Below are 121559 nucleotides of genomic sequence, written 5' to 3' on the forward strand. Positions count from 1 at the left end.
TTTCCCACCCTGCAGCTTTGGCACCGGGTGTCAAATCCCCTCTGTCCCCCGGGGTTGAAGATGGCTTCCGCTTTCTTCAGGGTCCCCGTCTGTGCTCGTGGGGCAGGATGGATCCCAAATACGCATCAGAGCCCAGATCCTCCGCGTTGCCCCTGCCCATCCTCCCCATTTCCCTTCTGGGCTTTGCCTTCTCATGACCATTTCTGTTCCTTGCCCCCAATTCCTCGCTCATAAATAATAGCGGGGGCTGGCTGTGCCACCCTTCTTTTGCTCCCATCCCGCCTGTGCTACGAGGTCCCCTCCGCCGAGGGGCTGCCCGCGCAGGACGGGGCGGTGGGAAGCAGGGCCAGGGTGCCTGCGTCCCCGTCCTGCTCTTGAAGGAGGAGGCCCGTGCACGTTTCCGCTCGTTAAAATGGCCGTGGCGAGATAAGGTCTGTGGTTTCCTCCGAGCATGCGAGCGAGGGCGAGAGGCGGCAGCGGGGAGGGCGGCAGCCGCTCCCCTGCGCCGCGCTGAGCCTCCGCCCCAGATGGATGCCGCCAGCGGGACCCCCGCGGGGACCCTCCCGGCGGGGGAGAGCCCCGAGGTAGGTGGCCTTGACCCCGGGGGGCTGGGGAGCGTGTTTGGGGCTGGGGGACGTGTTTGGGGTGCGACGGCCCCAGGGAGGGGGTCAGGGCGCCTGTGCCCAGGGGACCCCAGGGTGCAGAGCTGGGCGCTGCGGCGGTGAAAAGGGAATGAGAGAAGAGGGACGGAGCCCGTGGCCGGCCGGGGTGCTTCGCAAGGGCGAGCAAGGCGTGGGGGCGGGGATGCGGGGGTACCATACTCGTGAAAACGTGCACCCGAGGGCTGCGTGTGGGGCCGGCTGCAGCTCTGTGCCGGCGCTGAGGGTCCCCTCTAAACTCGGCTACAGCTTCCCCGTGCCTCCCAGCCCCTCTGGGCTCCCATCTGCCAGCAGGTCCCCCCAGCCCTGCTCTCGGCCAAGCCAAGCCACCCGACTTCCTCTGCAGCGGCCGGACAGACAGCGTCCCTGCGTCTGCCCGCAGCTCCGCACACCTCTGCCCGGCGCTGCCGGAGCGTGCGGGCATGACCCCCCGCGCTGGGCTCCCGCGGTGACCCGTCCTGGTGGTGTCCCCCTGAAGGGACCTGTCCTCCCTCCTACGTGCCGCCGTCTCCGCAGCCACGCTGGCCCCCCGCACCGGTGGCACCGCCACAGCTAACAGGGGGGCGATGCTGGCGACTGTATCCGGACCTGGATTTAAGCCGGGCTCTTGGCGCAGGGATTAGCGGCAGTAAACACATCCTGGTGGCTCAGCTCAGCTTTAGCTTAACCAGTCCCGTGCGCATATGGGCGAGCGCAAAGCAGATCCCGCAGCAGCCGTCCCTGATGGCAGAAGTGAGCAACAGGGAGCTGCCCCCCCAAATCATCCGCGGTTCCCCCCCCCGCCCTCTCGTGCTACCCCACTGCCGGGCAAGGAGCAGACGCTTGCGCCTTGCTGATAAGTAACGGCAGCAGAGGAATAAAGCCCTTTTTCTCTCCCCTCCGCGCTTGCAACCCTGCTATGGGGCAGCGCTGCCACGGGGACGCCGAGGGATTTGGGATGGGACCGTGCCCGCCGTGCCCTGCTGCAGGCAGGACGCTGCCGGGGGCAGCAGGAGGTGGACAAGCCCCTGGGCAGGGGCAGGCAGGAGCAGGCAGGGGCCCTCCTGGGTGCAACAGGTGCCCCTTTCACAGGGCTGCTGAGCCACCGCAGCCCCCAGCATCGACCAGCGGTTAAAAGAAGGGACATGGAGGCAGGTGGGAGAGAAGCAGCTCGAGGGTTAAACTCACCGGGAGTGGAAGAGTTGAATTTAGTCCAGATGGCCGGGGGATTATGCCAGCCCTAGATTTGCCGTAAGCAAATGTCAAATGTTCCAGCTCAGGGTTGTTTTTTTTTTCCTATTGGGGGATCCTAAGGTCATTTCGGGGCCTGGGCTGACCCACAGGTAGAGCTTGTCCGTCCATCCGTCCCCGCCAGCCCTGGCTGAGCGGGAAGCTGGGTCTGTGCTCGGCGTACGCCCCTCAGCGCAGAAAGAGCCAAACTTGTTTCAAAAATTTCCATTATATTTTTTGGCGTCACCCCCCTTGCACTCCCCGAGGCTCCGGCACCGGGAGCTGTAATGGCCGGTGCAGGGGCACCGGTCCCCCTCCCTCCGGCTGCGTCACCCGGCTCGCGGCGGTGGCAAAGTCACCGTCACCCAGCCAGGCTCGGTGGCAGGAACGCATCGCTCAGCCAAGGTGGTGGCCAAATCCAGACCGTGGTTAGAGAAGCGGATGCAGGACAGGCTCAGCCTCGGTGCTGGGGCAGGAACAGGGGGTGAGGATGGGCTGGGAGCTGGCGTTTGCCAGGAAAAAGGGTATTTTTGGCAGCGGTGGTTTGATCTCCCGACCAGACCCATGCGGAGACGGGATGAGTGGGAGGTGACATTTGAGGCGGGGGACAACGGGGGGCTGCGTGGGCAGCAGGACCTCCTGGCCAGCCCCAGGGCTGTGTGCCGCTGGAGCCGGACTGCGCCTCGCCACGGGGCACCGTTTTAATTTAATTGCCTTTTGGAAAGTAAACACTATTGCTGGTGATCCTTCAAGTGGGGAACGGACCTTCAGCTCAACAACGAGCAACGCACCGTTGCAGCAGTGCTCATTTTTCTTTCTGGCAAGGGGACTCAAGTCATGAACCCAAATGGCTTTTTGGGGTCTCCTTGCCCATAGCTGCCTTGCCCAGCCCGCAGCTGCTCGCTTGGCCACCTGCTTGGCTGGTTTGGTCCCCAGCCTGGTCCTGCTGGGCTGGCGAGCAGCTCTGTGGGGCGAGAGGCAGGTGGCTGGCTTTTAAAGCCTCCTATGGGTCACCCCAAATTGCTGTTGCCATCCTCGCTGCCCCCTCCTCAATTAACGGAGCTTGGGGGTGAAGTCCCCGTGCTGCCCCACCAGTGGGTGATGGAGGAAGTAGTCCCTTGGCCACGGGGCGTCTGTGGGGTGTCACGGCATCCTTTGGGGCATCCCACCCCGACGGGCTGTAGGTGATGCTGCCCCGTCCCGGCTGCCCTGCCCTGCCCAGCCATGGTTTCCTCCTAAAACCATCCTCTACATGAGACCTGACGGGAAACCTCTCTGTTTCTCTTCTTTCTCTAGATGGATCTGTCCCACCGGTTCTCCAAGAGAGAGGTACGAGTGTGGCCCTGCCATGGCCCCTTGGTGGCACTGGAGGAGGTGACAGTGCTGCTGGGGCTTGGGGACATGGCTCAGGTCCTGAAGATGCTCCCCAGGGACAGACAGTGGTGGCCGGGCAGGGCTGGATGCCGGGAGGGGGGCAGCCGGGTCCAGCGGGGAGCTCAGGGAGCTGGGGTTGGGGGGGAACACCCCACTAATCCTGTGGGATGCATGGAGCAAGTCCCTGCTGGCCTGACCCCACACGAGGTGTCGGCGCTCCCCCCGCAGCTGGCCCTGCTCTACGAGGAGGTCCTCTACACCATCCGGCACCGCCTGGGCAAGCCCGAGCACCACCACGTCGCGGACGCCCAGGAGCTCTATGCCTACGTGCAAAAGGTGGGTGCCCGCCTCCCTGACGAGGTCCCCAAAGCCTGTCCCCCAACATGTCCACCCTCCTGGCTGAAGGGGAGGGGGAGCACTTTGACGGGCACCTTAAAGGACACAGCAGCGGCATCCAGCTGGAGGGCTGGGACAGCTTGCGGCTGGGAAATATTAGCTTTAGGGAGAAACATTTATCTTAGGCTCGGGGTGGTGGGTGGAAGGCTCTCCCTCAAGAGCTTTCAGCTGGTCCCCAGCCCTTCTGCTGGGCTCTTTGCTCCTCTCCCCTCGAGCCGCAGTGGGGAGAGGGGGGGAAGCCCCCGGCTGCTCTCCAGCCACCGTTAACCGGGCAGCATCCGTTACCGGCCCCGGTATCTGCAACAGGCTTTCGGCATGGATGCAGAGGAGCACAGCGTCATCATGCAGCAGGTCAAGGAACTGGAGGTACGCAGCGAGACGGTGCCTCCCCAGTATGCTGTGGCCCAGGGGGTCCCTACATTGGGATGGTGCTGGGGGGCTGCGGTGCCTCCCAGCCCCCATGTTTGGGCTTTGGGGTACGGGGTGCTCCGGGCTGTGCTGGGAGAGTTGCTCAGGAGCTGTTTGCTGGCATGAGCAGCAGCCGCTGATGCAATCCTTCTCGAGCCCCATCCTTCCTCGTGGGGCTGGTGACCCCCACATTAAACATTTTTTTGTTTTTTTCCCTTTCTTCCAGAGCCCAATTTTTTGCCTGAAAGCAACCGTGAAGGAAGCCAAGGGGATTTTGGGTAAAGACGTCAGTGGTAAGCGGAGACGGGTGGGTGTCCCAGTCGGAGAAGGGACAGCCGCTGCTCCCGACAGGGACTTGCACTCCTCCGCCCTCGCAGGGTTCAGCGACCCGTACTGCCTGCTGGGCATCGAGGCCAAGAGCCAGGAACCGGCCCACGCCGACCACAAGAAGCGGATGAAGGCTGTGGTCAAAGACCTCATCCCTGAAGACCAGATCCATCGCACACAAGTCATAAGCCAGACCCTCAGCCCGGTGTGGGACGAGACGTTTATCCTGTAATCTGCTACCCCCTTGGCTTTGCTCACTGGGGGGGTGGAGGGGGTGCCAGGGATCCGGGGGGTAGATGGGGGGGTTCACCACTCGCCCTGACCAGGAGCTGGGGCTGTGTCGGGGCGATGCCCACAGGGGCTTGCCAGGCTTCTGGTCTGACCCACGCAGCAGGTCCGGTGAGTTAAAAAACAAAAGGGTGGAAAAAATCCTTCCCTCGGGGCTCCCCTACCACTTCCCCAGGCTGTGCGGGGTGGTCTGGGGTCTCCCCCAGGGAGGAGCCTCCTGCCTGTGATCCCCAGCTGTCCTGCCTGCTTGCTGCCGGTCCCTCGGATGCTGCTCGAGTAACGGCATCCCACTGGTGCCTTGCAGGGAGTTTGAAGACACGGAGACGGCCAGCTTCCACCTGGACATGTGGTGAGCGGCAGCACCCCCCGGCCAGCCACCCCAAACCCCGGCCCTGAGCGGGGTCCTGCCTCCTGGGAGGGCCCCTGGGGTGGTCCATCTACCTGCACCCTAAAAAGCCCCAGAAACCAGCTGGGGAGCCCTTTCCCCATCACTTTCTGCTGGAGCAGCGCAGAGCGCATGATGCGACCAGCTCGAGCAGAGAAAGCCCAGTCTGGCTTTGCCCGGCCAGGCTGATCCTGAGCCCTGATTTATTTATGGCAAGAAGCTGTGTGCCTGCAGATTTTGGCTGGACAGCTGGTTTCGGGGGTGGCCTCAGTCCCGACGCATTCCTCCCCAGCACCTTCCCTTCGCCACCGCCATTGTGTCTCCCTGAACTGTTTTGCAATCGCCTGAATTTCCTCCTTTCCCCGGCGGTGGGTTTCGCTGCCCACCCTCGCAGGGACTCAGACATGGTGGAGTCGATGCGGCACAAGCTGGGGGAGCTGACGGACCTCCACGGCCTCAAACGGTTGGTGCTGGCACAGCCCCGATGGCTGCCAAGGGAGGAGGGTTTGAAAAACGCTTTTTTGCCTGCTGGATTTTAAAAATTACCTTTGGAGGGAGGGAAGGGGGGAGGACAACAGGTCTGTGTCACCCTGCTTCACCCCAACCGCGGCTGGGTCACGGCCGCAGGAGACCTTTTCCCTCCCTCCGTTCACACCTTTCAGGATCTTTAAAGACGCTCGCAAAGACAAAGGGCAGGACGATTTCCTGGGGAACGTGGTTCTTCGCCTGAAGGTGAGAGCCACGGGGCACCTTCTCCTCCGGGCGACTCCCCAGGCGTCGGTTCAGCCTCGTGGGCTCTGGGCAGGACCCAGCCCCGCGGCAGCACCGGGCTCACCTGGGATCCTGGCTCAGAGCTGCACATTAATGCCAGCACCTCTGGCTCGGTGGCAAGTGCCCCGGCCAGTCCAGCATGCTCATTTTGTCATTATACATCTTTTTTTAATCAAATATTATAGTTACCCAATGCAGCATCTTCCTGCCCCGTTAGTGCAGTGAGACCCGAGCGGGATCCTTTGCCCGGGGCTTCACCCCTGTCTCTGTGCGTGCAGGACCTGCACTGCTGGAGCGACCAGTGGTACCAGCTGGAGCCGCGGACGGAGACGTACCCCAACCGGGGACAGTGTCACCTGCAGTTCCTGCTGACTCACAAGAAGGTGGGAGGGGATGGGGAAGGGGGTCCCTCTCCATTGCCTTGGCAGGACAGGGCAGCCGCCTGCCCCTTGGAGCCTGTCCTGGGGTCACACATCCCTGCCCCAGGACCAGAGGTGCCAGCGTCAGGGTTTGCACGTGCTGGAAACCCGCTTGACCCTCCCCTGAGCTCCAAGCCGGTGTGGGGTCCTCACCCCTGCTGCACCTGCACCCCTTGGCTCGGCTTCAGACGGGACTCTCTGGCCCCACGCTTCTGGGGCTCCTGTGTCCCCACTCTCTGACTGCGTCCCTGCATCTTCAGGAAGCTATGGTGGTGGCACATATAGTTTCTATGCCTTGTCTCTTTCCAGAGGGCCACCACGAGCAGCCGGACACAGCCGAGCTACACCGTCCATCGCCACCTCCTGCAGCAGCTGGTGTCCTACGAGATCCTTCAGCACCAGGTACCGCGGGGAGAAGCCCCTCTGCAGCGGCTGGGCTGGGGTGAGGGCTTCCTTTGGAGCCCCCCACGCCTGACAGGTTGCTGCAGCGTGATGGGGAGGGGGGTCGTGGTGACGCCTGCCCGTGCCTGGCATCCTTACGGGGCACCCGTTCCTCCCGTGGTCCTGCGAGCACACCCCACCCTGCTGCGTGCCCCCCTCTTCGCCCAGCCCAGCTTGCCCCCGGCCACGTCGCTCCCCTCCTGCATCCCCGCAGGCCGGCAGCGTCGCCTGGGACGGGGAGCTGAGCAGGCACGCCAGCACCGTGCTGTACCTGCACGCCACGCAGAAGGATCTCTCCGACTTCCACCAGGTCATGGCGTGAGTACCCTGCGCCCGGGGAGCCACGATGCGGCATCGGGGGGGGGTCAAAGGCCCCGACGCCTTCCCCGGGGCCGTCTGGCCGCAGCCGGTTTCTGCCATGGGCTCGGCGTGGCTGGTATTGCCCCCCTCCCGAGGGGCACCCGGAGCCCCAGGTCCTGCCCCTGCAATCCCAGCCATAGCCATGGGTGGGGGAGCCCCACGCTAGCTCCTGGGTGCCCCCCAGCCCCTGGGGGCTCAGCACAGCCTCTCCCTCCCCCCCAGGCAGTGGCTGGCCTACAGCAAGCTCTACCAGAGCCTCGAGTTCAACAGCAACTGCCTGCTCCACCAGATCACCAGCATCGAGTACCAGTGGGTGCAGGAGCGCCTGAGGCCGGAGCAGGTGAGGGGCTGCGGCGCCACGCGGGGGGCAGAAGCGGGGAAACACGCCCCGTGCATCCCACCCCGAGCTGCTCCCCTGGCTCCTGGGGCTATTTTCCCTCCCTGTGTTCCAGGAAGAGCAGGAGCTTGTGGGGTGCAGGGGTGCCGGGGTGGCGTTTCTGGGGAGAATCAGCCGCGGGGGCCAGGACAACGTATGGGTCAGGGAGCCCCTTTGCCCTGGGGGTTTGTTCTCTCTCTCCGCGGAGAAGCCCTGGCCCTTTGCACCGACATCCCCCTCCTCCATCACTGCTATCAAGTCAGTCACAACCTCCTGCAAAACTTAAATATGACCCAATTCCTGATCTTCCCTGCCCGTTTTCCCAGGGCATGCCAGCACCCTGCTGAGACGCTGCATTTCTCATGCGTAGCAATGAGGCTTAACCACAAAGCTCAGTTCAGCCCCTCCAGGGAGAAGTTACCCGAGGCATCGGGGGCTTTCCCATCCCTGGAGCAAGCCTGAAAAGAGCAGGAGTCACAGGCTCCCTCCGCCACGGTGCCATGGTCCCACCAGCATCTCTGCCGCCGAGGAGAACAGCACGTGATTCCTTCCTTCTCCCCAGAAAGCAGAGCTGGCCGAATCCTTCCACTCCTTGCTGACTTACGGGGTCTCCCTCGTCCGGAGGTACCGCATCATTTTCCCCCTCTCTGTCCCGAGGTCCACCGAGAGGCTCCAGTCCCTGCTGCGGTGAGTCGTGCAGCGGTGCCGGCTGCACATGGTGTCGCGTGGCTTGGCCACCGTGCTGGACAAGCCTGGAAGCTTGAGCAAAAACCCGTGAAAGCCCCTTCTGCCCCTTTCTAGGCTGCTGTGACACTTGTCCTGTCCTGTCCCTCACCCTGCGGTCCCCATGGGGGATGCTGTTGGGAGGGAAAGGTCTGTTTGGGTAGGATCTCTGCGGGGAGAGGTGGTTGTTTCTGATGGGCTGGTGCTGGGTTTCACTGGAGGTTCTCACTTTGCAGCGTCCTGGTCCAGATGTGCAAAATGAAAGCTTTCCACGAGCTGTGCACACCCAGCCCTGACCTTCCCCAGATGGTCTCCACAGCGCTGAAGGTAGTGGGACCGGCGGAGTCTCACCCTCCCCAGCCCCAGGGAGGTGGGACCCTGTGGCTCTCCCTTCCCATCCATCCCGTATCCAACGCCCACATCTCAGCAAAGCCACACGGACCACCATGGCAGGGGAAAATACCTGCCCCTCTTCAACCTGATGGTCCAAGTGTGTGGTTCCCACCACATGGATCTGGGTCCTGCCCACACCCAGGGGACAGGGAGAGTGAAGGGGGTGACAGAGCTGGTTTTGCTCCTCCTGCTGTCACAGCGGGACTCCTCTCTTGCAGTCAGGCACGACGGAGTGGTTTCACATGAAGAAGCAACACCTCAAGCCCATGGTGAAGGTCAGTTCCCATTTCTGCCTCTCTGACATTATAAGCAGCACTTTGCTGGGCTTAGGGTGGGAGGCCTGAGGGGATGGGAAGACAAGACTGAGATGAGGCTTCTCCAGTTTTCTGATACAGCCAAGGCATTCAGGTTTCCATCTTCAAACACCATGAGCCATGCTACTACTTGCAGCTGCCAAGGTGCATTGAAGCTTAAGGCCTTGGTGCAATGCTCAGGAGAACAGGAGGTGGTCCCCAGCCCAGTCCCACAAGCACATGGTGACAGTGGATGTTACTGACAACGTCTTGGTGCTCCTAATGTGGATCTAATGATAGATTGCTACCCCACGAGAACAAATCATAGAAATAAATCGGATCAGAATGGAGCCCAGGTCATCTCAAAATCACTGAGCATCCAAAACAAGCTGTTCCTTCCGTTGCAGAGCATGGAGGAAAATGGTAAAGCTTTATCCAGACTGCTCGTGGAGGTGGTAGGAGATCTCCAGCAGTGCCAGAAAATCTGGAATAAATTCTTCATCAAGTAGGTTTTGGAGCCTGATTCCTCCTCATCCACCTTCCCTGGGTCCAAGAGCAACAGGGCACTTTGATGCCTCATTTCTTGTTTCTCGGGCTTGACAATAGCACCTGTGGTCCCATCTCTGCCGCTTAGAGCTGTGCTATCCTCGCCCTTATGATGAGGGCATGGCCTGGGAGGGTTTGCTGGGCTGTGGCTGGCTAGCTCTTGACTCCCCGTTTCTCTCTTGCAGCACCTTGAAGTTGAATCTCTTCTCCATCGCCTACCTGGAGCTGGAGAGCCTGGTGAGCAATCCTGGGCTGCTCTGCATTCGTGGGATTAAGGTCTAAAGACAGACTGAGATTTCTGGCCATGCTTCAGATGGCAACTGGTTTTTGCAAGCCTGGAAAGGCAGAAAACCAGAGAAACTCTCCATCTTTCCCAGCGTGTGAAGTGACTATCATCTGCTTACTTGACCCAATGAATTTCCTGAAATGCCACCCAAAAGGAAGAGGAGTCCCCTGAGCCGACCCTCACCCCATGGCTCCAAAGAGCAGACCCAGCCTTCCCAGCCAGACCCTCACTAACCGCTGTCCCCGCTTCCCTTGGTCACCACCAGGTTGCGGAGCATGTCCAGGAGCAGCTGCGTGAGGTTGACAGCAGCATGTCCAAGCCCACGGCCGAGAGCCTTTTCCAGCTCTACATGAACCTGCAGGAGCTCTATCGGATGAAGGACTTTCTCCCAAAGAGGTACCGACCTGGAGAGAGGGGAGATAGGGGAACGAGCAGTTAATTCAGAGGAACTCCAAATCCTTCCCATTCACCTCCATCACTCATTACACCCAGGGCAGGCAGACCAGGCTATTGGTGTCTGGTGTTGATGTGAGCAGCCTCATCTCTGAGTGGGATTGATGGAGACCTCAACTTCCAAACAAGTGGAGGTTTCTCCTTAGCACGTTGCTACGTGATGTCTCCACCTCGAGGCAGAGTTTCTTGTCTGTGAGAGCAAGGAGGGGTGATGGCCTCATGGCATGGCTGTGCAGTTGGAGAAGCTGGTACCTTCATCCACAGGGATGGACCTCTGGCTCTGACCAACTTCCACCAGTGGTTCAAGGAAGCTGTACCCCAGTGGCTGCAGAAGGCCTACACCATTGCACTGGAGAGGGCACAGAGAGCTGTCCAGATGGACCAGGTAACCCGGGGAGGAGAACATCTCCCTCCATCCTTTGGGACACTCCAGCTCCCTCCACACCTTGCTGCTGTGCCTGGCTCACAGCATTGAGACCACCATGTAGCTGCCTCTTGCAGCCCAGGAGCAGGCTGGTTCCTCTCCCAAATGCATAACAAAGCACATGGTCTCCTGAACCAGTTGATCCCACTCTAGATCACCCTCATCACGCTCCACACCTCATCCCCGTGTCCCTTCCCCCTTCTGCTCTCTGGCAGCCCGAGCGAGCTGATGAGCTTACGTTTGGGCCGTGCTGTGAGCATCCCCTTTGCTTCTGACCTTTAAGAAGAGGGGAGGGAAGACAACCATGGGTCTGCAGGCTCCTCACCCCACTGTTCATTGTGGTCCAACAACACTGGGTTAGAGTATGATGGGGCACAGCCCAATGCGGGGAGCTCGGGACACTCCATCCATCCTGACACTCCATCCATCCTCATCTCCTCCACTCTCCAAAGTGACTGGTGATAACATTGGGATATATGGAGCTGATGATGGGCCAGAGATCCTCAAAGTAAAGGAGCAGCTCTCCTGTCTGGGATGGCTCCTCTCCATACAAGCTAAGTTGCATTTGTTTTCTCTGCCCTCCCAGCTGGTGCCCTTCGGGGAACACAACAAGCACAGCACATCCACCGTTGACCTGTCTACCTGCTATGCCCAGATTGTGAAGACCTGGCAGCAGCTCAACTGGCCAGACCCCGAGGAAGCCTTTATGATCATGGTGAAGCTTGTGGAGGTTTGTACACCAGGCCCTGCCACCAGATGCCCTGCTCACGAGCATCAGCAGATGGAGTTTCCTCTCCTGCTCTTGGAGACGTGTCTCCATGAGTGGGGCCAGTGTCCCATGCTGATGTGGCAGGGTTCCCTGGCACCACGGTGGTCCCCGTGCTGCCCTGCTGAGTCCCATTGGCTTCTCCTCGCTCCTGCAGGACATGTGCAAAATCGCCCTGATGTACTGCCGGCTCATCAAGGAGAGGGCTGAGGCTCTGTCGCTGAGCGAGCAGAACGAGGGCAAAGCAGCCAACAGGGTTGGTATCAGGGCAGGGTCCTGCCTGGGGAGAGGCAGGATTTGGCCGTGGTTTCAGGGCAGATAGGGAGACGAGCTGCTGAGCACCCAGTCTGGCTTTCACAGGCTGATCCCCGATAGCCATAATCCTGGAAAATCAGGAGGGAAATGGTGTGAGCAGGGAGACTAGGATGGGGATGGGGATGGAGCCAGCAGGGGCTGCACCGGGGCGTGTGTGGGACACCCTGAAGCAGACCCACCTCTCCCAGCTCTGCATCGTGGTGAACAACATCAAGCAGCTGCGGCTGCTGATCCTGAAGCTGCCGTCGCAGCTGGACTGGGCCCAGCTGGAGCAGCGCACGGGGGCCGTCATCGACCGGCAGCAGATCCAGCACACACTGCACAACCAGCTCGACAGCGCTGTCTCCTGCCTGGACCACGAGGTCCGGGACGTGGTGCAAGCCCTGGCCACCAAGGTGACCACCTGCCTCTGTCCCCCCTTGCTCCCTGACCCAAAGCAGGGAGGTTTCACCTAAGGGAGCCTGGAGCCCACAGTGCTCCTGGGATGGAGACAAGGTGGACCTGGGCATGAGCAAGCTGGTGCAGAGGGCAAATGCCAAGTGCCTCTGTGCATTTCTCCCTGACAGCTGGAAAAGGGCATCGCCAGGCACATCCAGGAGCTCTCATCTTCCAACGACACCCGGGAGCCCGAGGACGTGAGTACCTGGCCCAGCCCCTCCTGGGCCATCTTTTTCAGGCAGCTGTAAATAACCCTTGCCTACTTGGTGAAGGCCCCCATCACCCTTCCCCACCTCTCCCTGCCCCACACCTGGGGCACAGGACACACCAGCGATGGGGCCCAGACCTCCATATGCTTCATTTGATGCCCATGTCAGCAGCAGGACCAGACCAGGCACCGCCTGCTCACGTCCTCACTGTGGCTCCAGCCAGCAGCGCTCTGTCCCTCTCCCCACTGTGCCCTGCTGGGTACGGCCCCCTCGTGCCCTCCCCAACGCCCCTCTCCTCTTGCTGCAGTCTATCGTCCCGCTCATGAAGTTCCTGGAGTCGGAGCTGCAGTATCTCAATGAGCACCTGGTCCAGGAGAACTTCAAAAGGTGACCAGGACCTTGGGGATGCACCATGGCAGAGGCCAGCAGTGTCCCCGTCCCTCGGCAGGAGTGTCCCCCAGCCCCATGGGGCTCAGGGACATCCTGCTTTGGGGCTGGCTGCTCTGCCCAGCGGGATGAGACTCTTCCCTCTGGGGCTTTGCAAAGCTGAGGACCAAACTCCCCAAACCACCCCCCTGGGCCCCTGCTCACAGCCTTCCTCCCTCGCCCCCACAGCCTCCTCGCCCTCCTCTGGCATCACACCTTGGCTGTGCTGTCGGCAGCTGCGGGGGAGCAGGTCCCCTCGGCCCAGTGCTACAAGAAGCTGCACTGCGCCCTGAAGGTACTGGGGCTGGGGCAGGGGCAGGGGGGTGTCCCTGCAGGGATGGGTGTTCGGGTGCCAGCTAATAGGATCCTTCTCCCCAGAGCCTGGAGCTGTGCTTCCACGCCGAGGGCTGCGGGCTGCCCCTGGAGACCCTCCACACCGCAGCCTTCCTGGTACGGGGTGCTGGGTCCCCAGGGTTTCCTTTGGGTGCTCTCCAGGGAGGGCATCCCTGGGCTGCGGACCAGTCCATGTGCTTTGACCGTCACCTCTCACCCTTCCCACAGTCGCTGGAGACCCACCTGGCCCTCTGCTCTGCCACCAGCCGCACGCTCATCCAGAAATACTTCAGCAACAGGATCCAGCAGCAGGTAGGAGTCAGGATGGTGCCCCCAGCCCCTCCCCACACCCCACCTTCGCACACGCAAGCACAGCCCACCTGTAGAAACCTGGGATTTCCCCCCCACCCTCCCAGTCCTGGGGCTGGTTTTGCCTCAGCAGTGGGCAGGAGGGGGTTCAACTGTATCCCAGAGGATGCCTGTTACCCTCCTCCTGGTACCCCAAAATGTCCGCTCAGCCTCCACCGGACCCCAGGCATCCCCTCCACGAGCGTGCCGAAAGGCAGCGCCCTTATTCTTGTGCTCCACCGCGCAGCGGGACACCAGCTCGGAGAAGTACGGGGCCGTGACGATCAAAGCGCTGTACCGCCCTTCGGAGCAGAAGCTCCGCGTGGAAGTGCTCAACGCCGCCAACCTCATCCCGCTGGACTCCAACGGTGGGTGTGGTGGGCTGGGGGGCCCCCACCGCCCCAGACCCCCTGTCCTCAGTCCCAGATACCTGCCTGGGTAGGAAAGACGCTGCCAGTGCTTGGAGTAATGGGACTCTGTCTTGGTTTGCTTTCGCATCCAAGGAGGTGGATTTAGGGAAGAAGTGGGGTTATTGCACTGGTCCGGGGTGGTCCAGTGGGATGTGGGCAGAGTGTCCTGCCTTCACTGTGCAGCACAAGCAGTGGCCAAGGCAGGCAGCTTTTTTCCAGCGTGCAAAGCATGTCTCAGACAAAAAAGAAAAGCCGGGGTGACAAGGGACAGTCTCTCGGGTTGGCTCCAGGAGACCTCACTCCTACTGCAGCCACCCGTGACCCATCCACGTGTGGGCAGGGTTGGGGATGCTCCCGCACCGTCCCGGGAGCGCGGGCTGGGGGGGTGGCAGTGAGGGTGCCCTGGACTCCCCCCTCCAGCCACCCCAGTGTGTCCGGCCACCCCCGCTGGGCTCAGCCAGCCGTGCCGGGGCAGAGCCTAGCAGGGGCGCGGGAGGGGGCTGATGTCTGCACCCCGCCAGGCTCGAGTGACCCCTTCGTCCAGCTCACCCTGGAGCCCCGGCACGAGTTCCCCGAGGTGGTGGCTCGGACCACCCAGTGCAAGAGGAACGAGCTGCACCCCCTCTTCGACGAAGCCTTTGACTTGTACGTAGGGGCTGACCCCCCCACCCCCAACCCCTGCAGCCCCCCGCGCTTCCGCCGAGCCCCTGCTATGAGGCTGCTCCGGGAACTGGGTCCTGCGCTGGGATTTTGCCCCCTGCACCCCACTGGAGGCTCAGCCGTGGGGTCCCAGGGTGGGAGCTGGTGTCAGGGCACCCCAGACACCTGGGTCCCACAGGTTGGTGCGGGGCTGCGCCGGGGCCCTGTGCTTTGAAGGAGTTTTGGGGTCAAGTGCAGTGCGGGGATTGGCTTCCCATGGAGCATCCACCCTGGGGAAGCCCGTTTGGTCCCTGGAGGGAAGGTTGAATCGGGACGGAGGGGATGTGACAGTCCCCCACAACCCATCCCCCTGCAGCTTGATCCCCCCCGAGAAGTGCCGGCAGGAGGGGGCCTGCCTGCTGCTGACCGTGTTCGACTACGACACGCTGGGGGCCAACGACCTGGAGGGCGAAGCCTTCTTCCCCCTCCGTCACCTGCCTGGCCTCGACGCCGACGAGGACCAGGCTGACTCGGGACGGGTGCCCCAGACCCGCCTCCCCCTCACCCACCCCAAACCCACCGGTATGTGGTGCCGCAGCCGGGCTGAGCGCCCCGCAGCCCCACAGTGTGGGGAGGGGGCCGTGGCGAGCCTCTCCCACCATCCCTCCCCTCCCCTCTGGCAGGAGACGAGATCCTCCGGCTGCTGGAGTCCAGGAAGGGGGACAAAGAGGCTCAGGCCTTCGTTAAGCTCCGCAAGCAACGAGCCAAGCAGTCCAAGGAGACGGAGTGAGGGAAGCGGAGGAAGAGGGCTCTGAAATGAGGGGGGTCTGGCCAGCGGGACCCCGGGAGTTTTGCTGGTGCTGGAGCTGTAGCCATCTACAGGGGCTGGGGGTACAGAGGGGGTCCCTGTGGCCCCCCCAGTGCCCATTTCACCCCCACCTTCGGGTAGCAATGCTCCCGTGAGGCTGGAGAAGGGCGGCACACGGTATTGCAGGGGATTTCTTTGCCTGTCCAGACTAGCAACACTACAGGGGGGACATGAAAGTGTGTGGCTGTCCCTGCCCGTCCCCATTAGCTTGTCTCTGCCGGTGCCGCATCGCCCGGCCACGTCCCCAACCCTCCTGTCTGCAACACTGCGTCAGGGCGATGCAAACGCGTCGTCATTTACTTGGGATGGGGACAACCCGTGGCCAAACCCGCCTTTTTTGTTGTTGTTGTTGCTGTTTTTTTCTTTTTTTTCTTGTGGGTAAGCCTTTTATTTTAAATTAAAAGCAGCAAAGCTGATGCATGGGCTGACTCTGTGCAGAGGGTGCTTCGGGGCAATTGCCCTGCGCCGGCTGCAGCGCAGCGGTGTGGGACAAGGCCCTGGGGGTACGGTGGGGGCTTGCCCCTCTTGATGGGGTTGAGCTGGGACGGGGCAGCCAGCTGCAGGACTTCGGCAGGAGAAGACGGCACATGAGTGATTTTGTCCAAGCTTCCCATTGGAAACAGGATGGGGAGCTGGGATGACGCTGAGCCCCGCACCGCTGGCGCGGAGCTGCGCCGGCACCGGGAGGCAGCCAGGTCTCTCGCCCGGCGACCGGCAGCGCTGTCTCGGCAGCGGCTGGCGCCGGCGGCGGCTTTTTCCTCCCCTCCCAGCCCTGGCTGGTCCCGGCAGGCAGCCGGGGCTCTGGCGAGGGCTCGGCTGTGTCGAATCGGCCGGCATGTTGTCCTCCGCGGGGAACGGGGTAGCGTCGTTTGGCGTTACAGGCCGTTGCAAAATATCACCTACACCGAGGTATAAATCAAAGGGCTGGGAAAGCTGCCACCACCCAGCGGCGCTGGCGGCCGGCGGGGCTGAGCAGGTGCCCGTCAACCTGCCGAAGGAGCCAGCGGAGCTGGCTTTGGGTCTGTGAAAGAGCCTGATGAGACACGTTAAGGCCCAGCTCTGGCTCAGGCACTGCAAAAGGCTGTTAGGACAGGCAGCGCGTGGTGGTTTGGTGATGAAAAAAGGGCCCGGGCAGATGTGCGTGTCCTCGGGGCTGCACGGTGCTGGGTGAGGAGGGTCGGGAGCAGGAGCCATCCCTGCCCAGCCCGCCACTGCCGGCTCCGGCCCTAGCTCCTCCCTGCGCAGCCGGTCGGGCTTTGTGGTTTTGGTGGTTTTTTTCTTTTTTAAAATGTGCACAGCTTTTGTGTGCGTTTTTGTGTTTTACCACCGAGCGCACTGACCTCAGGGACTTTGCTGGAGCTGAGGGAGCCCGGGAGCTTGCTGGAGCCTGGGCAGCTATACGGAGCATCGCAGCCCCGCCAGCCAAACCACAGGGCAGTTCGGGCTGCCGAGAGCCCAGAAGCAGGAGGCAGGTCCCTGGCTTTGTCCCCAGCCTGTGCCAGGGACCTATAGCACGTAGGGGACACTAGTGGGGACACTGGTGGGAAGCAGCGCTGCAGGGTGCTTTGCACGTGGGGTGGACCCAGCGGTACCAGCAAAAACGCCCGGCAGGGCAGGTGGTTGCCAACTATTTGCTGGGTACTTTGGAGCTTGTTTTAGCTGCGATTATTAATAATTATACATCTAGAGCTCCCTCTGCCCCCGCCCTGCAAGGGCGCTTGAGCTGCAGCGGGTGCCTGGGAGCTGCTGCGCCCCAGGGAATTAAAAGCATCATCTTCCCGGGTGCCTGAGCACCAGCGGCTTTCTCAGTGGGCTCAGCAACCGCTGGGTCAGTTCAGGTCGGGCCCTTGATGGCGGGGCTGGGAAAAAAGAAAAGCTCCTTTGGTATCTGTATGACATGGCCAGGCTCAACCGAACCCACAGCCGGAGGGATTAAGGCGCTGCTCGCTCACAAGGAAGCCATTTGCCGGCTTGAATCACTTGTTTCAGTCCCCTCCTCATAGCTCTGCAGAGAAATAAGACTGGGGAGGTGGGTCGGTGCCTGCAGAGGAGATGCCGACCCCGGGCAGCGTTTCAGCGGGGCTGCCGCTGCTGCGCCCGGAGAGGAAACCCCCCGCCTGCACTCTGCAGCTGATTTGGTGTTGGCACCGGCCTCACGCTTTATTGCCAAGGTTTAGCTATATGGGGCTGCAGGCTTGAACGTGGTTTAGCTTATTTTTTTAAAAATTGTTGCGCTCTAACTCGCTCTGGGCTGACCGTCACCCAGGCTGTCCTCGCGGCAAGACAGCGTGTCCCCGTGAGCAGGCGGCACGGGCTAACCTCTGTTTTGAGGCACCACATTATCCAAAGTGTTTTAGCTTAATTTTTGTTCAGCTCTGGGAAGTTGTGTGGGTCTTTCCCCAGCTCCGAAGAAATCTTTACAGAGCACTACTAAACCTTAAGCCATCAGAGCATAACTAACCCCAGGGACCAGGAGAATAGCCTAAGCATTAAAACATATGCCTTGAAGCACACAAAAGCAGGTCCTAGCAAATGCGAGACTGAGGCAGGAACCCCACTATCATCATCATCAGTCATCGTCGTCGTCCTGGTGAGGAACGCCGACACAGGCAGACTGCTGCAACACGAGGGAAGAGGACAGTCACTTAGGTCTACTGATTTTATTGCATTACTAAATAAATTGGGTGATTCGACTTATTGTTGTGATTGGACTCAGGGTTAAGTGGTTGACGCATCTTCGAAGCATTGATTAGCCCTAAAATAAAAGGTAATTCTTGGGTCCATACATAAGGCATGTTCTTTAGGGTGCCAACGCATGAAACTATGTACGTAAGGATTTAAATGTCGGTCTCCCCCGGAGTCACACAGGCACACAGCGGCAGGCAGAGCTCAGCCTGGCTCTTGGGGGAAGACATGTAGAGATAAATTTTTGTGCAGACCAAGAATCTGGGGGCTAAAATACTCTGTGCTCTGTGGTTTTACTATTCCCAAAGGAGTCCCACAGCCCCTCGCCTCTCCCCCTCTTCCATTGCACCTCAATCATAAAGGTGACGGGCAACCCCCCTGAAAAAGGGGCTTGATCCAGAAGGGAGCTCAGGAAGAAATTACTGGTCGTGCGAAAGGGAGAAGGCAAAATTGGCCACGGTGATGTATTCGTTCTGTTGTTCCAAGGGCTCCACCGCAGACTTCTCCACACCTCCCCAGTCCCCAGAGCAGGGCACGGGGCTGCACATACACCCCGGGCATGCATGCGCGCACACACACACGCACACACTGCTTTATTATGTATTTTTTTTTCTTAGCAAAAAAATAAAAATTTATTGTCCTCTAAAAAAAAAAATCCATCCTGCCCTTGGAAACTGTGACACAGATTGAGTTCCTTCCAGCCCCACATGCAAATTCACTCTGCCAAGAAAAGAGTCTAAACCAGGTTTCCGACAGCCAAAACACATATTTACAGAGTACGAGAGAACGACAGCTGAAATCACAGTTCTATACATGGAATCAACAACACGTTTTACACACCACCGATCACCATTCTGCCAACTTCTACACGGACTAGGGGTGCTTCTGCCCAGTGCCCTTCCTCCTGGGGAAAGTGGGGAAGAGACTGGTCAAGAATTGCCCCCAGAAATACTGCAGTGTGCATTATTATTATTTTTTTAAAACGTATACTGTATTTACTTTGTTTTAACATTGGAAGCTACGGAGTGGGGAAGCCCCAGAAATCTCTCCGCTGCAGTCACTAGTTTGCAGGAATACTTTAAAATACTAGGTTTTACATCAGTAACATCTATTTTGCTGTTGGCCATCACTCCAAAGATAATTATAACTCTGGAGGAAAACACTGGTACTATTCTTCCTCCTCAGATGGGGGGAAAAGGAGAAAGAGAGGAGGTTTGGAGGCTGGTGGAACAGCAATGAATTACTGAGTCCATTCAGCGTTACAGGCTTCCTCACAGGGTAAGGACTTCATTGTCTCAGCTGCACAAGCCTTGCAAGTGGCTCAGGTTCAGCTTCAGAGATGTACGGAAAGCGTAAAACCCTTCGGCAGGGGATCAGCTGCAGCGACGCCCCTGCGCGGGGGTCTGCTTCAGGAAAGTGTTGTGCTCCAGCTCCGAGACTCGCCCCCGGTCCCTCCTGCGCCACAGCTGGCACGCGGCTACGTCATCTAAGGCTGGAGATGATCTAAAAGTGGTCCTGTTAGCCCAAAGCGATGCCAAAATTCTTCAGCTCCTGGCTATGGTCTACAGCTCTAGCCTTGCTTTTTTGATATCTGTCTACCCAAGATAGTGTTGTCTTAAGCCATCTGCTTCTATATTGTTTTTCCATAATAATGTATAAGTCTATTGACCTTTAAGATACTGTGGTTTCACAACACAATTAAGACTCCCTGCCCCCAGCTCTCAACCCAGAAGTGTCCAACCTGCACGATTAATCACTGAGGTCAACACTTCTGAAGCTCCCCAAAATTTGGGGAGGAAAATGTCGTTATCCAATAAGGAGTCTGTGTGAAGAGGCAGGACCCAGATGTGTTCACGGCTGCTCAGGAACAGCCAGCTGGGCTGCTCATCCAGAAACCTTGTGGACCAAAACGTCGTTTTGAAGCGTGACTTGGCCAAAAAAAGCCCCCTTAGTTCTGATGTGTTACTGTGTGTCCTGTAAAAGGGAGTTCCTGCTTCAGCAGGAAGAGTGACAGTACATTACAGGGGCTGTACACATTAGCACCAGGTTTATTTCAACAAGACTCTTTTTACACCACACAGAAGCTGACCCCAGACTCTTAAGCCTTAATCACAGCGCTGTGATTACGGTTCATCCTTCCTGCCTGGGGCAGGCAGTAACAACTGCTGGAGTGGGTCAGAAATGCTGCCCTTTCCCCTGCTCTCTCCTCACTCAGTTATGAATAAGTGGCCCCCCAAAATATTCACAAAATACTCAAAGATGAAGTTCTCTTTTCCATCTGATGCTTAAGAAAATAATTCACATTTCAGATCTTTTTTTTTTTTAAGCAGCAAACAAATTCATAGAATCCTAAATTTAAGAAGTGTTTCTTAAAGAACCAGAGGAAAGAAACAGTCTATGTGCTTGTGCAAAGAGAGTACTGAGATACGTTAGGTTGGGGGGAAAGGGAAGGGGATGTGACAGCCCAGGGCTAGTGCTAATTCCTTCAGGCTGCTCTGCCATGAGTGCAGTGTGGCAATGGAACGTTAAATTTTAAGGGCCACAAATGGGGGAAGTTTTGAATTCTTTGGTCCTTCAGTATAAGTTTTAAAAAACAGAGAAACTGTATTACTCAAAAGGGAAACACATGCTTTCTCTGGCCTGGAATTTTCCTTGTACCCCCTTGCCTAAGCAGTTTGCCCCCCCAGAAGCTGGGGGCAACTATCTCTTCCCCCTCGACCCGACGGCCCTGCATCACACCGCGCCTGGAAGTCCCACAGCCAGCCAGAGCTGCCTCCGGCGGACCGGTTCCCTCTGAAGCGAGGGGAGAAAGCAAAGAGCCCCTGTGGGAATCGGATGCAGTCACGCAGCCGGGTGCTGGACAGTTCTGGAAAAAGCGGCTTGGCCAAAGGCAGCGTCACCCTCAACGGTCCCACAGGGAGGCAGGAAAGCGGATAAACCACCACGCTAATAAAAAGTGTGTGTTACAAAGCAATAGCCAAAACAGGCTGATCAGCTCTGGCTCTTATAAATATTACAGACCTGATTCAAGAGTTTATTTCCTATGATTTAAGTTAGTTACAAAAACCTTTTAGTAAATTTTTATCTTAATTGGGCTTTTTCCTCCTCCCCCCACTTTTTTTTTTTCCTAAAAAAGAAATGTTCGCGTATTTTAATAAAAGGTCTTTCCTTAAAATCAGACCAAGGCAGATGTGCTGCCCCATGGCACAGACATTCAAAGGCTATAACCAAACAACATAGCCACAATAATCACTCAACAGTGTCTCTCCATAAAAAAAATTAAAAAAACCTGATGCTAGTTACAACAAAATACACATGGAAAAAAAAAGTATTTTTACCAAAAAACCCAAAAACAAGTTAATGGGAAAAACATAAAAAAGAACTACACAGAGCTGCACTTAAGAGATCATCTGGGAATGCATATTAACCCCTTCCATGTAAAGGAAAGGTGGAATTATGGAAGCAAACCTAATTATGTCTTTGCATTAAATATGAAGCTTTCTGAGAGGCTTCGGTAAAAATTCAGTTTTCCTACAACAGTGGGCTGCTGGAGGTTCCAGTGCTTTTCCAGGTCAGCGAGGGGTGGCACAGGCAGAATCCCTGTGCAAAATAAAATGTTTAGTCAACTGAGCGGCCTTTCGGTTGAGATCCCAGCAGGTTACTGCAATCCACCTGATGTAAAAATCCAATGGACACACTGGTAGAGAAAGTCACAGGAAAGCTCAGCTAGTGGACAGGTCTAAGCTGGTGGCATTTTTTCGTCACGCTGGACTTTCTCTGTCACCACAGGCATACATGATCTCTAGCACAAGGGTTTCTGGACCCAGTAGGACACAACCCATCCTTGAGGTGCTGACATAGGAAACATCGACTCTGTTCGACAAAAGTATCCTCAAACTACCTGGAATTGTTTGATGCATTTCAGCAGCAGCTATGAATCAGGTCCCTGTGGCTAAAAAGAAATTAATTTGGTCTGAAATAGTAAAAAGTCTCTAGACAGCCACCAGACAAAGGGGTGCCTGGAGAGAACTAACCTGTGCATCTATATTTCTTTCATAAAGGGCTTTAGCTGACATAAGAGCAATACTTCTAAGTCTGCTCAGACCTGGAACATGTTAGCTGTATCAGCAATGAACACTAGTCACTTAATTTTGGGGCTTGGCTTGCTCTAGATCCAATACATTTTTTTCCCTCTTTTCTACTTTTCATAGAAATATACAAAGAGTGTAAAAAAAAATTTAAAAAGCGAACTTTGCTGATTAAATGACAGACAAAGTTCCTGCACATTCAGAGGTTGGCAACATGAGGCCCACCAGGCAGGCACCCAGCGGAGCTTCCATCAGGGAGGACGGCTTTAACCAAGCTGGGTCAGTGAAAAAACAGGGAGACCGAAGACATGAACAAGTCATTTCAATCCACCTCGATCCTCCCCGTGATCTCAACTCTTCCTCTGGAAAGCACATGGAAGCCCCTCTTGCCCACTCTAAATCCTTCTGGAAATAGTCAAAAATTTGTTATCACCTAAATAGAAAAGAGGAGAAACAGAGACTCTTTGTAAATGGCCCTTTGATCTGTATTAAAAACAGCTCTCAAAGTTCCTCAAGAGTTAGAATTAGTGGGGCACGGGTGAGGGGCAGTTTAGATACGGGATGTAAAATATTAAAAAGTGCTCTGCAACTAATTTTTGTTTTATGTGTGTATGTGCATGTGTGTGCATATAGATACATACACAAACATGCACATACACACACATATATACATATATATATATACACATACATATATATATGTACACATACATATATATGTACGTATGTATAAAGTTAAAAAGTTCTATACGATATGATTAGAACAAGCGTCCTTGGAAGGTCACGACTGGAGAGAGTGGGGCCTGTTGGGATGGCAGATGGGGCACTCGCCCTCCTCGGCGCACGATTCACACAGCACTGCGTGTTGGCACGGTAACACCACCCGGTTCTCCTCCTGACACTTAAGGCATTTCACTGACTGCATCTGAAATACTGCCTGCAAGAGAGTGGGACAGGGCAAAACATAAGCAAAGTCACAAAGCAAAAGGATTCCCGCCCCGTGCTATGCAGTTTGGGGAACAGCAAGGAGGCAGCAGCGGAAGGACTTGCAGCTCTCCGCCCATTCATCTTCTGAAGCAAAAAGCAAAGCAGCACAGCATGTCGTCTTTTAGGACCTTTAGCATCAACAGAGATTTAATTGACTTAAACTCTGTATTTTAGGCACAAAGAGGTAGGTATTTTTATATATATATATTCCTGTAAGCTGGCTAGAACTCACTTTGGCTACATCCACATGGAATTGCTTTGATAGGCTGCTGATTCCTGGCACTATTAAAAGAAAAGGGGAAAAAGCTGCAATCTGTGGGAGCAGAGAGAGCAAGGCCCAGCCCTGCAAATCCCTGACACTCACCTTATCAACTTTCTCCAGGTTTGCCCGCAGCTGCTTCTGAAGCGTGTAAAGCGAAGAGAGCGAGAGAGTTTCCAAGTCAGAGAAGGAGCGCAGAAACTGAGGGTCCTGGCCCGCGTGGATCCTCTCCAGCTCCTCCTGCAGTTTCTTCACTTGCAGCTCCAAGGCTTCCCTCTGCTCGCGGGCCAGTTCACATTCCATGTTAGCTGTGTTGGCGCGATCATTTGCTTCCTCTGCCTCCTTTTTCCAAGCATCACAAGCCTACAGGTTCCAACAAATAGGGTAAAAGAAGCAGTCTGAAAACTCTGTCAGCCTCCAATAGAGAATCCCAGGCAAAACTATCCATTTTCATACACTCCTCACCAGGAGTGTGTTCTGTCCAATCTGTCCCATTCCCAAATTCTGAAGGGAAGCTCCAAGGGTGTTTCGAAGTGCTGCTCATTCCAGATACACAGAACTACAGCCAAAGCAGATGGGGTATTTGGCTCACACCGTTAAGGGGATGAACTTTGCAGAGCGGCAAATTGTCATGGATCTAAGTCAATTGCCAGGTCCAAAAGACAGTCAAGCACCTCAGTGCATCTGTTACGACACCAGGCCTTGCGCGTCCAGCATCTGAACACATCAGGCACAGTGATTCAGTCCCCCTTTCCAAGGCAGAAGAGAGAATAAGAATGCTTAAAAGAATCTGTTTGTAAAACTACAGCTCTTCCTGTCACCTCCATGTCTGGAAAGCTTCTCTTTAAAGGCTGACACCCTCCTACTCCTTTACACTTCCTAATCCCTCTTCCCAGGAGTTACTCAAGTACCTGTTTGGCTTGTTTCCAAGACTCTTCCCACTGCTTTATTGTGCCATTGGCTTCATCCAGTTCTTGTCGTAGCCGTGCCAGCTCCGCAGCACCTGGACCTGACAGAAACGCAGGTGAGGTACTGGGCGAAAAACTCCCCGAAGCAAAGTGTTCCCATATGCTGCTGTTCATCCCATTTAAACCTGTTTCACAGGGAAATAGAGAGGGTTATGTCACAGGTGCTGGTGATTTCCCCATTTCCTCCCTACCCCTGTGAAATCCAGGATTCAAAACTGTACATAGAAAAAAACCGATCATCTTAAGAATTACTTTCCTCCTCAGGGCCCAGGAGTTTGTCATAGATGGACTTTATTAGGGGAAGATTCCCATCATTAGGCCTCATCTTTAATGATACAGGGAGGACCCAAGAAACTGAGTAGAGCAGGCTGTTTTCAGAAGCATCGATTTTAGAGCAGGGCTGACTACCAGCTTGAATCCCCCTTCTCATATGAGAACCTCTGAACTGCTTACTCACACAGCCATCAGCGCTGCTGAACAGACTGGTTCACGCAGCCAACGCAGGTGGTGCTTCCTCTGACACCATACCCTAAGAAAACTTCTGCTTTTGTCTCCTCAGCTTGGTGCTTAGAAAAGCAGTCTCACTTCGCAAGCAGTAAGACTAAAATGCGCCCACATCATTACTGTTTGCGTATGCACGAAACAGCACTAACTGGAAAACCCTGTTTATAAACAAGTAGAGGCGATAGTATATTCATCAGCTTCACCCCCTGCAGAGTTCTAGCATAAAACTAGTGATTGGCACAGGAGAAGACTAACTAACCACTTCCCTATTTTAGCTTGTTCAAATAATTTCTCTTTCCAGGAAGAAATTCAAGGCTTAGGAGACAAAGCAGTAGAAAAGCAGTTTTAAACAAAACTGGCTATTTTTCACAGGCTCTAAGGTTTGTACTCTTTTAATGACAAAAATATTTTTACTTAAAATAAGCACTCGGGGGAGAACCAGTAATAAAAGCTCATATCGAGACAGAGCTGCTGAGTGATGTGGACTCTTAGGCACACAGACGTGCGCCAGTTTGACGTAGGAGTCATTTTCATTTAGTGGTGCTCACCACTGGCTGTGGACATTCCTAAATCTAGTTGCATTTGATAATTCTGATCTTGCAGCAGCCAAACTGACTGTGTCTGCAAGCAAGCCCTGGAGCCAATGGTCTCGCACTGAGGGCTAACCCAGCACCACTTACTTCCCACTTAGTACCAGCCAAGACACAAACAGTTACAAATAAAAATACAGCTCAAAAATAGTAATTTGTCTTCACTAAGGGCTTGGGTGCATTAACAAGTCATTTAGCAGAGCAGCAAGGGATCTTTGCTGGCTCAAGTCACTTATCCTAGATCCACTTCAGCTGCTTGAAGCGTGCTCAGTTAAAAGCAAGAAGTTTTAATGGAGTCCAAACTCACATTTTGTTTTTAAAACTCCAGTTTTCTTGAATGGGAGTTAGCTAAGCAGGGTGCTTGGCAAGCCACAAATTTTGCCATAATGCTGACTGAGCTTATCTTGTCTTTTTACTCCCCTGCTACCTGCTGTTCTCATTTCACATTTGAAGCAGCAAGCCCCCTTGGTCAGGAATGCCTTCTCTGTACATTTTGCATCTAGCACAGTGGGAACTGGCCCAGGACTAGGTATTCTTAACGCAACTGCAATACAAAGAAGTAATAACTACACACATTACACACTAACTTATGCGTATTCAGCAAGTCACATGGAATAGATAGATTCCAAATTCCCAACTGCTAGGTTACTATTTAAATACATTATGAAAACTTCAGCAAAAATAGGTATTTTCCTGTAATACAAAACCCCTAACTTTTTTCTTAAAAATAAATTATTTAAATGCATTTGTGAATTTCATGCATTTCTGCGTCTTTTTGTTTGTGCATAGTAGTACTATAACTAGAGAGTCAAGACAAATATAACTGCTTGTTTCTTCTGAAATTAAAAGCAGGCCTTATCAGCAAGTTTTCCTTTTCTTACTGAAACTGAGATGAACAGCCAGCCTCAAACACTAATTAATAGCAGAGATGCCCTCTGATGTCTCTTTTCGTATTATAGCAATTATAAAAGCTGTTAAATCCAAACAAACAGCAATTGCAAGGCATGGAAGCATGGTTTTTGCCTATGTAAACAAGGGATGCAGTTACACAGATAAATGCATGCAGGAATAGATTACAAAGACATGTAATCATTTTATTAGGTTAAGCTGAATATTCAAGATTAAAGTGTGTCTCAAATTTGAAGAAGCGTTTACATCTAATATCAATAGAGAGAACTGATATGTACTGTTATTAACATAGAAATCAGCAGAACACATATCACTGTAGCCTTGAGCCCATCGAATAGTTTCATTGCTCAAGGTAACCCTGCATCTGGATAATAAAATAGATTTGGCCCCTCAGTTCCAAGCTCTGCCTGATACAGCCGAAGCTCAAAAGCAATTTCTCTTCTCTTTGTAGTCCCTCATACAGGAAAATGATCCTTAAGGGGGCGGGTGGAGAGGGGAGAAGGGAGCAAAGGGAACAAAGCTGGAACACTAACTTTTTGCAAAGTCCATACTGCAAAACTGCATGCAGAGTGCCAAACAGGGGAGAAAAGTACAATGACCCAAGTCTGCTGTAAAAGTCCCAAAAGCCAGCATGACCTACAAGCAGTCCCAAGGGCAAATCGCAATCCCCCCCTTAACTAAGTAAAGCTGAGGACCCAACTCTGAGTTTTATGTGAAGTGGAGTCTCGGCACAGCATTATTGACAGGGAAAGGCAGAACTCTTTTCCCTGACAGGCATCAGAGCAAGTCACTTAACTCTTTTTCTCAGCCTAGATACACGGGAAGCAGAGGGAACTGCTCCCTTGTTCACAAGGTATTAGCTGATTTTTTGGCAAAGCAGCTTCTAGTACAGTTGCTATTCTCATGGGAAGAGGAGATACAAATGGTAGCAGTGAAATAACACATTAAAATTAAAGCTAACTTAAAAGAAAATACTTACATGGCACAGACAGGCATGTACATGGGACACACACACTGTGCATTTACCTAATGATCCATGAGAAGCTGATGTCCCCAGGAACGTGTTTTCTGATTGGCTTAAGTGTCCCTGGGGCTGATGGAGGAAATGCGATGAGAGGCTGACCGGTGGAGAAGGAGAGGCAGAGTGAAAGGAGGCAGAGCTTCCAAGGGACCCGGGGATATTTACAGGAGCAGAACTTTGCAGCAAACTCCCACCTGGACAAAGAACACAGAGAGGATGGCTATGTATGACCATGAAGTATGGGCAGAGCACACTGCAGGAGTTCAGAGCAGAAGGCATTAGCTTCCCTCTCTCCTTCCTAAGCCCCCTGGGATTCCCTCCACTTCTCATCATGTTTCATTCCCCTCTCGGCCTTTAAGGGGAACACTGAAGCTGCTGTCCCATGAACCATGTAGGTTAAGACCCTCCAGAGTTCAATGGACTACTCTTTCATCGGCCAAAGCAACAAAAGGTTTTCTGAGCAGAGTTCAGACCCTGTCAGTCTAGAGAAGATGAATTTGGTATCTGGTGACATACTTTGTAATGAAAAATTCACTTCTAAAACATGTGCCTCTACCTTTAATACTTCCAAACAACCTATAGTGAGACGACTATCAATGCTGGGTCAGGCCATGATCTTAACCACTAAAAATCAGTGACTAGCTTTAGTCATTTTAGACATACTTGAGTGCCTGGATCTATCAGTAATAAACCACCTCAAATAAACAAAAGCCCATCCTCCAAAGACATCACACTTCCCTTACACAAGAGGTCATCCTGTCTGCCACACACATGAGGGAGATCTCAGCCCTGCTCCTCACTCTCTCCTGATCTCCCTTCTTAGAAGATCACCAGGTAACACCCAGACCAGATGTGAATAGAGGAAAAAGCAGTGTGGAGGATCTCTAAGCCACTGCAGATGGGTAGTAGCAGAAGCAGGGCTATCAGCAGACATGCACAGTAAACTCCCCGGCTCTTATCTTTGGCAGGGAAGTGGAAGTGATTTCTTTTTTTAGGGTCCTTCCCCAGTTCAGTACAGCTCCAGGCAGTGCAGTTCCCTTGGAAACCTTCAGACCACCAAAGTTAGTCTCATTCAAAACCTGTCTTACACAGCAAGGGTAGCCAGAAACTACAACCACTTCCAAAAAGCTATGAGACATTTCATTTTTCCCTAGTCAGTCCTTAGAGACAGCTAGAAGAGCCCAACTCCACGGATTAAAATGAGGCAGACATTACAGGCATCAAATCAGCAGACCATGACGACACTGTGACAGATGGATAGCATTACCAGGTCAGTGAGTTTCCTGTTACTGCTAGGGAGAGTTTTCTGCTTAGGATGCACATCGTTATACTTTGGCCTGTTTTTAAAGGTATCAGGTGCATTCTAGAGTCTACTTACACACTTAAAAAAAAAAAAGATCAAGTCCCATTCAGTCTCAAGAAACATCCCCAAGACACCTGGGCCCAATGGCAAGAACTCAGCTCTGCTAGTCAATAAGGGCAAGCTTTCACTTCAAAGATGCTCAGTGGTTGCCAGAGTTGGTTATAATTGCTGTTTTAACCAAGGTTACTTTGGGACTGGTTTTAGAGCTTTGTTGGGCTGGCTCAACTGAGGTGACTGGGCAACACTGCTTGGCAGAAGATAAAGAAAGCTCTGTTGCTTTCATGTACCTATCATGATGCCACTCGTGTGGGGCACTGTGCTGCTGTCAAATGTCTTCTCCAGGGCAGCCACTCCGAATTCATTCAGGTCCAGGTCATCCAAGGCAGACTCTGCCAGACACAGAGGTACCAATTATGTTATAAAGGACCAACAACTTCAAGAGATAGGATGGCCCAAAGAGCCTACATGCAGAGGAGCTTTCGCTCTCTATTTTTCAGTCTGCACAGCCCTACTCTCCGCCCTGTGCAACGCTGTTCTTAAATGGTTTGGCAGAAGTGTCATGGGCAGCTTTTCAGTTCAGGTTCTTTTGCCTGATCTGACTTCTTTTTGTCTCAAAAGTATTCCCAAGTGTTATATGAAAACAAAAATTTGATGAAATAACAGCAGTTCCCATAAGTCTTCCCCCAAACTGCTCTTTCAAGTCTGTCCATAATATGCAATAACACTGGCTTATGACATGTCTCGGTCTGGCTTATGCTTTGTCCCTACTTTGCTGAAGAGCCACTCCGAAAAGAAATACCAGTATAAGGGAACACTTGAAAATCACCTCTGAGGTTCAAAGATGGGTAAAAAAAAGGAAAACTTATGAATGTCTGCAAATGTTGTATCTATCTGAACATGCCTTATCACTAATCATGATCCATGTAATTCCACCCCACACATGCCCACTCATTTCCATTATTATTTTTAACAAATTAGGGAGATGACCTCAGAAATGTTAGATTAAACAAAAAACCCCCAAAACAACCAGGTGACCAAAAAGCCTGTACCTATCTACTTGATTCCACTCTCTGGACTCTACTGTTCTCCTTTTTCTTACAGCCTATGTCCTACACTCTATGAAGGGCAAGTCCTTACAAAATACCTAGTGGTAGTCCCTGCTATAAAACTGTCATTTAAAATGTAAGGGGTTGTAACTGTGGGAAATGCCCCTCTGATTTCCTGCCTACTCCAAGATCTCTTTGTCACTTTGACAAACCTAAAACTAAGGCCCTTTACACCATCTGACATTCTGAGTAAGTGGCTCAGAAGCCTTCTGTTGGTCCCGTGGGTGAATTTCATCCATAATGACCTGCAGAAAACATCAGATGTGTGACAGTCACAGAAAAAGTTTACAGCCTCAGGAATCTGCCAACACCGACAGAGATGAAAAACTGGAGTTCACTGGAACACCCATGCTATTCCAATTCTCATACCTGGTGATCCACGTCTGAGGAAGCCCTATTAGCATAAATAAAAAAGGCAAAGTTACCTATGACAGACTCAACGGTGTCACTGGTTGGGTAGAAAGGAAGGGCATTGGCATTCATGCCTGGTATGCTGCTGGTGCCGGCAGGGCTTGGTGGCGTGGCAGCCAGACTGGAGGTGATACTAGAGGAGATGCTGGATGTCAGGGGGCTCCCCACTGGGAGAATACCCAGTATATCCTGAAACAAGAGTTTTAAAAGGGAAAGAGGTAGGAAATAAAACATCTTTATAAAAGAATCTCTTCAGAAACATGCAGGAATGAGCCAAAGATCAGCAGCAAACCTGTTCCTGCTTGCTTCCAACCTGACAGATGGCTGGTGCTACTACTGGGCTAGGGGTGGGGGAAGAGATTAACAGCTTTTCTCTAATTTCTGCCGACTGTTCTCCATCTGTCCGTCCCCCCCCCCCCAGCCCCAGTATTACAAACATCCTTCAGGCTGCCCCAGAATTAACTCCTGTGCCCCACAGGTTGCATGCAATCATAGGGATGGGTCACACAATCACTCACTCAGACTTAGTTCAGCACACAACTTAGAACCTGATATTAAATTCTCTTTGCCGAATCCTTGAACTTAGATGACTGCAGAGATCCATTTCAGCTCAATTTTCTGTAATTTGGAGACTCTCTCTCCAGCATAGTCCAGGCCTATGAATCTATCCTGAATTTACACAGGTCACGCCATTCACAAATAACCCCTCCTGCAAATCATCCCATCTTCATAAAGTAATTCCTCAAGCTGAGCATCCCTAACGGTGTCTGGACTGTCATTTACTCCCTGCGGAGTTGCCTGCATCCAGAGATTTCTCTTGTCCTTGGCTGTGGTGGTGCGAGCACTGAGCTAGGTTCAGAGCCCTGCTAGCAGTACCATACCTGTTTGGGCTGTAACAAAGGTTGCTCCTGGCTCCTGTGTTCCAGTGAGTGAGACTTCATTTTTGCTTGCTGCAGTAAAGAAACAGAACAAAAGATAAGCGGAGGGATTAGCAACAAAATTAAAAATGCCTGACCGCTGGCTTTGAAGAAGCCATGGGAAACACAGTCCCCTCCTCTCTTACAGCCTGCTCTGAGCACTAGAAAACTGAGAGAGCACAAAAGCACAGCAAACTGAAAACACCCCAAGTAATTTGCTTTCTATATACCAAGACATCACCCTTAGAATTATGCAAAGACATGTCACAATTACATTTGCCTTCAATGTTGCTGTAAGTCCTCTGCTAGCACAAAGGACATCTTAAGAACCAAGACCAAAAATGAATTATTTTGCCTCGCTATAAATAACTCATCAGCCCTACTAGTATCTAAAAATAGTGCCAGAAATGGTGGGAGGCACACTACATTTTTAAGTTATGTAAACATTTTTCAGCTTTGGGAAAATAAAGTATGTAAATTATGTTTTCCCTCAAACCTTTTCAGCTCCCAGCTAGGATTGCAAAGTAAAATAAAGTGATAACGAACCAATTTTAAAAGCAACATCAAAACTGATTTAAAAAAAAATAAATCCTTCCCTCATCCACTAACATAGAGAGCTCAAAGCTATAAAACATAAGTGAGGTCGAGGCTGTCTGGAATTGCAAAACTGCATGAATGCCAACATACATTTAGAATTCCACTATCCAACCTAAGGACCTTCCAGCAGTATATCCTTAACAGGTATCAACCCTCTTGCCTCACAACATCAGTCAGTTCTGAGCTACAGTAAGCAGAGCTGGGAAGGAAGTGGCCTCTTGAGCTTGTCAGTGTGTAACGGTCTGTTCTGCGGGCCTTGCTCCGTTCCTCCCATGCCGATACATGCGTAAGGCACCGGGAGATCAATCACACCCTCTCGGCCTGGAGAGGGAGCAAAAAAGTGGTGAGAGTCAGGGCTGCTTGTTTACTCACTCTCCAACTACCTGCAGTCTGAATCAGAGACATACTCCATGCATAAACTCGGCTCGACTGTTTTTATTGCAAATGCAGGCAGTCACCATCTCTACAGGGGAGATTCAGGCACGATGTACAACAGCAGCACACGAGATGCCACGCTGACCTGAAGTGATACGCCTTGACTTTTTGGCTTAAACAATCTTATGAAGAAGATAAATGATTGCTGGAGAGGGATGACATAACCAGACAGGCGAAAGAGCAGCAGCAGAATTCATCCCTTGGTTTTACTTAATTAAATCATTTTCTCTGCTTAACTGTATGCCTATGGGCAGATGGGGAGGTCAAAGCCTGGCAAACAGGCAGTTAAAATGTGGATGCAAAGATCCTTCTGTGGTGGGTACCATTATCTCATGCTTCCCTGAACAACATACAGTGTGTTTACATCCAGCAAAACTACCACTGAACCAATCACAGGCTTGTTTTCTTTTGAGAGCAATAGATGCATTACATTAAAGCCTCTGTGTGCGTCTGCTAACACGCCTGCTAGATAATCCAACACATCCCTACCCTGTTTGACGCTCATCTGAACACACGATGTGCTATCAACAGACATCAGCAGCTAAAGTGAAGGAACATACACAGCCGTGCCCGCCTCCCCCTGCCCCGAGAGGCTTCCTGCCAATGTTGCTAACTGGCTCTGGTGCAGTTGAGGCTTACTGGAAGGTTTTTTTTTTTTTCTTTTAAGGAGGAGAAAAAGTCGACTCATTTCTAAGCTAGTCCAAATTCCCACTACCTTGAATTCATGTAACACCAGTGAAAAATGCAGCAAATCGATTGTCACCACTACGCCAGTCTCCTTTAGCTCTGAATAACATTAAAAAGGGCATACATCAAGACAGAAATTCAAAGGGCAGGCTGAAATTCTCCAGTTCACTCTGTTGCACTCAGGGAAGAAAACAGGGGACATAAATTACGAGTGAAACCAAATGTTTTCTGACCAGCATGGAACAAGCCTACTGTGTTTGTAGTGTGTGTCAGGACTTGGGAACACCTCCTGGTCGTGGCACTCAAGTCCTTCCAGTGCAGCCAGCATTCTTCCAGCTCGCTAAGTCTTTTGGGACTCGGAAAAAGTATTTTTAGCTTTAACTGCTAGCTCAGCCTTACCACAAACTATGTGGAACCTATTAACACAGAAGGTGCATTTTTCATTCTAATAAGGTACAAACTATTTGTACTAATTCTACAAAGGAAAAATGACAAGCCTATTGCAGAGCTGAGCCAGAGTGTGTCTCAAGTTCTCAAATATGAGTGAACAAAGTTAAATGCCTAATTACTGGTCTAATTTACAGGATGTACGAGAATCTCTGGTGCTCACTGCAGCCAAAGGGAATTACAGAGGATTAAAAAAAGTAAGTAATTATAGATTAAAAGAAAATTAGATCAGGACACTTATGAGACACCTAATTTTGCCTGTAGGAGCCTAGCATAAGGCAACTGTGATTACTTTTGTCTATATCTTAATAGCTATTTATTCCAGTCATTTAACACAGGTTTTTGCTTAATTAAAGCCACATAAGCTACCTGAATACAGTATCTTTGTAGCACAGCCTGGACTTCAGACATAAAAGCTCATCATTTGGCCCTCCTTTTAAAAGTCCTATTCATGCTCCATCCCCTTTCTCCTTGGCTTAGGCTTGCTGCCCGTTTGCTCCAAGGCAGGGCCTCCCTGGCACCCTGCCTCTGCTAGCAGGAAACAGGGGTTCTCTCAGTCCTTCGGCTTTGGGTTCACTCCTCCTTTGCAGCAGAGGCAATAGAGAAGGAGCACATGTTTTTTCTTTTGTTTCTAAACAACTGCTACAAGCTGTTGTGCCTGCAAGAAGCGCCAGGATCACAGCATGGTCTGCTCTTTACCCCCAAAGATGTGTTGCATCAATATGCAATTTCCTAAGCCACATCCACATTAAGCAAGACAATGGAAGCATTTATAAGAAAGCGTACATACATATAGCTTCATCTGTATTTGTCACTAAATCATTTTAATTAGACTAAACAGTGTGCAAGACTGGTCCTACTGCAAAGTTTGGTCATTTTCCCAAAGTTGTAAAAATAAATATAAACCAAAACCCACAGCGTCTGCTTCTAAATCCAACTACTTCATGCAAGATCCTGTCTGTACAGGGATGGAATATTTCCACTGTTTTCTCACAGCAGTGCAATACTAATGCAGAAGTAGAAGCTTAATAAGGCTAGCTTCTTTAGTATTGCAGACAAGAGTTTAAATTAAGCCAGGCTGAAAGCAGCATTTCTTGTAATCTCTGTTTTCATGCAATATAGACGAGGTATTTTTATTCCTTTTTATATTTTTTATAAAAACAACTTGTAGGAAATATTTTTGCAGGCACCTCTTCATAAAAGTAGCTGTTCTGTCTCCTATATCGAGATGATGTTCCATTACATTTACAAACCCAGTGATGAATAAAAACTGAGACCAAAGCTCTGGGTTGGTCTCAGCTGACTTGGAAGGGATGGTGCAGAGAAACTATTAATTGTAGCATCAAGAAAGGAAATTCACAGTAAGAAGTTGACTGTGGAAAAGCTCATGTGTGGCAGAAGAGATGGAAAAGCCTGTTCTAGGCTTAGGGAGCAGTCTGAATAAGGCATGAAACCAAGAAGGAGAAGACTGAGGAAGCAGCAAGGCAAGACTGGGATATCCAAAAGGGATAAGAGGGAACGTCATTAGCAATGTGGGTTGGGTAAGATTGCAGAGGGTTCTTCAAATGAGAATGAGGAATTCAAATTTAATACAGAAGCCACAGGAGAGAGTCAAGTCTCAGAATGATACAGCCAGAGAAGCAAGAAACAACTAACATGACATTTTTAATACACTGGAGAAATGAATGGTGAAAACAGAAGACAAACCAAGTCATGGAGATCAAGGTAAGAGTTCGGAGTGAGAACAGAGAAGGAAGGATGAGTTTCCACAAGACAATACAGCAAAAGAAACAGCAACTCTTGGCAAGGACCTAAATATGGAAAAAGAAAGAGCAAGAAGTGATATGTGGGAAACTACCCAGGGTCAACACAGGACAGAAGTCGTGAGGGATTAGGAAAACAAGCAGCAGTTCAGCTTCTACAAATTGAGTGTGTGATGGCAGCTAGGCAGACAAGAACAGATGTAAGATGGAAGAGACTGGGAAGGAGACTAAAAGCAACAGCAGGGATCTGAGAACTGCCAATGAGAATAATGCTTTCTCATTTTTGTTCCTTGAAAAATAAAAATACATTCAAGCTAGATTGGGCAATTTCTCATTCTTCCACATCCCCCCAACTCTTCCAGCCAATATTCCCTACTAACCTGGCATTTGAAACTCTTCAAATACTCGGCCCCCACCTGATCTTCTCGCTCAAACCCCGGTGCTTTCTTGTAGCTGCCAGCTGCTGTTACTGAGTCAGGAGGAAAACCAATGGTCTCCAAGCTGTGTGGCTTTCCAATGGCACCAGGAGGAGACCCACATATATTAGATGGGCTTCCGAGACTGCTGTTCCTACAAAGAATCTAGTAGAAGGAACAAGTGTCAGGAAACTACAGCCAGCAAGTAGCAATGACTCGAAGAGGAGAGGCATCCCACAGAAGAGCTCATTTACTTCACTGTGCATCGATTATACTGACAGTCAACACAAGCATACAAGCTTCCAGTAAACTAATAAAAACGAGGAAAAAAGCTCCAGTAAATACTGGATTTATACAGTCCCACAATTATGGCTTTATTGCCATTACTTTGTCTGGGAGTGCAGTCTGACAAAAACCGACCTACAGCTCTAGTGACATTTATTCTTTTTGAGGCCTCAGATGCAAATGAACAAGTTTCCAAACCTGACCAAAACTGTCTTCACTTTCCTTAGGCTACAGTGAATCCTATCTGCACTCTGAGTAGTAGTGTGAAACCTGGAAAGGTGTGCTATGGCAGTCAGAACAACCAAGCATATCTGAGCTATGTGTAATACTGTATCTTTTGACTTCCAGTTGGAAATCTGAAAGTTTTAATGCAGGCACAAGCCAAGTATCAACAGCTGCATTAAAAAACCCAAGGATTTCCAACAGTTCCATTCTTTGGACTATAACCAGGGATGACAGCCACATGCAACAAGGCTCGTTTTGCACTGTAGACGAAGCCACAGACAGCAGCAAAGGATATTAAGAAGAGTTTTTACAGAAAGCGCCTACCTGGATCAGTGCAGATATCCCATTTCTCTGGGACAAGAAATTACTTGCCTGCACTGGCAAGCATGACTGTGTTTCATACAACATTTATACAGCTACTGCTACCACAGATTCAAGTGTGGCACAGTCTGGGCTGGCATTAGAAAGAAGGAGCATCCTACAATGTTTTGATTTTATTTTTATACGTTCTGCTGTCCACGCTTCCCTACAGTCGCAAATATACTACTCACTGTGGTGGAGGTGGGGCTAGTTGGCAGAGTTCCTGATTTATTCCACACCTACAGTACAAATACAAAACAGAATAGGCCACGTGAGGCTGGCTGCTAGAGGGACCTTTTTCTCCGATTAATTCATCATGTAAAATGATCACCAGCAAAGCCATATTTGTTTGCAAGCTACATACAGACGCCCTGTGGAGTGATGAAGTCAGAGAAAGACATGCATTCCCGTTTGGCATATATCCAAGGATTAGGAAAGACTGTTTAAAAGACTAAGAGCTTGCAATAGAAAAGACCTAAACAGTCTACTAAGTGGAAGATATCTTCAATTTCATTGCAGTTTTCAGAGAATTTAGAGGATACATTAATAAGATGAAGGGGTTTTGTTTTTTACTGCTTTCCAGTGTTATTTAGTGAGAGGAAAATAACACGCCCAGAGTTTCAAGATCTGTTTGGAATTCTAGCTGCAATCAAACTCAGGAGAACTATGAACTGTTTGATTGCCTTTGGCACTAGTAAAATCAAACTATCAGCTTCTCTTTTCAAAGAAAGGGAATAAGAGAAAACAGAGGTCCTAAATGAGTTCACCTCATTCCAACCAGTTTCAAATGAGTTAAACTCATGTCATTTTACCTTCTCAAAACCTCAACCAACCATTTGAAAAGGTCACACACCTTATCAACAGTAGTGCAAACAGGAAAGACTTAATGAACAAAAAAAAAATCTCAGAAAAAAAAAATCTCAGAAAAAAAAAATCTCAGAAAAAAAAAATGAAGTGGTCTAGCCTTCCATGGGCTGCTTATCTGTCTGTGTGTGTCTGTTCAGCATTTAAAGATCTCTCTCAGTGTATGTACAACTAAAATAAAGTACTACCAACTATCTGTGGCATTACTTAAACATAATCCAGAGTTTAGCTATCTCCAGAAGTAGAAAAGGGAGGGAATTGAGGATATCTTATAATGCAACAAACACTATGCACAGGCTAAGCCTCTGAGATTACATATGTAAACAAACTCGATTGTAGTTATGTACTTTAGATGTTATTGGCTCACAGCCTTTAATTAAAGTACTTGGAAACTAAGCCCAACATGTACCTCCAGACAGGAAGGAGTTGGACTTCATGTGCGGATGCATTCCACTTTCCTCAAAGTACATCAACAAACTTCGCACAGAAAGGAAGGCTTAGAAATTTTATAGGTGAGAGGACAATACTAAAACCACTAATCATACATTCTAAACAAATAGGTCCCTCTAAGAAGTGTGAAGCTGAGCTCTAAAAGAAAAATGTCATATCCTTTTGGCTTTTGGATACTTAAGATTTCTCTTCTTGCAAGAAAGAACTACAGTGACTCAGAGAAACCCAGATTTATAAGATATGGACATGGCTTCCCCACAGTGCTACATACATTGCTAAGGTCTGGGGCATGTGGACTGGAAGGGCTGACAGGAACAGAATCACCAGCTGCCGATGGCATATACATCACAGGACCTGTCTGTGTTGGGCTAGACACAGCCGAGGACTGCTGTAAGTCTTCACTGAGCGCAGGCTCTGGAAGAAATAAAGAGCACATGGAACATTAGTCAAAGCTGTACAACTGCAAGGGAGCATAAAACATTTAGGAACAAGAATATCTAGATATGCTTGAGAAGAAATAGCACCTACTTTTAAGTACAGAGGCAAAGAGGAATCTTATCTGGCAAATGGCTACTACTTATCTAATATTCCTTACTTTATTACTGTCATCATTTGTACACTGTGCTGCTCTTTAGCCCATTAACGCTGCTCCAGAATTATCTTCCCTTCATGAATTGTGTGTTATTCATTCAGCTGTCTTGAACTAAGCAGAGCTTTCTTCATTGCTAGGCACAAAGTTGATGGGTGCATTATAATTAGCTGAGGGAGATAAGTTTCCATCTGCGCTCAGTACAAACCATTAAAAAAACATAAATTAATGTACATAGAAAGGCATATACAAAGTGTCATTGGCTCGGAAGGTAGAGATGCGGTAGACTTTTAGTATTTACATCTAACACAACCCAGCATCTTTACAAAAACTATATAACTGACGTTATGCCTGTATCACAACAACATCTTTAAAGTACTGATTTCAACACATTTCTTGCTAATAATCTGCAAAAGTCATACTAAGAGCAGATATAATAAATGGACTCCTGTTATTTTAATTGAATTAGACCCTCTGTGTTCACCTTGCTAAGGGAGGACTAAAAGATATAACTCTAAGACAGCACAAGAAATAATCAGGTTGGAATGACCTAAGTGCCACAGAATGGCACTCCGGCTTTAAACTTGTATAGTATCAAGTACAGTAATCTTGTTAGGAATAAAGCATCTCCTAAACAAAAACACTGTGTTATACACAAGGGAGTTTGCTAAACACTGTTTCTTTATCAAGATTTCATCCTCTCTTAAGCTTGCTGGATCATACTGGGTAGGTGCACTACTGTGTTTTGGGCCATTATAGCCCACAGCTCTACCTATAATTACTGCTTGTCGACAAGGCTTCCTATAAAAGAAACTGCAGAACCTGTAGGGAATTTACTCTCGCCATTCCTTGACAAAGGCAGCAATTACTAATTCCACCATTTCCAAGGATAATCAAATAAAAAGAGATCTGCTCAAGGCCAGGTAGTGAGTCAGTATCAGAGTCAATCTATTGACTTCTGAGTAACCTGCTCTAATTGCTGCAAATTCAACAGTGAGACTGGAGTGCAGAAACTTAAGTCAGAGCCAAAGGACCAGGAGCTAACCATTTACCTACAAACGTTAGTACCCACCTGAATATCCAACTCCCACAACAAAACAGCATCACTAGTTTACAGGTGATGAAAATGAGGATTGAAATAATGCCCTATAAATCCAGGAGCTAGCGAGAAAAGAAGATTGGAGGAAAAGCAGACAAAAAGCTGCATATTTTTCTCCAACCTGACATAAAGATTTAAACTCTAAGCAAAACTTCCTAAGTAGTAAGATAGTATTTAATTTTTAAAACGGATCAATACATTGTCTATAATTAGAAATTTTTTCCTCAGCTTTTAAAAATACAACACTTCGCAACTTAGCTAGGTACAGTTCATCCAGGTACAGAAGAGAAGCAGCTCTCTCTGTTCCAGTCCTCCCCAGCTGACATACAGAGAACTAAGCGAGTGAGAGGGAACAGAGGGAGATACTTCACGAGGTGGTGCAGTGAGAGCCCAGGGCTGAGTCCTACAGACTACGTACTGCCTTAAGCTCTGCCAACACCTCCCACGCTAGCATGGTTTTATAGGAATTATCAAAGTTAATACCTTGTTTTTTAAAATCCTTTACAGAAGTTCTAGTTTAGTGGCCCTATATTTTAAACTATCTGTTTTGGCCAGAAGCTCAAATATCTATGAAATATAGAGAAGCAGCCCACGTACGTTCTACATGTGCAAAGGCACAGAAGGGTCCTCGGGGACAGCTGCCAGACTGCTGCATATCATTGCACTTGGTGGATTTGTAGATCTAAGAATGGGGAAACAAAAAAAAAAAAAAAAACCAACAGACATGAACAGGAAAAAAAACAGTGACCAGCAACCCAGGTACAAAAGTACTACTAAGAGACTCGACAGCAAGATAGAAACACAGATAAAAGGCACAAAGGCCAGCAGAGCTCAGGGTGACCATTTCAGCGCTTTGCTTCAAAGAAAGGAAAACCCACTACAGTAACAGAAACACCAAAATATGCCCATCACAGCTAAGCTCACCCAAAGATCAACCCATCACATGTCAGCTCACCCAAAGGTCACCATTTGCCATGAAGTCCCTCAGTCTCACTGGGAGCTCCATGGATATTACAAACAGTAAGAGGTAGGAAACAGCTGACAGTGACAGCACAGAAAGCTACAGCCACATGTTTGCAAGGAAAATAACAAACCGTTGACAATGATTGTAGGAAACGGATTATTCCCCTTCCCCCCAGTTTGACAGGCGGTGACAATGGTTACTTTGCCGATACAGGCCCAACAAAGCTTTTCAACACTGTAACATGAAGCAGACTAGGACAAGGCCTTAATTACACTTTCTGTAAGGATACTGGAATGCTGGGCATGCTCACAGCTAAGAGCTCGTTGGTTTTTAGCACCAGTTTGTGGGTATCTATGGTTTAGTGTGATCGTCATCAACCAAGAATTTTTCCTTAGGGAACCAGATGCTGTGTGCTCACCTGCAAACCCACACCATGCTTTCAAAAGGACCCCCCACACATGAGACTGCTCTTATACTTGAGTTTTCCCCCCACTTTTCTTACCTCCTCCCACATAGTCTACCAACTGAAAGGCATCCCTGTCAAGCAGCTGACTTTCAGCTTACTTCCAACATGCAGTTTCTCTGTATCCCAGGACCACACCACAAGCAGCCCTCACACTCTCCCAGCTGGCACACTCGTGTACTTCATAAGCCTGGAATGCTTTTGCTTTTCTAGTCAGCTACCAAACAAATCAAGCAGGCTACTGTACCTCTGGATGGAACTGCTGTTCTGTGCGAGTGTGGCAGTATTGGCATGAGTCTCCATTTTCACACTTACTGGGATCTCCCCACTCGTCTCCATGTTTCACACTGGGACATGGCGAAGATCTGTGTAAATAAGGCGGCAGGAAAATGCATCTCACAAATGTGTTTTGGACTCTGCTTTCCTCAATCGGGAGGCAGGTTCAGCTGCCCACTCTCAGCTATACAATCTGTTTGGCTGGCTGCTGCTTCCTCAGCCCCCACCCTGCTGCTATCGCACCTTCTTCCCCCTCTTCCAATTTCCCAATGGAAGAACAGGGCTTAGCTTTCCATCCGAAACTGAATGCAACCTGAACCAACATAACTTAACAAAATTAGCAGCTGATGTGATTAGTGTCAGAGATGCTGGGTCTGGTTTCTGTTTTGGACCCGTACATTCATAGAAAGCTAATAAGTTAATTGGCTAATCCTAAAACACATAATACCCTTACAGTGTATGTTTCTAGGGTTATAGTGTGGCCATGGGGAAAAGAGGCTGAGTCAGGTCACTGGGGAAAAGGCAAGCCCATTTTCTTTCTCCCAGACAGGAACAGTTCTTTTTCCCAGTTGTGAATTTTTACTGTGACCTACTTCCCCTGCTCTTTATGTTCTTAACCATTCCCTCAAACAACAGCAGAGGGAAGCAGATAGCAGCAGCAGATGCCTTCATGAAGGGCAGCCACATCAGCTGGGGGTGGGGAAAGCAACACAGAAGTCAGTGGAGAAGCTTTCCCTTCTTCCCTCCCCAAAGGGCCCAGGCAGGGGCAGAAAGCACATGGCTGCTGCCTGAAGACTGGCTTGGTGTTTCTGTTTCTCCAGAAGGTGTTGGGATTAATGTTCCCTTGATTTTTATTTATTTACATTTTTTAATATGGGATTTCAGTGCCAATTAAAAAATTTCTGTGAATGCTGGGGGTGGGGAAGTGAGAACATCCATGGTATTTTCTCTCCTGGCTTTCTAGTCTGCTCTTACGTTTTTCAGAAAGGAACTGAGGAAAAGCCCCACTGAGACCACAACAAAAGCTCTGTTGTGCTGGAGGAAATGAGGGCCTATAACTTGGATGAAACCCGTTCAGGGAGATGCAGCATGCTGAAAAATCCAGTGACAGCTAAGTGACAAGAACACCCCGGTGCCTCAAAAGCAGAGTCTTTAGCAGTTGGTTAGGAATGCATGTCCGGCTACAGTATTGGTCACACCATGCCTCACGATCCCCATCACCAGGCACACACAACAAGCAGCTTGATGATTCTGAACCCTTTACCGTGAAAACACTGCTGTGTGAGTTTGTCTCTAGATGGGAATTAAAACTTTATTTTGTTTTCTTATTCCAGCTCTGCTTTCTAAAGCAGGAGTTTATATGGTAAGGAGAAGCCAGACACAGGTTCTGTTTGCCATAAACCCAGAATTGTAACGTGATTTAACAACAGTCATTTATTAGAGATACTGGTTCCCATATACAGCAAAATTCCTTTAGTTTGTTATCCTGTCTCCTAGGCAGAAATAACAGTCCATCACATCTGTCAGTACAGGCCTTGGAGACACACTAAAAAACTACCTAGTGGACAAAATCCTAGATCCTTCATTACAGATTTCTACTACATCTCACGACTCCCCTGGGAAATAGAATATCCAGGACCACAGTACCTGTATTTGTGTTTTCTTGGGCTTCTTCTTCTGTCTTTGCTATTGTGGTAGTAGGGACAGGCATAACCCTGGCGACAGAGGCGGGGGGGTTTCTTACATTGCTCTGTCTTGTAATTTCCCAACACATATGTTGTATCTATAAAAGAAGCAACCAGTTAGTAGGAAATTACCATGATCTACATTTACTATACAGACATTTTTGACAGGAATGTGTACTTCACAAACACCAGACCTTTCCAGCCCCCACAGACCTTCAATAACACTCACCTTGCCACCTTGGCTCCTCACTGAGTATTTTCTCTATCATAGCATGGCTAGCAGCAACTGCAGACTGACCCTCTATGCCACCTTCTGATGTAGTCTGACCGTTCTGCAAAGCCTCCATCGCCTGAAGCTCCCTTCATGGACAGAGTTAAATGAACATACAGACTGAGCAGATGAAGAGACAGATAAATGTGTATAAAAACCGACATACTGCAGTGTGGTAGCAATTCCTAAGCAGGTGCATTTCATTCATGCATTTTTTTGTCAGAACATCTGCAGTCAAACAGCAACTGCAATTCATGTTCTTCATTCCCTGGGAATTCCAGATGCATTATTTGGACCCTGCCATCAGACTTCAGACCACCGCACAACTAGTTTAAAGTGTGCTCCCTTCCCCCATTTTGAGTATCCTCCCTGGAGATTTTGTACATTTGCCTTATTAGGAAAGGATATATCATCATCACTCTAACACTAACCATTTCACGTGAAGTAGTACTGTCCTTCAATCATCTGACTTTTCATTTGGGTACAGAAATGACCCTTTACATAGAGAGCCCCAACCGCTACTAACCTGATGTCATACACCGGAGAGCGTAGATCATGGGGCCCATGAGCGAACGCGCAGTGGACTCCATTCTTCGTGCAGTTTCCCTTGGAGTCTGTCTCATGAATGCAGATTCCAGTTTTGTAGTAGCGCAAGTGATACCGCCTCTCTGTGTCTCCAGTAGTTCTATGCAAGAAGGGACACCTGAGGTACAGGAGGAGGAAAGAACAGCCGAAGTTTAGTCACACAGGTGATGGACTCAACACTACCAGAAGACATATGGCCAATACAGGATGCTGCAGTTGACTATACCTTTGCTAGATCTGCCCCTTCTCCTATGCTGTGCCTTCCACCACTACACAGTATATAATAGTTTCCCTCCCAAAAAGACAACTGGATTATTAAGCCAGCAGCATTATTATTCTAGTCTAGTGACTGCCAGGGATCTGGAAAAGAGCAAGGACACTGTCAAGGCGTTCTGATACACTAGCCATGATTGAAGGGACATCACATGGCACATACCATTTCCTCAGCACCCCATCTAGACTTCGTGCTGTTACTGTTTCCTGCTGATGTACTCCTACAGGGCTGCGACAGTCTATCTATAGCCAGATGCATCCTTTATGCAGAGCACGGGACAAGAAAGGAGAATTACAACACTACAATTTTAACTGATGTTTTGTTTCCCCTCTTAGGCAGAAAAAGAACAATCTACACTGAGAAATAAAAAAAAAAAGAACAAGATGGAATAGGTAAAGTTTAGATACTGCAGCATCAAACTAAAAATACAAATCAGGAAAGAGTTCTGAGACAGCAACAGTTTTCATTCACCAAGTTTGAGCCAGGCACAAACCAGTGATCTAGAAGAAAAAGCCCCCAAATATCTTATTTCCAGTCCTTTCCAGCTCTCTTCTAACAAGGATGAAAGTATTGAAACTGAGGCTTCAGGCCGGGGGATTATTCTATTCTGCTGTAGTCACAAGATCTTTACTTAATTGGGACAAAAAAAATACTGTTTTCCTGATAAACAGCATTTTTCTGTGTGTTTATACTGGCACCATGGAAGGGAACAGAAATTACATTTTTCTATAGCATCTCTATATAAAACACTCCCTATATTTGACCACAGTTTGGCTACACTATTTATTCTTCCATGCATGTCGCGTGGATAAAGTTCTATTACTGGGTTAACCCTTTAATTGCTGGGGTCTGCCACATGCACAGCAGAAACACTTGCATCTCTGCTCCAGTTAAACTTACCACAGTCACAGGGAGAGAAGACTCAATAAAACAAACTCTTCCTCATGTTGCCTTATTCCTGGTACCTGTCATTTCCCTACTGGCTTCTTAAAAGTTCAGGAAGACAAAATAAACTGGTAAATAAACGATATGATTTAAAAAGCTGGAGATAAATAATTCAGGGGGCAGACTAAAGGACAAAGCTCCTCCTCTTTCAGCAATCTGTTAAAAACTAAGCTACGCTGCCAGTGAGCAAGAGCTGTTATTTGACAGGGACTTACAGGAACAGAGTCTTTCTGAGCCCATTGGTCAGTGAGCTGTTTTTCCCACCTCAGCTTTGCTGAAGATGCCAAGGCTCATGAGGACAGTGAGCACAAATTCCCATCTAGAGACACTCTCAGTATCATCTCTGCAGCACACGGGTTGCTATTACAGTTTTTTTATCTGTTCTCACGTTACGTATGTGACGAAGCTGCTTTACTGCTCACTTGCCTCACCTCTACAAGAACTGGCTGGAATCATCACCTGGACTGATCCCAAAAGCCTAATGCCTGAAAAGCAGGGTGCAGTCTTTACTTACTCATCTCCTTCTGGGCAGATTCCTGTGGTCTCGTCATACTTGGTACAGTAAATGTCAGGACTGTAGTTAAATGTACCATCCCGGCGGCGGATAGATCTGCGACGACGCTGGTTGACAAAGTGCCAGTGGAAGCAAGTGTAGGGCCGGTGCTGAGTGCACTTGTGCTGCACGAAAAGAGGGCACTGCTCCGTGCGGAACTCCTTCAGGTAACTGCAGGCAGAAATCCAACAGCAGGAGGTTAGGGCCAGGGTGCTGGTCAGAGGCAATATCCGCAGAGTCCAGGCCAAACCGAACCGCATCCGTCACAGAGAATCCTGCTGTCCTTCCCACATCCTCCCCTGCTTTCGCTCTCAATAATGGAGGCTGGAAGCTGCTGCTTGCAAGCAATGGGAAGATACCAGTTACCAGGCCAGTTAACACAACCATGAATGCTAACGATAGCTGAAATCACTTTCTCTTGTGCCCTTATCATTTTGAAGAGGCTTTTCATGAGCTTGGAAAACAGTTTGTGAGAAAATAGAACTCTTAAGTACCTTTCTATCCATTTCTATCTCTAAATCTGAGACCTATCTGGGCAAAAAGGGGTTTCCTTCCTAAAAGATACATGTTCAGTTTAAAAAAAAAAAAACAAAAACCAAAACAAAACACAAGCAAACCAGTAAAATACATTTCTTTGGAGCCATGTGTAAAGCTTCAAGTTACTGAAAGATTTTTAAAAGACTTTTTCCTGCCTTGTCCTCCTGTTTAACTCTGCTTCTTCTTCAGTACATGGTTGACTATGAAATTAAAATGAATCAATTCCTCTCTTGCAATCTTGTGAATTCAGGACCCAATCTTGAGAAGTAGGATAACTATCCGCAAACTCCTGCCTGTTTATATGCTTTATTTTTAATATGTAATTCTCTGAAAGTACGTGTCTTCTGTTACCCTGAGAACTACAGAAGTCACAAGCTTTTATTTGTGACATTAATAACAGTCTCTAAACCCAGATTGTAGAGGATTACAAAATGGTTTAGATCAACATAATGATCTGACTGTGATCTGTGTGTAGATGCTTACAAAACCCACACTGCCTGAAACCCACTAGCTGCCCTGTATTTATAGGGACCATATGAATGGCTCAAATAGCTCAGACCCGAATCCCTCCGGATTCGGTCTCAGAGACACTTCCAAGAACACCACAGACAGCCCAGAGCAAGCAGACATCGGGTAGCTGCCTCCCACAATAAGTCACATTCTGGTCTCCGACATTTAGAGGTCAGCTTAAACAGCGAGTAACAAAATTTGCCAGTCAAAATAGAAGTGCTAGTATTCTGCTGGAAGCAACAGGATGATGTAACAGCAGATATGGACTTATTTTAAACTGCATATGTACTCCGAGACAACAAAATGCAGTATAGGAATTTGTCAAGTATTCATTCCCATATCAGACAACCTTTCTATCCTATTTCTAAATACATGGAAAGATTTATGATGCCCAAAGATGTATTTACAGATACTATCATCATACTAGATCCATTCTGAAAGCAACATCTGTAAATAAAGCCTCCTTTCCTCCTTACCCCCGGCTTTAGCGAAAGCCTCAGGAAAATGCACAAATTCAACCAAAGTGGTTTTATTTGTTTGCTATGAAGAGAGAGTATCACGATAAAGATCCTTCCTACATTGGATTTTGCGAGCATGAAAGGATAAAAGTTCTTCCTCCTCTTTGGCCTCCACATACACGAGACTTGCAGGTTCCACTGCTTCGCATCCATGAACACTCAGGGCTGGGGAGCCTCCGCAGCCGGCTGTAAACTCTTTTCAACCCAAACCCATCTGTCCACTGCAATCCAGTGTGGCTGGGACAGTATCTGCATTGGGGCCCAAAGCTTAACATCAGAAAAACCAGAGCCAGCATGCAGAAACAGGTCTGTTTGGAGTAGGTGAGGGCTAGCAAAATCACTTTGTTCCTTTTCACTTTTAAAAAGCCGGCTCCATTCAAATGGAGATCACTGCTCCAACCACAGCAGCAATTCATCTCAAAACTGAATGCTGCAATAAAATTAATCCATGCTTGAAAAGTTTTCTAAGCTGCTGGACCAAATACAGTTGTAAAAGGTGGGATTCCACAGATTATCTTATCAGCGTACTAATAAGACTTAGAACAAAAGTGACTGTAACAACATTTAGGTTAGAAAGTGCATTAAGTAAACTTAAGCAGCATGATACTTCGACTGCTCTCCAGAGGTACTACACAGTCAGCAACCAGTCCCTCCCACCCATATATTTCCATGTACACCTTAGAGATGTGAGGTTGATTACTCCCATTTTACACACAGAGAAACCGCAAAACAGCTGGCTACGTGCCCCAGCCAGTATCATACAGCAATCGGAGTCAGCAATAGAAACCAAGAGCATTTAAACTCCTCCATCTTCACTGAAGTGAGTCCTGGGCTTAATTTGAAGAACATCCTGAACCTCTTCAGTGCTCTGGAAACTAAGGGGAGATACCAGGCCTAAACAGCCTGGGTATCAAACCCAGCACTCCAGACTTCTAGTGATAGGCGTCTACAAAACACTGTCAAAACCCCTAAAATTTAACAACTGCATGATCAACCGAGCTGAAGCAGCTTCCCTTTAGCAGGAGAGTTTAAAAACCGTACACACTGACTAGGGATTTCAGTCTCTGGAGTGTCAATTGTTGCTGAAGAGCATTTGAAAATTAATTGCATTTCATGATTGGCTAAACTCCCTGGAGAAACATTTATTATAATGTAAATGAGAGATAATTACATAAGTAAATGGTTCACCTGAAAAGTGTTTAACACCTAACCTGCTTCATCAGAAACTCATTCTTTAATGCTGTCTATTAAATAAATGATCTCTCACTCTTAATTTCAAAGCAAGTCCTGCAAACAGTGCCATTGAGCTCCGCACAACACATTAGCTGTGCATGATCACCTCTGCAACAGACCCAACAGAGGAAAAGGAGACTTGTCACATTAACTCAGTCATTTCAAGCCTTTCAATCACTGCTTTGGGTTTTTGGTTTTTTCCAAGCCACTACAACATTTTAAATCACCCTCCTCCACAATAGCCTGAATGGTAAATTGCCTTACAGCCCTTTATTTTCTTGATCCATGGAGTGAGTTTTGGCTCCTCTGGGAGAACATGGACCACTCAACCAGCCACTTTGTGTTAAAATACATGAAAGGCATCTAAACCACATGTGTTTTGGGAACATAGAAAGGATACACAGACTGCACTACTGTAGTGTGATGGCTCACAAAGCAGAAAGCCATTAATATTTCAGTAGCCTCTTTGCAAAGGCTCTAACCAGAAATGCAAGGAACACTCATGACAGATTCTTCTGGTGTCAATGGTCTCTAAAATTTTTTTCCCAGAACAGCTGAGAAAAGGAATTTTTGAATGACCCTTGAAACTGAAAACATGTTGATAATGGGTACACATTTCATAGTGTGTCAGCCAAACGCTGTGTCTGTACAGGAAGAGGAAATCCAGCAATGATAAATTGCATTTCTCAACTCCTCTCTAAAGATTTCAGGAAACTCTACAGCCCCCACATGAGGGGCAGGAGAATTATTACCCCTATTTTATATAGGAATTGCTTCTATATTTATTTAAAAACAAAACCGTGGAAACTAATCAGTTCTGTGTTGGTCTACTTTACATGCACTTTTTTTGGTATGTGTGTATATGTCATATTTTCAAAACCATATAATATTTTCTTTTTAAAAGTGGAAAGCACATAGCATGGTCGTCTTCTGATACTACATTAACATCAACAGCTACAGCCGCATTCCTGGAGGAAATGTTATCATTCATGAGTCCTACTAAACAAAAACAAATGCAATTCTAAACAAATAGGACAAGACCAGCCGGAACAATGTAGATCAAAAGTTCCCCCATGCTGAATTGAACTTCCTACTGAACAGGATGGACGCTACTGGAAATGAAAGCTTATTTCACGAGGAAGACAAGAGGAGAGGTTCTTAGACTAGCTTTGGAGCTGCAAAGTATTAGAAAAAAACCAATGCTACTTCACTGAAGTTCTGCTTCCTCTGGGATGAGATGTGGGAAGGGGCAGTAATCACTCTCCGCAAGAATTTACACTAGCTGGGGAACTGCTAACTGTCTTTGTTAGTAGCATCTTGACTCTCCAGGGCAGGGCAAGTGTTTACATCTGCAGCTAGTAACTGCAGCTAGTTCCCCCTCTGCTCTGGAGGAATCGACCAGCAACCTGCTCTGGGAGTTGCAGGGAAAAAGAATGAGCAGGGTGAGGGGGAAAAGAAAGAAAATTGTACTTCCAAACACCACCACCAGAGGAAAAAAAAAAAAAAAAAAAAAAAAAAAAAATAAAAATCAAACCTACAAGGAAGGAGGGGGAAAAAAAAAAAAAGGAAAAAAAAGAGAAACCAAGAAGAAACTCTAACCTAGAAACATCATTTTTAAACTCAACAATTGCAGCCTTGTCCTGGTCACATTGAGGGCAGGCTGCTGCAGAGACCTCTTGCTTTGCTGCAGCTTTACTGGTTTGGCTCTGTTCGCACCCGGGGCACTCAGGCGGCTCAGTACGAGAGGATACCTACACCCGTACCGCGTTCCAAGGCTGCAGACTTCCTGCTAAACTTGACATAAGTCACACATGCAGTGGCATGAGCTCAATTCAGGAAAATGTGCTGGTAATGCATGGAGACAGCTGAGCACTAAATTCCTCATTAAAAGCCTTACCCGAAAAGCTCCCCGAAATCAGTGGAAGATGCACACTGACACCAAGAGAGAAGTCTCTGCTTTGTAGCGGAGGGATCAGGAAGACTGGGGAGAAAAACAACACCAAGGAACGTGGAAATTAAAGGATTAAAGCCAACTCTTCCAAACCCTTGTTGCTCCCATAACGCAAAGCCGGTCCCTCCTTTGCTTCCAACACCCCCTGCGCTATTTCAAATCTTTATGTAGGCCCCAAGATGAGCTCCTCTCCTTTGCAGCTCTCCTTGCTCCTCCCAGTCAATGCCCTTTCTGCCAAAATTCCTTTCGGGCCCAAAAAGAGCACAGAGGCTCATAAACAGAATCCGAATCTTCTGCAGCCGTACAACACCAGAGAGAAAACCATTAGATAACCGTTTGGCTAATCCAGACTAAGACACTGACTGTAAATGTAGGAAAACAGTGAGATCTAACACCACCACCGTCTAGATTTCACATGCATGTGGGGGTGCGTTTACACCCATGGAACTATGCTGCACCACCCTCAGTAAAGGCCCACATTAAGTGGTTGGTACCAGCGCTGTTTATCTGGTGTTAGACCAGCATAAACCATGGACATCTTTTACACTAGCAGGCAGGTGCACGCTCAAAGCGCTGGTTGCTGTCAGAGGGGCTCCATCCCTGCAACGGCTCCTTGCTTAAACTAACCCAGAGAAGGGAGCCCAAAGCCGCATTCAGCCGGCGCAAGCTCTGGTCACTTCTGTAGAGTCCAACCTGGCGTGGACACTTCGCTTTATGATTAGCACTAATATTAGGAATTACTAGTTCAGAGCCGTATAAAGATTCTCAGTACTAGCCATTGTCCAGAAGAGCCCACAGAGGCAAATCTAATCAAGAAGTCTACAAATAAAGTGTTTGGTTGTGTGTTGTTTTTTTTTTAACCAAGGCTTAAGTTCTGGTAAGATTTCAGATATCGGGAAGAAAATGCTCTTCTGCCATTACTTTTAGTAATTAACTATTTCATTTTAGTCCTGTCTGCTTTCTCTCAGCAGGGGATCACACTGGCAAAGATACAATTTCATGGGCACGAAAGTACATGGGAATGCTGGGGACTTTTGCTGGCACTTTTATTAAATCAGTCATATCCTGCTGTTTCAGATGGGACTGCATGAGGCCATAGACCTCTTTGTAAAGTTTCAGGTGTTCCCAGTTCACCTCACTGGTGGACAGACATCCTGCCTCAGTCTTGCAGTCTGAATGACAGAGGTCACTGCTCTCAGCTGCTCATCAGCTTTCATTTGCAGGAAGCTTCTACTGGCACCGATCTGTCCAGACAGCAGGCTGGATAAAGTTTTCATAATTCAGTTTAGGAAGAAAAAAAAAATTAAAAATCACCAGCTTACCTTTAAAGTTTAAATTAGCGTTTTGAGCTAACTCAGATAAAATTATCTGAAGTAAACCAGGGTGTGCTTAACCAGCAGACTGCCTGCAAAGCAGGCAGCATTGCAAAACCCAGGAGAAAATATCTAACCGTAGACATAGACGTTTCTAATTCAGTAATGCTTATCTATTGAAAATATTTTCAAAACTGCTATTTTCTTCTTAAACTCAAACAGCCACCCCAACACAAGAGGAAAAGAGCTGTCCATATTTAATCAGCAGTCAAAATTCATTTCGCCCTCATAAAATTTTATTGCAAAAGATGATATCATACACATTTTAAGTAAGAAACCCATGACTCAATTATTTTCTTTTACTGAACTGTGGTATTCCAATTGAAATGAGTCAGTGGTGCATGACAGAATCTACTTATTCCAACAGGATACTCAATAAAAATCCTACTAATGCACCTTTAATTTAACATATCATTACTGGTAGAGAAAACCTATGATATGCAGCTCTGGCACTGCTCAGGAGTTTTTGCTCTTAGGGCAAAGAAGATATTCCAAAATAAGAGGGGAAAAAAAGGAAAAAAAGGATATTCTGGAACAGCTATTCAATTTCTCCACACTGGCAATTCCCAATAACACCCTTACACATCTCCTGGCAAATCAACAGGGCTACTAGAAGGCTTGACTTTTTAAGGAATCCCTCGGTGTGGCGAGGGGTTCGGCAGGTTGCCTACCTCGGGGCTTCTATTGCTTCCAGTCACCATGGAGTCCAAACCCTTTCAGCAGAAGGGTTTGATAGCAGCATTCCCATGGCATCTTATAAAATGCTGGCATTTCAATGCAAAGCAAGCTTCCTGACAGGGAACATTGCCTTCGACTCCCAAGATTTCTTACAATTCAGGAGGGAAAAAAGGTGAAACGAGCAATCTAACTTCATAGGAGTTGTAGTGCCTTGTTCCCAGGGGTGGGCACAAGGCAACCAAATCCCTCACCGACAGCTGCAGACTACCAGCAGCCTGGTTTACAGTCTGCCTAAACCTCTGCAAGGAAATGTTTAGCATCCTTCTAGTAAGAGAAGTAGTTAAGACAAGTCTGTTTCAACAAACAATATTTTTTACTTATTGGCAGATGTAATCTAATATTGAAACAGAGCCTCACACAAATCACTGCTGAATATCAAACAATAACAAACACTTTTAGCAACAATCTTGAAGATTTTTCATCACTATTTCAGGCAAAGTTCTGACCAGGTTCTACCAGTAACCTTTATCAGTTACTGTGGCTCACCACTATTGAATATTTCCTCATTTTCCATATTTAATGGCATTTTTCTAAATAACCTCACAGACCTGACCAAACCCTCATACCAAGGCTTTTGCATATGCCATTCATCACTTGACACAAAATGCAAAACATCTCTCTTTCAGTACATCTCAACAACTATCAGTCTATTTGCCTTTCCATACCCTCAACACCCAGGTGCAGTTTTGTAAACCTTGAAAAGATTAGAAAGCATTTAAACCTCAACGAAAAATATATGGATCACTTTATAAAAACAAAAGGCTGATTGTGAATGTGGGGAAGGAGAAAAGGATGAGGAAAAAGTTTCAGTAAGCTCACATCTGTCAAGAAGATAGACTTCACATGCCTCAGTGTTTTCTTTATCACCTAAATAAATTGAACCATCAACTGGAAAAAGGTCACACAGCAGACAGCACTCTGTGATTTTAAAGCTGTTAGATTTCCCCTTCTCCATTAGAGCTTGACAATAATGTCAGTCTAAGGGCAAATAAAGAAAGTGAGAGTTGGAGAGACTTATTACAGATGCATGGAGTTGGGTTTCTTTGGTTGTGGAGGGTTTTTTTTTGTTTTAAGAGTTCATATAACTCATTGTGTACCTTAGTGATCAAAAAGACAACTGCTCACATCCACAGCCCATGGCTCCCCCACTTTTTGCTACAGAAACAGGGCAGGCAACACTTGCAAGTTTTTCTTTTTCTAAGCATCTGATTGATTTAGCAAGTTAAGTTGAGCTGGAAGCTTCCAAATAAATGCTGAAGAATAGCGTGTACTGCAGAAGCTAAAGCATAAACTGCTAGATCACAGAAAACTAAGGATAACACACCAACAAATACAAAAGTCTTAGTCAATGATAACCTGATAGCTACTGTAACTCTATTTCTGGGTTTCAAAGCAGGTCATGGGGTGGACAACAATGCAACTAATTCAATTCAGCCGTGAGGAAAGAACTATATACTACCCATACTTCCTCGATAAGCACTTCAACTGAGTGACTGCAAAAGTCCGTGCTAAAAATAACACGTGTTGGCAACTATCAGAAATGATTGGGACATTTTTCAATGAAAAGAAAAATGTCAGACACAAACAGTTGTGTCTTGTCTACATTGACAAACTAAGGAAAAACAAAGAATGACACTACAGCATGGTGCCAGCCCATCACAGGAAGACAGCCTTGCACCAGTTTCAGGCAAAACATTGTTTGGTTTCCACAGTTAGAGCAAAAATGGCTTTGTTTTCTGAGAAATACCATGTTGTAGCTAAGTAGCTCACCAATGCTCTGTCTTGATGAGGAAAGAAAAATCAAGGCTTTCAACTCTGCGTTAACTCAATAAAATGAACATTTATCACATTTGTGAACAGCCAAGACACAAGCTCCACTGACTTACAATTGCGTTACAGTCTGCGGGTGTCTGGGGAAAGAGGTGCTTGTTCAGACTTCCCCCAAGCTGTGCAGCCCTTAGGCTTGGCATACATTGAGTTGTCTCATTCAAACCAACAAATAAAACAATTTGAGTCTTTTTTTGACAGTGTGCTCTCTTTAAAAAGCATAAGCTTGCTGCGTCAGTGGACCATGAGCTGTATATGACAAAGCCATACCAAAAAATTCCATTTGAAACACAAGTGTTTGTTTACACAGAGCTTTCACCTTTGTAATTAAAACAATCCAAGCACAAGCACATTCAAACATTTAACTGCACTACATTTGATGTTTCCTTGAAAGCCATTCAGCAAGATCCAGAACTCTGCATAAAGCCTTGAGTTTACATTTACATTTCCTTGAATTTGAACTCTTTTCTTCCCCAAATTAGTTGGCCATGAATATGTATTACTTGATATGACCTCAAAATTAACTAAGCATTTAGACAGTTCATGCAATGTTTTAAACACACAGCCAATTTTTTCCAAGTTTAAATGACATATTTTCAGTTTGACACTGATAGTTTATGTAAACACCACAGCTGTGCCTGAAGGACAACTCCCTGTTTTCAAACATGGATCATCCCCAATTGGGACAACCCTCATCACTCTGTGGGTTGGTTTCTGCTCTACAAACTATTTAGCTGCCATTAATCCTTCCCTACAGCCCCCGTGTAAGTCCTGAGTCTATGAAAACAGGATCACATTGGAAGAATTATTTTTCAGTAACATGTGGGTTGCGCTTAACTGTTTCTTGTGAAAATACTCGAGCTTACTGCATCCAGGCAGCTGTACACTCTTGAAGGTTTATACCTGGTTTAATTGTCAGCACAATATATCAACATGTGCTTAAACATGAGCAGCTAAATACTTTAGTACTCATTACTTCACAAAACCATCCATCCACAAACTTGTCTATTATGGTCATTTATTCAGCTTATATCCAGATAAATTTTCTATCCTATGTCAACTGGATCAAAAAGATGATGCTTCTTTATCCTAACGTTAGTATTTGTAGCCTCAGACACATGGACAACGTCTGCAGAAAGGCAGAGTTCAAATGGAGGAGTTAACACACATCAGGTTTGCTGCACTAGACTACAATGAATTAAGGTCTGAATAAGACACTGATGTCTTGTGCTGTAAAAATTAAAGTTCCAGGTTCCAGTAAAGGTTTTCCACACTATGCTTCTCTCACCATCGATTCAATCACTAACAAAGCCTATGCAGGCCTAGCCACTGTAGAAACACTAGGGAAGGCTGGGAACAGGGCTGGGCTGTTTTAAAACTTGCGTTACTCACTCTGCTAGTTCTCTAAAACAAAACATCCCACATGCAAGAATTTGTAAAGGCTAATTCAGAAAAATATTATTTCCATACAAGCCATTACACAGCTCAGGGTTTCAGTTACAGATTTTTATGAGCATTTTTAGTCAGCTAACGTTCAACATCTTGTCTCACGAGAGGCTTCAGAAATAAAGCACAGTAGCCTTCCTTCTCCTGACCACACCAAGAACCCTCATCATTTGACAAATGGCTTGTAGATCAATTGCAGCCCCATATTCGCAACAGTTCTAAGACAGTACGTGACCTGTTTGAACATCTATACTTACACTGGACCAAAACCAGAAAACCAAAACTCCACAAGAGATGATGGATCTAGAGTGCTCTCATCCAGACCAATCTACATTTGAAAATGAATGGGCATCTGCTTCTTCTCAGGTTAAATGCCAACCAGATTTGCAGCAGCCTCTTTGGAAAGGCTTACATTTGTGGACAGACATTTTCTGTTGTGAGTCTGAAACAAAACACGGTGATTATCTAACAAGCATAAACCTGCATCCCATAACACATGTGCCAGCAAAAAGATAAAAGCCAACTCTTACTGGTTAATTTTGAAGAATCAATGTTAGCCATTCAGTCGATTTTCTTTTCCATTCAGCACTCAAATCAGACTTCATCCGTGCCTGCTACAGCCCAGTCGACTCTTTCGACACCCCGTAAGGCAGGCACACCTCAGAATAAAAGTCCTACACACACAGATAGACTGGTCCAAAGCAGCACCGTCATACAACCCCATGCCAGACTGCACTTCAAACAGGTACGTTGACATCAAGATGTGTAGCAGCTCTCCACCAAGAGGAGAGCAGTCAAATCCTCGGCTATACCACAACTTCGAATTCTCCATTTTGACTAATCAATACATGAATAAATCTTGTGGCACTCTCAAGATATTCTAAATGGCCAAACAATATTTTTTGTTGTTGCTGTTGTTGCCATAAAGCTGCACAATTGTCCTGAGGCCTCTGCTGTTTTTATTTCTGCTATGATGGTAATATTCAAGTGATATTAATGAAAGCTCACAGCCTACTGAAAATTAGAGGAGAAAAATCACCTCTGAGCATATTGGGTGTGGACTGACAGCTTCTTTCTGAACTGTGGTGACATGTTGAAAATGAAGGCTAACAAGTAAATCTATATAGACTTTAATTAATTCAGATTTTTGCAGATATTCATCAGGTATAGTTTCAAGAAACTATTTCCCTTTCCATATGTGCATGACTGCTTATTAATCTAAAGAAATCCTAGGCATATGATGATAAAAAGCAATCCAACCTTAATTTCTCAACTGTAATTAACAGTGCCATCATTCCTAATACACCAGTATGCCCTACTGAAACATATTTGCAATTTTTGTCCAACAGATAGGTAGGGATGGCCTAAGATTTTTCTTGTCTGACCACAAGCTTGGTCTAAGTTTATCTTCTGCCAGTGTTCTGACAACTACATTCAATTAAACATCTCTGACTTTTGATAAGAGATAAGAATCAGGCCAGTATCAAGCATTTCAGTGAGCTAGCACTTTTATTGCCATCATCGCACTTCAGCACTTAAAATTGAAATATTTCTTTCAAAGAAAACCTAGAACTTCTCTTGTTGTAACAATAACCTTCTAAACATGAATGAACACTACAGCAGGGTGAGCATGTATGAGTCAGAAGACAGCCTGTGACAAAGCTAAAGAAGAGAAGAAATTGTTGGTATTCATTTTAAAGGAACTTTCATTCCAAATGATATTTCAAATGTCAAACTGGTATTAACTGCATCAAGCACTGATCAAAATACACAAGATGGAGATGGCTGAGAAAATTATCACAGGCATCTAAATTGGCTGTCATCACTAGGTGGAGCTTGAGAAAGTACAAGCCTTTAGCATATCCTGATGTACCCTTCTGGTGAGGCTTTGTATTTTTGATTGGCCTGATACAAAAGACAAACTATCTCTCAATAAGGTAGAGAAAAGAGGCAGCTAAGAAATTGCACTTGCTCTACAGCCCACTGGCATGTGAGCATTCACTAATGTAGGACACTAAGGGAATTGCTGGCTGGCTCTGGGCATGCAGAGGGCATAGCTTTCGGTGACAACTTTGTACCTAATTTCCAAGTGATGTGCTGAATGTTACAAAAAGTTTATAGAGTCTTTATAAGATAGAAACCTGTGTGATTGTCTCCTCCGTGTAGTCCACGATTTCACCAAAATCTAGTTTAAGGAGTTTCTAAGGAGGAAACTAACGGACATAATATTAAAAAAGCAACAACAATTACACAAAACAAATTTTTAGAAACAGTTTAGATGTATGTAATTCCGTTAGGCGAAGGGATAGTCCAGGTATCTTCTCGCCACCCCTTTCAGCCCTGTCTCTTGTGCTTCAAAAAGATTTATGAAGTTTTTAAACAGAAAAAAGAAAAAGTTAATGCAGAGGACCACCTCATCATCCTCTGAAAATGAGCATAGCTCTTCGGGCCCTGACAAGCAGGTTCTCACGAGGCTCGACGCAGCAATTTAAGACGTTATTGCTCCAGCTCTTTTATTTTGCTCCTCTCTCAGAAACTGCAGGTCCTTGTAACAGGGTTAACAGAAGGGAACGTGTGCCTGCTCCCCAGCTGCCCCAGTTCACAGCCTGTTGTATTAATATAGTCTACCAGCGACAGTTAGCTCGTGCTGATATGCTACACAATAAGCACGATTAACTGTTGTACTGACACATTCCCTCCTGCCATGTTGTTACCGGGGCAGTTAACATCCCGCAAACAGCTAAGCGGAAATGCTGTAATGCGCTGCAGGAAGATTTTCCAGCGGACACTGGTCAAACCCTTTGTAAGAAGGCTGCACATTTCAGCTACTCATGGAAGTTAGAGAAACCTTATTCTTGTGGAAAGAATAGATCTATAGAAAATAAAATACTGAATTCCAACAAATTTTTCCTTAAAATAAAGCCCACAACATAAAAAATATTAGACAATACATAAGCCTACAAAGTGAGAAAAATTGATATAATGGGAAACTCCAAACTCTTGAGATTTTCTAAAATAATTATTAATTTTAATGTTGTCTCCCATGCCACAAAAAATTATGCTATATGCTAATGTAAACAATGTATAGGCATTAACATATTATTTTTTTTTTAATCAAAAAATTGAAAGAACCATTTTCCAAGTTGGAACAATTCTGCATTACTGAAGCCCTCTCCTGTTTCAAAGGGGTTTGGATTTTTGAAATACCAAGCCTAGCCATACCAAAACTAATTCTGAAAATGTCAAAACAGTACAGGAACCTTTTCACTCTGCAAAATATTTATATGCCACCTATACAGCAGTTATCTGTACGTGAATTCCCTGTCACTTTCCATATCCAAAAATACTCACTTATTAAGTGTAAACGTAGCCAACCACGGTTCCAGTCCCACTTCAACACAAGGAAGAAATACCTTATGGTGCACTAGTCAGCCGGACAGCACAGTCCTGCACAGAGCCCGCACTGACGAGGCCAAAGGACCCACAACACCCACTAGCCCATCTCTCAAGCTGCAGGCTTTCAACACTCATCCTTTGAGGAGCCGTAAGATCTAGAGTGTTACTTCCCAGATTGCTTCAGTGTATGCATTCAGTGGTAAGCAAGTACTGTGAATGCAGCCCTCCCTGTTCACACTCCAGTACTTTGTATTTCCAGCTTCCTGTAACTATTCACACTTCCTAATAACAGTTTGCCGCAGACTTGTGTTCAGTGAAGTTCACACAGACTTAAAAAAAGAGCAGTAATAGCCAGCTTATACTTGCCTGATAAGCTGACATTTGCAGGTAGGGATGTAGTAGAGCGCTGGTCAGTCCCTGGTTTAGAAGTATTGACTTATTCTGTGCCTTCCTAACTATCTCCAAGGTTATTACCAGATCTGAAACCTAAAAATGCATGAGGAGGGGGGGATGGGGGGGGGTGTTTTCTGGGTTGTTTTTTTGGCTTTTTTTTTAATTTTTTTAAATTTGTTTAAACAAAACAAAGGAAAAAAAAAAACAACAACCACCAAAACAACAGGGCTAATTTCTATTTTTGCATAAGTCTGTATGAGGTTATTGATCTGAGGGCTGTCCCCAGCACAACCAAAGCACAATTAGGGCAACTGTTTGTTGTTTTAAGAGTTCTGATGGTTTAAAAAGAACACAAAAGGTTTCTAAAAACAATTTCAAAAGCCTAAACATATTTGCTAGGTTGTGACAGACTATGCAGAAAAATGCTAAGGGTCCTAGAAGAGCAAGCCACTTAGAAAAAAAGCAACAACCCTGAAAAAGTGTTAGTTACACATCTGGTTTTTGGTTTTCTGTCCGCAGTCAGTCAGTCTGCGCGTTTGAGATCAGACATGCTGTGTTCTCCCTGCCAGTGATAAGACACTGTCCACTGATAAGAAGATAAGGATTACTCTCTACTACTACAAATGCTTTGAGGTGCATTTTTGTGTGCCATTGGTTTTGACTAAGAATTTAAACATAAGATTTTGAGATAAATAAGACTGTGCATGCACACTCTTCATTGAAATCCAAGTCCACCTATGATCTTTCTATTTTTATTTCCTCTTCACCCCTATTTCCATTGCCGTCCTAATCAGAGTTCCTATTTAAGGCTGAGAAACCATCAGACAAGACACTACGCAAAAACATGCGGATGCAAAAACGTCTTTGATTTGAGCTTTGATTTGCACCAACCTGATTTTCATCCCCACTTAAAACATCCTTTACTCAAGTGCACTAGTCATTCTACTTCTAAATGGCTGGCATCGAAATGGTTGCAAGATAAAGCTTGGGTTGAGTGCAAGCCAGCAGTCGCTAACATGACAGCACGACCAGCCATGTGGACGCAGTTCTAGCACTACTTACAGGGTACTAATCTTTCAGGAATTTCCCACAATTCCTCCCCTCGTACAAGAAGAAAGACAAGTTTTTTGTCTTTTACACTGCAAAGGCATAACCGCAAAGCTTATCTTGCTGCAGTACAAAGGACGACAGGACGCGCTCCAGGCGTCTCGGTCCAAAACTCAAGTGAGGGTACAGTCTGTGGAGACACGCAAACCTGAAGTTTATTTACAGGGTGGCTGCTCATATTTAAGACGGACACACTCAAGGCAATTATCTTTAGTAGTGATAATCTGGGTTATGCCCAACAAATCTGTTCCAAAAGAGTTTATCACCTAAATCAGAATATTTTCTACACTGCTTTTGAGCGTGTGTATTTTGAATAGACTAGGATAAAGGCATTCGTCATTTTTTTTATTAAATGGGTTAATTTATCTCCACCTAACCATTTGCTTTCCTGCAGTTATTAAACCGTCTGACTTTCAGGTGAATGCACAGTGAACAAAGGACTGCTCTACTTTCACTTATCTAAATTCTGCCAGATCAATAAACACCCAAGCGGCGGATACAATCTTTACAATTCATAATTAAAGAGTCCAGTCTGACTGAAAACCAATGAAGAAGGGGACAGCCAAATGGATAGACTGTACCAAAACAAAACTACATGATATTACTCAGTACCTACAACTCCAAGTGACTGATTGTTTGCTTTCAGTTTCTTTGAACTTGGCCTCTATCCACATTTGTAGGTAACACATTAGAGACAGAGATAGATACACACAAAAATAACCATGCCAGCTACAGCTAAGAAACAGCGTGAAGTCAATACTCAGTTGAGGTTTGACAGAGCGTACTCAAACCAAATCCACTTCCCACTACAAGCAATCAACTAACCCCTGCACAGCACCTTGCCTGAAGTGGATCAAAGCCACGCCAGCCTGCAGGTACCCCAGAAATGAGCCCATCTAACCCCCTCGTTCTAAGGAATACGCTGACCTCATCCTGCTACAGGAGCTGTGGGATCGCAAGGAGCAGCCACACGCAGAAACCTCTAATCCAAGCAACCCAGAGAGAACACAACAGCAGTTGTCGAGTATTTCATTACTCACTTGAATTCTACAAACAGAATACCAGATCCCCAGATGAGAAACACACCATTCCTAATTAAATAGTAACCTCCGGTGTGTACCAGAATGACTTGGTCTCCAAGAGTACCTAGAGGCATGCTACAACTGCTACCAAGGACACAAAGGGGTTTTTCAGGCTCTTCATCCACTAGGAAACAGTGCCGAAGGTGTGAGATATCATCAATAATTCTGGTGGGTTTCCCCCCCCCCCCATTTTCTCTTGCTGTACATCTAGAACAAAAATAAAGGCTTCCTGACAGGATCTAGAACTGCAATTCAAAGAATGTAAAAATCTCATGCAAGTAATACCGAGAGTTTAGAAATCGACACTAACATGGAAATTGGAACATTTCCTAACAAATACAACCAAAACTTTCCAAGACAGCGATCCCCAGCACCAGATTGTCTGTCCCTGGGTAACTGCAAAGTATGCAGATAATTAAGCTTACTTGAGTTTACAACTTGTAACCTTCATGTCACTTTATGGAAACAAACTATATTTAAGGGGAAAAAAAAAGGAAGAAAATATTTACATTTTGACAACATACAACTTGTTCACACGAACGACCACCAAATAAGTTCCCATATGTTATCAGAAGGAGGTTTACAGTATGATGTGACCTAGTGTACAAATCCAAGACTTTCCACGTATGGCTCACATCCCGCTGTCAGCACTCCGCAGCCCCCAAATCCTTCGCTTATGGTTATTGACCTTCTCTGCAACTGTTTTCACTGAAGTATTTTTAGCATCCATCTGAAAATACATGTTTTGCCCTCTGGAAAGAAGCTAATTGCACCATCACCTTTGTTCCACACTGTCCCATTTTCCTCCTCTGTCCTTTTCAGCTACTAGGTCCCAGTCTTCCTTCTTCTCCCATATCTTGAACTCTTTTTTCCTACTGTTTCTTTCCTAATCTTCGCTATCCTCATTTCCATGGTCATGCTAAGCCACGTTATCACCTTCATCTGCCTAGTGTACTTACAATCTCTCTACCTCACCCCTTGTCACCTGGGTCGTGTCCCCCCTCCCCCCCATTTTGACCGATTGCATTTGACACCGTTGGTGTCACTCCACCTCCCTCTCTACTCCACCTGTAGCCTCTTCTACCGCTGCAGCAACAGTCCTAAGCAGACTCCTTTGTGCCAGTTCCTCCTAGAAAGCTGTCAAACTTTAACTGCAGACACCACCAGAAATAAAGTAACCTGAGGCTGCAACTTGCCAGCTCCCTGAAGATCACAACAGGATCTTCACAACGGACGTAAAACCTAGAAGCCCTCATTCTGCCAGAGACCCAGTATTCAGAGCAGCCTGAAGGAAGAGGATGTGAAATAGCCTGTGATCCCTCAGCAGGCATACGGGTTGTATGGACCCGTGCCTCCGCATTTCCATGGCTCTTTTTATTCTGTGTATCATAGCGTGAATGCAGGGAAGAAGCCCATCACCAACTTTATGAACACACGAACTAAAAGAATACAGACCACACTCTGAACCTGCCCTTCTCACTGTGGGTGGGGGCATCAACACAAGTGAGAGATACGGGTAATGTGCATGACATTTTTTCTGTATGTGGACAACACCCTAAAATGATAAGGGTAGACAGTTTGGCACACATTTTGCTTGCAAAGAAGTCCCAAACTTTTTTCTTTTAAGGAGGACGGGGAACACCTGACCTATTTCCACCTATTACACGTCCATCGCTAGCCCATCGTCACAAAGACAATGCTCGCCCTCATTCCGCCCCGTTAGCCCTGTTGCAAAAGGAGAACCGAGTATCATCGCCACAACTTCCAACTCAAACGACTTATCATAGGCCACGTTCACCCAGCACAAGCTCCAGGAGGTTATATACCCTTGGGACAATGCAGCAAAATGGTATTTTTTTGCTTAGGGAAGACACATTCCAGCAATGAGCCCTCACTGAGGCACCGTCTCCAGCGATGGAGGCGACGCACACCAAGAGGCAACACACCAACTGCGTTTCCTTCACAGAGGATTCGCACCCGAGCGGCACGAGGTGGGAACGGGACAAGCGCTTCTCACGATCATCATGTAACATTTCCTATGGGGGACATTTCTCACACGCACGTGTAAAACGTTCCCGTAGCTTGCCCGTGGGCAACTCCTTGAAGACGCCCACCCTGAGGAGGGAGCCCACTCGAGCCACCGCTCACGGACCAGCGGTCCCTGGGACCCATCTCCTCACAACGCGCCTCTCCTGCCACTTTCACGCCTGAGGTGACACACGCGTGGGCCGGGGGGAAGGGACCACCACCCCAGCCCGAGGGCACTCACGGGGACCCCCGCCAAGGGGGCCGGGGCAGCAGGCCGCAGCGATGACAGCCGGCCGGCCGCCCCCGCGCAGGGGCCGGAGCTGCCATGGCGGCCGCCCCGCCGCAGGCGACGGGCCCCCCTCCCGCGGCCCCCCGGCGGGGGGGGGAAGGCCGCCGGTGCCCCGTTGCCCCGGTGCATCACGGGCGGCGGGACCCGCGGGGGGAGGGGGAGTCGCTCATCCCCCGCCCCGCCCCCCCTCTCACCGCCCCCCCCTCCCCCCCCCCGCGGGCGGGACCCGCCGGCCCGCGCCGGCTGGGGCCGGTTCCAGCCGGTGCCGCGCGGGCGGGCGGCGGGTCTCCGTGCGCGCGTGCCGCACGCTGCCCGCTGACGTCAGGCGCGTGTTGGCGCGCGGGCGGGCGGCGGCGGCGGGGAGCTCTCGCTACGTACGTGTAGTGCTGCGGCTTCTCGGGCTGCGCCTGCAGCGCGCTGGCGGCGCTCGCCGGCCCGGCCGCGGCGGGACCGCTCGCCACCGGGCCCTTGGACATGCCTCCTGCCTTCCGCTCCAGCCGCCGCCGCTACCGCCGAGGAGACCTTTATTATTCACTCTGCGCGGTCCGCACGGAGGGCGCCGCGCGCAGGCGCCGCCGCCGCCATTGCCGCCCCGGTGCGCGGGGCGGGGTGGGACTTGTAGTCCCGACGCGCGCGCGCGCTCCGCCAACCCGGGACGCGGCGGGCGGCGGCTTCCGGCTGGCGGGACTACAACTCCCAGAGGCGCCCCGCGGCGGCTCGGCCCGCACTTCCTGCCGCGCGGAGGGGCGACGGGACTTGTAGTGCGAGGGGGCAGCACACCAGGGCGCCCCCCGGTGGCGGGGCGGGATCGAGCCCACTGCAAGGCCTCATCACCGAGACCGGCCCTGAGGAAGGGCCCGAGGCTGGGGACAGCACCGACCCCCGGGGGCAGCACCAAGCCCCGGGGATGGCGTGGCCTGTTCAGCCCAGCCCCTCCAGGCAGGCGGAGAAGGGCGCAGGGGAGGCCGGGCCGGGAGGCTGGGCCAGGAGGCCTGTGAGAGGATGGAGAGCTATTTGTGGCAGGCGGCCTCACTTCCTTCCTTCCTCCTCTTCCCTCCGCCTCAGGGACTGAAAGTGGACGCAGAAGCATGGCGTCCTGGCCAAAGGGTTATTTTAGTGTTGGCATCTCTCATCGCTCCACGGCCTTCTCCACCCACGGGACAACGCCATCCAGGACATGCCTGGGAATAGCACTGCAGTCCCGAGGAGGAGGAGGTGGAAGGCCCAGCGAGTCGCGTGGAGAACCTACCTCCGAGTAGGTGACACCAAAGGCCCCTGGGTGCTGGGTCATCAGAGGATCGCACAGGCTCCTTGTCCTGTCCTGGGAGAAATTCTCCCCCGAAGAAGCCATGTCCAAGGAAGTGGCTGAATTCCCATACAAAGAGCTTCCTCCGTAAATTAACTTCTCTCCCGAGGGAGGAAATGATACGAGCTTCTTTTAATAGGACTTTGATCTCTTGGGCTCCACACAGAACCGCTTCCCTCGCTGGGATCCTCCAGCTGTGTGGCAGAGGGCAGCAAGGATTTAGAAGGCAAACACCTTTTTTTAACTCTGCCAGCACACACGGGGTGAACGATGTTAATAATAAACTTTCAGGCCTGGTCTGCCTGCTGCCTGTGCAGCTGTTTTGGGGAGGGAAATAACTTTTTTAATTCTCATTTACACTGACTCTGCATATACTGCAGGTAGGCTTTTAATTTAATAGCTTATTCCCCTGCATTTGCAGGAATAAGTCACAGGATATCAATACCTTCTTATTCATCTAACAGCCCTCCACGGGAGGCTGGCGTACTATAATTATGCAGCTCTTGGTCGAGTAGGACAACTTTTCATTAGTCAATACGTGCAGAGGTATTTCAGGTAACATCTGCATGCACACACCTATATACCCAACACAAAATCACCGTCACTGATGAACCTGTAGGAAAAAACCCTTCAATTATTGACGAATCACACTGAAAACACCATCAATGTGCACTCTGTGCACAGGGATTCAGAAACCACGGACTCAAATCATTGTTTTCTGATGTTTAATTGACAATCTGGTAGGGACACCGTTTCCTCTTCCAGTTCTCTTTTGTTTCACAGTTGGGACAACTCGGCGTGTGCTCTGCCAAGCAACAGGGAAATGTTTGTTTAGGGCACGTTTAGGGTATGTATGCATCTACTTCCATCTTTGCACAGGTCCTTGTTAACGTGTGCTCGTTTGCTCTCTCCAGCTTTGCCGTGTATGCCTTTCCCTCAAACTGTTTCATCCAAGAGGATGCACAGCTTTTCTCCGGTCTTAAAGAGAACAAAAAATCAAAAGTATCTCTAAAATGAGAAGCATAAGCAGCCATAGCTACGAAAACATGGGAAATACCTAAGGGGCCTCTCAACTCCTGGTAACAAAACACTACACACTGGTCTCCTGGCACTCGTGACAGGGTAGTATGCTCTTAAAAGTAACAAATTTCAAGTATGCGCTGTTACCATCAGAACACCTTTCTAAATTTCTTTTTCCTAAGTGTGAACAGCTCAGATGAAAGGGGAATTCTTTACCTCTGATTTTCCAAAACGTGTACAACACAAATGATTGGTTACCTACACCTCCCAAGCCACTCCATGGTTATGCAGATTTTGCCTCTGATAAATAATTAAAATTTTCCTTTACAAGAAAGAAAATTAACCTGAAAATGAGCACCAGAGGCAGGGGAGATGCGCAAGAGACGATGTCCCTGCGGCAGCCCCGGCCTGGGCACACGTGATGGTCCTGTCACACCATATTGGTGCGCGTTTGCTTGACTTACCCGAACAGGCGGAGAAGCAGGAGACACGCTCCCTACGTGCCGAGCTCCTGCGCGGCGGCAATCCTCACTCTGCCCGCCGCCCCGGGTGTTGGCCCGAAAGACTTACGCATTCGGAGAGGATGCAAAACCTCATGCAAAATCTGTGTGATTACAGCTGCGCGCTATTCTGCACGCTACAACTGCGGGGCATTTGGGACCTGTTCTTCCTGATCGTGGTACCCTTCCCACGGGGGCAGGGACCTGCCTCCACTCCCAGCAGCCGCTACGAATGCCATGAAATAGTAATTTATAGTGAGGTGTCACTTAGGGCAGCAATTTCCCCCAAAAGACAGTCTTTTTATTTAATTGCTATTCATCTTCTTAGATGCTACCAACAGGGAACGTAGGTTCTGCCTTCCTACTTGCAAGGAAACTTTGCGGATGGCTTTAGCGTTGAAGGCGACCCATGGAGTCAGCGGGATGTGGGGAACGGCAGCGCCGAGGGGCACAGTCCCGGCCCCTGCGTGCCCCCAGGGCAGGCGCCGGGCCCGCAGGGGCCTTCCCAAGGCCAAGGGTCAGGTTCTCCCCGACTTTTGGGGAGGGGGCCACACACCAGCAGGGCTGCCCAGTCCGAAGCCGACTCCCGCGACAAGCGCTCCCGGGCTGCTGCAGAGACAAAACCGCGCAAAAAAAGCCGGAGGCGCTGCCGGAGCCCGTTCCCTCGACAGGGGCTTCGCTCGTCCCCGCCGACACTCGCGGGAGGGCACGGACGCGACACGCGGGCCCCGAGCGAGCCGCCGCACACCGCAAGCTCTGCGCCCCGCCGCTCCCCGCGGCCTGCGCGCTGCGGCTCCCGAGGGAGGCGGGGGCGGGGGGGTGGCCCGCCGCCCCCCCCGGGCGGCCCCGCGGCCTGGCCCGGCCCTCGCCGCTCGCAGCCCCCCGCCAGGCGCCTCCGCACCAGACGCCAGGACAGGCGCTTTCTGGCGGGGGCGGGGGGGCGGGCCGGGAAGCGGCGGGGGCCGCCGGGGCTGGCCGGGGGGTGCCGGGGGGGAGCCCGCCGCCCCGCCGCGCCCCACCGCCGCTCGCCCCGCTCCTATTGACTTCCCATTGTGGAGCTTTGCAACAAAGGGTAGGATCCAAACCGTGCCCCGTTTCGTCCAATCAGCGCGCAGAGCGCCCGCCTGCCGTCGATTGGCCCCTTCTCTCCTCGTAATACCCAATCGGACGCCTACTTTAACAACCAATCAGCGGCCGAGCATGCGCCCAATCAGCGCCGAGGAACGGGAGCACGGCCTTTGTGTGTTGTGACGCCACGGCGCCGGCGGAGGTCCCGGCCAATGGTACGGCGCGCTCCTTCCAGGCATTGTGAGGTCACCGCGCCGTGTGCCGCCCCCGCTATAAAATGCGCGTCCCCGCGACGGGGAGGGCGCAGTGAGGGGGAGGTTTGCTGCGGGACGGCTCGTGGCAGGAGCAGCGCAGGCTTCGGTGCGCAGCGCTACCGGCACCGGTGCTTCCTTCTTCTTCCAGCGGTAAGCGGCGGGCGCGTTCCGTGGCGGGTCGGGTCGGCGGTGCTGCGCGGCCGGTGGCGGCCTTGGTTCCTCCTCGAGCCTGGCGGGCAGGCCGGGCCTTGCCTACGTGCCCTGAGTCACGGCCCATGGGGTTCCCATCCCCCTCCTGTGGGGTGGCCCGGGAGGAAGAAGGAGGCGGCGTGACTCAGTCCGCTTCCCCTCCAGGGAGGGGAGCGGCCGGGCCACGACGCGAAGCGGGGGTGGAGGGGGAACCGTGACTCCTCCTCCCCCTCCCGGGGGAGGCCGCTGGCCGCTTGCCCGCCGCAGCGGCGGGGGAGGGGGGCAACTCGCCGACATCTGCCGCTTCTGGGGATTGGCCGTGGAGGGGGGGGCGGGACGGACGGGCTCCGTGACGCCGGGTCGTGCTGCCGTGGGGATGGGGAGAGTCGGGCCCCGTGTCACGCGTGCCTGCCCCCGTAGGGAAGTGAAGAAAAATGGCCCGTACTAAGCAGACCGCCCGCAAGTCTACGGGGGGGAAGGCTCCGCGCAAGCAGCTGGCCACCAAGGCGGCCCGGAAAAGCGCCCCCTCTACCGGCGGCGTCAAGAAGCCTCACCGCTACAGGTAAGGCCCCCAGCCCGGCCCGGCGCGGCTGCAGCCCTTGCCCCGGCTCACCCGCTCCCTTCCTCCCTTCTCCACCTAGGCCGGGTACCGTTGCCCTCCGTGAGATCCGCCGCTACCAGAAATCCACGGAGCTGCTGATTCGCAAGCTGCCATTCCAGCGGCTGGTCAGGGAAATCGCCCAGGACTTCAAAACAGACTTGAGGTTCCAGAGTGCAGCCATCGGTGCGCTGCAGGTATTGCGAAGCGGCCTGCTGGGCCTCGGCGCTCGCGGCGCTGAGTGTGCTTCGCTGAGGGTTTCTAACGACATTTCTTCTTGTGCTCTTGAAACAGGAGGCCAGCGAAGCATATCTGGTGGGTCTGTTTGAAGATACAAACCTGTGTGCCATCCATGCCAAGAGAGTTACCATCATGCCCAAAGATATCCAGTTGGCTCGCAGGATACGGGGGGAGAGGGCTTAAGTGAAGGCTGTTTTTATGGTGTTTTGTAGTAAATTCTGTAAAATACTTTGGTTTTAATTTGTGACTTTTTTGTAAGAAATTGTTTATAATATGTTGCATTTGTACTTAAGTCATTCCATCTTTCACTCAGGATGAATGCTAAAAGTGACTGTTCACATAAACCTCAGTGATGTGAGCCTTGTTGCTCAGGAGTGACAAGTTGCTAATATGCAGAAGGGATGGGTGATCTTTCTTGCTTCTCATGCATGTTTCTGTATGTTAATGACTTGTTGGGTAGCTAAACTTGTAAGGTACTAGAATTGATATAAATGTGTACAGGGTCCTTTTGCAATAAAAACTGGTTATGACTTGATCCAAGTGTTTAACAATTGGGGCTGTTAGTCTGACCATACATCACTGTGATCAAATGTGGACTTTTTCAGAGGGTGAAACTACAAGTCTTAACCACAGTGTAACTTACAGTTTCCTAAAAACGTAAACCTGGCAGCTATAGAATACACTATGTGCATTTATAATAGCTATTTTATATATTGTAGTGTCAACATTTTTAAATTAAATGTTTTACATTCACATGTGAGGAGTCTTTGTCATTTGGTTTGTATGGGCTTGAAGAAGCTTCCTCGTCCTGGCTCCACCAGCAGTAGTTGCCTGTAATCCTGAGCTACTGCTGTGGCAACTGAGTTTTGTCTGGCAACAGCATGGAGAACCTGTCCTGGCTCCCCTTGCAGGTTTTTAGAGGCTTTCTGTGGCCTGAGTCATGGCCACAGAGCTGAGCCTGGAGCCTGACTGACAGGCTTAGGCCAGGCAGCAGCCTTCTGGGGGGTGCTTTTAGGGTGGGGTTTTCTTTTTTAAGCTTATCAGTGTCAGCTGTTGAGGCAAAACTCCAGAACTAAGCTTTTTTTTTCTTCTCCTTTCTAGTAGATGCAAGGGCAGTTTATGGGACTGGAAGTGAAGCCAGCAGCCTGGTCCCTGAGCAGCGTTGCTGCTGAGGCATGTGGCTGCAGCCTGCCCATTTCTGTGGGATCTGGCTGCATGACTGAGTCCTGGTTAACAACAGTAGCTGGTGCTCGCAGCACAGGGGGGTGTGTGAGTGGGACAGCTAATGATGCAGCTGGAGCACGTACATGCTGTGAAGCAAACTGGCATGGGTGCTCGGTGAGATTCCCATTTCCCACCTAAGCTTAAAAGGTATGATACTCAAACCTTCACTCCAGGCTCTCCGCTAAGACAGGGCTGGTTTTCTCAGCATACAGTGTGTAACTTGTTTAGGTTGTGGTTGAGGAAAGCTGCTCAGACTGCATCTGAAATGTGGGTAATTAACATCTAAATTGCAAGGCTGGTGCTCAGCTCTTAAAGAACAGGCTGCACAAGTAAGGTTAGTAGAAAAGTAGCACAAGGGAAGTAGTTGAGCTAGCCCATCTTGATTTATTTCCATGAAATTAAAAAGTGGTGGGGCAGAAGTGGCATTTCAGGAGGAAGAATGGCAACAGTTCACACCAGAGAGCAGGCAGTAAGTCACCACCAGCTGGCTGAAGACAGAGCATGTTTACAGCCCTTCCTTCCACAAGGATGGCCTGAAAGTGGTTTGAAAACCATCCTGACTGTGGCTCCAGGGCCGGCATGGCTTGGGGTGCTGCCAGACGGCTGCATCGCAGGTGAAGGCTGTGGTGCCCGGGGCAGCGTGGGGCTGGAGCCAGGGCTCTCCCTTATCAGACAGACCATTCTGTGTGCTTGAATCCTGCAGCTGGAGGAACAAGCGCTCCTTACCCTGCGCTCTTACACAACTTCAGGGCCCTCTCCTATGCCCCTCAGCTGTGCTTGGAACAGACCCAGCCCCTGGTTAATACCATTATCATATCTGCTGCCAAGCTGATAAAAATATGTTCTAAAATGATCCGCGATCAGGTTTTAAACAAGTATTTTCCTCACTGCTAAACCTGTAGGGAAAAAGATTTCCTTGCATCTAAACTGTAAACTTAATTGCTTTAAAGGCCTGGATCAAAATTAAGCACTGTCTCAAACTTGACGCTGAGTGATCTCAGGTAGATAGCCTGAGGGGCACAGCCTGCCGAGGGGACATCTGGCAGGGACATCCCCACAAGAAACCTGAGGGTCCTCGGGGGCCCAGGGGCTGTGTAATTTGGGAAGCACCACGCAGCTTGTATTTAGGCAGGTTATAAATAAGAATTCTGCAGTAGCAGGCTGGGCTCCTGCAGGAAAAGTATGTTTTAAAATAACATCCCTCGAAAACAATGTTTCCTCCAAGTTCCTAGTGGAAACAATGAACCATCTGGGTATGCCTAGAAGCTGTTTCTTAAAATAAAATCATTGTCTAGCAGTTCTTAAAAAAACCTAAAAACCAAAAATCCAAACACACAACACAAAAACCAAACCCACCAGAAAACTGTATCGAAGTATCTATTCATCTTAGTAACCTCAACAAAGAGAAATTAAGTTAAATCTTGCATGTGGTGGACCAGAACAGCAATTCCTGGTATTCCACGATCTCACTGTGACGATAGCTGAGGACATAAACCGTTCCCTTACCAATTCTCTTGATGATTTCCTCGCATTCTTGCTCAGAACTCGATGCGAACACCAGGCAGTCGAACGTGCTCCCATCAGGGCTCTCCGGGGAAGCGCTAAAAATGGAAACACATACATTAGCTGGCAGAGAGTGTGGCTCTGGAAGCCCAGCCCTGGCTTGTAGCCGCACCAGAGACCCCGCGGCTGCTCTGGACGCCGCTTGGTTACTTTCTAAAGACCCGCATCCCTCTATATCCCCCCTCGCCAGGCCCACAGGCAACGCTTACGCCACGCAGAAGGCGAATAAATTGCTGCTGTCCACGCGGCGTCCCACGCAGGAGATGGTGGGGTAGGGGTAGCGGCACAGGAGCTGCGCAGGGGATAGGAGGGGACGGTGCCAGGGGCCGCGGGCAGTCCCTGTCGTCCCCGTTCCTGGTTTAGACCGGCAGCCCCGGGAGTTACCTGGACCTTGGGTGTTGCTCGCTTACCTTGGAGGAAGTCTTCTCCTGTACGACGACTTCTGCTTCCTTCACATCAAACAAAACCTCCTGAATAGGGGATGGAGGGGGAAGAAGCCCCGATCACCACAGCGTCTCAGCTCTATTTTTAATAGATACTTACAAGAGAGAGATTATTCAAAAGCAGAGGTGCCAAAGCACAGTCAAGCACAGCTTTTTCAAGGAGTTTTCTCTGTGCTGCCCTTTTTTTCCACCACCCAGTGCTCTCACACTTGAATCTTTTCACAAACAACTCCCCAAAGGCTCAAGCAACAGTAACCTGAGCCCTAAAGCACCCCTGGAACCAGGCTCAGCCTCCCCACTCTTTTCCAAGTGCTTTCCTGTGGGTGGTTGTATTTTTTCTCCTTCTCCACTTTCCTACCCTGGCTGCAGAGATGCTTCTAACCAGAAAAAAACCCCACAGGGGTGGGGGGTGTCAAATACTCAGCCAGGCCAAGTGAACCTGGAGCCAGCAGGAAAAAATATCCCCGGGCAGAGACCATATTTCCCTGCAGTTTTCACACCAAGCCCTTCCCGGGATGCCCTCAGCCCCGCCACTCACCCGTGCTGCCAAGTGCCTCTCCAGCACGGCGGGGATGGCCCGGTCCAGCACCTCTTTGCCACCGTACTGAAACGGAGCGGGAAGGAGGGAATAACCCACAGGCACGTGAAAAGAAACCCAGAAGAGACAATTTACCCCGGGCACATCTCTGCCCCATCGCCTCACCTTCCCAACACCGGTCCGGCCCAGGTACCTCAGGCTGTAGAGCAGCCTGGGGAGAAAAGGGCTCGGGAGGATCAGAGCAAAGGCCATGGGGGCAGCTCTGGCCCCACAGCCTTGAGCAGAGACTGGGGATAGCATGGGCACGGGGCTGCCCCGATGCTGGGACCCCCTGTCCAGCCCAGGGGCTCCCCATGGCACTGGACCTACCTGCCCCCCTGCAGCCTCCGCGGATCCCCCTCGCCCCTGCGCCGGGGGCCGCGCTGGAGCTGGAAGCGGGGCTCCTTCTCCTTCAGGACCTTCAGGTAGGGCAACAGCGGCTCGTAGACCCCCCCGTTGTGCCACCGCCACCGCAGCAGGCGGAGGCTGAGTGGTTGTCCCTTCAGCTTCTGCAGCACGGCCCCGGCCTGGAGGGAGGGCGAGGGAAGCAGCGGGGAGGATGGGGGACAGGAGGGGGGACATACGCCAGTCCTCTGTGCCCACCCACCTGCCCACTGTAGGCGTTTCTCAGCGAGCAGCCGTTGATCTCGTCGAGGATGTCGCCAGCCAGCACCACCTCGTCCACCTCCGCCTGGCTCTCAGGGAGCACCTCCGTGACAAAGACGCGGCCGTCCACGTACCTGGGGGCGCGGCCGAGGCCTGGCTCAGCCCCGAGGACCCAGCCCGGCACCCCCAGCCCTTGCACACCATCAGCAATGTTTCACGAATACACAGAGGCAGGGAAAAGCCACCCCACGGGCAGCAGATACCGGCAAGGCTGAGCCGATGGGGAGAAAAGCACCTGAGACAGCCCCAACGCTCTCAACAGGGTATTTATGTCCCCTTTTTGGGGGGGTTTTGAGTGCCATGGTGTCCAGATCTCACTGGAGAGCAGGAAAAGAGGATCAAGGGCTCCTACCTGAGCACCATCCCCAGCGCTCGGCATGGGACCGTTTGGTAAGTGATGCACACCTGGAAGAGAGTGGCCGGTGACAGTGGCCCTGGTGGTGGCCACAGGACACCCAAGGAACACAAGAGGATGAGGGGGAGGATGGGGACCCCTTGCCCTGGATCATTTCTGGCACTGATGCCAAACCAGGGCTTCGGGAGCCCAGGGAAGAAGCCGGTTCCCAGAGCCCCAGGCTGGGCTGGGACCATCCCTGGCTCCTTGTCCCTGCCCTCTCCTGGGATTCGGCTGTGCCCAGACCCTGGGGGGACAAACCTGCTAGATGGATGGGGTGGCAAAGCAGGAGGTGAACCCGTACCTCAGCGATGAGCCCTCCTCCCTCGCCCCACGCATCCCCACGCGGTTGGGGAGCGCTGCCACCCCTCCCCAAAGCCGCTGCCGTTTGCGGCAGCACTTACTGTCACATCGCATTAGCCAGGGACCCGAAACGCGGCCACTTTGGCCGCAAGCACTTGTGGTTAGAAATGTCCAAAAGCCAGCAGGAGCCTGGCCTCCGCAGCAACACCGCAGCTCGGCACACGCCATAACCAGCCCCCAAAGCCACCTTGAGCTTTTTTGGGGGGGGATTCTTTTGGCTTAAAAAGGCAGCGGAGGGATGGTCTTGATTTTTAAAAGACATCAAGGCATCCATGCCGTTCTCAATAAATGCACTGATATTTCACTGAGCAAAACCAAGAGCAAAACGAACTGAGCATAACCTGTGTCAGCCCAGGGAAATGGGGATTTTGGGGCAAGAAATCAGGGAAGAGAGCATGGGACAACTTCTGTTATGTCAGCAATTTAAACCTGGGTACTACTCTTGCTTGGTTTTATTCCCAGGAATGCTGGGATCTGCTCCTGGTGACAGCGCAGGCACCCAGCAGGATCCGACCTTGGCGGCAGAGGCGGCTCTGCTCGTGCTCGTGAACCTGAGCCAATTCACCCCTGGCTGTGGCCGGGCAGAGAGTTGCGTGGCAATCCCTCCCAGCCAAATCATTCCTTATCTTCCTCATTTGACTTTTCAGCGAGGGCCAGGCGGCAGAAGGACGGCTCCGGGGAGACATGAGCTCTTACCGGCAGCAGCCAGCTTTCGTCCAAGAAGCTGCAGTTCTGCAAACAAAGGAGCGTCAGCGCCATCGATCCCGGCGAGGAAGGGGCCGGGGCCCCGCGCCGGCAGCCATGTGCCGGCCGCCACCGCACCGATTTGTCACCGTACCTGCAGGTCCAGGGAGAAATCCATCTCTGTCACCACCAGCAGCAGCGAGAGGAAAGGCTCTGCAGAGGAACGGGGACGGAGAGGCAGCATCACCGCCGGGTTCCCAGTGGCCACAGCCTCGCAGGGACATGGCAGAGGTCCAAATAAAGCCATTTTCGGTGTAACTAATGAGGCCTGGGGAGCGAGGCCCTGACAGCACCCCAGCAGTGCGGCGCCCAGGCTGGATGGCTGGATGAGCTGGAGCCTCATCCCGGGCTCCCGCTGCCGTCACGGGGAGGGAAGCGCTGCGGCTCCACACCTGATTTCCCCAAATTCAGTCCGAGGCCCGCAGCAAATGCTGCTTTCTCTCCATTTCTCCCCCTAAATGCATAGCAAAGCTGCCCAGGCTCTCCTGCACGAGCCTTGCAATTACACTGACAGGGATCTGCAATCTGCTCGTGCACCAGGAGCGCGGGTGATTTATAAGCCATCTAGGTACAGGTTTAACGTGGGGTTATTTATCATAACCAAGAGTTTAAAGGCTTTCACCCTGGCCTGGGCTCCCCAAGGAGCGTGGCTGTGGATGGAGTGGTGCAGCCTGTCAAGGCAACGCAGCCACTTACTGCAGCGAAGGCCCTGTGTGACCCCTCGCGCGGGACCGCAGCCTGGGCCCAGCCACCAAGGGCTCCCCTCGAAGCCGGACTGCTGGGTCCGCTTAAACCAGCGACCTCAGTACAAAGCTGTAACACAGAAGACACTTCAAAAGCAATTTTCCTATCCCATAACACTAAGACCAACCATAGATGGATTCAAACCATGTTGAAATATTTACGCTTCTTTTTCCGTCACTGCAGCAGCAGGTTTAGATTTTACAGCTAAGTCTGGCTTGGGAAAAATCACAGTGGACTATTTTCCTCCCCTCGCCCACAGCGGCGCCTGCGATAGCCACCCTGGGGCAGGTTACATCGCGCCTCGGAGGAGCCACCGTCTCACCCAAGAGGTCTTCGTTGCCGAGGATGGAGCTCACCGGACCGTAAAACTGAAACAGGGAGAAACACCACCATTACGCCGCCATTTTGCCGCCCGTCACCTGTGGTAGCAGCTTCCTCCCGCCATGTGCTGCACCTCCAGGAGCCGGGGGGTCCGTGCCAGCTGCCGCACGGCCGCCGCCAGCACCTTCTCCTGCAGGGCCAAGCGCAGGAAGAACCGCCCGCGGCCCTGCGCCGTCTGCGTCTTCTCACAGCTGCCGGCTTTCTGGATGCTGTTGGAGAGAGGGGTCAGCCTGTTCGGGGAGAGGAGAAGCCAACGCAGGGCTGAAACTTTGGTGACACGTGGGAGCATCCCTCCCCACAGCCAGGGTCTTTGGGATGGGCACATGGCATCGGACACCGCCATGGCTCAGATTTTCAGCCCCAGCTCAGCGCCGCTCACCTGCCACCAGTCCCCGCGGGAAGCTGCTCCAGCCAGTCCCAGTAATCCCGTCTCCTGAAGCCCCAGGCTGGTTCTGTGGGAGAAAGGGAGTGCGAGGCCCCTCGCCACAGGCACTGGGACCCTGCCACCCCCCACCCGGGCCCGAAGGGGCACTCACGTCGGAGCCCCTTGCGCAGGATGCTCTCCAAGAGCTGGCAGAGGGAGGTGAGGTGCGGCGAGGCGTCCGTGCAGGGCCCCCCGCCCTCCCGCAGCCGCAGCACCCCACCTGCGGTGAGGGGAGCATCAGCACCCATGGGTGCCGCAGCCGAGGGGGGGAGCACCCATGGGAACGGCTCCGTGCACAGCCCAGCACTGGTGCTGCAGGAGGTGCCCGACACCCCGGCAGGATGCGACCCACCCCGGCTCCCCACAGCCGGCACCGGGCAGAAACTCAGAGAAACTTCCTCGAAGCCAAGGCCCGGTGCAGCAAACAGCCGGCCGGGCGGCGGGGCTGGCCCCACCGCTGCGGCACCCCGGCCCGGCCCCACCGTCGGTCCGGCCAAACCAGTGCCGGTGGCGGTTGAGGGCAGCAGGTTCCAGGGGGGCACGCTCACCTTTAAGGGCGCTCAGCAGCGGCTCCTTCCCGGCCATGGGCTCGTCCCCCCGCCCGGGGCGTCCCGCGGAGGCGGCCGGTCGGGAACCGGGAACCCGGAACCGGGAACCGGGAACGGGCCCCGCCCCGGCAGCGAAGCGGAGCAGCCCGGCCCCGCGGAGGGTGAAACCTCCCGCCTCACACCCACCCGCCTCTGCCGCTGCGTGTGGGCCGGCCGCGGGCACGGCCGCGGGCACGTCCCGACCGACATCGCAGTGCGGGGCGACCCGGACGGACAGACGGACACCCCCCAGTACATATACACTTAGAGCAGATCGGCATACGTAGGCATACGCCTGTAATGTACCAACAGCACACGCAGGCGTCGGATATAGGAATAACACAGACATCGACGCACGTACGCATGTGCATCTGTGCATATATATAAAATACATACACTGGCATAGGTGTTGGCATAAGCCGCATATATAACAGAGACACCGGTGCATGTATCTGTGTATCTGTCCATACATTGGGACAGCGCAGGCACCGCGCACGGCCCGTGGGAAGGGGCTGCGTGGACCGGTAAGGGCCCCCCCCAGCTCCGCCACGGTCCCTCAGCGCTGCGAGTTCGAGCCCCGCGGCCGGCGGGGCGGGAGCGGGGCGGAGCGGAGCGGCCATGGCGGAGGCGGTGGCAGAGCCCGGGCCGGTCCCGCTGCTGGCGGCCGCCCGCCGGGCTCACGGAGCGGCTTTCGGGCGGCCGGCGGTGCTGGCGGCGTGGGCCCCCGGTCGGGTCAACCTCATCGGCGAGCACACCGACTACAACGGCGGCTTCGTGCTGCCCATGGTAAGGGCCGTGCTCCGCCGCCCCGGCCCCGTCATGGCTCGGTGTCACGCTTCCGGGTGCCCCCTGCAGCCTCCGGGGGTCCCCGGCCGCCGCCTCAGCCCCCCGCCCCGGGTGTTTCCCCTGGGATCCCTCGCCCAGGACTTTGCGGGATCCCACTCCCGGGACCGCCGGAGCTCGGAGCAGGACCAGGAGCACCGGGGGCAGCGCCCCGCGGATCGGCTCCTAACTCACTGCCGGGGGGTGTGATTCCCCCTCCCCGACCGCCTCTTCGAGGGACTGAAGCCTCTTTTCTGCAGCCCTGTCAAAACAATCTTCCGTTCCTGGAGAGCCATGTTTTGGTGTCAGGTGGTTCGAAGCAGCCGGGGTTCCCTTGCCCTCCTTTGGCTCGGCAGGGAAGCCCCCGCTCAGTCCTAAATCAACCCTACAGCTAATTATCTTGAGGCCGAGGAGCGTGGGAACAGGTCAGCAGAATTCCCCTGCAGGGAAGAAAACTTCCCGGAGCCTCCCACGTCCTTGTCGTGGGTTTCCACTCTCCCAGAGCCCAGCAGCCAGCGCCCCGGCGCTGAGCTGGGATGGTGGGTCACAGCATTTCAGTGCCAAGACTGTGTAGCATTAAGTAGGCAGAAAGTTTAATGCTGTGATGAGCCGGAGCGTGCTGTGGGGGGCTGGCGGCTCTGCGCAGACAGAGTTAAGGGTAACACGTGTAGGGTGCTGCCAGCTGCGGGTTGAAGCAGCCGCAGCCGTCCCCGGCCACCAGTGGGGATCCTCCGAGGGATGCCGTGGGGTCTGAGCCCACCTTCGTCCCCCTCCCCAGGCTCTGCAGCTGGGGACAGTGCTGGTGGGATCCCCCACGCAAGACGGGACCATCTCCATCCTCACCACCTCGGCGGAGGCGGACGAGCCCCACAGGGTGCAGTTCCCAGCTCCTCGCCAAGGCTCCCCTCTGAGCCCGGCGCAGCCTCGCTGGGCCAACTACGTCAAGGGTGTCATCCAGCACTACCGGGGTAAGGCCCAGGCTGCCGAGAGGGTTAGAGCCCCCCATGCGTGGGGCTGGTGCTTGGTGCCCGGCTTTTGGTGTGCTCCAGGGGCTCTTCCCGTGATGGTGCAAGTCTACAGCTGCTGCTGGGGCCAGGCTCCAGCAGAGACTCTTTCAGATCCAAAGACCCCTGTGTTTGGGGAGGGGGATGCCTCGGTCACACTCTGCCATGGGTCACCCTGTGTTTTAAAATGGGGTATTGGACAGGGGCTCCTCTGCTCTGTGGGGCAGGGCAGCCCCCAGCCCTGCAGGGGCTCATGGCCCCCCCTCTTCCCTTCTGTTCCCACAGGTGGTCCTGTGCCGGGCTTCAGCGCCGTGATAGCCAGTGACATCCCCCTGGGTGGGGGCCTCTCCAGCTCGGCCGCTTTGGAGGTGGCTACTTACACCTTCCTCCAGCAGCTCTGCCCTGGTAAAGCAGCAGCTGGTCCTGGCCCCTGGCCAGGGTGGTCCCTGGCCCCCTTGGCCCCCGTTCCAGGGAGGGAGCCAGGATGAGAGGTTGCCCTTAGCAAGGTCCCACAGCCCTTGGGGAAACACCACTTGTGGGGTGGGTGACAACCCCCTGCCACAGCTGGCACCACTGTGGCTGTGGGACTCCTCCGGCTCAACCTAGCCTGACCTGCGCATCCCTCTAAAGCCCATGGACCACCTCTGGGGCTGGCCAGGGGGATAAGGGACGTTCCCTTGGGAGCATCTTCTTCCCACCCTCCTGTCCCCAGAAATGGAGAGATCTGAGACACCAGATTCAAATTATCATATCCAGCTGGATGTGGGTCCCCACGCTGGCACAGGAGCAAGCACCTGCAGCTGATGCTTTAGCGAAACCCCGTTCCATGGGAAAGCAGCCCTTTACCTTCATGTTTCCTTCTCCTGCTCCAGAGCAAGGGGCAAAGATCCCAGAGCTGCTAACCTGCATCTCTCTGCTCTGCACAGATGATGGTGATTTGGTAGCCAAGGCGCTGGCGTGCCAGAAAGCGGAGCACACGTTTGCCGGCATGCCCTGCGGGATCATGGACCAGTTCATATCCGTGATGGGCAAGGAAGGCCACGCGCTTCTCATTGACTGCAGGTCAGGGCTGAGCGCCGAGCTCGCTGCACCGTGCCCACCTCCTCGGGCAGGTGGGGATGAGCTGGTCCCGTGGCCGTGAAATAAATGCAGGAGTGCAGGGAGGGGCTAACCCCTGAACCCAGCCCAAAATCTCATCGCAGGGCTGGGGCTCCTGCATTTTAATGCCTGTGTCTTGATTCCTCCTCCTGCATCCTTTTTGCTGCTTGCCTGGGCTGTCTTTCCCACAAAGTCATGAGGGTCTGTTAAGGGGCTAATAATTGGGAGGGAGTGAAGTGCTCGAGCAAAACCCTAAACCACTTGGACTTCGCCTCTGTGGAGGCAGGAGCTGCCTGCCACGTGGCCTTGCCGGGGTGGCCGAGGGCTGGAGCAGGCAGGCGGGACAGGCCCGCGGCCCGCACTGATCTCTCGCTGCAGGTCCCTGGAGACCGTCCTTGTTCCGCTGACCGATGCCAGCTTGGCCGTCCTCATCACCAACTCCAACGTGCGGCACACGCTGACGGGCAGCGAGTACCCCACGCGCCGGCGGCAGTGCGAGGAGGCGGCGGCGGCACTTGGCCAGGCCAGCCTGCGAGATGCCACCATGGCCGAGCTGGAAGGTGGGGACAGTCCCTGCCTTGGCTCTGGCCGCTCCTCAGGGCGGCAGGAGCTCGGTGCCCCATGGCGCGGGCTGAGACTGTGGGGCAGCACCCGGGACAGGTGGGTGGGTGCACGCACCGGGGTGGAAACGTGCCACAAGTAGAGAAGCTCTGGCACGGGATGGTTGCAGGATGCGGCCATGCCCACCCCCAGCACCATCCTGCGGACCCGAGCAGCTTTGCTGCAGGGCCATGCATGTCTCCGCAGCGGCCAGGAGCCGGCTCGGTGAGGAGGTCTACCGGCGGGCCAGGCACGTCGTCGGCGAGATAGTGCGGACGGCCCAGGCTGCGCAAGCGCTGCAGGACAGGGACTACAGGATGTTCGGGAAGCTGATGGTGGAGAGTCACAACTCCCTCAGGTGAGGAAGTACCAACCCTGGGGCAGGGCAGGCTCTGTCTGGGGCACCGGCATTGAGTCCTCGTGGGGTTCCCTTGCCTGTGAGTGCAGCACTGAGGGTAGCCAGAACCGTGTCCTGCCCGGCATCTCTCGCGGCTCAGCGTGATGGGTTTTCAGAAAAGCCCTACAGGCTTCTGCTCCGGGGGGTGCTGGGATGAGGCAGCCGGTCGTGTGTGTTACAGGCGTGTGTCACTTACGGCAGCGCCCAGCAGGTCCCCGATTCTTGCAGCCTTGCTCACATATTACGTTGACGTATAGGCTGGGCCAGGACCTGCAGCATCCCGCCTTGCTGCAGTTTGCTTCAGCAATGGATGCACCAAGATGCATTTCAGCTGTTTGTGGTGCAGGGCGGGGGTGCAGGACAGGGCTGACCACGGGTCTCCTCTCTCCAGGGACGACTACGAAGTGAGCTGCCCAGAGCTGGATGAGCTGGTAGCAGCAGCCCTGGAGGTCGACGGGGTCTACGGCAGCAGGATGACCGGAGGAGGCTTCGGGGGCTGCACGGTGACACTGCTGGAGGCTGGAGCTGCAGAGAGAGCCCAGCACCACATCCAGGTACACGGCAGGACAGCGCCAGGAGACGGACTTATCCCAAGGAAACGCTCAGGGGCATGGCCCGGGGATGCCGCTGGAGCTGTGCTCCTGAGGCACTTGGGGTTGGTGTAGCCCGTGCAGTGCTGCGCAGGGACAGCCCCCAGTCTGTTGATGCGACTAAGCTGTTGCAGGCAGTTCAGCAGCATGCTGGTCACAGAGCACTGCCCGAGGACCTTACTGCATTGGGAAAGTGAGCAAAAAGGTGCTGGGTGAGCTTCGGGAAGGCTAAATCTATCTAGGAAAAAGCAATCCAAGCTAGGCTTAGGCAATGCTGAGCTGTACGCCAGCAGGAAAGATCTCAGTGCCGTCATAAATGTTCTCTAAATCAGCAGCTCAGCGTGCAACGGTAGCTGAAAACGCCAGCAAAATGGGGGTGTCAGGAAACAGGGGCAGTGAATGAGGCAGAGCCTCATTTTGCTGCTATATGAGATCATGGTGCGCCCTGTAAATAGTAGGGGAGGATAAAGAAGGGGCAGAGGAAGGTATCTGAAACGAAGAGAGACCGAAAGGGCTGTGCCTCTGCCATCCGACGAGAAGCTGGGAGAGAGGGAACGTGACCAGGAGTTACAAAACAGCAATGGTGGGAGCTAGAGTGAGCGTGGAACTGACCCTCAAATCCTCCAAAATAAGAACCAGTGACCACTGGATGAGTTAGGAGAAAAACAGAGCTGAGGAAGCACTGTACAGAGCTGGCGGTGAGTTTTCTGCTGTCACCAGAGGCCATGGAGGTCGGCAGCATCAGCAAAGTCAAAAAGGGGTTAGAAAAAGTCATGGAGAACAGTCCATTAGGGGCTGCTGAAGGGTCAGCTTGGGGATGGGTTGATAGCCTCCCTGCCCCATGCTGTGAATGGACCGAGGGACCCCAGGCCATGGCCGGGACAGTGTGCTGTCCCCAAAAAGCATCCCACATGGCCGCTGTTGGAGTGGTGGCTGGGCCAGACGCACGGCTGGGCTGACCGGCAGCGCCTTTCTGCCTCTTGCTGCGGCGTGGTACGGCCCCGGAGCACCAGCACTTACTGCTCCTCTTGCCTCCTAGGAGAAATACAGCGGCACAGCCACCTTCTGCCTCACCAAACCCTCCGGAGGGGCCACGGCGCTGCCCCTGTAGAGCAGCGACCACCTTGCCGGGGCTGGCATCACCTCCCCCCGAGAGGCAGCGGCGTTCCTCGCTTCACAAGGGAATCGGTTTGTCTCCCTGCATCGTTTCCCCAATAAATGCAAACCATTTGCCCAGTCATTCTGCAGCCCCTGAGCCGAGCTCTGACGCCACAGTCACGGGGGACCTTTCCTCAAAGGAGACTGGTTTAACTCCAGTTTGCACTGGTGTAACGAGCCATTACTGGGGTGCAGTCGCAGCAGAGATGGTGGTGGAGGAGCAGCAGGCACTGGCACTTGGCAGAAGCCCCTGCTTGGGTATCTGCTTCTGGCATGTGTCCTTCATCTGCTGCTGCAGACAGAGGGTATTGAGGGGGATGATTTTTTTTTAAAGAAAAGAGAAGCAGCAGACTGTAGAGAAAACATTTATTGAGTGCAATAAGAAGCCATCTGATCAAAGACCAACTGTCAGAGCGGGCTGCTGGATCCACCTTGGGAAGGCTGAAACATCACCAGCCCTAATGACCAGATGAAAATTAAAAAGTGACGCGGTTCTAGTGTGAGGCATCGGTTAGGTGCACAGCGCATTGCGTGTGGGGATGGTGTGACGTCCTGGAGAGCAGCAGCTGCTGGGCTGTGCTCTTCTCTTGGATAACAGGATAGTCTTTAGTTACAGTGCCTGGAAACAGGGCTCCCTTTTTAGCCAGTTTTCAGTGTTTTACCCTGGACCACAACGCACAGGGAAAGGGTCACCGAGTCCTTGTGCAAGAGGAGACAGGGCAGCTGGAGCGGAAAGCCCAACCACAAAGGTGAGTCGGGAACGGGGAGGCAGGCAGTCTGATGCCACCGGTACTTGCTCAGGAAAAACAAGTGCTTCTTGAAGGTTTGTAAAACCACGGGGTTAGTGACGTATCTCTTGACCCAAGTTCAAAACTGACCAAAACAAAACCTCCAGCTGCAGTCCTGGAGACTCCGGTGGACTTTACTCACCCGCGTGCATCTTTGTCTCAAACACGCACAACCCCTCGCACCCAAATGAACAGCCTGGAGAGAAGGAGCTCTCGGTGGTGTCAGTGCTAGAAAGTCATCTTCTGAGTCCAAAAACAAAAAAAAAAAGAACAAAAAGGCTAAGGTCCAGCGTCAGATGAACTTGGGCAGCTGCTGTTTTGGCTAGAAGCTCCAAGCCAGAGCAGTGGCAGCTGCTGCTTCGGGCAGGCTCCGCGCCTGCTCCTGCGCGGCTGAAGCATGCCAGGGAAACGCGCTGTTCAGCAAGACTCGGAGCCCAATTGTTCTCGCTGGCAGGAAGCAGCAAGACACCCAGCGGCGTGCCCAGAGCCAGGAGAGGAAGCCCAGCAGGGTCTCGGCTCAGCCCTGCACCCAGCACCCTGCGAGGACAGCTAAAGCCGAGGGCTGAAGGAGGCTCAGAGCCTGGCTCAGGATGATGAGAGTGCCCGCTGTTCCCAGGCTTGCTCTTCCCTTGTCCCCATCACAGGGGTCACAGGTCCCTTTACGGACATTGCTGTTGGGGCAAAAGGGTGTTTAAAAGATACCCAACATCTTCTGCCCAAAAATCTCATGCTCCCCGCATCAGCCATGTAAGAAATCCAAGGCACCGTTCCCACTGCCAGGCACCGCTGGGCCATCCCCATCCCGCGCCTGCAGGCAGCTCCCAGCCCTCCTGCGCGTGTCTGCTGCGGCTGGAGAGCGCTCGGCTGCCGGATGCTGTGCGGCCAGTGGGTCTGGCCGCTTGCAGCCTTCTGCTGGAGGATAAAAGGCCCAAGGCAGAGCCTGCCGGCTCATCAACAGGCTTTCCACAGGGTTTAGTGGCCTTTGCATCAAGCCCTTAACTAATTTCTTCCAGTTATTCATGTTTCTCAGCAGCTACAGTCCCAGTGTAGCCTCCACATTCAGTATAGATCTCATCCACCTCCAATTTTTATAAAATAATAAAATACATTTTATATATATTTATATATATACTGCGAAAACTGTACAATATTGTATGCAAAAAAAAGCATCAGAGGCCCTCAGGAGTAACGCTATACAAATGAAAGGCTATACTTTGCTATCGTGGTACCAAATGTTAGCAGCGAAGAACAGACACAAATAGGTGCAGTAAGAAAGCATAGGTCACCCCGAACCCCTACCTTGCAGCTCTCGTATAAAAAAACCCCCAAAACAGAACAATATAACCATCTCCAGTGGGCAGTCAAGTTGCTGGAGAGCCTGGAGCAAAGATGGAAATGGTGACCCTCTATAAATCAGGATGTTGCCAGCTGGGATCCTCTCAAAAGTGAGGACCTGAGCATAAATAATTCTGTTCCATTTGTCTGGAGAGGCTGGAGCCATCCAGACACGCCAATTTCTGTAAGTGTATTTGGAGGGATGGCCACTGAAGAATGGTATTGGAGTGAGTGGTGATTGTTCATGGAAGATGTCCCTGTGGACTCCGCAGAACTGAGTCTCTTGCAGAGCAGGACAGGGTGAACGAGCCCTGAAGGATGAGCACACACCTGATGACCCAACCGTGCCAGAGGGTTGAGTGCACTGGGCTCCAAAGGAGAGGTCCAGAGCTTGAAGTGCCATGGAGGGTCTCTGCCCACAGGAGGAGCTGCCCAGGCACTGCCGCAGCGTCTGGACGAAGCGCCCTTGGATCGTTCCACAAAGTCCCGCCAGCTGAACGGCAGCGTCCCGCTGGCAGGCAGCCTGCCCTGGCTCAGGCCTCGTAGAACTGCCTCTCCATCTGCTTGGTGAGGGTTCCGCTGGACATCACGGTCCGGCTCACGAACTCTTTGGTGACCTGTTTGGTGAGGGTGCTGCTGGCACTCTCCATTCGCTGGGTCGTCATCAGCATGCCGTCTGCAACGAGAGGCTCGATGGTCAGGACACTGCATGAAGTGTGGGGTCATGGGAATTGGGATCTGCTCTACCTGGCGATTCCTGGCAGAGGTTTCTTTCTCCTTAAATACCACTTGCACTGATGGAAAACTTCTCTGGATCAAGTAATTCAGTGCTTTGCTGTGTTAGTCAATAAGACGGATTTCCTAACAGCTCCCAAACTCTCTACGTTGCGAGGTGAACCTGTGAGTCCTTGAGCTCAAGGGGGACAACATGGGACAACTACACTGGTGTAATTAAAGGCAGTCATCACACTTCTCTCTTTTTCGGCTCTGAAGAGATCTAACCTTGCAGGAAGAGCTATGATTTGCTCCCTAGCGATAGTCTCGGTGGACTTTGAAAATTCAGCATTCCCTCTGTGACTGGGCAGCACACGGGGAAATGACCGCAACTGCCTTTGGAGCAAAGCAGGGACACAGTGTAGGTCCTCTTTATCCACCTCAGCTGATGGACCCTCCCTCCCTGCCTTTGACACTTGAGGTAAAATCACCCTCAGACCTTTGGACAAGCAGAGTTAGCCTTTGCTTTCCGAGGGTTTCAAAGCAGACAGTGAGCCCCTACCTGTGAATTGGGGATCCAGGGAGGAATGGCTGATGCTGGTTTTGGTGGTGTAGTCGGTGGGGAAGTTGTACACTTCTTCTCTCATGTACTGCTGTCCTCCAAACTGGGAGAAAGTGCCTGGGGAGAAGGAAAAGGGACGAGTCAGCCATAAAACGACAAGGAGCTTCCCACCCCTCGACCCTGCACAGTGAGCACCGACAGTCAGCTCGGGAGGTTTGTCTTGCCGACATCAGAGCCAGGTTTAGGAGGAACTGGGAGGACAGAGGACCTGTGCAGTATAAGAAGCTGCCTCCAGGTTTGTGTACAACCAGACATAAGACAGACGTTTCATAATAAATTAAACACTGGCAGGTTCTCAAGATCCTCCCTTATTCAGTGCATCAGGATTGGGACAGTGCTCACAAGGCACAGCATTGTTTTAATTAAAGACAATGTCTCCAAATCTCTCCTGGGAAATGGGGTCACCACCAGAGCTGGAAAGGGACTTCAGGAGTTGTGTTCCCTGCTCTGAGACCTTTGTTATTTTTCTACCTCCACAAAAACGTGGTACTGTACCTCCATCCTGAGATTCGATGGTGATGATTCCTTCTCTCTCTGGGCCAAAGCCTTGGGTTGTCTTGGCTTGCACTTTGAACTTGTATGGGACATTCTCACTCAGGTGGGGCACAGTCAGGGTAGTTTCTGGATTGTCTCCTTCAACATAGATATTCCTGGGCTCCCCTAATCCACACAGACATACCAGCAGTGAAGACAGACAGGAGTGACAGTCCCTCCAAACACACTCCCCCCAACTCTGGCTGGTATCTTGGCTTTCCCTAAGCTCTATGCCCTCCACAGACTATGATCACATCACCCAGTTCTACTCAGGGTTAAGACAACCCCGTTTTAGCACAGTGCTGATCCTCAACAAACAACTTCCACTGGCTTTGGGCTGTAATAAGCTACAGGTCCTTCCTCTTCCCACCACATCTGTTACACCAGGCCATGCAATGACACAAAGCGTCAGAGTCCAGCAGCTCCCAGCTCTGGAGTCAGCCTCATGTCTCCACTTTGTCTGCACTGATGGAAGTGGACAGCTTTGTTGCTGGTCCCAGCAAAAATGCAGCAAGTTGCTGCCTTTGCTGGAGGTTTCTTGTTCTCTGCAGAGGGAACTGGGCTTCCACGGCCTGATACCATACCTCCACCATGCAGCATCTCACAGGTGACCATGTAGCCCAAGATGGACCCATTGGGCTTGCGGGGTCTCTCCCAGCTGAGCTGCAGGGAGTCAGGGCTGAGGGCAGTGAAAACCAGTGGTCCAGGGGCACTGGGTGTGCTCAGCGTGAAGGGTGAACCTGCAGAGGCACGAGTGAGAGGTCAGTATCACAGAAGGTGGCAAAGAGGGGTCTGCATGCAGCATTTATGTAATGAGCTGGAAGGCCTCAGCTGTCTAGACAGATAGTGGAGGGTAAGTGCATGGGGAAGGTCCTATTTCAAAATGAAAGGAAAGAACAGAGAGCTCAGGGTGTAGTAAGGAGTGAAAAAAACAGAAAGGCCACCACTGTAGACAGCAGCAGAGACATCAATGCCACCCTTCCCCCGTCCCCATCCACCTCACCTGGTACAGGGCTGAGTGGGCTCTGTGGGTCCACCTGGGACTCTATGGTGATGACTCCTTCTCTCTCTGGGCCCCAACCTTCCTCACTCTGCGCCTTCACCTTGAAGATGTAGGAGTGGTTGGGCAGCAGGTCCTCCACCACCACTGAGTTCTGGCTGGGGTTGGGAATGGTGAGGCGGTGCACCTCTCCTGGGACGCACAGGGAAGGGGGGTGTCAGCACCATGTTGCAGGCACAAAGACAGAGTTGTGGCTTTCACCTGAACGCTACCTTAAATGAACTGCCTGGAAGAGTCATCCAGAAGCCCCAACCCCAGACACCTCCATCACACCTTGCCACCAACAACTGGTAGTGCAGGATAAGATGTTTTTCCAAAAAAGGCTTGGGACAAACAGCTTCTTGAAAACTCAAGGATTTACACCCAAAGAGAATTACATTTTCACTAACACTGCCCCAAGTTTCATGTAAAAATAAGAGATTTTAATTACAGTCCTTCCTCCAAGTCCAATGTGATGAAGAAACTTTTAGCTAAGTTATTTGGGCTGATGGAGAATGAGTCCAAGGTTTTTTGGAGGAGGAGTGACTCCACAAGCAACCCCAGGAATTGTCCCCCAGCAGAAATGGGGAACGAGAGCTGTGGGGTAGCTGAGACATTTCCTCAAGGCTACACAAAGAGCACAGTTGGGACCAGCTCCTGAATCACAGAATGGTTTGGGTTGGAAGGGACCTCTGGAGGTCATGTGGTCCAACACACACTGCTCACGCGGTGTCATCCAGAGCCAGTTGCTCAGGAGAAGACCCAGACTATACTCTCTACCACCAGAAACTCCCACCACCAACTGCCTGGTGGGCACCAGGCACCTGTTTACTGACCTCCATTGAGGAGCTGGTACTGCACGCTGTAGCCCTGCACCTCCTTCTCGCAGTGCGGCTCCTGCCAGCTCACCTTCAGGGAGGTAGGTCCCAGGGCGGAGAACACCAGGCGTGTGGGGGTGTCAGGGACACCCAGTGGCAGCCTGGAGTCTGAGACAAAAAAGGAACGTCAGAGTGGAGGTTGGGGTTTGGGGGCTAAGGGGGAGGAGGGAATGGCACACGCAAGCGTGGGATGATCCTGATGGTCCAGGGAGAATGTGGCGAGATGTCATCTCTGCAAGCTGGCCGGCCCATCATGAGGCAGGACTGGCTGGCTCTGTACACCTACACTGACATCCCATGGCCTTGGCGTGCCAACCTTTGGTGGGACAAGTCAAGATAAGCTTCATGCCCCTGTGGTAGAGACACCAGAGCAGGGGCCCAGGTGCAGTGAGTGGCCTTCCTCCCTTATCCCGAAACACCTGGTCCAGTCTTCCAGAAGATTCACACACATCTCCAGATGTAGCTCTGTTAAGACTGGCCCTAGCCTATAGGCTAAAGCAGGCCAACACCTCCAGGGACTGTTCAAGGGGATGGGGACAGCTGGGACCAGGGCTGGGTGCTCTGGCTCCACCCCAACTCAGCCCACTGGGACTCAAGGCCCATGGTGAGCACAGCAGCCTCCCAGGTGACACTCAGGGAGTGAGTGAGTGAGTGAGGAACCCCCCTATTGACATGGGCTTTGTCCAAGGAGCTTGCAGAGGGGTATCTCGTATGGAGCACACGTTCTCCCCAAGAGTCCTCCAAAGGCCTGTGGGGTAAGACTGAGAACAAGCAGCTTGTTAGGAATGAAGAAGATGGGGGAGAGTGAGCTGATCTGCTCGTTAGAGCATGGTGGCAGTGGTGGTGAGTATTACTCAGCCCAGGTGAGTTGAAACACAGATGAAGTCACCTGCAGATGGAAAGGTGGTATGGTGGAGGCACAGCCTGGGTCAGGAGGAAGATCAATGCGGCACACAGCAAGCCATGGAGAGAGGGTTTGAGGGGAGCAGTGGATGGCAACAGCTCATGGACGGCTGGTGGCTTGGCTGTTATGGGATGTGTGGCTGGGAGGAGACACTGGACAAAGCTGTACCTATGTACTTGCAAATCCCCGCGGACCCATCGGTCATGATTATAGAGTCCCGAAAGCCAGTGCTGGGGTAGTAACCCTTCACCTTTGCCCTGCTCCTGAAACCCACATCCCGGGGCCGTGGGATTGTCCTCCCAGCATCTTCATGGATGGGAGGGAGGAGTCTCCCCAGGTAATCTACAGAACCAGTGCAAGAGAAAGAGAAAGAGAGAAAAACACCATTGGAGACTTCAGAGTGGGTTCAGCCCAGGGGCTCTCCCCTGCACAGAGATGGCTTTTTAAGGCTCAGATTTGAAGAGCCTTTTAACAAACTTCTGTCAGCACCAGCTGATGTACACGCATGGAGCTGAAAGGTAACCATGCTGCTACGTAGAGTAAGAAGAAAAGACACATGCTCTTCCTGGAGTGCTTCATGGTGTGAGGATAAGGAAGTAGCTCCCTTTCCCGAGCGCTCTGCACGTGAGGGGTAGGAACCCTTTCCAAACTGGTCTGGGAGCAGGGTAACTTTAGCAAAGTGCCTGCACATCAGTGGTGAGGACACAACCTTTCAGATCTCTGGCTCTTAGGCCCCCTTAGCCATGAACACAGTCCTCACCCCAACAGGACCTGCAGGGCATGGATTGGAAGAGGGTCATAGGGGTAGAAAGTAAGGACAGGTCCCATCACCTCGGTACTCACCGTGCCCCATCAGCATTGTGGAGTAGTCTCTGGTCAGTGAGGAACTCCCCATCACCCTGTGCTCCTGCTGCATGTGTGAGGTCAGCTGGTGATAGCTGGTGTTCGTTGTCCTCGTCAGTGTGCCGCTGCCACTGCCAGGGAAGGAGAAGTCCACCCGGCCATTTGGCAAGTGGTCTGTAAAAGAGGGCACACTGTGAGAAACACGGCTGTGGACAGGGCTCCTTCTCCAGTTTCTATGGGGAGGAAGCAGGAGGCATCATGGTGTGCCTTGCCTTGGTTGCATCCCAGCTTCAGCCACTCTGGAAGGTCATTCTGGAGTGCTACGTCTAGAACAAGCCACAACCACCCAACACAATGATGCGGAAACAGGTAAACAGAGACTTTGTCTACACCCAGCACCAGAGACACCCATGGTACCCAAGGTAACTCCAGACCTCGGCCTCGCTGGGGCACTGCCTTGTGGTTCTCGCCATGTTCTCTCACATCTCTCCTTTGACGCAAGTGCAGGTTTATAAATTCAGATTAAAAAAAGAAGGCAGAAGAAAAACGGCCCTTTATGGAGGCGGTTTCTCCAAATCTCAGTCTGGATCCCGTCTCAGCTGGATCTGAAAAGCAAACTCTGCTCCGCTCTTCTGGTCCTTGACAAACCCCCATCCCTTCCCAGCAGGCCAGGAGAGATCAGCTACCTATGACAGAGTGATTTCTGTTTAACAGTCCAGCAGACCTGCCCCAGAAGCTCAGGGCGCTTAATTAAGGTGAGGAGCTGCCCTTGGAGGTGGCACTTAGCAGGTATCATCTGAGTTTGCTCCTGCCTTGAAGGTCCAGCCTTTTGTAGAAGCAACTTGCTAGCAGGCTCCCAAGTCCATGCCGAGATGGGGGTTACCTTGACACTCTTGTGAGCAGACACACCAGGACAAGGTTTTGAAGCAGACTACAGCACGTGAACAGTGCATCACGCCAACATGAGGATGGGCACATGAGGGGAGGAAGGGGACACGTACTGGGGCAGACTCCAGCCGCAGGCCCCTCGGCTCAGAGCAGGATGAGACAGGACACTCAGTGCCATAACGAAGCCATTCTTCACCTGCTTGGGGCCGGGGGGTCCCGCTCCTCCTCAGGCTGCCCGTACCCACGTCACTGTCCTCCTCGTGGAGGAGACCCTCAGTGTCCGAGGAGAAGCGGCTGCTGCCAGAGAGGCGGGGAATGGTTTCAGGTGGGAGCCTCCAGGTGATGCGGCGAAGATCCAAGTCTTCTCCCAGTAACTGCACATATTTCCACCTGGAGCCTTTTGGGACAACGTAAGCACTGGTGTTGGCATGATCTGCAGGAGACAGAGTGGGCTACCCACTGCTTTTGTGCTGCTTGCTGGGGACGGGAAGGGGCACGTGTCAGTGGGAGTGACACCTGTTCACAGCCCGTCTCGCCAAGTGTTGGCTGATGAGTTCAGGCGGTGCAACCGTCGTGTGACTGGTAAATGGAAGGTGGCGAGAACATGACATGTGTGGGGTTCCTCAGCCCTAGGGCTGTTTTCCAGCCCTGTGTCCATCACAACAGAAAGCAAGAGTTGAAGTCCCACCACACGTCTGTCCCTGTCATGAAGAGTCTGCGACAATTGTCCTCTGCTCAGGAGAGGTTTCCTCACTCCTTGATGTGCACACAGGATGGTCGGACTGTTGGTGTTCCCATTACCTTGCTCTCTTAAAGGACCAGGGACTCGCTCCTGGATCCCAGGGCCTGGAGAACTGCCCCCGGGAAAGACCCTCCAGATCCTACTGACAAGCCTCATCATTTCACTTATGGCTCATCTTCCCCTTGTTGTCTCAGTACAAGACGAGTGAGCCAGCCCCATTCAGAGAGTGAAGTGATGGAGGCAGAGATCAGAGGCCTCCAGGACCCGCTGGGATGCAATTCATTGACCAGTACCTCCCCAGCACTTGGTGACTTCCCTCCTGTTGGCTTGGCTGAGACCCCGAGCGTGTGAGGGACTCGGAGGTCTGTGCTTTGCCAGCGCTTGTTGGCTGACAGTAACTCATCGTCCAGCCAAATGACAACAAGGAGGGAAGTTGAGCAGCGAGGGCCATGAAAAGCTCTTCTCCCACCTCACATCTCTCTCTGCCTCATGCTAAGACAAGGAGGCACTGGTCTTATTTACACTGTGACTAGTCAAGTGTTCCCACGGATGCAGCTACTGTGCTTTAGGAAGGCTGATCTCCAGCAGCTCCGTGACTTGGATCTCTCCATCTCCATGAGGAGGAAAGGAGCAGTGAAGCTCATTGCTGAAAGCTGTTAAGGAAAATGAAGGTTAAAAATGACCTTTGTAAAACTTGGAGCAATGTACCTGAATCATCAGAGACACTGGGACGCTTGCTGCCAGCCGGAGAGCGAAGCACGTCTGCGCTGTACATCAGGTAGCTGTCGTAGTCCTCACCTCCCTCTGCATCAATGATGGGGACGTCAGGGATGATGGGGACTGGAGGAGAGGTGGAAAGTGCCATTAGACATGCAGCTCAAAACTGCACAGGGCTCCACCGTGCTCAGGCTGGCCTTCAGCATTCACTGGGGTGACTGCTGCAGCAGAGCGAGCAGGATGTGGAGAAGCAGCTGGGGTGGTGGGGAGCAGTCCCCAGCACCGCTCCTGCCTCCTCTGCTCCCCACCCAGGCAGGGCAGCAACTCACTGGACATTGGGCGCTTGGGCTGTGTAGCAAGGTTGATGGTGGCTTCTCTCTCAGGTCCCCAGCCAGCACCGTTTCTGGCCTTCACCATGTAGCGATAGGGCTGGGACTCCCGCAGGTTTTCTATCAGCACCATGCGCTTCTTCGGGTCTTCAACCAGCACCTTCTTCATTGGGCCAATGGGTACTGCAAACACGGGTACATATATCACCCACGGTGTCACAAGACACAGAGGAGCCCCCAGCACCCCACCCTTGGCCAACAGGCTCACTGAGGTTTGGTGCCAGGACACAGCCTGGCTCTGGGACAAGGTGCAGCAGCTATTTGGGCTGCTCGTGACAGGCATGACATTGTCTCAGGGAAATTCCCAAACTGAGCACTGAAGTCAACCTGCAGCAGAGATCTCCTGTTGCCAGTGTGTCACCAAATAGCATCTTCCTGGTACCCAAGCCCTAGGTCTAGAACTATGAACTAAGTTTTTAAATGAAAAACAACACAAAACACAATGGAAGTGAATGAGAACTGAAAACACTCCAGGCTTTGCAGATTAAATCCTGAGTGGTGATTTTTCTGTATTCCTTCCATCAAGAAGTGACCCCTCCAGATCCCATTTTTCACAAGAAACATGCCTGGAGCTGTTTTGGTTCTGCTGCTGCTTGGGACTGCCCCAGCCTGCAGAAAGCATACTCCAGTCCCTCAGCCTGGCTGAGCTGTCACAACTGCACCGGTCAGAAAACGAGCTCTTACCGTTGTCCTCGTTGACGAGTCCATAACTGACTTCGTAAGCCGTGATCTCCCCGTTGGTTTCTGCAGGCTCAGCCCAGCTCAGCTGCGTCACGGTTGAAGACACAACGTTGAAAGCCAAGCGGCCGGGCTCGCTGGGGACTGGAAAGACAAGAGCAAAGGGTCCAGGTTACCACAAGTCAGGAGCCAGAACACGCAGATGCCCAGAGCTCCCTGGGTTACAGCTGGGAGCCATTCAGTGCTCATCCCCAAGACCATCAGAGGCTCAGGGCTGGAGCCCTGACCCCATGCCAGGTGCACAGGCACCAGCTTGCTCCCACGTAGTGAGAAGCAAGGTACAGAGCTGCTCACCATCCTCAAGTGTGCGGCACTGGACAATGTCAGAGTAAGCCCCTTCACCCATGGAGTTGTAGGCACAGACTTGCATCTCGTAGTCACAGAAGGGGTAGAGGTTACTCAACTCTGCTGATGGTGCTTTGACGTCGATGAGATGGGCTTCTGACTCGGGGTCCCCTTGGATCCAGTATTTCACCTGGCAAAGCAAGAGCAAGCCATGACTCCCTCAGATCCTTACCCCATCTCTTATTAGATCAGTTCTGGGAAAGCTGGGGTGTTTGTGCCATTCCTTCAAAATGAAGCCAGGACAGTTTGGATGTTTCATGGTAAGTGATGGAAAGAGAGATGAACCCACCAGAAATCTTTCCTGCAAATCCCACATCCACCCACCGATGGTCCCTCAAGGATGGAGGGGATCAGAAGGGGTGAGCTTGCACCCTCCTTTGGGCATCTTCTCGCCATCCATTCATCACATGTGACTGTGTGTGTGAAACATCTGCAGGATGGGACCCACACACTTCCCTGGGATCCATTCACCCCTTACCTTGTACCCCAGAGGTTTTCCCGGTGGAGGAAACCAGCTGAAGCGGATTTCCCTGGAGCTCAGAGCATGGGCATTGGGATTAAGCGGTGCACTCAGACGGCCTTTGGGGGACTGGGAGACCTGGCTCAGGCCAGTCATCGAGGGGACACCATCCACCACCTCTGCAGACATGAAGAAGAATGGTCACATCAGTGCTAGTCCCGCATGGGAAAGGAAAAGAAGGAAGTGTGCCTCTCCCCAGCACTGCCCAGCCATCCAGAGTAATCCTCTCAAAGCATTTCTGAAGGCTAGATCCCCATCGTAGGGAAGGGAAACTGAGGCACTTGGTGATGACATCCCCCAAAGCCACACCGCAAGCTGGCATGAGAGTTGGGCTTAGAACCCCTGAGTCTTGCACCTCTTGCTGCTTCTCCCAGGCTGCCCAGGTAGGAAGAAATGAAGAGATCACCTTCTTGTCTCTGAAAATCTTTACTCTGTCTGAATGTATTTAATAATGCTTCAACATCTTGATCACTTGCCCTGTGCAGCCATGAGAGAAGACAGAGATGGGCAGAGCCTTCTTGAGTTGCCCAGTTGCCTCTCCTGAAAACCCATCAATCCAACTGAGAGCTCTCTGGAGCTCCTCCAGCCCCAGTGCCTGCCCCTGAAGTGGTTCTGCTTGGTCCAGTGACAAGGGACTTTCTTGTACCCCCAGTATTCATGACCTACAGCACTGTGATAAATACCATTACGTTATCGACTCACTTGATGACAACCCTTACAGTTTTGCTTGTCTAACCACAAGAACCCCCGAGCACAGCTCATGGCATGTCCCTCCTCTCCCCTATTTTTACAGCTATTTAGTCAAATCACCAAGGAAAAGGAATGAAGAATCCACTATTTCCTTTTGCGAGGTAGATTATCCGTCTTCTTCCCATCCATTGCCTATACCTACTAACGCCTCTAGAGGGAGGCCCAAGTCTACCAGTCGGAGCTGGAAGAACCTCCTCTTTGCGGCTTTTTGGGTGAGGAGCAGGGCTGGAGCTCTGTACATCTCCTCGGGGTGGGCTGGTCCGGTGTAGGGGTCCCACACCCCACCCCTCCTGCCACTCCCCACCGCCTGGCTGCCAGCCCCTACCTGGGTCGGCGATGGTCACTGTGGTCTGGGGGTATCGGCCGATCTTGGCGCCGTATTTGGGGTGGAGGAGGTCAATGGCAAACTGCTTGAGCTGGCAGTTGTGTAGGAGGGTATCTATTTCGGTCAGTTCCAGCAAGGGGACCTGCACCTCCTTTCGGGTCTCCCCAGGCTGGAAGACCAGGTCACCCTCTGTGAAGATGTAGTCCTGGGCGGAGGGGAGAGGGGAAGAGGTGCGTGGTTATTGCCCACAGCATCCATGAGAAGGCTCCCAGAGAGCATCCCCTTGTTTCCCAGTGAATCCCCGCTTCCTCCCAGTGCCCACAGCTCAGGGGGCAGCCAGTATCCTCTGTCTCGAGTACAGGCAGCCTCTCAGGTCCCCAAGGCACAGGGAGCAAGGGCAGGAATTGGGGATGGAGGGGAACGTCTGCCCTTGTGCTAACCTCAAGCCTTGGATCTCCCCTCTCCCAGCTGCATCCCCCTTTGAGCCTTGATCAACTGCTCTTCCGCAGCCCTGGGGTTGGACCCTTCCCAGCCCTCTGTGCCCGCTTGTTCCTGCCTGCCAAGGCCAGGAGCATCATCCTTACCCTGCCGTTCTTGGCGGTGAGATCCCGGGTCCTGTAGGTGACTTGGGATTTCCCGTTGTCTATGATCTCCCTGAGGACAGGGATCTTGGCCAGCTTATCAAAGCGGCTATGGGAATAGGTTGGCTGCAGGAAGGTGATGAGGCTGCTGGCTGGAAGGGGCAGGAGAGACAGAATATGTAAATACATGAAGAATCACATTACGAACACACAGGTATCCTCCCTGAACAGAGCTGCTATCACCCATGGGTGTGAACTGTGTATGAAGTATTCCTGCATGAGCTGGAGACTTCACCAACCCTGACTCTTGCTCCCTGCTCAAAAAAAACAGATGGGAAGCAAAGGCAAACCGTTGGGGACATTCACCTGCCCCAAGCACAGCGTAACAGCAAAGAGATTTTACTTTACTCCAGCAACCTATGAACTGGAGTATCAGAGGAGTACGTTCATCTCTGGGTCTGCCATGGAATTGGTAGTATCCAAACCTCTGGTGGTCAAATGTTGGAGCCTCTCTCGCCAGGGATGATGACCCTCCCTTGGATGCTCTAAAAGCTGCTCTAGTTTAGACCCAGGTGGCTTAAGAAGAAAGTCACGAGGCAAGTCTCTGGCCTGTGATCTGGGGTTGCTCAGACAGGCAGGCTGCACTCTCCTTAGAAACCACCTGAGCCCATCTGGACATGGGACACACAAACACCCTTCATCTCATGCCACAGTTGCAGCCCTTCACCTTGTTCTTTGATGATGGTGATGTTGACAAGCCTGCGTCCGATCTCTGCAATGCCGGTGGGGACATCAATGGCTTCTACCTGCAGCTGCTTCTCATCATCATCATCCTCCCTGATGAAGAGTGGGACACGGACATCAACCAGCTCCACGGCCTCTTGGAACTCCACCATCCCATGAGCATCTAGGGGAAGGGGTGATGGTGAGAGGTGGGAAATGCCCTCCCCCCCCACCCCGGCCCTGCCAGGAGGCAACACTGGGCTCTGCTCCTTACCTTGGTCTGAGGTCACAGTGTAATAACCTGGTGAAACCTTCAGGTCATTGAAAGCCTCGTGGGAAACATGCTTTTCCATCACTTTGATGATCTCTGGCTTGGCTGAGCGAGGGGCGGTGAGCACGGTGTCCACAATGGTGTGGTCCTGCCTGCGACCAGTGGGAAGAGAAAGCTAGGTAAGAGCTGAGGCCAGGGCTGTTCATCTCACATAGCAGCTGGAGGGGCTAGTGAGTGCGTGGGGCATTCGGTCACCCCACATGTGTGTGTACAAAGAGGGAGAAGCAGCACAAGAGAGGGCTGCAAGTTCCTCTTACCTTTTCCCAGAATTGGGCTGTAACCTGTGGGGGAAAAAAAAAAAAACCAAAACGACAACTCAGAGTGACTAATGCATTTGGGGAGACAAAGTTCTGCGTGAATCACAGCCCTGTGCAGGTCTGAGCCGCCGCAGCTGCCCTGCGGGTGCCAACCCACCCTGCAGAGCCTGTGGCCCCACCACATGTTCCCTCCTGCCTGGCTGCTCCCTCCAGCCCTGGGTTGCCCAATGCAGCGAGGAACGTGCCCACGGGGAAGATCACACCTAGTCAGAGCTGCGGGGAGGGGATAACACTCCCTGTTCAGCGCCAGCATCCCCAGACTCCTCTGTCCTGCGCCAGGCGCTCGTAACTTTGCACAGGGCTGAAGCTTTTGAAGTTAATGGGAATTTTCCCATGGAGCACCGTGCGACCAGGATTTGTCCCTGTCTGTAGGAGTCTCGGGTCCAAAGACAGATACAGCTGGGTGGGCTCTGCTCCGCAGCCTGGGGCGGGTGAAGCCCCGCACCAGGCTCGTGCTTGTGCCAGGGCTGGCTCACAGACCGCGCACCCTCCCAGCATCCCAGATTTCACACCCCAGCCCTCCGATCCGCTCCCTCACCAGCGGGGCCCTGGGGGAACCCTGCCCGGCAGGAGGTCTCTCCCCCAGTGACTCACCTGAACTTGGTTTGCTGGAGCTTGTGGCAGCCGGGGATATGTTTAAAAACGTCGTTCAGCTGCAAGGAGCAAGAGGGACTTTCACAGCACATCCCTTGCTGAGCAGGGAAGTGTTCAGCGAAGACGAGAGCCACCCCCAGGTCCTCCCACCTTGCCCTGCCACGCCAGGCAGCGACCACCACATGGTTTCTCCTCAGGATGTGGCAAGAGGCTTTGAACTGAAGCCTAAGAGGAGCTTCAGACCACGTGCCCCGAAGCAACCCTCAAATCTCATCAATGTGATGCTTTGATAATTCTCACAATCATGATCTTAAAGCGTGTGCTTTCTTTCAGGAAGAGGAAGAATTTCTTCTTCCTTTCAAGAGCGGTCTGGGTTTGCAGGGAAGGGGCGTTCTCCCTTCCCCGGTGCTGCAGACACCCCCTCAGCGGGGCTGTCCCCCAGTCCCACCCCAAGCCCCCCTCATGCCCGGTCTCGTACATTCTCCTCCACTTCCTTGCGCAGCTGCTCGCACTCCCGCGTGTCCGGCTTCACCAAGTTCTGCGTGAAAAGCCGGGTCAGCCTCAGAGACAGCCCATAGGGAACTGGAATGAGAAATTCCCAAGTCAAACTCCTTCCTTCTTGGTCAGACAAATAACCCAGACAAAAGCTGGAAGTATGGACACACGGGATGCTCGGTGTCCAAATCCTAGATCGCTAGCACCCAAATCCCATAGCACCAGCAGAAAAAACCCTCTGAGAACTGGGGGGGCTAACTGGGAAGCTCTCTGCCAGATCTAGCGAAGGAAACGGTGTCCAGTTTTGGCTCTGGACTGATGAGGAAGCAAACTCAAGGCTGGGTCACTGAGCTAGTGAAACTAAGACACATGCAGGGTACATGTGCCATACGGCCAGGCTGTCAGGAGGTCTCCAAGGCTACCACTCGTCCTGCCACAGGGCTGGACACAGGAACGTGCTGCTCAGCTTCCCCCGATAAAGGAACAACCCCCCTTGCAGTGGGCTTGGAGGTAACACCATGGTTGCCAGAGCTGGGGCCCACCACCAAGGGTTCAGGCCCTTAACAGCACTTGCAGCATCTCCTCTACACCCTGTTCCTCAGGTGTGGCACTCACTGAGATCTTTGGGGTTGACGGCAGCGAGGGAAGTGAAGCCCTGCTTGTGAACGTTGTTGTTGATCTTCCAGCGGACGGTGTCCCGACCCTTGAGGGATCCACTGCGGACCATAGGGGTATCCAGGTGGTCGGAGGACATGAGGCTGTGGCGAAGCATGTAGTGGTCCTCCTTGAAGCCAACGGTGCGACCTGCAGATCAGGGGCAGGGTCAGAGTCTGGGCAGACTGTGACAATACCAGCCATCAACTTCCCAACACTGGGGACTTTGTCCTGGAGAATTTTTAGGGCTTCTACCAGGCCAAGGGTGTCAGGAATGGAGCAGGGTGGAGAGGGCGAGGGGCGTCCATGAGTGGTAAGAGCACGTCACACCAGCTAGGCATTACAAGGGACACCGGCTGGGGAGAGCCGGCAGCGGGGCTCCCAGCAGGACGCACCAGGGTGTGGGGCAGGGAGGAGCAGCGGAGCGGCAGCTCAAGGGCTCCATGGCTCAGGCTGCCTGCTAGGAGCTTTTCCCCTGATCCACCTCCCCAGGCCAGAGAGGAGGAGGAGGGACACCTACGCTAGCATGCCCCGCGACCCAGGAAGGCAGTGAACCCCACACATCCCCCCTCCCAGTTCAAAGGGCCGGTACCTCGTGCGCAGCAGGGAAGCAGGGCCAAGCAAGCCTAAAAAAGAAACAGCCAAAAGACACAATCACTTTGTGGCCAAGGGCAAAAAACCCCCCATGTCTCCAGCTGGGAGGATTCACACCAGCGGGGGTGGGTGGGCAATGGGTGGATGGGGCTCCGGAAGCTGATTTTGGCCAGACATCCCCTTCAGTGGGGGAAATCCCCAAATCCCACAGCAACTCGTGTCAGCAACCACAGAGGTGCTGGGTACCAGCTGGGACCCAGCCCCTGCCAACCTGCCCATGCTGGAGGCTGGGTGGATTCTGGAAATTTGTCATGGTTTTGGCCTTCGCCTGGTCCTCTCCCCGGGCTGGGGCAGCCATCCGAGGCACTCACCTTGCAGCAGGCGCAGAACTTCCAGCAGAGCAGCAGCAGCAGCCCCAGGAGCAGGATGAGGAAGATGAGCAGCGGGATGAGCCAGAGGAAGGTCCCCGGCGGGCACTCTGCAAGCGACAGCAACGTCGCTGCCGGGCACCGGCCGCCTGCGCGGGGTGTGCAGGGCGGCGTGGGGAGGCAGGGGCAGAGGGGAAACGCTGGACCACAGCTCTCTGAGGGATGGGGCAGCCCAGCTAAGCTTGGGAGCTTCTTTCTCGGTGCTCACAACAAAACGTGCCGCTGAGGGAGAGCTATCCCACCTCCCCGCTCACATCCGGCCATCCCAAGGATCCCTCGCACCAGTCCCTGCCCATGCCGGCAGCGCAAAGGCACCGCTCTCTAAAGATGCTGCTCTCTGAGGGTGTGACACTCCGCTCCTTACAGTTCACGCAACAGCGAGTGTCACCCACCCCTGTCACGCAGGACGGGGGGCAAGGAGAGACTGCGGGCAGCTGACCCTGCCCAGGGGCACAGCAGAGGGACCAAGGCGGGTCAGAGGTGCTGTGGAGCAGGTCGCTGCTGAGCCAGACCCCAGGAGGACATCCCCTCCTGCCGGGTCCCCGCTCACCTTTTTTCTTCTGCACGTGTACGGTGGTGTTGGGGAGCACGGTGGGGTCTCCCTCCAGGGTGTAGTGGTACGTGCAGTCGTCCTCCTCATCCTGGAATGAGCAGTGCTCACTGGCCTCTTCTGCAGAGAGAGGGGACATGGCTGCAAAATCATCGGGACCAGGAAAAGCTCGGAGAGCAGCCCCACATGCACACACACATGACGCAGGGCCCACGGGAGACACGCCACATGTGTCTGCACCCAGCTCTGCTTCCCCCGGTACCTTTCTCCAGCTCTTCCACCATCTGGACCTGGAGGTGGCACGTGCTGCAGTTCCCTTTCATGTTGCCCGTTCCCCAGGCCTGGCAGCGGACGCAGTCCCGGATGCTTTCGCACACAGCCTGGAAGCCCTGGGCAGAGAGGCACGGTGGGGCGGTCAGGAGGCAGCCCATGGGCAGCGAGGGAGGACATGGCCTCCCGAAGGCAGAGGTGGAGGGGCAACGCGGTGTCCTCACCCCGGCGCCAGGGCAAGGTCAGAAGGAGGAATAACAGAGAGCAAGCAGCTAACAAAGCTGGCTCCAAAATCTCTGATAGCAACAGCCTGCATTTGGGCAGTGATTAGATATTCTCTGGGGGGTTTAGGTTCAGGTTCATTCCCAAAAAAATGAACAAGCCAGTTTTCTCTCCACACGCCATGGGATTAGCCCACGCTTGTCAATGGGGAAACTGAGGCACCAGGCCACGAAATGGCTTTTTCCAGTCTCAAGGCAAATCAGAACAAGCCAGGAGCGGAGCCTCAAACCTCTGCCCTTCGCCAGCGTGCGGATAAACACAGGTGGACGTTCAACAGTTGCTGCTGGTGAACTGGAGGGCAAAGCAAGGCCATGGCTGCAAAGCAGCTCCCGTACCAGACCCTTCCTGGCCACCGACGGCAGGACAGGCAAGACTAACCGCTGCTCAGGATTTTGCTCCTGACCAAGATGTGCCTTCACCTCTGCCTTGCTTGCTTTCCCCGGAGGCTCTGCGCGGGAAGGAGAAACGATGAGCCCCGCGGGACCCCGGGCTGAGACTCACCAGGGAGTAGCTGATTTCGCAGGTGGAGCTGGTGTACAGCGAAGCCTTGTCACAGATACATCTGCCGCATTCACACCTCCCGTGGTTATTGCAAATGCCCTGGGAGGGAAGAGGTGACAGTCGGCATCCGAGAGCCATCGCGGACACGCAGCGGCGCTGGGAGTCAGCAAGGTGCCGGCTCCCGGCGGCCCTGAGCTTCGGACATCGGGGCAATTTGCCCCGGCCCTGCCTGGCGCGGTCGTCCCTCGAGCGTGCAGGGCAGGACTTACCCCTCGGCTGTCGATGCAGGTGTCGTTGCTCGTGGGACATTCGCAGCCCGGACCCTCCCAGCCGCTCTCGCACACGCACGCACCCTTGGAGCAGCGACCGCGATCTGCGGCACAAGGGGAGGCGTTACGCAGGGACCAGCGCTGCCGCCCTAGGCCCTGTCCCGCCGGCTGCCCCGCTTCCCTCGGGGCGCAAAGGGCCGGCGACGACTCCACGGCGTCCTCCCTGCCTGTTTGCACGAGTGGAGTCCCCGTAGCCCGTTGCAGTTGCTCAGCCCCCCGCGCCGGTGCCACCAGCCCAGGGACACCCTGCCCACGCCATCAGCGCATCCCACCATGGCGGGGGCGCGGGCGGCAGCGGGGCTCTCACCGTTGCAGAGGAAGCCGGAGGTGCGTGGGCACTGCAGGACATCGTACTGGCAGAACGCCCCATCGAAGCGCTGCGTCAGGTCCTCGGAGTAGCACTGGCACTTCCCGCACAGGCACTCGCCCCGGCCCGAGCACAGCTCCGCGTCCCCGGGGCGGATGCAGGCTTCATTGTTGGGGGATGAGGCCGGGGAGCAGTCACACATGTCCCCTCGCCTGGTGGGGAGGAGACGGTGCTGAGAGAGGCAGGAGTAGAGCGCAGGACAGCGGGGTCCTGGACAGGATGCCCAGGGCACGAGCATGTGTCACTGTGGGTCCCCAGACCCAGCAGGAACCCTGGGAGGGGTACAGAGCTGGACAAAGTCCTTACCAGCCCGGGTGGCAGATGCACTGCCCGCAAACGAAGTCCCCATGGAAGCTGCACTTGGGCGAGCTAAACTCTTGTTGCTGTAAGAGGAGAGAGCAGAGCTGTTGCCAAATGGCTCAACTGCCCCCGAGACCATTTCAAGAATCGGAAAGGAAAATCTAGGGGCAAAGTTTTGCCCGCAAGACCGAGCTGTGCCATAGACAACATGCTCAGCTTGGTACAGGCAGTGATGAAGGTCTCCTTGGCCAGGCTGAGCCTCTGCTGAGCAACAGCGAGGGGTCAAGCAGGACCCACACATGCCGGCCAACACGTTCCCAGCCCAGACTGGCCAGGAGGAGGACGTCTCTCTGCAACACGCACCCCCACGTACCTGTTCACAAGGACACACGTCACAGACGACAGAGGCCGTGACTTTGAGGCTGTCACTCAGGGATGTGGGTTTCACATGGATAACTCCGTGCCGGTCTTTCTCAGGGAGGCTGCAGACATGCTGCCCACCAACGTGCTCAAGCGCCTTCAAGCGCATGTTGAACTTGCCCTGGAAGGAAGGCACACACCACAGAGGTGAGCCAGCTCTGCTGGGCCACAGCTCGGCCGGACCGACCCTGCGTGAGGAAGGAGGGACGCAGCGGAGGGCTCAGCCCCTCACGCATGCCTTCCCTCCGGGGCCATCCAAGGACTTACCACTTCCCCACGGGTGATGTGGAAGGAACCAGATTCTGTCTTTTCATACATCAAGGAGGTGAACTCTGTTTTCATGGCTTTAGGGACGAAGTCAGCCCGGATGTCCATCTTGGAGCGGATGCGCTGGGTGGCAGAAGTTAACCACAACATTGATTTTCAGCAGTACACCTGCAACCACCCCATGGCCTGCCCCAGAAGGGCTGCATGCTGCCTGCTCTCCTGGGCAGGAGGTGCCCACTCTCTGCCTTCCCTCAGAGCGAAAGTGAAGCCCCAGAGAGCAGTTACCTCAAAGGCTGTGCGGAGCAGCTCCACGATGTTGGAAGAGTCCTCCTGGAGCACCCCGATCTCAGAGATGGGAAAATACTTGTGCAGCTTCTGCAGAGAGACAGGAGCCCCCTGAGCCAAGTCCTTGAGAAACCTCCTCTAGCACTGAAGTGGGCTCTGCTTTGAGCAGGGCTTGGACCAGAGACCTCCAAAGGTCCCTTCCAACCTAAATTACTCTTCAGCTCTGTGTCCCCACTGCTTTACAAGAAACAGACACCAACACGGCAAGAGGATCTAGGAGCCCAGATTCATGCACCAAATAATACACCCTGAGACCCCCCACAACCCCGAGCACTCCCCCCAACACACTGTGGCACCCTCCCAAAGTACCAAGGTGTTGGTTTAGCACTTGGGGACAAGAGGCGGGAGAACAATTTCTCCTTGCAGCCGAGCTGCAGGCAGAGGAGCAGTGGTCCTGGAGCAAAGGTAAGCCCACATGGCACCACTACCATGGTCTCCTCACCTCATAGTAGCTGTAGGAATGGTTAGTGACAGCAAAGATGGGGATGATGTTGTGTTGTCCCAACAGGCGCACCAGGGTGGGCACCGAAGGATAGTCCTGCTTGGTGTCATACACGTAGGTGCCATTGGTGTCTAGGTGACACTGCTCATCGTTTCTTGCCAGGATCCCTGCCAGGACGTTGGTGCCGTCAGCTTCATAGTGAAAGGCAGATTCAGTGGAGAACACGAGCAGGTGAGTACTGTCCTTCCTCCAGCCGATCTTATCCTACAGCCGGGGCGGGGAGAAGGAACCTTAATCTCCGTGCCCCCGAAACCACTGCACAGCACTTGCAGCCGATGGCAGGCCAGCACTGGCAGGAGTTGGAAAACCTAAGGGACAAGGCACCACCTCCACTTGGCAGCAAATGCAACCAGCTACATGGGCCTGGGAATCCAAGCCGGCAGGTCTCTGCTTCCCCCATTTGCACCCCCAATGCACAGGATGTCTCCCAGCAGCTCGGTGCCAGGCACACGTACGTACAGGGGCAAGCCCACACTTTTCTGGACTTGTTTGGAGCTCTGCCTATCCCTCAGCCAAACGGCCAAGCCAGAGCAGGTGTTTTCCAGGGAGCAGGGTTTCACCATCGCTGGCACCAAGTGGGACAGAGCAAAGAGCACATGCAGGGTGCCCAGCAAGCAGCTCCCATGCTGGGATCAAACACCAGAGATACACACACAGATGGTCTAAGACTTAGGAAAAATTGGGAACGCAAAACAACTCATCACTGGGAGCTTGCAACTGGGAGGGCAAGAATCAACTGCAACTGAACGTATAACCTGGACTCCCTGGCTGCCCCGTCAGCTGGCCAGCATGCCGCTCTTTTGCTCATCACCCAGTACCAAGAAGATCCACTCATTAAAAACAGAGCCCTGCCCACACAGCTCCTGCATCCCTGGCCACCAGCACCTTGCAAACAGCTGTCTGCAGGATGGCATCAAAGCCGCCCTCAGGTGCATCCAGGTTGCCGGAGATGCGCTCTTTCCTGAGCTCCTGGCTGAAGTAGTTGATGTTGCTGGTCAGGCGGATGACGTTCTTGAAGGAGAAGGGAGAGTCGGCGTTGTTCCAGGGCTCACGCAGCCTAGGGGAGAAAGGGAGAGCAGGGTTTTTGTGGGGGGCAGGAGCAAAGGTTTGCCTGGGTGCAAGGAAGAAGGGTGGGGAGAGCACCTGGGAGCTGGGGAGTCCCTCAAGGGAAGACATGAAGTTGAGCTGGCAAGCCATCAGCACTGACAGGTAGAAGGGATGAGGACAGAGATGGAGGAGAAGACAAGACACGGAATCTGTTGTGGCAGAGTGGGGAAGGTCTGAAAGCAGAGGAGGACGCTGCTGGCATTGGCACGGTGCCGCAGCAAGCCCTGAGCACAGCGTGGGGAGGCCAGGGGAGACGTTCGCAATGAAGGGAGAAGAGAGAGATGGAGGCTCTTTCACTGCAGACAGTGAAGATCAGGAAAGCCACAGAAGAACAGAAGGCACCTGCCCCCCCACCTCGGCTCCCGTCCTGGGGACCCATTGGCCTCACTCACTTCTCAGGTCTCATGTCTGTCTGGGGGGATGACACTTTGTCCACAAACTTGCCAAATCCGATGGTGTAATTGGAGGTCAGGGCTTGCAGGAACTCCGCTGGGAGGAGAGGAAGGGAGGGAGGAGACAACGCGTGAATAAAGAGATGTCTTGAGGTTGCTGCTCCAGGGAAAGAAGTCCTTTCCTGGGCATCTTCTCTGCTGGAAAGGTCTTACATAAGACTCCCAAACTGTCAGCTTTTAAGTTCTTTGGGCTTGGACCTTGTCTTTTTTGGGGTAGAAATCTATACCACCTTTGGTATACCCTTTCCAAGACTGGAGCTTCTGCAATAGCACACACCACACCTATGGGTTCAAGATGCTAAAGCCACCGCACTGATCGCTGGGGTGCAAGGAAAGACCACACACGACGATCCCTGCAGGGCCAAGAGAGACATCCCACCCCAAAGCTGCACAAAACAGCAATAATAAGAAACTCTAATTAAAACAGAGACCTCTCAGCCCTTTGCCAGTGGCATCCCTTTCTCTGGTGCTGGCAGAGAGAGAGTGCTGGCACAGCCGCAGGCAAGAGTGAGCTGGCTCCCCTCTTCTCCCAGCTCTGGTCTCACCTAGGTTTTGGCCCATGCTTTTGAGGTTGTCCAGATCATCAGACATAGAGTAGGAGAAGTCCATGAGGATGTAGAGATCCACAGGGCTCTCCAAGGGCTGGAAGACATCCATGTTGAAGCTCATTTCCTCCCCAGCTCGCAGCCGCATGAACATGACCTGGGGGGACACCTGGGTCCTCTGCAGGGACGTGTTGATACTGAAATTCTGTGAAAAGAGAGTGATGTGAAGGGGACGGACACCATCTCCTGGGACGGACTCCACCTCCTGCACAGATGCAATGACAAGGAGGCAAGGAGCAGGGAGATGTGTGGGAAGTAGAAAGGCAGGGATGATCACGCTCCTTTCCCTCATGAACATCTGGGGACTGAGACAGTCTCCCCCGTGTCCACGCGTGCCCAGCTGGGTGCCTCCTCCAGACCTTGGCATTTTGCTTACATCTGTTTTGCCTAAAAAGCCCCCCCAGCCCTAAGCGATTAGGGCTGGTTGCCAACAGGTTCATCAGCTAGCAAAGGCAGAGCATTGTTTTTGAGTAGATCCTACATAAACAGAGGTCTGGACGCTGTATTTTTCCTGCTGAAGACTCTAGAGGAGGAAGGACACTGGGAATGGTGGGGCCCCTCAGAAGAAGCTGAGCAAGGGCTGTTTCCCCAGCACCCACCTGCTGGGTCTGCATCTCGCCCCGGGTGTACACGATGCTGGCCTCCCCGCAGCCGTAGCGCAGCAAGTTCTCCCGCAAGTCGCAACGAGGCTCTTCAAAGCTCTGCCGAGGGCCAAGAACAACATCACAACCACAGAAAGCAGCAGGGGAAAGGCACTTGTCAGGGTCCTCTGCTGAGACCACGAGGGAGCCTTTGGGAGCAGGAGCAGGGCAGGGAGATGGGGACGAGGCTCGCACGGGAGAGCCAGTATCCCCCAGCGCCAGGGAAATGCAACCACCAGTGAGCTACTGGCTTGTCTGGGATAAGACTCTCTCGCAGCTTTCATCGGGGGTGGTGGGATCCCTCTGTCAGCCGGGTGGGAAGCGGAGCCCCGGGCTCCCCTGCAAGGTCTCACCTCGTCAGTGCAGAAGGAGCAGTCCTTATCCACTCGGATGCACTCGGTGCAGCTCTTCGCCCGGGACAGCACGCAGAGGTTATCTACCGGGAAAGATCGGGGCATCAGGAACGGAGAAAACCAAGTGAGCCGTGGGAGGGCATGAGAAAGGCTGATCCCATTCCTGGGGGAGTCGGTGGAGGTTTTGCCTGGGTGGTTAGTGGAAGCTGGCTACAAAAGAGCAGTGGGGTAGTGTGCTGGTTTTGGCTGGGATAGAGTTCATTTTCTTCCTAGAAGCTAGTACGGGGCTATGTTTTGGATTTGTGCTGAAAACAGCATTGATAATTCAGGGATGTTTTTGTTATTGCTGAGCAGCGTTTATACAGGGTCAAGGCCTTTTCTGCTCCTCACCCCACCAGCGAGGAGGCTGGGGGTGCACAAGAAGCTGGGAGGGGACACAGCTGGGACAGCTGACCCCAACTGACCCAAGGGATACCCCGTACCACATGGCGTCATGCTCAGCAGATAAAGCTGGGGGAAGAAGAAGGAAGAGGGGGACGTTTGGAATCATGGCGTCTGTCTTCCCAAGCAGCCGTTGCGCGTGATGGAGCCCTGCTCTGCTGGAGATGGCTGAACCCCTGCCTGCCCATGGGCAGCGGTGAATGAATTCCTTGTTTTGCTTTGCTTACGTGGGCAGCTCGTGCTTTATCTATTAAACTGTCTTTATCTCAACCCATGAGTCTTCTCACTTTTATTCTTCCGATTCTCTCCCCCATCCCACCGGGAGGCACTGAACAAGCAGCTGCGTGGTGCTTATTGCTGGCTGGGGTTAAACCACGACAGGTAGCAGAAGAGGGGCCGCAAATGCTTGGGGAGATGAAAAACAGGAGGAAAGGCACACAACAGGTCTCATCTGCATGAGGACTGGTGTTTCTGGAGCCCAGGAGGGGTGCGCACAGTCCCCAAGGGGCAACACCAAGGGAAGACCCCAGACAGACCTACCACGGCTGCACTCACTTTTGCTCCTTTGGCAGAGGCTGGTGGCACAGAGCAGGGACAGGAGCAGCAGCCCGGCACACATCCGTGGCAGCACATCCATCCTCTTCCTCCTGAAACACATGGATCGCTACGTTGCGGAGAGCCAAGAGATGGAAATGGTCCCAGAGACGATCAGGGCAGCTCCTGCAGAGCCCCTGCCCGCCCAGAGAATCATAGGACCATAGAATCTTTGGGTTGGAAGGGACGGTTAAAGGCCATCGAGTCCAACCCCCTGCAACGGGCAGGGACATCTCCAACTCGATCAGGGTGCTCAGAGCCCCGTCCAACCTGACCTAGGATGTTCCCAGGGATGGGGCATCAACCACCTCTCTGGGCAACCTGGGCCAGTGGTTCACCACCCTCATTTTGAAAAATTTCTTCCTTATGTCTAGTCTAAATCTGCCCTCTTTTAGTAGATTTAGCCTAGATTTAGATTTAGACTAGGAAGCTGGTGCCTGGAAGCAATCTCTGACCTCAGCAGGGCACAAAAGCAAAACCAAGAGCGGCTCATCCTCTACTCGGGCATCTGCAAAAGGCTCGAAGTCCCCGGCGATGCCAGGGCAGGGCAGCTGCCACGCCGCAGCACCCTGCACCCCGGTGTCGGGGTGCCCAGCTTGATGGCTCCCCCGGGGCAGCAGGGTCGTGGCAGGCAGCCGGGGCCAGGCTGCTCCCAGCCGGAGCCCAGCGCCGTCCGCACGTGCGAGCGCCAACCAGGTCAAGCCCTTGCTTTTCCTGGCGAGGTAAGAAAGAGAGGGGAGGAAAACAAAGCGGCCATCTGCATCTCTCCCCAAAAGCAAAACAGACCCCTCCCTTCAGCTATTTCCTATGGCACTAAGAGTTTCCAGGATGGTCGAACCAACAATAAATAGAGGGTGAGGCCTTGGGAAATGCCAGATTTGGAGCTGTTAAATGAATCCATGGTCTTGAGAGCCCGGCAGCTCCCCTCTGTCCTGTCCAGGGCAGCAGGACCCCGCACATGGATCCAGAGGCCAAATCCTAAACAGAGCGAACCATTCTCCCTGCACCCACCCGTGACCGAGAAAGCCCACTGCCGTCCAGAAGTCAGCATCTGGACATGGCAAACAAAAGAGACAAAGCTGGAAATCGAGCTCTGCGGCTGCTGTGGCGGGGGGTGGCTCTGACTCTGGCATCCCAGCAGGGCAAGTGAGAGCAGCCAAGGCAAAGGATTTGGTATAAAGACAGTTTTAAAGCATCTCCTTGCTGGAAGATGCAAGTGTGAAATAGAAGATGCAAGCGGATTGCCTTATAGCTTCCTGCTGTGCAAGCCCCGATTCTAAAAAAAAATTGAAGAGAAAGTGAAAACCACTTAAAACAGGGAAGGAAAATGGGAATAGTTGTTGTGTGCAGTGAAGAGGTCTGAGTTCCCAGGGGGACATCCAGCACACAGACCCGTCACTTGGTGACTTAACCACTAACAGCCTGACCTGGGGCCCAGGGAACCCCTGGAAAGACCCACTCTGGTATCAACAGTGTCGGATCACACTGCGTCCTGCATCGGCCACGGAAGCCAATGGAAATACACTGAATGCACGCAGCTGAGCACTTGCAGAGATCATTGCAGCTCCCTCTGTGTTCGCGCTTTGTTCTCCATGACAGTCGCTGGATACACGGGTAACACGTGACAAGACGTTGGTATCTCGCTTATCCTGTCAGCTGTGCTCAGAGGGATTTATCACGCAGTAATTAATCCCCCGTAGCTGAAACGTGAGAAATGTGGAAACCTTGGGGTAGCATCTCTGCGGGGGACACCCAGGGAAGCTTTGCTGTTTGTCAGGACCTGGTAGCCAATATGCCGGTTTTCTTACGGGTAAAAGGTACCAGTTGACCAAGGAAATCCCTGTATTTCCCTCCTGTGGCCCCTGAGCACAGCTCCCTGCAACACCGACCATCCCCAGCTCTGGCTCTTCACAGGTTTGGCCTGGGGGATCGGCGGCTCACAGGGCTCTGAGGTCGGCAGTTATCCTCGTCCCTGGACATGTCCGTGACCTCCTTCAGGAAAAGTCCTCACGCCACCACTTGCTGGCAAATGCAAAAGATGGGTGGGTGTTGAAGTCAGGAAAATCCCTTTTTCCCTTGCTCTGCCCCAGCGAGCCATGCCAGCCGCAGCAACCAGCGCTACGGAGACGGGGGAGATGCCAATTAGAGGTGAGATGAAAGGGTGGGGAAATCCTTTGAGCCCGTCAAGGGAACACAGTGAAAACAATCCCCGAGCACTTGGCAAATCCCATCTCCCCTCACGGCAAAGGCCACTAGGAAGACACTGAGTACAGGGGACCGGATTGCTCAGCTCACAGACCCATGCCAAGGTAACCTCAAAACACAGACCTAATTCATCCTGCTTTAATCACAAGTCAAGACAGAGTCACCAAGGGATGGATGGACACACCCTGGGCCTTGGACACACAAACTACTGTCATGTCTTTTCAAGTGCTGAGATAAAAGGCCATAAAACTCAGCTTGGTATTAACGTCCTGTTGCCCTGTGAGCCGCCAACTCCAAGGATTAACTGGGCGGTTGCCAGCGGGCAGGGCGTTGGTGGCCCAGGGCTTTGCCGCTGCCACTCGGCACTGCCGGCTACAGGGACGCAGCCCCTGATATTTGTGAAAAAATATGCGAGCGGCCATCCCTCAATTTCAAAAGTGTCCTCTGGAAAGGAAAAAGCCACTTTCACTTCAGAAAAGCTGCAGGGGTTTGGCTGGGTTTTCACGATGACAACAACAAAAAAAAAGCTGTTTGTGCAAAACCAAGGAACGACACGGAGCAGCTCCTGGCTGCACACAGACATCCTACCCCATCCCGGACCAATGCTCCAGCATTCCCTCCCGCTCTCCTCCCTCTCCCCCAGCCTTTGCCTGCACCTCAGCACAGCCAACAAACCTGCTCCAAAAGAGCCCGGGAACCCCCAAGCTTGGAGGAGCCTGAGCTGGGTACCTCATCCCCAAAAAACAGGGAATGCTCCAAAGAAACCACCGGAGCAGTGAGGTGGAAGACAGGGTTGGAGTGGCAGAGCTTCATCACCCTGTCCCATCCCTACCCCAGTGGCTCCCTACTGGGAAGGGCAAGGATGAAGCCAGGCATCGGCCTGGGGTGGATGAGGGAGAGGGACCAGGGAGCAGGTTGTGACGAGCCACAAGCCCATGGTGGGAGCCTGGTCCCAGCTGCCATGCGGGGGATACCCGGCGGGTTGGGGACACAGAGGCAGGAAAGCAAGGGAGGTGCTCGAGCTCCCCGGCACCACCACAACCCTCCCTCCGGTGGGCATTGCCCTTTTTGTGGCTGCAGACCCCCCGTCCTGCCGAGGGGTGCACTGGGGCTGGGTAGGGGACCGACGTCCTGGTAGATGGGAGGCATCTGGAGGAGCATCTGCTTGCCCACGTGTGCTGAGGACCATGGCGCTGGCAGCGTGCTGGGGCGGGCAGGCGGTGCTGGTCCCCGTGATCAGCCTCGGCACGGGGCTGGGGGTCCCGAGGGAGAGCTAATAGCGACGGAGGCACAGCGGAAAGGCAGCTGGGTGCCTCCCCGAGGACCACAGTCCTGCTCCCCCGCGGGCAGCACGGTGACGGCCACAGCGGCTCATGCGGGCTCAGTTCTCCCAGGGCAGGGCTGTGGGTGCATGGATCGGGGCCACAACGCACGTTCTCTCCCTCCCCAGGCTACTCCCTCCCAGAGCTCCCGGGGGCTGTGCTCCGAAACCGGGAAATCATCAAGCTGGACTGCCAGAAAACTATCAGAAACTTGACCTGCAAATCAAAGCATCACTTAAATGCAAAATCATAGTTGTCTTCGATTTTGTTTGTCTTGCCCCTCCATTTCTCCTCCTTCCCCAGCTGTGCCCCTGCAGCCGAGAGGCTCCATGCAAGTGTCACCATTTGTGGTTTCCAGCAAGAAGGGGGATCTCAGCTCCCAGGTCGAGCTCCAGATCCCAGACACTACCCCCGGCATCCTCCAGCAAAGGACAAAACACAGCGGGACCCGGCCCGGGGACCCACATGGAGCTGCCGGGAGCCGGGGAGTGGCCGACACCACGCTGTGCTGGCGAAGGACCGGTGGCTGCGGTCTCCTCCCTCTGCCCCCAGGTTCGGGCAGGGGGGAACCCCAGGCAGGAAGGTCAGGACCCCGCCTGCGGGGCTGCCTGGACACCAGCACAGCCCCGGGACCCTCCCGTCGCCCCACACCTCCCCACGTGCTGCGCCCAGCACGTTTTCTGCTTCTTTGGCCCCACAAGATGCTTTTCCTCTCCCTCCCCTCCATGGGAGCTCCTCATCCCCCCTTTCCCCCACCTAACACGCACACGCCGGCTCCCTCACACCAATCCTTCCGTCCGTTTCCCTGTTTCCCATCCATTTCAGACCCGCCAGCTCGCAGATACCCCGACGCCTGCGGTTCAGCAACGCCCACCCCGAACCCCCACTGCCCCGGGGCCTTTTCCTCCAGGGACACCCCGTCCCCTCGCTCCCCCCTCTCAGGGGGCTGCGGGCAGCCACCCATTCTGCAAAACAACCGCTGTGGGTTCAGCGGGTCGGAGCCACCCGCAGCCCAGCCGACCTCGTGCCGTTTCACCCACAAAAGCTTTCCCTAGGTGCAGCTGAAGGCACAGCCGCCTTTTTCCCTGCAAGCGAGGCGGAGGGAGAGGGCAACCTTTGAAAGCTGCAACAAACGGTCCCCGAAGGGCTCTGCGCTGCTGTACCGCACTGCGGTACCCCCACCTCCACTCCACGGCCCCCCACCCAAATACCTTCAGAGACAAAAAACACCCCGTGCAGCCCTGCAAAGCCCTGCTCAGTCATGAGCGTTGCCCTTCCCAGCCAGCCGAGAGGCACGAGACAGCGTCCGACAGCCAAAACCGGAGGAAAAAGCCAAAACCAAGCAGGCAGGGAGCTGAGCCCCCTCGCTCCGTGCCCCGCTTACCTGCTCGCGCAAGGAGCCCCGCACTTTATTTCACCCCCCCGGGTTAATCAACACTGTGAAATTAAAGCAAGCTGGACGCTAAAGAGCACAGATGAATTAATTCCACAAACCTCATTAGCGCTGGGTCTGACTCAGTGTCCAAATCCTCTGCTGCAGCCCGAATAACAGGCACCCACACACCAAGCCAAGAAATTCTTCCAAAGGCAGAGGGGGAATGTGCTGCTTTGCTGGTGCAACTTGATTTCCAGCTTTGGTCTTTTCTTTCTTTCTTTTTTTCCTCCTCCTCTCTCCTCTCTATTTTCTGTCTCTTTTCTCTTTCCGGTTAAACGTCAACTTCCAGTCTGGCGGGGAGGGCAGGCAGCCCGCGATCCCGCATACCTCCCCGCTGATTTCTGTACCCTCCAGTCAAATATCGACTTTGTTCTCGCTCCCCTCGCCCTCCGGGAGCTGCCGCCTCTCCCTCCTGGGGGGCTGGCGGGCAGGAAAGGTGGGAGCCTGGATAAATGAGGTCGGATCGCAGGTGAAGATGAGCTTTATCCCAGCTGGGGCGGGAGGAGGGGGTGCCCGTGACTCAGGCGTTGGCATTCCTCCCTCGCACACCTGGACGGGCAGGCACAGCCCGCGCAGCCGCCCCGGACCCTCCCTCCGCGCAAGCACCGTCCCACAAGAAAAGGGCCGAGGAGCGGGAGGTGGGAAGGTGCCTGCCATGCGGAGGGTGCGCGGAGGGGGCTGCGGGCGACGGGCAGCGTCGGCTGCTCAGCTTCACCCGGCCTGTTCCCTGCCCCGCTCCCCTCCCCGGGGGTTTCTCCTCCAAATTCCCCACTGGCACGAGCGAGGGGCGTCATCCCCAGCGCCCAGGTAGCTCCTAGCCGAAATACCAGGTAAGCTCCTGCCGCAACGACAACCACCCAGCTGCCGAGCCCGGCCGCGGTACCCGGCTCACAAAGAGGTCGGATCCACATCCCGCTTTATCCAGGGCACGAGCCCGACAGCCCACTCCCCATCCGCAAGAGATCCGGCTCGCGGGGCGACGCGGCCCCTTGTAGCACCGTAGCTGAGACCCATCCACGCCTGCTCCTAACGCATCCCGCCCCGGCCCGAGGGTGCAAAAAGCCGCAATCCCACCACCGCGTCCAGCCCTTCTGCTGGGCTGGATCCGAAACCCCTGCCCCAGCCAAAGGAACAGCAGAGGGAAGTTTGGAGTTCAGGTCTAAACTTTTGGGTTTTTGTCCTGCGGGACCCTTTCGCTTTAGGGTCTGGGGTATGTCACGGCTCAGACCCGGTCGCACCTCCCACGCCGAGCGTACACGTACCGGAGCAGAGGCGATGGCAGAGGCCGCGTTTTAGCTCCCCGATAAATCCTCATAAGGAAAACTGCATCCCCCTGGCTCCAACACAGGCAACAGCACCAGCCGGACAAAAAAGTCACATATTTCCTGCCTTTCTTGGAGAGTAAAAACACAAGCAGGGCAATAGTGGCCTCTTCATTATTAATACAGCATCACGGTGGCCGCTGATCGTCTCCCTAATGATGGTGACCAAGCATCGATTCAAATGAAAGCGAGGGGCAGGATTCCTTTCACTACAAGAAATAGGAAGCTCGAGTAAGTACGTGTAAACGGATCAAGCCCCAGGAAAAAGGAGGATGTGCTCATGCCATTAAAAACTGCAGCAAACGGGAAGCAGGCAGGGGCGCAGCCGAAGATGGCCCAGGCGGTTGAAGTCTGGTATTTCCTAGTCTCTGAACGCTTCTGAAAATTAAGGGGTTGTGTTGTTTGGGGTTTTTTTAACCACAACAGACATTTTACCGCAACACGAGAGCTGGGACATGAGGCTCTGATGCTCGAGCTACGGCCGCGGCCGCTGGCGACGGGCAGGTCGTCACCGCCGAGGGGCCGAAGGCGGCGGGTCCCGCGCCGCTGCGGGGAGCCACGGAGCCGGCAGGTAGAGGAAGGCTGGGCGTGAGCTCCCGAGGCCGGAGGGGAGCCTGTGCCGGCGCTGGCAGCCGCGTCTGCTCACCTCCCCTGGGCCTGTCCACCAGCAACGCCCCAGCCCACCGCCCACCACCGCCATTCCCCTCCCTTGGCACTGGGCTGAGCAACGCTGCCAGGCGCTGGAGTTAAAAAAAAGTTAATTTGAGCTACAAGCAAGAAATATATTACTAAAAAAGTATTTTAGTGGCAGTTCCCCAACAGGAGCCCTGGAGCCAACCAAAAAAAGCGTGGGAGCAGGCGGCTTCCACCACGATCTTTGGTGTCCTTGGTTTCTGGATGTCCTCCTTTCTGCACCCGAGATGGAGGATGTTTATGTTGCCTCCTGTCAAGTGCCTCCGGTCTCACCTACAGACACCGTGACAGCCCCACGGCAGCCTGACACCTCCTCCCTCCCCTTAATCCCAGCAGCCTGGAGGACCAAGGACCAGCTCTGCTCAGCACCTCCAGCTGTGAGAAGGGGCCCGTTTACTCACCGTGGGCGCTGCCAGAAGAGCCCGAGATGTTCGTTTTCTCCCTTTCTTTGAAGGGTGTCCCACCAGTCCCTAACAGATCTCCAAGCAAACGGAGCGCGAATTTTCCCACAGGTTTGTAACTGGGCTGCATTTAAGGAGACATTTGCAGGCCTGATAAAAGGTGATTCTCTGATATCAAGACAATTCCACCACCAAACTTTAAGGCACGAAAGCAGAGAGGGATTATAAATCCTCAGTAAACAGTTGTAGGAATTTAACAGGTTTCACTTCATCTCATCTCTTAAAAAAAAAAAAAGCAAAACACTATTGTTTTATGGGTTGCCTTTCAGGCAACTTCTCCGAAATACTTCCACCAGCGAAGAACAACACCTGGTGAGTTCAAGCTTTTGCCGTGGTTCAATACCTGACACTCACTGCCTGCTGGATCAGGCTTTTGCTGCACAAATCTGCTGTTTTAAATAGCTGAGAACAGGGACTTTGGAAAGGAAGGATCGGCAGATTTGGCTGCAGATGGCTCCACCAAAGCTCACAACCGCGTACGTGATGGACCTCACATTTACAAATCAGTGATTTTCTGCTGTGGCAATGTGGCCTAAAAAATTTTGCCCTAGGAGTGAAAATGAGTCATTTTTGTATCTCTCACTAAATTATTCTCTCTTTGCTGAGAGTACCAATCCAAGTGCCAATTACTGATAATTACAAGTGGTTTTAGGGTTAATTCTTTTCTTCTTTTTAAATACCACGCTTGCTCGTACAGAACCTTCCTTCTGTCTGTCCTGCTACGCAGTGTGCCCAGAGTCAGCTCTGGGGCTTTTCTAGATCTCTTGAGTGGTTACAGCCAAGATCCTGCTGCTGGAGCACATTCATTCTCTTTTTGAATTCTGTAACAACACACGCTGCTAAAAAAAAAATATAAATATTTGATCCCATAGCTGCGCTGTACACAGTATTAGCAATATCCTGCTATCTAGCGTAAATTTAAGCCATGCTTAATAACATATTATTAATGTGCACATAATTTATTGCACTAAATTATGCTTAATATTATTACCCAGGTAATTAGAAGTGCAGGATGAAATCCTCCCTTGTTCTGTTCCTCAGCCTTTCCCCCAAGACAGCACTAACTATGCCTGTCTGTTGATTTGCAATGGATGCTCCATGTCATAAACACGTACCTGAAAGAAAATCTGAACATCACTGATGCCCTTCTGCCCCCGGGATGGACCGGCAGCAAGAGGTAAGTGGGCCACAGAAACAACACAAGCGGAAAATGTTACTAAAAGATCCAGGATAAAACTTCAGCCTACCACATCCCTAACATCCATCCAGCGAAAACGGGACCTTCCAGGGTTACATTAGCATCTTACCCAGCTGCCAAAGGGCTGAAAACACACTGATGTTATGTTTGAAAGATGTAACAAGATAGCCCACCTCTCCTCCCGGTTTGTGTTGGCTGGCCCCAAGCAAGACATTCAATAGCGTGGGCGAGAGTCTCGTGAGGAGCCAGCCAACACAAACCAGGAGAGAAGGTGGACTGTCACCTTTTGCCATGGTCTCCAGGCACTACAAGAGGCTACGCAAAGAGGGGAGAGGTTAAAAGAACCGGCAATTTCACCTTTTATTGCTGCACCAAAAGGCAGGTTTGTTTTCTTCCTAATGCTGGTTCATACAAACATGGTAGAGGACAGACAGACAGACAGACGCCTTCTACGTGAAAAGGCAAAACCTTTTCTTGTGAAATCCTGGTGCTTTGCTGTTTATTGGCAACCAAAAGCACGAGCCCAGCCCCAGCCAAAGACAAGTTTCAAATAAACAAAGACTAAATATTGGAAGTCATCGGTGTCCGTGGTTCTCGCTTAGAACAAAAGGAAGGAAGTTGGATATAAACAGTCAGAGGAACAGCGGCGCACGGCAAGGCTCGGAAATGGAAAACCGCTCTGTAAGAGCGATGCACGAGTATGCTGGTGTAAGCTCTCCCCTAAAGGAAGAGGAGACTTTGGTGGAACCTCACAGCCCCTTTGTGAGCACCTCAAGAGCGATTTATTGATTTTAATGTTTGACTGTCTTAGTCCTGATGAAAAGCGTCTCTTTCTCTGGAGGTAACAACTCCGGGCTTTCCTGGGTTCACACATTTAACAGGAGCAAGCAGCCCATACCCCTTGAAAACCTTCTGAGCACCTTGCAAAGGCCATCTGCTTGAGAGGCTTCCCAGAAAGCTACAGCTTCTCCCTGGCCACGAGGAAGAGCTGGGAAGGAGCTCCTGCAGGTGTCAGCTGGCCAGACACCGGCTCGAGCAATCACCTCCACTCCGCTAGAGCCGGCCGTGTCATTGGCAAAGCCTTGGCATGGAAGACTTTTTCTTTTATTTTAAGTCTCAGTAAATAACTCTCATAAAACAGACAGTACAGCGGCAGTCCAACTAAAACATAGCTTCAGGTGCTCACATTTTACAGTTTGAGGTGGGGCTGGCAAGGGCTGCCCCTCCCCACCTGCTCTTTCGGTTAGGCAGCACCCAGAGAGATATAAAACGAAAAGCAGCTCCTGAACACACAAAATCCCTTCCCACAACAGCATCAAAGGAGGACAGATCTCTAAATCACAACAAGCAAATAGGAAAGAAAATCAACACCTCAGGGCATGGAGGTGGGAGAAGAGACTTCAGAAGGGAGGGTGAGAGCAGAACCAACTCTGCCAAGGATGACTTCATTACAGCAGCTCTCCTCCCTCTGCTGAGCAGCCCGGTGTGGCAAAGACACACACTTGAATGTGGAGTTTCAGCTAAGATAAACCTACTCAAGCTAGGAGACACCCATGCTTAAAAAAGGTCGTAAGCAGAGAGAAGCCCCATGGTTTTCAAGGAGCCTGTAATTCTCAGACTAAGGAATAAAACTGGTCCCATTTTCATTACACTCCTGAGTACCGTTAGTCTCCCCTTGGGAGAAGTATGAATGAATATCTACAGCTTTTAGGAGTCAGAAGTGCAGCCTGAGCAATCACTGTTGCAGCAGCAGCATAAAGAACCTTTTGGCCATGTAAGCTGTGAGTTTGCATCAGTGAAGCTCGGGCACAGCTTGCAGGGGCTATTTAAAACACTTACACACTCAGCGGGTCCCTCCAGCCCTCAGCAGCCGTCACGCAGCCCTGGTATGATCACAGCCATACAGATTTCTAACAAACTAGTCAAAACTCCCATTTGAGGGCTTCAGGCCCTGGCTTCATGGGACAGGAAAGGATCGTCTTCCCTCGGGACATTGCTCTTGCACCCCTGAAGCTCCCTCCACCTTCCTCTGGTGCACTGACTGACCACAGCCACTAACCTGTAGTGCAAGCCACTAACCTGTACGATCACGTTCTCAGAGGTAGGAAAGCAGCTTTTCCTAGAACTGTAGTTTCCAACCTGTGTATCCGTCTATGACTTCCAATAGCAACACACAAGATAAGTAAGAGGGGCAAGCTCTTGTACTGGCTGCAAGTTTGTTATACAAGGGTCGGTGAAGCCACTCCAGCTTTTCAGAAAGGAGAAGAAAAAAAACCACAACCACCAAATCACACATGTTTCAAGCTGCTTTCTCCATGGTGGATAGTGAACGCTCAGGCATGAGAGCTCGAGTCAGCTGCCAGAGCGCAGCCCAGTTCAGCCAGGTCTCTTGCACAAGCCTGTTACTGCAAGAGTTTGAAAACTGCTGCTCCAGGTGCCTCATGGCCATCTCTGCTCAGCACGCTTCAGCAGAGGTAGTTTGAGGAAGTTTTCTCCCTATCCCTCTATGTAGCATCATCAAGCCCTGCTGATTGGCATTTTCCCATTGCTCCAGAGTTGCTGGACGTTGTCGTTCCTTGCCTTCTGCAGCAGGGCAGCAGCTAGACGTGCAGCGTGTCTTAGCTCTGGTCGTCAAGTGTGCAAAGGAATCCAGAGGTTTGGAATGACTATGGATACTGCAGAGCAAGAAGGAAGAGGGCAGATGGAAGGGGAAAAGATGGGGTGCCAGGACATGTGATATGAACGAGATACTTGCATTTAAACAATGTTCAGTAGCTTCTGCAGTTAAATGACTCTTCCCCAAGAGCTCCAGCAGTGTGTCAGGTGCTTAACTGGTTAAGCCTGGTTACATTAATGCAGCCCGAGACTCTCCTGCTTTGTGCTTACCACCGGTTACAGACAGGACAGAGGAAGGGGATGCACAAGACTGGCTGGTACCTAGGCTGCATTTCTGTGTACTGGCACACATCTCAACGAGATATTTAATCTCACTTTGCTTCAGACTTGCTCACAGCACACATATTAAGGATACTCATTAATGTTAGTTATTCTAGAAGCCCAGACACACCTCCCACCGCTCTTCACAGGAGCGGAGAATTGCAGTGATCCTTCTGGTGCCCAAAGTTTGTCACCAATCTATAACCTGAGAGAAACTGCAGCAGCTGGTGCTCACCTTGCTGCAGTTCTACTGTTGCACCTTCACCCACATGTTGTTCAGTAGGACTTTAACATAGGCATTTATACCATACAAGATTTTAAAACAGGATGGAATTGTACAAGACACTCTAGACAGCAGAATCACCTTATGGAACTGCAAAGCGACGTAATGGCTTGTATTGCCCACAAGTACATCCTTGGCCTTTAAAGGAAACCCCTGAAAACTCTGTTCCTCAAGCCAAGGAAATAAACACCTTGAACAGCTGAGGTGAAATGTGTCATCCTCTGCAGAGTACATTACCATCCCAAAAGAGAAGACTGGGAGCTGTTACCATCTTCATCTTCCATAGGATGAGGATGGAGTGAAGCCATCTGTTACAAGCTTGCAGGAATCAAGACAGCAGCCCAATGCAAAAGTAATTTAACAGAGATGTTTCTATCTTACTATTTTCATGCCTTTCAATATTTTATTGCTTTAAAAAGAGCAATTCCACCATCTCCTCAACTTCCCATGCTACAGTCTCAGCAGTCCCCTGGTGTCTCCCCCAATAAGCATTCCTGGATACACAGATGCTTTTTTTTTTTAAAGCTAAAATGACTGCCAGGACAAAGTGTTTAACATGTTTTAAAACTATTTAAAAGCAGGAAGCCAACTTCTTATTTCTTCCTTAAGTCTCCATAACTGCAAAGTCTGGATCAGAAGTGACATAAGGTATGTAAAAAAAACTGAAAAAGAAACACTGAATTCTAAGTAACTTACACTTTTGTTGATCAGGCAACCGTCTCTCCTATCACCCCTTATGCACTAGAAAAAGCAGGCACCAGGTAGAAATTTAACTTAAAACAATGGGAAATAGAAAAACTACTGAATCTAAAAAATCATGACCTAAGAATTAAAGACCATGTAAATAATCTGGAGTGACAACTGCAAAAAACCAAAAAAGGCC

At 52.0% G+C, this 121559-nt stretch overlaps 5 protein-coding genes across 5 annotated transcripts; 3 read left to right on the forward strand and 2 right to left on the reverse strand.

Annotated features, from left to right (window-relative positions):
* Positions 1 to 527: 527 nt before the first annotated feature.
* On the forward strand, positions 528 to 16252 carry UNC13D (unc-13 homolog D; the record flags this gene model as incomplete). The annotated part of the gene is made up of 32 exons (XM_082008176.1): positions 528 to 584; positions 3165 to 3197; positions 3471 to 3578; positions 3945 to 4004; positions 4273 to 4339; positions 4424 to 4601; positions 4966 to 5010; positions 5441 to 5509; positions 5709 to 5778; positions 6096 to 6200; positions 6546 to 6638; positions 6892 to 6995; positions 7260 to 7377; positions 7976 to 8100; positions 8373 to 8463; positions 8748 to 8804; positions 9230 to 9327; positions 9554 to 9605; positions 9920 to 10050; positions 10372 to 10492; positions 11118 to 11261; positions 11455 to 11553; positions 11801 to 12007; positions 12179 to 12247; positions 12567 to 12646; positions 12875 to 12980; positions 13064 to 13135; positions 13247 to 13330; positions 13614 to 13734; positions 14298 to 14421; positions 14792 to 14997; positions 15099 to 16252. The coding sequence occupies 32 exons, from the start codon at positions 528 to 530 to the stop codon at positions 15203 to 15205; spliced, it is 3201 nt and encodes a 1066-aa protein (XP_081864302.1). The 3' UTR covers positions 15206 to 16252.
* Positions 16253 to 22837: 6585 nt separating this feature from the next.
* UNK (unk zinc finger) lies at positions 22838 to 64228 on the reverse strand (the record flags this gene model as incomplete). Its single annotated transcript, XM_082008011.1, has 16 exons — positions 22838 to 22993; positions 23408 to 23665; positions 24214 to 24395; positions 27300 to 27488; positions 28945 to 29046; positions 30189 to 30363; positions 31056 to 31124; positions 35404 to 35601; positions 37892 to 38034; positions 39906 to 39990; positions 40983 to 41100; positions 42659 to 42794; positions 42926 to 43052; positions 43490 to 43670; positions 45286 to 45495; positions 64131 to 64228. The coding sequence occupies 16 exons, from the start codon at positions 64226 to 64228 to the stop codon at positions 22838 to 22840; spliced, it is 2427 nt and encodes an 808-aa protein (XP_081864137.1).
* Positions 64229 to 68523: 4295 nt separating this feature from the next.
* H3-3B (H3.3 histone B) lies at positions 68524 to 69674 on the forward strand (the record flags this gene model as incomplete). Its single annotated transcript, XM_082008050.1, has 3 exons — positions 68524 to 68651; positions 68731 to 68884; positions 68982 to 69674. The coding sequence occupies 3 exons, from the start codon at positions 68524 to 68526 to the stop codon at positions 69108 to 69110; spliced, it is 411 nt and encodes a 136-aa protein (XP_081864176.1). The 3' UTR covers positions 69111 to 69674.
* A 7981-nt stretch (positions 69675 to 77655) lies between these two features.
* GALK1 (galactokinase 1) lies at positions 77656 to 82982 on the forward strand (the record flags this gene model as incomplete). The annotated part of the gene is made up of 8 exons (XM_082008359.1): positions 77656 to 77823; positions 78638 to 78827; positions 79149 to 79268; positions 79790 to 79925; positions 80340 to 80521; positions 80769 to 80919; positions 81350 to 81512; positions 82588 to 82982. 8 exons carry the CDS (start codon positions 77656 to 77658, stop codon positions 82657 to 82659), a joined length of 1182 nt encoding a protein of 393 aa, XP_081864485.1. The 3' UTR covers positions 82660 to 82982.
* Positions 82983 to 85220: 2238 nt separating this feature from the next.
* ITGB4 (integrin subunit beta 4) lies at positions 85221 to 108884 on the reverse strand (the record flags this gene model as incomplete). Its single annotated transcript, XM_082008179.1, has 40 exons — positions 85221 to 85505; positions 86106 to 86222; positions 86661 to 86825; positions 87284 to 87439; positions 87703 to 87891; positions 88575 to 88724; positions 89689 to 89862; positions 90364 to 90537; positions 91448 to 91648; positions 92702 to 92833; positions 93040 to 93222; positions 93784 to 93921; positions 94132 to 94312; positions 94661 to 94821; positions 95778 to 95982; positions 96362 to 96510; positions 97086 to 97265; positions 97356 to 97504; positions 97670 to 97693; positions 98324 to 98382; positions 98802 to 98905; positions 99434 to 99622; positions 100065 to 100098; positions 100438 to 100544; positions 101045 to 101164; positions 101307 to 101433; positions 102098 to 102196; positions 102367 to 102470; positions 102734 to 102945; positions 103100 to 103176; positions 103467 to 103634; positions 103781 to 103903; positions 104066 to 104155; positions 104568 to 104831; positions 105513 to 105684; positions 106127 to 106223; positions 106732 to 106936; positions 107391 to 107492; positions 107786 to 107868; positions 108782 to 108884. The coding sequence occupies 40 exons, from the start codon at positions 108882 to 108884 to the stop codon at positions 85363 to 85365; spliced, it is 5610 nt and encodes a 1869-aa protein (XP_081864305.1). The 3' UTR covers positions 85221 to 85362.
* Between the last annotated feature and the right edge of the window lie 12675 nt (positions 108885 to 121559).

This window comes from Phaethon aethereus, assembly GCF_964289735.1.
Source record: "Phaethon aethereus genome assembly, chromosome: 18".
Taxonomy (NCBI): domain Eukaryota; kingdom Metazoa; phylum Chordata; class Aves; order Phaethontiformes; family Phaethontidae; genus Phaethon; species Phaethon aethereus.